At 35.1% G+C, this 144179-nt stretch overlaps 8 protein-coding genes and 1 long non-coding RNA gene across 9 annotated transcripts in view; 3 read left to right on the plus strand and 6 right to left on the minus strand.

The window, feature by feature from the left end:
* LOC138310221 (inositol oxygenase-like) overlaps window positions 1-1539 on the minus strand; it is a 3224-nt gene extending 1685 nt beyond the window's left edge. The window contains exon 1 of the mRNA XM_069251338.1: window positions 1-1539. This exon is cut by the window's left edge and continues 1685 nt beyond it. Coding sequence (XP_069107439.1) covers window positions 216-1082 — 867 coding nt within the window. The 5' untranslated portion in view covers window positions 1083-1539 and the 3' untranslated portion in view covers window positions 1-215.
* Window positions 1540-6250: 4711 nt separating this feature from the next.
* Window positions 6251-7244, plus strand: LOC138310656 (uncharacterized). Its single transcript, XR_011206468.1, has 2 exons — window positions 6251-6684; window positions 7147-7244. It is a non-coding gene; the product is annotated as an uncharacterized lncRNA (long non-coding RNA).
* A 3078-nt stretch (window positions 7245-10322) lies between these two features.
* On the minus strand, window positions 10323-24284 carry LOC138310655 (probable Bax inhibitor 1). Its single transcript, XM_069251941.1, has 9 exons — window positions 24126-24284; window positions 22301-22409; window positions 20492-20612; window positions 19724-19772; window positions 19111-19208; window positions 18330-18409; window positions 17782-17882; window positions 13152-13221; window positions 10323-12283 (listed from the first exon to the last, which is right to left on the minus strand). Exons 1-9 carry the CDS (start codon window positions 24185-24187, stop codon window positions 12260-12262), a joined length of 714 nt encoding a protein of 237 aa, XP_069108042.1. The 5' UTR covers window positions 24188-24284; the 3' UTR covers window positions 10323-12259.
* A 7029-nt stretch (window positions 24285-31313) lies between these two features.
* LOC138310486 (phosphonoacetaldehyde hydrolase-like) lies at window positions 31314-36322 on the minus strand. Its single transcript, XM_069251722.1, has 2 exons — window positions 36172-36322; window positions 31314-32406 (listed from the first exon to the last, which is right to left on the minus strand). The coding sequence occupies exon 2, from the start codon at window positions 32404-32406 to the stop codon at window positions 31567-31569; it is 840 nt and encodes a 279-aa protein (XP_069107823.1). The 5' UTR covers window positions 36172-36322; the 3' UTR covers window positions 31314-31566.
* Window positions 36323-38917: 2595 nt separating this feature from the next.
* Window positions 38918-41426, minus strand: LOC138311049 (uncharacterized). Its single transcript, XM_069252479.1, has 2 exons — window positions 41147-41426; window positions 38918-40058 (listed from the first exon to the last, which is right to left on the minus strand). Exons 1-2 carry the CDS (start codon window positions 41361-41363, stop codon window positions 38995-38997), a joined length of 1281 nt encoding a protein of 426 aa, XP_069108580.1. The 5' UTR covers window positions 41364-41426; the 3' UTR covers window positions 38918-38994.
* A 13470-nt stretch (window positions 41427-54896) lies between these two features.
* LOC138310897 (alsin-like) lies at window positions 54897-101107 on the minus strand. The gene is made up of 34 exons (XM_069252223.1): window positions 100952-101107; window positions 98917-99161; window positions 97237-98528; window positions 96122-96530; window positions 95202-95307; window positions 93904-94000; window positions 93307-93381; window positions 92389-92501; window positions 91651-91714; window positions 91185-91356; window positions 89344-89426; window positions 88381-88553; window positions 86976-87141; window positions 86253-86387; window positions 85535-85663; window positions 83656-83729; window positions 83183-83249; window positions 82647-82840; window positions 81647-81712; window positions 81366-81461; window positions 71020-71186; window positions 69944-70053; window positions 69115-69192; window positions 68663-68808; window positions 67142-67315; window positions 65337-65457; window positions 64680-64837; window positions 63961-64032; window positions 63086-63262; window positions 62468-62513; window positions 61861-61922; window positions 60674-60737; window positions 59376-59558; window positions 54897-58381 (listed from the first exon to the last, which is right to left on the minus strand). Exons 1-34 carry the CDS (start codon window positions 101035-101037, stop codon window positions 58337-58339), a joined length of 5445 nt encoding a protein of 1814 aa, XP_069108324.1. The 5' UTR covers window positions 101038-101107; the 3' UTR covers window positions 54897-58336.
* LOC138310743 (uncharacterized) lies at window positions 101086-118445 on the plus strand. The gene is made up of 3 exons (XM_069252081.1): window positions 101086-101187; window positions 106788-107804; window positions 116365-118445. The coding sequence occupies exon 3, from the start codon at window positions 116424-116426 to the stop codon at window positions 118323-118325; it is 1902 nt and encodes a 633-aa protein (XP_069108182.1). The 5' UTR covers window positions 101086-101187; window positions 106788-107804; window positions 116365-116423; the 3' UTR covers window positions 118326-118445.
* A 14894-nt stretch (window positions 118446-133339) lies between these two features.
* On the plus strand, window positions 133340-134991 carry LOC138310207 (long-chain-fatty-acid--CoA ligase FadD13-like). Its single transcript, XM_069251325.1, has one exon. It carries the CDS (start codon window positions 133348-133350, stop codon window positions 134929-134931), a length of 1584 nt encoding a protein of 527 aa, XP_069107426.1. The 5' UTR covers window positions 133340-133347; the 3' UTR covers window positions 134932-134991.
* An 8837-nt stretch (window positions 134992-143828) lies between these two features.
* Window positions 143829-144179, minus strand: part of LOC138310898 (uncharacterized) — a 12405-nt gene continuing 12054 nt past the window's right edge. Inside the window, exon 3 of the mRNA XM_069252224.1 lies at window positions 143829-144179. This exon is cut by the window's right edge and continues 1380 nt beyond it. Coding sequence (XP_069108325.1) covers window positions 143844-144179 — 336 coding nt within the window. The 3' untranslated portion in view covers window positions 143829-143843.

Genomic DNA, 144179 nt, shown 5'->3' on the forward strand with positions numbered 1-144179 from the left:
CAACAAACCCCTTTAAAGACCAATATATCATCATTTTTACAGTTCATATTTCCACAACTTTTAAAAGCACTTTTAGAGATGTAAGCGTACAAGTTATATACATATGAGTAAAACAAAAAAACATGCACCAGTTGAGCCAAAGTTCGCCTCAATCCCATTGTAATGCACTCTTTATAGACCTTACAAGGAAAGCGCATGAAGTTTTCCCTGAGCAATCACCATTTGAGTTTCCCTGGAATGTACTTGTCCATAAGATGGCTGTAGTAGGTCTGAAGATCGTCCACATCGGGTGGAATCGGAGACTTCGTGTAGAGGTCAAACTGGTTGAATTCATTGACCCATGTCATCATCTCATTGTCCTTGTTGTTGCATAGGTATTCGTAGGCACCTGAGGTATGCCAGGGGTAGAAGGAATGGAACCGGATCATGTACAAAGCCTCTTCCGGCAGGTAGCACTTGTTGAGGTCAGAGGTCAGCACGCGGTATAAATATTCATCGTGACCCCATGACATGATGATGTTATTTAGTCCGCAGTTTTCCGTGTATATTCCAAGTTTGGAATTCAGCTTTTCGTCTTGTAAATCCGGATTATCTTTGAAACTTTCCGTCCCGAACACGATGTTTTTGTCCGGATAGCAACCTACCGGGAATGTATCGCCCACTGTTGACCATTGCGGCTCACCCCAATGCGCCATCACTTTCCCGGCATCATGGATCAGACCGACGACATGGAACCAATCTTTATCCGGGTGTGCCTTTCGGATGGCCTCAGCAGTTTGATATGCATGTAAAGAGTTCGGAATGTCAACGTCGGGATCACTTTCATCCATAAAGTTATCGAGTGAATTAATAGCTTCCATCATTGTCATTTCGGCGTGATTAAACTTTGTGTAATATTCGATCTTCCCTCGAACGTACTCCAGTGTCTGGTGGGTATGCATGTTTCTGTAGGTGTTTATAACCCGGGTAGGCGAGTTATGTATATCAAACTCACGATAATCCTTCTTGTCTTTATATTCCGGTCGGTATTCCGAGGGGTCGGACAGCACGACCTTAGTTACCTTGGAATTTTCGGTTGACATCTTCTCAGCAGTTTTACCAGGTTTGGAATGAGTATATACTACGGACTATAATGGGCTCAAAATGGCGAGCTGATCCACACACCGAGATTAGTATAGTATCGACTGTATGTTTGTTGATGTTCCTACACAGCTGCCTAATGTAGTATGACGAATGAATCTTCAAATCATGTTATTCGCACGACTTAGATCATTTAAATTCCGATCACATACTGAAGAACCAGATACGAATAATACACTGTCGCTCGGGTATGTTGTGAGCAGGTCACGGCCATAACACTACGTGTGTAAAAGGTATGTGTTGATAAACATTGGATTCAGTCTGTGGTATGGTAATTGTGGCTAACCTATAGTCTGTTTCTTATAACACTGTGCAGTTGTGTGTGTATGTGTATTGGGTTCCCGCTATGTGTGGGGTTAAGTTTGAGCACATACATAATGCATAACAATGGGTTGACAAATGTCATATTCAACATCTGTCGACCACATCAGTATATAATCAGAAGATATTCATTCATTCATTCATTTTATTCCGTAGGCCTTTCGACCTATAGGTGAAAATAACAACATGTATTATCAATTGCAACGTACCAATCCATAAAAGGAGAGTGATCAACAAATATTGGAATATTACATAGGTTCATAATAATAATAATAATATTCATGTAGTAAAATAATATATTATGAATTCAATGCGAGACAGTTGACAGATTTCAAACTCAAATCTAATAAATGAAAGATAATTAACAAGGACACTTATATATTACATTTGTTATCTAAATATATATTAATAAGGCTTTCAATTCCTCCTTTTGCATGCTAAATATAGATATTTACCTAGATTGGATAATTCTCTTACATTATTAATACTTAGGAGCTGTATTAATTTGAAAACAGATGGTCTTTTATAATAGTATTTTTTGATGTATTTCAACCTTAAATCATTATAAAAAGGACACATCAGAATAAAATGAAATTCGTCTTCTACATCTCTTAGGTTACACTTAATACATATTCTATTTCTACGTAAAATGTTATGGTGTCTACCAACCTCAATATTTAAGTTGTGACATGATAATCTAAATTTGGTTATTACATGTTTGTATTTGACCTCAATAGATTTACGTAGATAAAATTGGACACAATGATTGTTTATCAAGTGTTGGTATAATGAACCTTTTGGTGAGGCAGATATTTTTGCTAAGATGTTTTGCTTAGTGCTATCAACTAGTCTCTGTTTTATTATTTGAAAAGCAACGTTGTCAGGAATATAAGTGTCAACCATATAACCGAGTCCTAATAATGCTAATTCATTCTTAATATTACTTATCCACTCGTCATTTTCGTTCACGCGATCATCGAAACAAGTTTTCACAATCAAGTTATCCGTATTTCTGAGCTTTAACCAATATCTAAACACTCTTAGTTTTCTAACTACATACATTGGTAAGCGACCTAGTTCACAATATACTAAATCATTACTTGTAGATTTTCTAACTTTTAGAATTCTCTTACAAAAATTCAAGTGTACCCTTTCTATATCTGGTGCTTTGTGTAGTCCCCAAATTTCGGCTACATAACATAGAATACTACTTACATGTGAATCAAAAACTGAACAATATGTTTCAACATTCAAACAATGATTTTTAAAGGAAGATGCTAATGCAAATAATGCCTTTTTACCTTGTTCTGCAAGATGTTTCTGTGTTTTTGTAAATTTGCCGTTGTAATTAAAAAGCATACCTAAGTATTTGAACGTGTCAACAATTTCTACATTCATGTTGTCATATTTCCATGATTCATTACTTCGTAAGTGACCACCGTTTCTAAAAACAATAATTTTCGTTTTTTCGACATTAACCTCCAGGTTCCAGCGTCTAGAATAATCTAATAATGAATTTAACATGCATTGCAAACCTTCTGGGCTATTGGCAAATAGGACCGTGTCGTCAGCATACATTAATAGGAACAAATTAAGCATTTGTAGTTCAATATTAGGACAATTATCATTAATAAAACTCATTTCAAAATCATTAACATACATTGAGTAAAGTACAGGTGACAATATTTCCCCTTGTAAGAGTCCGGTTCTGTTCGGGAAACATTGACTCAAATGGCCATCGAGTTTTACACAGGCTTTAACATTTTCGTATAATGAAAATATGATTTTTAAAAACTTTCCCCTAATTCCATAATTAATCAGTTTACTCCATAACTTTCCTCTATCAATAAAATCGAATGCTTTTCGAAAATCTATAAAACAACAATAAAGTCTTTCCTTATTTCTTAGTTTCTTATTAATTAAAGTTTGTAATACGAATATGGCGTCTAAAGTTGAAGACCCCCTTCTGAATCCAAATTGTGCATCTGTTAAAATACTATTTTCTTTCTCCCATTTCATAATTCTATTATTCAAAATAGTAGTAAATAATTTACCGAAACAACTTACAATAGATATACCTCGATAATTGTTTGTCTCGTTAACACATCCTTTCTTGAAAATCGGAACTATGCAAGATTGTGACCAGGACTCGGGGAAAAACCCAGATCTAAAAATAGAATTGAACAATCTTTCCAAATATGGTAATAATATATCTTTTCCATGAATGAATATTTCATTCATTATTAAGTCTTCGCTACAACTTTTATGTAACTTCAAATTATTAATAGCACTGATTATTTCTTGGGCTGAGATATTGCAGTCAAGATTTTCGTACACAGGTTCCATATCATCTTCATGATATAGTGGGCCATCTCCAGATTAATGCATGTACAATAGGCTTAGTGAATGAATCAAAACGTGAGAATCTGTAAACCTCCTGACTGCACTTAATCAATTTAACCTATCATACCTGATTGACTATTTATCCTTCATCTATCAAATAATCTTTCATGTACCCTACCTCTCGCTCTTTCTACCTTTGCAAAAAGGTTACCGTTGTTGTGCACAATGTACCAATAGGAAATTAAAGCCCGATTGTCGAAAGGTAGTTTTATGCTATATATTGTACAGGTGTTTTTTTTTTCTTCCATGAGCTTATTAATATTACATTTGACGATATTCAAGAACGAGACATTCACATCATACAGTATTTGAGGTACGATACGCTTAGACGTTGCATTACTTTATGTCTTAATTTCATCAGATTTTTTTAGTTTTTATGTGTCCGATATCACGTCCGGCTGTAATATGATAAATATTTAAACCTAATTCAACGAAGTCTGCAACTCATTAAAAGCTGACAATGCAAGTTATAAAGCATGCCTTTGAATTTAAAAAAATATAATGTCTTATAAACGATTCTTGAAATACAAGTATACTTATTTTTTCATCAAAATTTAATACTTTTTATTTGCATTATCAGCTTTAAGGTATATAATCCATAACTGGGCGAAAACTTTGACATGCTATATTATTACTTCTGTATTTGATAGAAATCCATGCGGTCTGGTAAATTAATCTGTGGAAATTATTGAAATCGACAAACATGCATGATATCTTATAAACATTAGATACAACACAGCATTAATACACTGTAGAATGATGAGGTGGAAACATACCTGCCTGCTGGAATCGCTTTACAACTTCTGATAACATTGTAAGATATGAAATGAAATTGTAGACCACAAATTGGCTTGATGCTCTGACCTTATGTATTCATTTTACAACACAGAAGATGTAAATGCATTGCTTTACGCAGAACTGACGAAAAAATCATTTTCAGTTCTTATGTGTAATTGTGAAATCAAAACTTATGAACTGCAAATTATGTTTTTTTCCCCAAAATGTTTGTACCTTTAGGTGGAAAATAACATTTTAAACGCTCTTTTTTTGCTTCGTGAATATGAAAAATACGGCACATATAACTTTACGACATTGATTAGTGATAAAAATATTTATATACATGATCTGGTGATATGAGGAACCTATTTTTCCTATCTTTTCTTAATAAAAATAAACACATCGGTATATTATTAAAGGAATCGCTGTCTGCCATGCGCACTCAACAACGCAACGAAGATAAAGAAGGTCTAGAAACACTAAGCGCTTATTTGACCGAAGATAAAGTAAATCTGGTATATACAACAGATACCTAAATGATATAACAATTATTAAATTTAACATTAACGTATTTCAAATAAACTAAATTAAGTCAGGATATGTATATTTGATATAGTTGTATCTATTACTCATATTATACATGATACTGATATCATACCAAAATGCATATAAGCATAGATGCTACTATTTCTTAACTTCATAGGTGTATGTAAAAAAAATGTTTGCAAACTGTGAATCCGCGTAGCCATTCTCGGATTTTTTCTTCATAGTATTTGAAGAAAAAGAATCTGCTAATCAGAAAACAAATAATGTATGTCGAAACACTAATTTTTTGGGACAAATAGATCCATTTTAAGCTACAAAATAAATCTATGACAAAATTGAGTTAAACGTGAACAATATGTTGTTAACAAAAAGCCAGAGCAGAGGCATACTTTTTTCCCAGTGGTAATCCATAACATGATAAAAAATCACTAATCTAAAAGACGATCAGGTTTCAAGTGTTCGATGTTGTATTTGGATTAATTTAATAATTAATAATTTAAAGATGATCCACTGCTGAGAAATGGTATTTTTTTCACTATCAAAAACAGGAGCAGATGATTTAGTATTTTTCTTCAGCAACAAAAGTTACTTACTTTACACCATTACCATCATTGAAAAGTTTGAGCTTCTAATTTTAGGTCAAGATGAAAATATCGAAAACAATTAATTGCATCCCGAAAACATTCCGTGGCACTATGTCCTATATGGCATGAGGTACTGATTGTGCATGCACCAAAAGCAAAATATATTATTTGATATGTATTTTTATGTTAGTTAGACATATATATACACGATGAAACACCAATTATTGTTCAAATGATGAGTATCGTTTAAGCTCTGTCGGCGGTGGAGCATCTTTAACGTTATGGTGTTTTTGTACCATTATGATGGCAGTATAGTGTATGTAAGTTAAGTAATGACAATACACATTCGCATTCTGATACAAGGTGTGTTCGATGTGCGGCGAATTGAGCATCGACACCGTTAACGTATGGCATTACTATTTGGATGAAGAGTACATGTATGCTGAGAAAATGGCAATGTACGCAGACTGTAAGTAATGGATAATTTCCGAAAACCTGTCCATTATTAGAGAGAATGGATAGTACCGAGCCCGCAGGGCGAGGTACAATCCATTCTCTCTAATAATGGACAGTTTGAGGAATTTATCCTACTTAAAACCCATCATACCACTACTCACTACCTTGCTTACCCTGTTTGAGAAATGGGACATCCCATTTCAGGAATTGCACAGGTGTTCACTCACCTGTGACAAATAATGGACTAACAATGTTGAGATGCATGCACAATCATTTAGTTTTACACCTTTGGAGGTACAACAGTGTTTTTGAACATCTCGGATAGTGATATTTTCCTTACCCGGCCATCATTTACATGTAGGGATGTACGCAGCTGTGATGCCTGTTTGAAGTGACCTATTTATTCGCACAAGGACATGTGCATTGTCTAACGTTACATCAAATACATACAAGCAAGGTGAGTTTTCCCTACAATTTAAACATAACTGTTTTTTCCTAAAAGATCGACCATACGCATGTTATAGATACGATAAAAAACATATCTGATTGCTATGATAGCATTGCACTGGTATACTGTGAAACCTGTCTAATCCGACACCACGTTGGAGCAACTTGTTTGGTCAGATTATTCAAGGGTGTAGGAAAGTCAGATACTGTTGTATATTATTGTTGCTATAGGATATAGGGAAAGCAGGTGTCAGATTAGACAGGCTTCGCTTATTATGTTTAACCATAATCATCAGATTATATGTTATAAGGGTTGTGAGATATCTGAGCTAAAAGACTGCATATTATCCCACCTCAGTCAAGAATCTAGAATTCCTATTCCTCGTCAATTACAATAAAACAAAAAGTTTTAAAAATGTGTAACAAATAATAATGCAAGACTATAATTATGTTTTGTTTTTTTTATTTTCAGAACAGTAACAGCTAGGAAGGGGAAGCAATAATTTCGATGGAGGAGTGAACATAAATGTAAAATTTTGGATAGTCAAATAAACATGTTTGGTTTCCTTACAGCAGCGGTTTTTTCCCTTTGTTCAAAATAGACTGTCCATTATTGTGGGGAATAATGGACAGTGGCCCTATAATAATGGACAGAGAGTTACATAATGGACTCCTAGGTGTCCGTTCTGTAATATAATGGTCATATACAACAAAGGAAACTTTACTAGCTGGGTTTTAAATGTAAATATAACTTGCCAGGTAACACATTGTATAATTAATTGAGTATTAATTATATAGCAACACAAGTGTGCGAAACTACAATCAGTGCTTTCAAATTCATAATAAAAACATATTTACATTTGGTTGACATGATATCGTATCGGATATTTGAAGGCGTAAGCGATTCTGATGATATATGTTATATATATAACGCAATCCGTTTGGTGGAAGGAAGAAAGTTGAACACTGTATTTCCAATATTGGAAGGAATGTTTGAGTGGTTTCCGAGTGAATCAATTTTGGAATCCAAGATATTGACTATGACGGTATTGATATTATTTACATTGTAATAAGGTTTAGTCATGATTACATAACTTACTCATGCTGAATACTAACCCTCATAACCTTAACAATTTGTTTTTAAAACAAATTCATAAACACTCAGAAATTGTATCAGTAGAGCTAGAGTAAAACATTGCTTTAGGTATGGCTTTCAATTTGTTTTACAGGTATTTATTATCTACCGACAAATTAATTATATACAACGACAACTTGATTGTATAGATCGTTACCGAAATCCACTCCATTCTACGGTAAGCCTTACCACTCTCCCGGTATGTATTTCTGTGGATTAGAGTTTTATTCAACGCTTAATTTATGTTAAAATATAATATTCTGTCTATTATTACAATTAATATTTCAAATTCTGCCATTTATCAAAAGGCTATCAATATAATTCATTTTAGTTATATGCAAAGTGTCTGAGGAACATGCTGAGTGTGTTTGTTTGATTAAATTAACGTCATATTATCAGCCAGGGTAAGGTAAGGACGGCATCCCATGTATGCGGTACTGTTGTACGACATGTTTTATCTTCCAGTAAACCTATAATACCGTTGAACGATAAGTAAGCTTTAGACAATGTATATAAGCTGTACAATTCAATGTTATGTAAACATTACTAAATGACAAGTTTGCCACGTTGACAAGTATCTAGTATAAAAGAGCGGTGTTAAATTGGGCCTTATAATGTCCATGACCGATAAGCATTATTTTTGTTTGCAGATACGGGGGTTAAGACATGATATGAAATGACTAAGGTTAGGTCGGAGTCCCTCATGAGGTATGAATTGTTAAACAGGAAAGCCAATCTTTTTCTGTTGGGATAGTTTTGCTGGAACCAAATTATATTTTCAAATAATTTTTCATGAATTATTATACATTGATAAGTTGCAAATAATACAAAATGAAAGAAATAACTTACACCCAAAAACAAATAGGTCACAGTGACCTTATTTTGTAAAATGACAATTATGCAAAATTAAAGTTTATCTGATACCATGATGTACCAGAGAAAATTTCATATATATATTATATTGCACTGAGCATATTACAAATTTAGGCAAAAAGTATGGTATGGGGTTGAGGTTTGTAAAGGTTTTCGATGTCTGAATTGTTTCGTTCAGTCATATGTTCCGAGGTCAACCAGGTCTTTTTAAGTATACTGAATAAGTTTATTTCATAAGCTTCAAAGTAATTAATCCCCCAGATCTACTCTCCCGTATAACGTAACTTCTTAAAGCACTTTGTAGAAAGTTTCCCGTTTCAGGCAATATAGATTAGTGTTTTGCAAATATAAATACTGACGATGTAAGTTGAAAAGTTTTCATGTTTTCGCATTATTTGTTTTTTAAATAAACTATCTTTGATAATGTTTGCTGGGACTTATCTGCTAGTAATCATTACCAAAAATTAGCGAACGCTTTAGCAGTCTGTTTGGACACATAAGGGTTTTTCATGAAAGCACTGTAAATAACCAGTTAGAAGCTAAGACACGAGTATACACCCCTCTACCATTCAGAGACTGTTATCTCAGCATGTTTAGATTTAGTTTTAAAGTGAATAGTCGGGCAAAGAAAACCAGTCTAAATGCGTTCATTGGCCTTCCAAAAGTTCTCACATATTAATGCGACGGTCAAGGTCTGCTTACGTTTCCCAGTTCTGACCATTGAAATAAAGAAAAGGTGAAAACATTGAAAGCGAGGCTGCGTGGAAATGTAACCACGGGCATAGTCAGCCGGGAGGACGTTTTAGGATTCCTATACTTTAAATTAATTTCTACGTGCGCAGACAGATTTTGACGAGAAAGTTTATTTTTCTATTCCATAAGAAAATATTCTGGATACTTTCACACCATTTTTACCGACTTTAGCCCTCCTTGCCCGACTGTTCACTTTAAAAGGAGGCATTTCTAAACAATTTGACAACAAATAATGGTTGATCTCAACACGAAAATTTTCACACTGTCAGCTTTTTGGTAGCCTTGTCTACTCTCTAGCGGACTACTGTTTGGGTCTTTTCGTTTTGCTTCCTTCAGTGTAAATAGTATAACTTAAATGGATGGGATCGTTGGAACTAATCGTTGTGTCCATCTTTGAACACGGGACATACACACTGTCAGCTAAAAATTATTCCTAAAATCGATCGGTCCATGATCTCCAGCTTACCGGTCGACGTACGATTCATACATATGAAGAATAGTCGGGCAAAGAAGGCTAAAGTCAGTAAAAATGGTGTTAAGATATCCAGTATAATTTCTCATTAAATAGTAAAATAAATGTCCAATCAAAATCGCCCTGCATGCAAAGAAGTTAATTTATATTATTGGAATCGTAAAACGTCCTCCCGGCTGGCTGTGATAGTGTTGACATATCGATGTCAAAGTCGATTAGATATGTGTAATGCCAATGAATGCATTTAGACTGGTTTTCTCTGCCCGACTATTCACTTTGACGATAGTTTTGAACAACCGTGTCCAGGTGTATAAATTAACCTGTTCTATAGACATTTGAGGACAATCTCGTCACGATGAACTCCGAAGGTAAGTTTAGTACCTTAAAGGTGAAGCTAAAGAACAAACGCCGTCAATTTGATGAAAAGATTTTATTACACAACACCAAAAAACAAGGTAGGTCATTATATACTGTAAACCAACTTGATTTCGTGGCCATTTATTTTCGCGTTTCCTTGCTAAACGCCCTTTTGACGGCGATTTAAATTCGAGATTTAGCGTCATATGGTTTTAGTCTATCTCGACTTAGAACATGTTCGCAGCCACAGGGGCCGCACACGATTTTCTAACCAGTTAGTTTAAACATTCGTGCCCTGTGTTCGCGGCGATCAACTTTCTAAATTTCTAATTGCTACTGAAATACGCGAAATGCGATCGCACGAGAAAATAAGTTGGTTTGCAGAATTGGAGAAACAAATTAAACGATTAGACCAATCCAGAATTACATTTCCGAATATGCAACAAAAATACTGTATGAATGTTAGTTGATATTTTATGCATTTTCTTTCTATTATATCTTACATCAAACGATTATTTGCTAAAAACTCTAATTTTTTGTTTTGGTGTCGGAGCATACTCACAACCAAATATCAATTATCAAAGCTAATTAGTAAAGTAGGTCAAATTATAATTAACAAACATGAGGTAAATTACACCAGGTAATTCTCAAAACATTTACATACACATTGTGTAGGATCTTGGATGTTTCTTAAAAAGGACCGAACTCTACTATCAAATCCGGTATGTTTCATTTATTGTTTTTCGGTTACGTTGAAGATTAATTACCATCTTGTAAGTGAATATCAGATATATTGTATTAGTGAAAATAAAGGTCTTCACATGTAAATAATGTAAAATGGTACAATTGGTAGCTAAAAGAATCAAAACTATCAAACAAAATGTTGATGGCAGCTACAGTTTGATTAAATCCAATGATTTTAATAGGATACATATTACAAAGCCTTTTATGTTCCATCTAGAAATTATGTCGTTTATAAAGTCAATATATTATTGAGTCTAGTTCAGTCAACACCAACGATTTATTCTAGTTTGTAGTTGTGTCAATGACATCAAATCACTTAAAAGTGTAAACCAATTGACATTTAACTTTTCCATTTTACAAGATATCAATTTGATTTGTAATTACAGTAACTACTGTATACGAACTTTTTGTGAAATATATATATGACCATTGGCCAGTTGGGAGAGAAAATAGAATAATATAAAATGAAAATCAAGACATCTCGTTAGCTATCTAGAACAATAAATACATTTATAAAATAAACTCTCAATATGTATCTAATACATTAATTTTTACATCTGACATATAAAATCATAAAAAATCTGTTATTTTGCTGTAATATTCAAGTTAAGCGAAAAAATGGATGCTATGAAAAAGTGTTAGCAAGCCAACACGTTTTGTTAATTTATATAATCTATTAAGACATCAAGCATGTGATTTTTGTGAGTCAAAATGAATTTACTTAACTTGAGCATTTCACAAAGCCAACAGATAAAATGATTTGGACGTTTAAGCCTTGACCAATATCAAACCACAATGAATTAATTAAAGCACGTCATCGAGAGAAAACATCAAACATTCATCCAAAATTTGAATTGCTGTATAACTTTCGAGGAAATTATAATTTCCATCATAAATTCCACGTGGATAAATGAAGATGATATATTTAGAGCGTAAGTTTTATTAATTATTCCCAATCTTAAAATCATGGAATAGGTCTCATTTCAGTGATAGGGCATCAAACTAAACTAATTAATTAAAAAAATAAGGGACAATTAATGAGATATCTCTCTCATAAAATACTTGGTAAAATAATAAAACAACAACAGAATATTTAGCTTCAGAGAAGTTCATTTCCTCACAAACCACAGCATAATATTCACCGAATTATGATATTCTGGATCCAAATTCCTACGATTTAAATATGTTCCTGAATTTCAGGAATGTAGAATTTTCTGAGCTCTATGTGAGCCTTCCTCTAAAGCCCATCACTTAGTTTCTCTCCTTCTTCTTCTCCTGAAAGAGAAATATCTCGGTTAATATACAATGAAATAATGAGATTTTCACATTACTTAAAGATGCTCCACCGCCGACAGAGCATAAATGATACTCATCATTTGAACAATAATTGGTGTTTAATCCTGTGTATATACATTGTATGTCTAATTAACACAAAAAATAATATAATTTTTTTTTTTTTTTTGCTTTTGGTGCATGCCCAATCAGTACTTCATTCCATAAAGTATATAGTGCCACGGAATTTTTTCGGGTTGTAATTAATTATTTTTGGTATTTTCATCTTGACCTAAAATTAGAAGTTAAAACTTTTCAATGAAACTTTTCAATGGTGGTAATGGTGTAAAGTAACTTTGTAACTGACGAAAAATATTAATTTGTCTGCTTTTGTTTTTTAGTGAGGAGAATTCTTTTTGTCACCGGTGGAGCATCTTTAATCAATGTTATAATATAATATATATGCAAATGTTGACAATTAAAAGTAATTTCTCAATCATATAGGTATACACATAGTGTGATATCCATTTGTTAAACATGACTTTTCTTACAGTTATACTGAAAAATAATTGTCTAACTTTTGAATTATCTTTACTTTTCATTTCAGATGAAGAGAAATATGTTTGCCTGTTAAGTAAGATTTTCATATCAGTTCATTAAGGTTTTACGAAAAGTAATAAAATAATTCTGTATTTTTCAGTCAGTTATATACAATGAATGGTGTCCAACTATTTACTATGATTTTTTCAAGAGTTAGACAGAGAGATAATTTCTAACAATTTTTCAAAAATTTATCGAAGTTCTACAGAGAAACAACGTTTTCTGATTTTTTTTATTAAAACAATCAGAATTATGGAGGTGAATACTCTACCTTGTTGGACAGAATGATGAGAAGGCGTCGGAAGATTTGGATGAAGTCCAGGAACAGATCAACGCTGTGCCTGTATCACAAAGTAAACAAAACAATGAGGGCGAGTCTAACAATAACAAACGAGAAAACAATGGGGGCTATGGTCTGAGTATATTTTATTTTCATGTCTGCATTTGTCATTGCCACATTTTTTATTTTTCTAGATTAGGTATCACTTTAATCTTTATTTTTCGATAAACAATATTTTTCAAAAGACCTTTTGCCTCCCTTGATGAAATAGACTTTTTCTCTCTTTTTTTTTCTAGATGAATTGACACCTTCATATTTTTACATCCCTGGATGCTATAGATATATTTCTAGATGAGATGACACCCTTATTTTTTTTATTTTTGCCTCCCTGAATGCTAGACCTATAAAATGAAGTCAGTATATCCCTGGATGCTATAGACCTACCAGATGTAGTCAGTATCTCCCTGGGTGCTATAGACCTACCAGATGTAGTCAGTATAACCCTGGATGCTATAGACCTACTAGATGTAGTCAGTATCTCCCTGGATGTTATAGACCTACCAGATGTAGTCAGTATCTCCCTGGATGTTATAGACCTACTAGATGTAGTCAGTATCTCCCTGGATGTTATAGACCTACCAGATGTAGTCAGTATCTCCCTGGATGTTATAGACCTACCAGATGTAGTCAGTATCTCCCTGGAAGCTATAGATCTACCAGATGTAGTCAGTATAACCCTGAATGCTATAGACCTACCAGATGTAGTCAGTATCTCCCTGGATGCTATAGACCTACCAGATGTAGTCAGTATCTCCCTGGATACTAAAGACCTACCAGATGTAGTCAGTATCTCCCTGGATGCTATAGACCAACAAAATGTAGTCAGTATCTCCCTGGATGCTATAGACCTACCAGATGTAGTCAGTATCTCACTGAATGCTATAGACCTACTAGATGTAGTCAGTATCTCCCTGGATGCTATAGATCTACCAGATGTAGTCAGAATCTCCCTGGATGCTATAGACCTACAAGATGTAGTCAGTATCTCCCTGGATGCTATAGACTTACAAGATGTAGTCAGTATCTCCCTGGATGTTATAGACCTACCAGATGTAGTCAGTATCTCCCTGGATGCTATAGACCTACCAGATGTAGTCAGTACCTCCCTGGATACTCTAGACCTACAAGATGTAGTCAGTATCTCCCTGGATGCTATAGACCTACCAGATGTAGTCAGTATCTCCCTTGATGCTATAGACCTACCAGATGTAGTCAGTACCTCCCTGGATGCTATAGACCTACCAGATGTAGTCAGTACTCCTTGATGCTATAGACCTACCAGATGTAGTCAGTACCTCCCTTGATGCTATAGACCTACCAGATGTAGTCAGTACCTCCCTGGATGCTATAGACCTACCAGATGTAGTCAGTATCTCCCTGGATACTATAGACATACCAGATGTAGTCAGTACTCCCTGATGCTATAGACTTACCAGATGTAGTCAGTATCTCCCTGGATGCTATAGACCTACCAGATGAAGTCAGTATCTCCCTGGATGTTATAGACCTACCAGATGTAGTCAGTATCTCCCTGGATGCTATAGACCTACCAGATGTAGTCAGTATCTCCCTGGATGCTATAGACCTACCAGATGTAGTCAGTATCTCCCTGGATGCTATAGACCTACCAGATGTAGTCAGTATCTCCCTGAATACTATAGACCTACCAGATGTAGTCAGTATCTCCCTGGATGCTATAGACCTACCAGATGTAGTCAGTACCTCCCTGGATGCTATAGACCTACCAGATGTAGTCAGTACCTCCCTGAATACTATAGACCTACCAGATGTAGTCAGTATCTCCCTGGATGCTATAGACCTACCAGATGTAGTCAGTACCGGATGCTATAGACCTACCAGATGTAGTCAGTATCTCCCTGATATACTATAGACCTACCAGATGTAGTCAGTATCTCCCTGGATGCTATAGACCTACCAGATGTAGTCAGTATCTCCCTGGATGCTATAGACCTACCAGATGTAGTCAGTATCTCCCTGGATGCTATAGACCTACCAGATGTAGTCAGTATCTCCCTGGATGCTATAGACCTACCAGATGTAGTCAGTATCTCCCTGGATGCTATAGACCTACAAGATGTAGTCAGTACCTCCCTGGATGCTATAGACCTACCAGATGTAGTCAGTATCTCCCTGGATGCTATAGACCTACCAGATGTAGTCAGTATCTCCCTGGATGCTATAGACCTACCAGATGTAGTCAGTATCTCCCTGGATGCTATAGACCTACCAGATGTAGTCAGTATCTCCCTGGATGCTATAGACCTACCAGATGTAGTCAGTATCTCCCTGGATGCTATAGACCTACCAGATGTAGTCAGTATCTCCCTGGATGCTATAGACCTACCAGATGTAGTCAGTATCTCCCTGGATGCTATAGACCTACCAGATGTAGTCAGTATCTCCCTGGATGCTATAGACCTACCAGATGTAGTCAGTATCTCCCTGGATGCTATAGACCTACCAGATGTAGTCAGTATCTCCCTGGATGCTATAGACCTACCAGATGTAGTCAGTACCTCCCTGGATGCTATAGACCTACCAGATGTAGTCAGTATCTCCCTGGATGCTATAGACCTACCAGATGTAGTCAGTACTCCCTGATGCTATAGACCTACCAGATGTAGTCAGTACTCCCTGGATGCTATAGACTTACCAGATGTAGTCAGTATCTCCCTGGATGCTATAGACCTACCAGATGAAGTCAGTACCTCCCTGGATGCTATAGACCTACCAGATGTAGTCAGTATCTCCCTGAATACTATAGACCTACCAGATGTAGTCAGTATCTCCCTGGATGCTATAGACCTACCAGATGTAGTCAGTATCTCCCTGGATGCTATAGACTTACAAGATGTAGTCAGTACCTCCCTGGATGCTATAGACCTACCAGATGTAGTCAGTATCTCCCTGGATGCTATAGACCTACCAGATTTAGTCAGTATCTCCCTGGATGCTATAGACCTACCAGATGTAGTCAGTATCTCCCTGGATGTAAAGACCTACCAGATGTAGTCAGTATCTCCCTGGATGCTATAGACCTACCAGATGTAGTCAGTATCTCTCCTGGATGCTAAAGACCTACCAGATGTAGTCAGTATCTCCCTGGATGCTATAGACCTACCAGATGTAGTCAGTATCTCTCTGGATGCTATAGACCTACCAGATGTAGTCAGTATCTCCCTGGATGCTATAGACCTACCAGATGTAGTCAGTATCTCCCTGGATGCTATAGACCTACCAGATGTAGTCAGTATCTCCCTGGATGCTATAGACCTACCAGATGTAGTCAGTATCTCCCTGGATGCTATAGACCTACCAGATGTAGTCAGTATCTCCCTAGATGATATAGACCTACCAGATGTAGTCAGTATCTCCCTGGATGCTATAGACCTACCAGATGTAGTCAGTATCTCCCTGGATGCTATAGACCTACCAGATGTAGTCAGTATCTCCCTGGATGCTATAGACCTACCAGATGTAGTCAGTATCTCCCTGGATGCTATAGACCTACCAGATGTAGTCAGTATCTCCCTGGATGCTATAGACCTACCAGATGTAGTCAGTATCTCCCTGGATGCTATAGACCTCCCAGATGTAGTCAGTACCTCCCTGGATGTTATAGACCTACCAGATGTAGTCAGTATCTCCCTGGATGCTATAGACCTACCAGATGTAGTCAGCATCTCCCTGGATGCTATAGACCTACCAGATGTAGTCAGTACCTCCCTGGATGTTATAGACCTACCAGATGTAGTCAGTATCTCCCTGGATACTATAGACCTACCAGATGTAGTCAGTATCTCCCTGGATGCTATAGACCTACCAGATGTAGTCAGTATCTCCCTGGATGCTATAGACCTACCAGATGTAGTCAGTATCTCCCTGGATACTATAGACCTACCAGATGTAGTCAGTATCTCCCTGGATGCTATAGACCTACCAGATGTAGTCAGTATCTCCCTGGATGCTATAGACCTACCAGATGTAGTCAGTATCTCCCTGGATGCTATAGACCTACCAGATGTAGTCAGTATCTCCCTGGATGCTATAGACCTACCAGATGTAGTCAGTATCTCCCTGGATGCTATAGACCTACCAGATGTAGTCAGTATCTCCCTGGATGCTATAGACCTACCAGATGTAGTCAGTATCTCCCTGGATGCTATAGACCTACCAGATGTAGTCAGTATCTCCCTGGATACTATTATCTCCCTGGATGCTATAGACCTACCAGATGTAGTCAGTATCTCCCTGGATACTATTATCTCCCTGGATACTATAGACCTACCAGATGTAGTCAGTATCTCCCTGGATACTATTATCTCCCTGGATGCTATAGACCTACCAGATGTAGTCAGTATCTCCCTGGATGCTATAGACCTACCAGATGTAGTCAGTATCTCCCTGGATGCTATAGACCTACCAGATGTAGTCAGTATCTCCCTGGATGCTATAGACCTACCAGATGTAGTCAGTATCTCCCTGGATGTTATAGACCTACCAGATGTAGTCAGTACCTCCCTGGATGCTATAGACCTACCAGATGTAGTCAGTATCTCCCATTCTGCTCTTCTCCACTATCATCTGTGTATCATACAGTACAAAGGCACAGAAGAGAAACAGACCGGCGTACAGCTGGAACTGGAAACAAAATATTCATCTTAATAAACAAAATACAATTTCAGTACAAGGGTTCTGACAATCACAAGGATAAAATTGAACTATCAAGAAAACAATGACCCTCAACTTCTACGTTGAGAATTTTTAATCCCATTTTTAGTGGATGCCCATCCAGTCATACACCCGGCACATCCTTAAATGTTCCTATTTGTTATAGGACATTAAACTAATCCAATCAATTCAAAAGGAATTTGAAAGGAGTGGTGGGTAGATCATTGGTTTTTTTTATAGAAACATTATCTTCGAAAATATCACACAAAAATATTTTAAATTTGGAATAAAACAGCACAACTCAATATAAAAGGATTTGTAATTTATTTTTAGAATTTTATTCTAATAGATTTATAAATTTAAATATATTCTGGATGTTTCATATATGAGACTTAATTTGACAATACAAATACTCACTTCAAAGAGAATCCTTGATCCAATAAAGATGTTAAGAAGTCCAGCCAGACACAGCCAGCTCAAAGTGCTCAGCAAAAAGCCTGAGTAATACAAACATATCAGGGTACAAAATGTTATATTAGTCAGCTCAAAGTGCTCAGTAGAAATCCTGAGTAATACAAACATATCAGGGTACAAAATGTAACATTAGCCAGCTCAAAGTGCTCAGTAGAAAGCCTAAGTAATACAAACATACAAGGTTACTAAATGTAACATTAGGCAGCTCAAAGTGCTCAACAGAAAGCCTGAGTAACACACATATCATGGTATAAAATTTAACATTATTCAGAAGAAAAAACTTTCGCAAAACAGCAAAAAGTATCGTCAATGTATGAGACACCAGTGAATCTGGGAATTCAACCTAAAATAATTCATTTCTTATAAGTAATATAATCTTAAAACCAATTAGTGCAGACAAAATGTAACTCTTGTGGAAATGAGCTGCAAAATCATGTGCTCTATAACATTGGCATCCATGGAGACTCAGGGATAATAGTGGAAACTCAAGGACAAGTTTTTTTTCTGTGAAGGGGAGTATGTAAACTTGTGGAAACTAGATCAAAATACCTGGTTTGAACACACTTACCTCCGATGTACAGAAACCTGGTGAGAATACTAAACCAAAATATAACAGACTTACCTCCCATGTACAGGTAGGTGAGAATACTAAACCAAAATAGAACAGACTTACTTCCCATGTACAGGTAGGTGAGAACACTAAACCAAAATAGAACAGACTTACCTCCCATGTACAGGTAGGTGCGGTTGGTATTATACAGGGCTGCCAAAGAGAAGCTGATGAAGATGACGGATGTCCCGAGGAATGCTGTTACGATGATACTGTAATAGGAAAAGGTATAGTTATAGTACACATGGTGCGTATTTAAAGAAAGACCACGTGATCTGTATCATATCAGGGTATGTCAAACATTCATTTTATTGAAAATTTATTAATTAACACCATCTTTCATCTTACATTTGTTTAAAAGAAATTGTTAAAAAATCAATAGGCTTAGTTAAGGATCTTTGAGGATTGAAACGTCCTGTCTCATTGTAAAGGATCAATGATTATTTTTCTTTCATCCTGTTAAACAATTGATATTGTGTTTCTTATAATGATGATTTAATTTTGCAAAGCAAGTTTGAAATGGCCTGATTGAATCTGTTTCGTAATCATTGTAACGTTATTGCATTGATGCATGACATTAACATAATGTCGTGATATTATTATCGTGATGTCGACGTCATGTTGAGAATGTCTTTACTACATAGGACAAGACTAGAAAATCTCACACTGGTAAGATTGACTGTCCAGAGAAATAATGATTAAAATATTGCATTGCTGTTGTATTTACCTAGGGTCAATCATAATGACGTAGTCCAGCAGAGGTCCTAGGGACAGTCCTAAATTCAAAACAAATATTGTAATATACCCTACATACACATAAATGATGTATTTGTATTATATATTAAAGAAAACAACTTTCGTTTCTCAAGATACAATTGTGAGAGAGCTTGAACACAAATTCAAATATTACACAAAAGATTTTATTGTCGGGAAACTAACATCTACTCCAACATATTTGTAACAGGAGAGGAGAAAATGTAGCGACAAGACCGGGATTTGACCTCGGGACCTCCGAACACTAGCCGAATATTCTACTGCAGTGTCGTGCTACCTGGTCACTGATGATCTACCCAATTCAATTCCATTACACTCCTCTCACATTTTTCAAAGTCTTAGATCTTAAGGACATACAAGATCCTTATATCCCCACAATGGGTATTTTAGTTTGGAGCAAAGTTTGTAACAGGAGAGGAGAAAATATAGCTGCGAGACTGGAATTCTACCTCAGAACCTTCAAACATTAGCCGAATGCTCTACCACTGAGCTACCTGGTCACGGATGATTGACCCTGTCCATTTCCGCTACACATTATTTATTACATCATCTATCTTATGAAAGAAGCATTAAAAAGACAAATTAAGTCATGAGGTATATAAAATATTTTATGACCAGCAGTGATAAACCGACAAGCAGGAAAAATAATTAAGATCTAGAAGACCTAGAATAACCACAAAAAAACCCCCACAAAACCTGAAAAAAAACCTGTCAGCTTTACCTGATAAGAAGGTGAAGCCAGCAAAGATACCAAGTCTTTTGGTTTCATTTTCCTTGGTGTGGTGTGTCGACGCAAGCCAGATCATCATACCGATGGAGGCTATTGAGGTCAGGATACCAGCCTGAAACAAAACAAGTGTTTCATTAGTGTTGGGATTCAGTTAATATTTTATGATCGATCATCAGTTTTGTGTAATCAATCGATGATTGATAAAAAATTGTACAGCGTACGTTTTCCAGGAAAATTGTATAAACTTTCTTCTACAGGCTCATGTGTTGCCATGTTCTCAGGTCACTTATGTTTTACAAATAAAATCATACTCCTCTGAACGTTTACATTACTACGTAGTGCTTATGTGTGTCTGCAATTCCTTTAGATGCTTGACATTTGAAATGATATGAGTAACAATTCACACAGGCGATTGATCGTGACAAGTTTTCTATGACATTTCTTCATGCTTTACTGATCGGCTAATCATACACTTTCGTTTATTATGATACTCGATGAACTAGATTAATCAGAACACCACTAAGTTTCATATCACCATTTCACACTTTTCTTATATAGTAGTATATACATATATAGTTGACAGCTGTTTCATGCCTTATCAGCCATCATTCAATTTCATATCCTAATGTGTTGGTTCTGAGCATGTGAACTGTCGTGAAACGTCTTTAAAAAAGAATGAAGAATGTCCTTGTGTTTTCTGTCTATGATTATAAACACTTGATCTCAACTCCTATATTACAACTATACAATTAGGATGGATAAAAAAATTAAAAAGTAATGAAGAAAATCAATGGAAAATCATATTCTTAAACCCAAAAGATGTTGAGAATAATACATAATATAATGTATATAACTCAGTGGGTTACTAATTATATATTTATATAATTAGACATTACCTTTCGTGTTTTTAGCCTTTTACTTATTTTTACGCGTATATGTAGCCTTTTACTAATTTTTACGATATTAAAATAAAAATCAGTTGTGGCGCATTAATATCTAAGACACAAGTTTAGTTTGGCCAATGACTGTTGCTTTTAAAATTTCCTGGGAAATGTTTCCTCATGTTCAACTCTTTCAGTCTAAGAAAAAACATAATCTCTAACTTCTTACCAACAGAATTGAGTTTAACATGTCAAATTAAGTTATATACAATTATTTGGGAAACATTCATGTACACATGATACCCAATAACGTTTGTGCTAGACTAGTATCTCCAGTGGTGATGGAATATAGATCATTGCAATCTTCTCTCTGAAATTACGTTATCCCAGGATAAAATCTTTTAACGTCATTCCATCACCAATAGAAACATTATAGCCTCGCACAAATGATACACAGTATCACATGGTATGTGATTTAATCCTATTTGTGTTTGTCTAAAATAGAAATTAAACGCACTTTGTATCTGGAGAATAAATGGTTTACAATCATATATTTACATTTTCACTGTTGTCCCACTAAGTAACCTATACCAAGAGCAATTGGCAGTCATGTAGACTATGAACTTTAACCGCTTATCAGGACGTCATTATCATTGTGATGTCACAAATGTTGTGCCAGCAATCACGGAAAATAGCTGTTCAAATGGCTGTTCCATCCTTGACGATAACAAATGATTAATTCACTATAGATGGAGAATCCCTTGGTATTTCAACATAAAATTGTATCCAAATATAAATATAAGCATTGAATGTCTTTCAGTTGGTATTCATAGCCAATAAGAATGCCAACTGGTACAGAGGCAAATCCAACATGAAGCCCTAGCAATGCTTAAATGACTTATAATGTATAACATAGTACCTGAAGCCATGCTGTGTACAAGTGAACATAGGCACCAGCGAAGGCAGTAAACATGGAGATGGCGAGGCAGCCATAGACTCGCTTGAGATGCTCCTGGACAGGCCTCTCCCTGAAAAACAAACACAAAAAACACCTGAATAGTGTAAAGGAGTGAGTAAAGGTGTGGTTTGTACATAGTGTTAAATAAGCTCTCTAGCTGTCACTTAGTAGACGGAGCATGGCTCAGTTGGCAGATCCACAGTTTTTCACATCAGAGACCCGTGTTTGATTCCTGGTCAGGACACTCGAGAAGAATCATGTGTATAATATTTTCCCTGTTCTTCTTTTTTAGTTTATCGCTATCCGTCAATAGTGACGATTATAGGCGAGGCCATACATCTCAGTGGCGTTGGAGAGGGGGTTATATACAGTGCATTTTTTTTTCTTCTCTGGAGCTGGAATAGTTATATATATATATAAACTTTATTTATTTTAAATCGATTGAGAAACAAGTTATACAACTTATGTAAATCACTCTCGATGACCCGGATGTAAGCGCGCGAGGGGTCTTAGTGTGGGAGGAAACCGGAGTGCCCGGAGAAAACCCACGTGATCGGGCAGGTGACCCCTGACCTTTTCACATCCGTGCCGGGGATCGAACCCCGGCCGGCTAGGTGAAAGGCGAGTGGCTTAACCACTACACCACCTGATCACCCTGGAATAGTTAAAAGTAGATAGGTTCTTACACTTAAACAGGTTGGGGACCATCCCGTATATGCAGGATAGTCCTGCATTTGAGTAATAGTCCTGTATTTGAGGGATAAATTTGTTACTCAAATGCAGGATTATGTGGAATGAAAATGGATAAAGTTGTTTTAAAAATTTGTATAAAAAAAGGGCGTCATCATTTTCAGATACCCATATAACTAATTGAAAACTTTATGTATTTGTTTATGAACTATTGAATTCTATTATCTCACTTTGTAATAAAGTGACAATTTAGGTGCTCTCCATAGACTACAGTGTATAGCCATCAGGGAAATTTAGTGCAAATGTCATGGTTGATTGACTTTTACCTGTGTTCTATTTTTAGCCCCATAGTAAGCAATAGAGGTGATTTTGTTTGTGACTTTTACAAACATTTAGATGATGAAATTTGTTTCCATTTGAGTAATAATGTGGAAAGTTGTATTAGTGATGATGCCATATAAAAATTATGATGCCCTTTTTTGATGACAATGTTTAAAACAACTTTATCACTTTTCATTTCACAGAATCCTGCATTTGCGTAACAAAATTATCCCTCAAATACAGGACTATTACTCAAATGCAGGACTATCCTGCATATACGGGATGGTCCCCAACCACTTAAACAGGCTATATCTGAGAGTCAGTTGGCCAACAAACAAACACACTTTCATTTCTTCAAAATGGAAGCATAACCAGTATATAATATGCTTATTTCTCATCTATGAAATAATCCAGAAACGGAGACTTCTATTCCTGTATGTATGATTCTGGTTAACCAATTTATTTAGTAATTTATAATAATACACAATCGTTGAATTTATTTGAATGGCGCCCATATCAACTCAGGCCATCTAATAAACGTTCAGTAACATGTATCATCTTTTCCATACGTGTAATTCGATGTCTAGATGGTCAGTTTATCATTTATTTTCCATGTTAAATAGGAAATCCTGTGGACATTCGTGTTTCTAAAAATAGACCAATACATCTGTCATTTCCGAAGTGTTATCTAACATTTGCATAGACATGCGACAATTTCTATTATCTCAAAGCATCAACATTGTAGAATATCAATTTTCTATATTTTCATACTTACAAGTTATCAAATTTGAATAACTGCGGAGGAGGGAATTGGTTCCTTTCTGCGTGTCGGTTCATTTTTTCTGCTTATGCGTTTCTGATCAGTTTACGTTCGTATAACTTCCGTTTCAAGATCTCGTCATAGGCCGCTTCCATCAAACAAAAATAGAGTACTAAAATATTCAGTAAAGAAATATTTGCATGTATATTGTTCTATGAAACACATGAAGAACTTTCTTATATATTCAAGAGGAAGTTATTAAATGCGTATGGAATTTAATTCACCTATTACAAAAGTATGGTCAAGGTATTACCGCTTATGAAGCTACAAATTACGACAGCCTTTGACCTTTCCTGGAAGCATACGTGTACATTATCACGTGATTTTTTCTAGATCGATCTAGATAGATCTAGAACTGATCTTTTTTTCGACTGGTAGTCATAATGCGTCATGTACAGTTTTATGTATTAATTTAATTATTTATTTATTTATTTAACGATGATAACATATTGATCAACCCGTTAGAAATAAATAATTTAGAAATAACACGTCTGAGAAGTCAATTTTTTCCTTAGACTTAAATTTCATTTACACCCAAAGTTATCCACGTGACAAAAATAGATTTTATGGGAATTTTTGCCACTTTGACCATACTCTCGATAAATTAAAGTCACAATTTTCTAATGATTTGAGTGATAGTACTATACTGTGTAAAGGATGTTTGCAGAATTGTTGTAAAGTTGTCTTCTACTGAAATTAATTAAGATTACGTAATCTTTTTTTTTCAAGAATATATACATGTAGGTCCACGTACACGCTACTAGTAAACTTTTGAATAATGGTTTGCATATAGAAATGGTGAATAGGTTGCTCTTTCTAAATCAAGCAGCACAAATGTAGAGTGGGAGGGGTTGGTATGCCTTTTTTTTTTTTTCTTCAAATAAAAGTGCTCAAACCATTCTACACACACATAGAGGTTTCGTTTTCCGTGCACCTAAAACGTCGGGCTTTGGAAATACAGATATCAAGGAATTTAATTAAAGTCAAAGTAATCATAACCAAATATAAAATGGCAAAGTTTTAATCAGTAATTACACAAATTTGTAAGATCTTTTATTTTAAATATAAGACACTTCGCGGCTAAGATAAAAGAAAAGAAAAATGTGATGTTGAAAAAAAAGATTTTTTAATTATTGTAATTAAATTTACAAATTATAAAGATTAACACGATTCTTTGTAGTTTCCATAAATATTATTATAATCTATCTAGTCGTCTACTTAATAATTAAGTTTATTGAGACAAAAAGCGTTCCTGGTAATAGTATTTACTGCAGTTATAAATTTATTGGAAACGTTTTACTAAAAACTTTAGGACCGAATACAGCCCACTAAAATAGCATTACTAAAACTTGATCAGTTGGTCAAAAATGATTTATGTAGGATACCGGAATCGACCGAGGTTTGCCGAATGAAAAAGTTCTACAAATTTAGCCGTGAGCAACCGATCTTAGTAGGGCTAGATTAGACGGTAAGACCGATTTAATCAGCCAATTTGCATTATATACTTTAGAGATAAAAATGGAGATGGCAGATCGATGACTCATTTCAGTCCATTGCTTATAGTAAAACACTGCATATGTGAAAGGCAAAATAATAACGTTTGCAAATTTGATAATACCTTGAAGTCTAGATATTTTTAAATGAATCAGAATGCCTGACAAAATAGGAGGCAAACCATTTGCCGGATCTTGGTCGTTTTAGATGGAGTATATGACTCCGAATGTTGTAACATCTTATCTTTATGGAAAGATGCAACGGACCGCGAGAGCAGCAGGGGGGCATAGGAGAAAGCTATTCCATACAAGATCTAACTATGAGATTAGGAGAAACTTTTTTTCACTAAGAGCTACTAAGATATGGAACGATCTACCAGAGAATGTAGTGATGGCGCCAAATATAAACTCCTCCAAAAATGCGTTAGACAAACATTGGAATGAACAAGAACTCTTATACAACTACAAAGCCTTCATACATCATTAATTTATTATTATTACCGGATAAAAATGTATTAACTGTAAACTCTATATTTTGTATGAGTCTGGTATAGAGGAATTTACATATAAGTCCTGAACCAGAAATAAACTTATCTTATCTTGACGGAGATTTTATTTTCTATATGTAGGTGTTGTACATGTATTTTTTCTATCCCAATTACATGTGTGGATTTTAACGTTATTGTGCTCATCTGTGGAAATACAGAGACTTGGGAATATTAGGGGAATTCCCTGTACGTAGAACTTGACAGTTTAATTTTCTATCATATATTTTGTATAGGTTTTACCGTTTTTTATTTAGCATGCTTTTTAAAATTTCTATGAATATAAGGATTTGTCAAAATATATTAAGCTAACATTGCCTGGCCCCTGTGATGTTGCACAAACTTGTTTATATGTTGTGCATATATCTTGTTTAAAATATACCATTAATTAATCAACATTTGTTTGATCATAAATAGAGAGCTGCTCAGGTTCATATGACGTAGAGATTTCCGATGAAATCATATTCGATAGTAAAATTTCTATTGTCTTCATCGACCTACAGCGTTCGAACCCCTGAGGATCTCCCTCATCAGTTGTAACATATCTGTCATGGATATTGGAATACATGTACCCAATATCGATCTACACATGTAAACAGTTTCATTATTCAATCACTCATGCATGTTTTATTGAATTTGTTGTATTCCGGAATAAATAATTAATTGATTTGTATTATTTTCCCTGACTAGTTTTTATTTATCGAATTCACCCAGTCCATGCCATCAGATGTATAACACAGATTAAATGATGTGAATGCTTAATTACATTTAAGGTCCAAAAAGTATCAGTAATTAAAGATGCTCCACCGCTGACAATTGGTATTTTTTCACTATCAAAAACAGGAGCAGACGATTTTGTATTTTTCTTCAGTTAAAAAAGTCACTTACTTTACACCATTACCACCATTGAAAAGTTTGAGCTTCTAATTTTACTTCAGGTTGAAAATATGAAAAATAATTAATTGCATCCCGAAAAAATTCCGTGGCATTATATCTTGTATAGAATGAAGTACTGATTGCGCATGCACCAAAGGCAAAATAAATTATTTTATGTTATTTTTTGTGTTAAAGATGCTCCACCGCCGACAAATGGTATTTTTTCACTATCAAAAACAGGAGCAGACGATTTAGTATTTTTCTTCAGTTACAAAAGTGACTTACTTTACACCATTACCACCATTGAAAAGTTTGAGCTTCTAATTTTACTTCAGGTTGAAAATATGAAAAATAATTAATTGCATCCCGAAAAAAATCCGTGGCATTATATCTTGTATAGAATGAAGTAATGATTGCGCATGCACCAAAGGCAAAATAAATTATTTTATGTTATTTTTGTGTTAATTAGGCATATATATATATACATACGATTGAATATCATTTATGCTCTGTCGGCGGTGGAGCATCTTTAGTATATGGTGTCCTTGACATGTACATGTTTTTCCAGCAAGATTTCAAAGTCTTTCGGGCAAACCGTTCATAACAGACATTACCAACCACATTCACCATCCCTGTTATTGACCATGTGGATATTTGTGTCTTTGGTGTATTATTTAATTGTTTTATCGTCTTTAGTATAGCTGATTTATATATCACTAAATTAAGACTTATGTGTGATGCAATGTTTTTAGTGTATACATTAATGTATAATGATTCTATTATGTATCTCGTCAATACTTTTTCCTCTTGAAACAGTTTGATACATGTGAATCAAGGTTTTGAGTTAACCCTTCATACGTCAAACAAGTAAATATTATCATATACAGAAATGTATGTCATCGTGTAACAAGCCAACCTATCATAGATCTGTTTAATCCATTGTTGTCGCTATCGGTGGCGATAATTACAGGGGTCAGTAGTAGTAATCACTAGTATCACAAGGGTATACAGGTATAATAGAGAAATCAAAGTTACCGGGACTGCTTTCACAGAGAAATAATGTAAAATGAAGAATATCCCAATTCCGCTTTGAAATTGACGATATAAATCCAAGTTAATTTATGAATGTTATAAACTTACTTGAAAGTGTTCTGTTAAATAATTAAACGTTAATTTTGGGCAGAGATGCAAAGATGTAATTATTAAAATATTAATATTTAGAAAGATCGATTTTAGTTGCAATATATATTGAAGTTCAATTTTGTTTGTATACATTGTATTTCTTTTCTTCTTTCAAACACAGGTGCATAATGCACCAAGGTGTAATCAAAGCTCCCTTAAACCCTGATTGGCCTTCCCGTATGATTGCCCTGACGCAAATGTGAAGTGTTTCTACACTTACATCTACGTCAGCTGCCTGTTTCCTTCCTTGACTTGGTGGGTAGATCGGAGGTCTCTATTTAGAACGAATATACGTACCCGACCTACTTTACCTTTCAGCAGACACCATTTTCTGGCTAAGTCTTTTGAGCTACAACATTGCAACTAGTCCCTAATATGCTATGGCTAGGTGCCTTCTCCTAGGATACACATACCACGATTGTCTCCTTGGGAGTCAGAATGAGTGTGACTAGACGACGGTGAGCTGACGAGTGAGCTTGAAATATGATAGGTGTTGCTGAAGTGATGAGTGAGCTGGAGAGAGAGGAGTAATGGCGTGGAATGAGCCAGAGAGAGGCTGTCTGATGGTGACAGTGCTATGCTTTGGGAGTACCGTTTTTACTGTGGTATGATTGACTTGTAGGCGGTGAGCTAACGAGTGAGCTTGAAATATGATAGGTGATGCTGAAGTGAGTGAGCTGTACTTTAGCCATCCTTGCCCGACTGTTTACTTTAAACATTGTACAATATTTGTGTTATCAACATTTATTTCTTTACAAATGGTTCTGCTAAGGCACGAATTAAATAATATACATTATAAAAGTGTCCAGAAAGGCAGGGACGGGAATCCTAATTTTCAGTATTTATTTGGAATTTAAATACTGCCTTATTGTAAAACACATCAAAAGCTGAGTCATAGAAATTTGATCCAGATTCCTGGATTATTTTTGCTGTTCCGTGGCAAGTTGCTTTGGAGGAAATTCGGCCGAGAATAAAATTGCATCCACATTGTTTCAACCCTGACTACGCACGCCCCTGACTACGCACCTGACTACGCACGCCCCTGACTACGCTCCTGCCTACGCACGCCCTTGAGAGTTTCTTGCACATCGTCATTGCTGCCTTTCTTAATCACTTTGAAAAAGGAACGTTAAAATTCTTCATAGGTACGTAAATGCAACATTTTATGTAAAATCTATGAAATTACTTAATTTAACCTTAAGTGAAACCATTATATGTATTAAGAATATTTCATTTGTTCTTTTAGTGCAAACAGGAAAGAAGTTTTCAAGGAATTCCTTGAATTTCTTGATGTAGAGCCAATGAAAATTCTTAGGCATGCGAGCACAAGATGGCTGTCCTTGCAACGCTGTGTTGGCAGAACTTGGGAATGACACTTTGTGTTCACTCCTTTCTGTAAAAATCAATTCTGATACTTCATCAAAAGACTACACTCCTTCAAACAAAGTATTGATGGCAGCCAAATCAGCATGTGTGGACTACAATAATTATGTTAAGGAGAAAGTGAATTCTGATAAATAAATTTCCAGTGAAGGATGTGATTAGTGATTAGCTTGTGTTATTAAATAGAGATGTAATTTGTCACCGTAGTAATAAGCTTGTTAATGACATATTGTGTACGATGTAGAAATAGGTAAAATCATATCTTCACGGAACTGTTTACCGATTTCTGATCTAGACCCTTAAAACGTTTAAAAATGGTATATGGGCTCCCTGGTGGGACCAAATAAATATAAACTGTAAGAAAGTCTCAGATCCTTTATGCAATGACGTTCGATTACAGACAAGTAACAATTTAAATTTCTATATTGATCTTGTACAACAAATTACTGTAGATCTAGTTATCCATTAGATTTTTTTGTATATGTGTAACTAAGTTATGTTTATCCTCATAGCAACTTTTTTTATTTTTATTTGTTCCAAATGGTCATTTTAGGACCAAGGTGGTCTAAAATGGTGCTCTGACACATATGTGTATAAAAATCTTGCTGGGCTGTGAGTTGAAACCCCACGTTGGGCAGTAGTCACTTAGCACTGACCGAAGGTCGGCGATTGTTCTCTCGGTACTTCGACGTTCTACTATCTCCTAAGCTAACAAGTTTCTATATCTGCGTATTATATCGCTCTATTATAATTATATTGTTTGTAGACATGAAAACAACATATCACCAAGCGCGGTATTACTCATCCTCGATACCCCAGGGGTTACTATCACTGTCGTTATATCAACTGAAGGCATTTCAGGAGAAAAAAGGCTAATCACAGGCATATTAAAATCGTCTTTTGGAGATTAGAGTCAGAGGAACAATTAACGTCCAATTTTTAGACCACGGCGATTTAGCCTTATTCGATCAAAAGGAGATCTTGAATGTACACCATTTGGTCAAACTACATCGTCTGAAAACATTCCAGAGTTATAACAATATTGATGGTAGGTACGATGCCATAGAGGATGGTCGTGTATGTATTATAACAAATCATGAAATTGTGTCGTTTGGTCGACTAGAAAAATGTTCAGAACTTGCACAGACTCTTTAAACAAGTACCTTTGGCCATGAGCATTTGAGCCACAGGGATTTTTCACCTAGACCTCTAAAACATCTAAAATGGTCTTAATGCACTTTGGTGGGTCCATAATTATATAAACTGTAACCAGTTCTCAGATCCCTGTGATTTGAGATTGTTGAAATTAAAATAATCCCGCGTTCCTTCTCTTACATTTCACATACATGAGGACGGAAAAGCTCACAAATTTCACAATTCTGTTGTAAAACTTTAACGAAAGCCGACAACGAAGTACGCCTTCCTTGAGAGGGCAAACTGAAAGGAAGACAATAAGGTCGTTCAATTTAGAGATCCATGGAGTAGAACCATCAACATACATTGAGAAGTTCACTCACTAGTTTCAAATATCAAATTCAAAGATTTTCGTTTGCACACCATTTTTCATAAATGAGTATCTAAATTTTTTAAATTATACGCGAAACGCTGTTGTTTCCTACTTTATCAAGAGAAGACGGAAAAGAAAAAAATGAAGAACAAGAATAATTAATTAATTGTTTATTCGGTTTGATTAAATCAAAGTCAACAAATAACACGCTAAATGTGTAACAACCACTATTAATGTTTAAAGTTGCAAATGATACAAGTAAATATATATGTATAAGAATACTACATATCCGTGTATATATTTGATCAAATCTAGATCTCGTATATTAGTGTGTTTGGAAAACGATATAGGTATATATATGTGTATCAAATATTCGTTTTCCGCATAATATATGAGGTAAATAGAAATGTCTATGGCTTCTCTCCCCTAGCTAGCCTCCTGTTGACATCCTCAATCACTTCCGGTAGTTCAGCTATAGAGTCAATAACATAATGAGCACCAGATTTGACAAGCAAGTCTCGCGAGACTTTGCATCTTTCCTCCTCTACTTCAGGTGTCAGAGCATCAGCTTCCTCCAAGCTATCCACGCCCATGTAATTACTATATTTGGCAACACCAACTCCCCAACAACCTGCCTCGAGAGCCTCACCAACGCCTGTAATGGTATCGTCGACCTTGACAACGGATTGAATGGGGTTAAGATCTAAAAGGTCCATGTTCCTGTAAACCATATGCGGCTTAGGACGGGCGCCATTTTGAACTTCATCCCCGGCGACCGTAACGTCCGGATGATACCCCTGCTTCCGGCCTTCTTCTAAGAGCACATCGACCATGGACCGCATGAACCCAGTTGTGCTACCAATTTTCACACCGAAGTCATTCTTTAAAATCTTGCAGGTTTCTGCCGTTCCTGGTATAAGTGTTGTGTACTTTTTCAAGCACGCTAGCTGCATAGGAACAAAGTCATTAAACATGTTGTCTACGTCACCCTGAACGGGGTATTTTCCGTAAACTTCGTGCCATCGTTTCCTGACGTCATTATTTTCTGTGATGGCTTTGATGTGAAGATCTTTCCGGAGTCCCATAGGTCCTCTTGCCTCAGGCATGCTGATGGGGACCTTGTACTTCTTAAACACTTCCACAAAGACGACAGCAGGAGCTAACACATACTTGTCAGCCGTGGTACCACTCCAGTCCAGAATGACACCCTTCACTGGGCCACGGTATGAGCGGATGAAACGATATGCCATCTGAAAGATACGTGAAAAATACGTCAAGAGTTCTTAAACCTGTCAGAAATCGTACACGTATGTTATTTAAAAGACAGGTAAATGAACGAAATTCCTGTATTCATCTTGGATTGTAAGATATTGTATGCCATCATTAAATGTGTACAATGAATATAAATACATTTGAACATTATTGTAATTTCCATTTTTCGTACATTTTTGTTGCAAATCTGATATGGCATCTGTAAAGTGAACATTGTTTTTGCTTGTGTAAATAGAATCGACATGCCAACTGAAAGACGCGCATGATATGTAACGTATTCATTAAATATCGTTATTTATAACATGTGCAGAGAGTGGAATGTATACATAGTTTACCATGAATATAAAACGTGCTAGTAAGTATTCTGTAAGTGCAAGAAATGCTATGTAGATATATAAAGCAATGTCCGACTTAGACCAGAGATATACTGATGCTTTAACGTGTTCGCATATTTCTCAATGGTTATTGCCCCATTTGAAAAAGTAACAGTCGTATCTTTTACATATATCCTCGCTACAGCATATTACAATGTACTTATTTGAATTATATAAATGGGACAGAACAAATCAAGATAATAATTTCATCTGATGCTTTTGAGGTTGTCGTTGATTGATGATCACGCAATCACCCAAATCATGGTTTTAACTTTACTATACTGTAGATTATGAAAAAAAAGTGAGCAGTAATTTACATGTAGTCAATATGGGTCATATGCTTTATTCTATTGACTCTTATCTCCGCTTTGCATGCACTTACAATAACGGTAATTAAATCGCCTTTTATCCGCGAAAACCCACAATAATAATTTCGCTAAACTTACTTCCCCTTACACTTGGTTTCTGTTAGTGATAGACTTTATGAGTAGTCGACGTTATAATATTAGATGCAATGTTTATGCTTATAATTCTTTAGAATTTCAATGCTCCCTTGATGTCCAAACACAGAACTTTCCCTTTTATATGTCAAGAATTTGACCTGTAATACTAGTTTAAGATTTGGTAAACACCAGGGTTCTGCCTTGACACCCGTGATATTCAAGTGCAGAACACACTCCGACATTGACCGAAATTATATATTATCTGCTGTGTTGAAGTCTTTGTTTTAACGTCCTTAGCGTCTGTACACTGGAGATAAATTATCAATAGGTCCGCATAAAATAGTCTTATATTTTTGTCTCTTCAGTCTGAAGGCCGAATGATAATGGTGGTATTGTTTTTTTTTCTAATTTGATTACTTTGGGTCACAAATATAATTACTTGAAAGAAATATCCACAAATGATGATCAAATGTCATACAAAGAGAAGCTAACAATAGTAATATATCGGATGAAGTAATAATAATAATAAAAAAGAAACATGGAGAATGTAATAGTATGAAGTCAATACATTGGTTTAAATGCGAAAAAAACTTGACGATAAGGAGATTACTTCATCTTTCCGTAGCATTTTCAGTTAATTTTAGAGGGACAGTTTTACAATTTATCATATATTTAATCGTATTACAAAAGTTAAACTAAATGAACATAATCATCTACAAATGTATGTAAGTTTTAGTGTGTTAGTCAGTAGCTTAAATTGCCAAAATTTTAGAATTTCAAGTTCAGAAAGGCAAATAAAAACTTAAAATATTTATATCGATAGTGTTTTCTAACATCATAATATTTATATATCTTTATGAAGTGTGCACAATCGGTTAAAGTAAGAAGTCAAGCATTTCAATGAAACAAGTAATTGTGTTTTCATCTAAACAAACATTGAACATTTAATGTTAGGTTCTTTACAATGTCTTAAAGTATGTATTGACAAATATCATACATGTGCATATTCGACTATTAAATTTCAGAACTGACAAGGCTTATTTCATTTTTGTGTTTGTTTTGTAGAATAAAAAAAAAAGAGATAAAATGTTTCAATCAGTAATGAACCTATATCATTAAGAACTCGAAGAACAAACTGATCCCTTTTAGTGACCAACTTTGAGAAGACACCGTGGCGGTCACCTATCAGGTTAATGTCCAGCCCATGGTGCCAATGATCACGGTCAGATAACACTAGATGGGTGGTCTAGATTCATACCAAAGATTGACCGATATGAAAGTAAGATAAACTCTTAGGTCCTCATGGTGGATTACAGTGAAGGTCATGTACGTCGAGATTTTCGTGTGTGAATATATCTTGGTGTCTTGTCATTGTTATCAAACGATACGTCATAATTAATTGCTGCATATTGTGTCTAACAGATAATTAGGACATCATGTTGACGGTCAGAAAGGTCACATATACATTGTATTTGAAACTTGAAATATCAGAAATACAAAAATTCTATGATACTTCTTTTTCTCTTTCTCTTTCTTCTTATTTCATTTATTATTATTTTTTTTGCTGCTACAGAGCTGAATTATTGGGTTATTGAAAAGTAAATTATTTAATTCTTTAATCTAAAAAAAGGACCTAGGGTTATTGAAAAGTAAATTATTCACTTCTTTAATCTAACAAAAATGACCTAATAAGATGAATTAGTGACGGCCTGAAATTTAACTTAAAACTTTAAATGTCGCTATTCTTTAAAGCACTTATTTCATTTTAATAAATCATAGCAATATGTCATTTTTGACCATTGAAAACAGCGAATCATCGTTGTTTTTTTAACCCTGACCCTATCTACAGAGCAGTGACTCACGCGTTTCCAATGATACAATGTTCAAGGATACCTGCACAAATAAAATGTCTTACGATAATGCAGTCTTCTTCTTTCGCATTAACATTTAGTAAAGTCTCTATTGAAAACAGAATCATGTTTATTTGGCCCACTTATCGATTGGATGTGTGATACCTTATTATGAGTAATCACGTTTATATATAGTCCCACTCATGGACAGTCACGATTGTGATGTATTGGAATACAACGGTGTTCTTAAACAGGCTAGAACAGTTGATAAATGATTTACTAGTAATGTTATTAAACAAACATCGTCCTTGATAAACATTACTCGTCATAATACGTACATTTTTACATAGAATCTGTTTTGGAAACAGTATATTAATCATTCTTCCTCATTATGGCCGAAAAGACATTATGAAGTATGTTTTACATAACACCATGCTGATAATGTAAGGGGGGGGCTTTATATAGTTATTTTGGTACTTTTTATTTCAGGTTATTTAATGCTATTTATTGGTAAATTGTAATACATGTACTATAATTTTGTCAAGAGAATAGAAATCATTGATTTAAGTTTTTAATAAACAATATGCAGCTTAGATTTAGATAGACTTTACTAACAAGTTTTTGAGTTAATACATGCACGTTCGTTCATTTTTCATTTCTAAAAAAACTGTGTATCATAGGAAATGCGTCATTTGCAAATCCCGTCAACATGTTGTGCCGGTGTGGTAAGAGACACTTTCCACCTTTGCTTGTATAAATCAGCGAATGCAGAAACACATGTACATAGTGTACTCATTTGAATATGCATCCAGAAATTATCATTTATTTATGAATGAATCATACACATTTCATTCCACACAATAATATATTCTTATATTATCATTATTCATATCATTATAAAACATGAAATTTGAAAAAAAAGAAAATGGAGCAATATACACCATTGACGAATATTTTTCTTGTTGCTAATCAAGAAATACTTACAACTTAATGTGTTACAATACTATATATTAACCATTTATTAAAATATAATAAATATTTTAATATTATCACTACTGTTGTATGGCCGTACTTACTTTGTGTCCGTAAGTCTTTGTGGTCAGACACTTTATTCGTGCTCTGTATGCAATTTAATGATGCCCAGTGTAAACTTGAGGAAGCCCCACAGTATGGCAGCCCTGATATGGCATTCCTTTCATGACACGTATTTAAGGTCAGAAGTCACATGGGACCGACCATACAAACACTGAGTCGGCCTCGGTAAACCTTGCTGTAAATGGTTGACTAGTTAGATAAACGTTCTATCAACATGCATGGTCATGTAATGACGGCCTTCCCTGCATACTGTGAGCTGCATGTGTAAAGCGCGTGCTTGGTTTGGGAGACTGCGGTATGATCGTGTTGTGACTCGTTGTAATGGAACTTGACTCTGGTAGCATGCTTCAGTAGTTTGGTAGTATATGGGAATCTTAATCTGATCATTAAAATTGTGACTTGCCCGTAGTCGCGGGGAATTTAATTTCTCGTTCACCTTAATGAAAATGGAAAGTGTGAAAAGCAAGATAGCATGTATACAATATCAATGCGCGAACGATTTTCCTAGGTGAACTATTTCAAAGTGAGAATCGCGATATTTTGTCCCCGGCAAATTAAACGGCTACACAGTGTATAATTGTTTTCAGTATTGGGCTTCCATACTTACCAGAGACGAGATGACCTTGATCTTGATATAGTGGCCGACGAGAATCTGCAGATTAGATATTTGCGTTTGTTATGTTTGAATTGGATCAAGTGTCTCGTGTTGGGGATGTGGTCAAAAGGCCCATACAAGATACTACACGACAGAAAGTCACAAAGTAAATTATAATGCGTTATATGTCTTATATTGATTTTGTATTTTATATCGTATCACTTCATATAACATAACTTACTCATCGTTTGCATAAGACTTGCATGTGACTTCCATTTAAAAAGAAAATATTTACCGTCATTTGACGATGTTATAGAAACTGATATATATCTAAGATGTCATTTGTAGATACCCTAAGTTCCTAGTACTTAGGTACATTTCTTACATACATTGTATTTTCATTTCCTGTAAGTATCATTGTGTAATGTCACTTGGCATTTTTTTTGTTCTCAATACTTCATTAGTTTACACATGTGCACGTCTACATGTGTACACATAAGATATATGTCTTTTTAAATTTCAGACATTTAGTTTTTTCTTTCAAATATACCTTTTTCTTTTTGGTTTTGTACATCTGTTAATAAAGCTTTGGTTTTGTATGGCAAGTCAAACGTTTCAAATTTAGAAACATATAATGTATATCTAAATTCAATAAATACAAATATAAGTTCAATATTTTTCAATATATATATGATAAGAATATAGATGTTCAGTATTTGGGAAAAAATATTTAACACAAATTTTTATTTATTGAAAATAATATTATATATGTTTGAATTTTGAAACGTTTGAATTGCCATAGTTTTGTTTCGCACGTTATTTTATATAAATTCACACATGATTCATGTGTGTATTTACTTTGTCAGACTGCTCTGATTCCATCCCTCGTCTACTGTAATCATAACTTTAATAACGCCAGATGTATCATTTAATAATAAATTATTAATTTGTAAATATCTATAACAATTGTATATTTGTTCCTGTAATCATAACTTTAATAGTATATAGTTTAGAGTAATATCTATAATTATATAGCATTATGAAAACCATATTTCTTTCGCGTGTCATTCATTTTCGTGAATTTGCCATCCAAGTAAATTCGCGAAAGTTTATCTCCATGAACTTAGATCTAAATCATGATACTGACAGTGATTACCAGTCACTTTTTATTACATCCACGAATGCTTTTTTTAGCACTCAGGACTAAGGTCATTCTGTATGCATATATGGTCTCAATGCGACAATGGTATATAGTATATGTATATCTTTTATATATCTTTAACTATACCAAGTCTCATTGTTTCTAACAGGAAGCATCTGAGAAGGACATATATCCCGTCTTTGCATATTACAGAGTTAGCTCCCTTGCGGGTAAGTATCGATTGTTACGTCATTATTTTGTAAGAGCAATTCACGTCGTTTTCTCCGAAAAGTATGACGTTACGCTCTCAAGCACATGACGTCACAATCAATACCTACCCGCAAGTGCAGATAACTCTGTAACATGCAAATTCGGAATAGAGAGGAAAAGAGGAGAAGCGTGATAGAGAAGAGGGGAGTGAGAGTAAAGAGCAACATAGAGAGAGAGGGGGTGGAGAGAAAATACAGAAAGATAGAGAGAAATACAGAGAGAGGGTGAGAGAAAATACAAAAAGCGAGAGGGGGAAGGGGAGAAAAAAAGACAGAATGCTTATCTTTCTGAACTTGTTTTGAAATGGAAATCGCGAAATTTAATAGCCGAGAAAGGAAGTTGTATTACAGTCACTGGTTTGCTTAGTTTATGTAGACGTTCTAGTACAGCTGCGATAGGAAGATTTTAATATGTGGATATATTCTGTTTTCATCGATTTGAAAGATGAGAACTATATGTATTAAATAATAATAGTGCACCATATTGACATCATGAAACCAATTCAGCTAATACATGCATCAATGTTCGATTGTACTTCTAACTTGTAAATAATCTACAAAGCAAGATTGTATCCAGAAATAAAACTTTCTATCAAAATAACTATAACAATCTTCTGCCTTTTTATTGTTTTGTTTTTTATAGTTGTTGGTGATGTTTAATCCACTGCCGATGGTGCCCTTATCTAAATAACATAAAGCAACGTATTCAAAATAGAAGTACCGTTTTATATGGGCGAATAATTTAAAGATCGATTAATTTTACATCTTGTTGTTCTACCATTTCACTTAATTTCTAATATCACTTTCCGTCTTTTTCTTTGCCGATGCTAACAAAACAGATTAATATAATAGCGAATGATAAAAGAGATACTGATGTAGTAAATAGAACGTAAAATAAACACATTGGTGAAAATGTATCTATCAGGTAAGCAACGAAGGGAGAAATAGTGACCGGACCTATAGAGGAACAAACCGACAAAATTGCGAACGTTTTGTATCTTACGTTGACAACGCGCTTTTCCAAAACATTTACGACGCTTGCCGATATCGGTGCGTAAAATAGACCGAACGCTGCACTAAGCGGAAACATTAATGCATCACTTTTAAGAACAAGTCCGTTTAAAATAAAGATCACTAAAATGAAATTGACCATTATTCCGCACGACAATAGAATTTTGAAAGCTGAAATATAAATAGATATAAATAGTGCCAAAAATCTACTAAATATTACGAACGCCCTGTAAATTGAAACGGCAAATATAGCATTATCCTTTGACCAATTCATCCATTTTACATTGAACACGGGGAAGAAACTATAGAACGGTAAATTCAGGCAAAAATTAAGCAAATATATCACTAAACAAACTATGAACATGCATTTCCTAAAACGAGCATGTCCTTCATTGGTGGCAGGTTTCTCGCCATGCATTTCGACAGCTTCGTCTTTCCAATTGATAGTGATGTGAAAAGCTGCAACGCACAATGCAAGAATCAGCAACGCTGCGGAACACACTGTATATGTCCACACTAAACTGACGTCTCCTGCCATGGTCAGACTAACATCCATTTGACCTGAAGTTGTATTCTCCCACTTTATACTGGTCTGGTTATCTGAGAGTGTCCAGACATGTTCGGTTTCTGGATTTACAACCGGTGACAAGTAGTTGATGACAGGATCCGATGTGATGTTTTTCCACTGACTAACATTATGTCCACCGCCATGTCGCGGAGTACGTGCAATGTTTTGAAACAATAAGAAGAAGAAGGACACCAATAGTGAACCTATGGAATACGAAAAGCTCATCGCGTAAACTGGGACTTGTGTTGTTGATCCCCAGACTCTCATCATTTCCACGAAGGCAACTGTAAAAGAAAATAAGTTGAGTTCTTGGTGTCAAAATATTCTGTATTTGCATATTAGTTAGCTGCCCTTTTTGGTAGGTATTGTTTGTACATCATGTGTTTGCCAGCGTAACTTAAAACTTTCGGAGAAAACGATGTGAATTGCGCCCACAAAATAATGACGTCACAATGGATACCTACCTGCAAGGGAGCTAACTCTGCAATATGCATCCTCCTCAAAGGCATTAACAGCATTTTAAAATCTGCAGAATTGTGCTACTGCATATGTCGATATCGAAGAAACAAATTACTGCAGAACAATTTGTTTTCGCTTACCATTTATTTCCGCGTATTCCGCGTTCTATAAGAATTTGCGAAAAAAAAGCGTCGCGAAAAAACTACTAATAGCGTTTTATCTGTAAATCGCCAAATTCAATCGTCGCGAAAAATTTCGGTAGCAATAAAACGCGAAATTAATTCTCTGAGAAAATAAAATTGGTTTACAGCGTGTTTCTTCACAATTAACAGTACAATATCGTTATATTAGACTATATGTTTTTAGTCTTACTTTAATAAGATTGGATTCAGTACAGTATATGTGGTGATGCAATATGGTTTATGTATTCGTGTATTTAAGGAGAAAGTTGCTGGCATATGAATGTATTGACAGTTTCGCGATAGGTTTGTGTACAAGCATCCTCGATACTCCATGGGTTCCGATCACTTACGATCTCCACACCACTGGACTATCTCATAGTAAAACTGAAGACAGCTTAGGGCAACAAATCTGAACCAATTACAGATCTGCAAAAATCTCTTTGAAGACTACAGAGAGAGAGAGAGCGATGTCCTACTTCTAAGCCACACAGTCAACCACAGTGTACCGTTATACGGCTCTTTCGATGTACATCAAAGGACTTAATTGCCCGTTCTATTCTGTTGCCTCCAGTTTTTCTTTAAGATAGTCCAGGGGTGAAGAGGTCATTTGTGATCGGAACCCATGTAGTATCGAGGATGGAGTACAAGAAGACCAACTGTCAATTTTTGATGAGATTAATTGTACTCAAATTACGCCATTTTACACTCGTCTACTGTCATCTGATACTTACGAGCGTAAATAAATCCCGTTATCATTCCAGATAAAACTTGCATGGTCGCCATCAGGTTAAAGTCACGACACCAAGGAACGCCAAACGTCGTCACTGCGAGACTGACGAGCAGCAGCACGTGAAACGCATGCACGTGCACGACACGTAAAGCCAGGCCTATCAAGGTTGCCCCGATTAGTTCACCGATATAAGAACAGGTTATGTATGTGGATGCCATTGTCAAGGACACGTTTGTCAACTGTTGGAGGTCTGTTAGAGCAGTACTTACTAGAAACTGCGAATACCCCTGGAAAAAAGGGAGAAAGAAATTAATAAAATAAAATCTATGGCAATATCAATATAAATAAAAGTAGTTGAAAATTCCATGTTATTTTTTCCAAATGAAACTCTGTCCATTTATATATCCATTCCCGATACTCCAGGGGTTCCGATCACTTACTATCTCTACACCCCTTGACTATATCATAGTAAAATTGGAGGCAACAGAGCAGAACAGGTAATTTAGTCGTTTGATGTACATCAAAAGAGCCGTATAACGGTACACTATGTTGGCTGTTTGGCTGTGATGTTGGGCATCGCTCTGTCTGTACATTAAGTCTTCAAAGGGAATCTTTGCAGACCTGTGATTGGTTCAGATTTTTTCCCCTGAACTGCCTCCAATTTTACTATGAGATAGTCCAATGGTGTAGAGAGCGTAAGTAATCGGAACCTCTGGAGTATCGCGGATGTTATAGAACGTACGTACCAATTGTGACAAGAATCCGAATTTTATAAAAGAATATAAAGTTAAACAATATTACATCTGTACACATCTTGCACCCATTAACAATATAATAACCATTCAATGCTAATCACCAATGACATGATGAAATGGAAATTCTAGGATATTGGATAAATTTTGATATTTAGATAAGGTAGGCGATGCAAGGGCGCTGCTGTCCAGAAATAGTAATTTAATCATGGTCATACAGCTTAGTTGTAAGCTGTCCATACTGATGTCGCTGTAAGTAAGCGTATAGTTCGTAACCAGCTGATAGTCCATACTGAAGTCTGGGTTGTCCTAAATTTTAAGTTACACGGGATATAAATGATCGACTTTAAGTGTTTGTTAATGATAACACTAGAAAAAAACAAACGCCGCGAAGGGAAAAACGTTATCTCTCTAAATGTTTATATTATATAGGACATTCCTTTTTTTCTTTTTTTTTAGTTCGAAGCATGGAGCACACATGACGAAGAAGACTAAGTACCGATAATCTAATGCAACAACAATTAAAAATGAATAAAAGTATTATTGGGAAGATGCACGTAATATTGCGGTTTTGGTTTGATATTAAAAAAGTACTACCCCCAAAACGATATTTTCATTGCAAATGATGTGGTTAATATTGAGTAAAAATACCAAAACTGGTATTTTCACGTGGGTGAAAAATACCACATATATTTTCGCCATAAACGTTTATATTTTACTCTGTAAATGCAATAATTAAAAAGTGTTATATACCGTGATGCAACCCAAAGTATTTCAACTTTTTTTAAAAAAGTTAATTGTAAAAAGTGATTTAATTGACTCAGAGAATTTTCTCCAAATACGTCACAAATGAATACAATGCACCTCCAGTTTTCATTTCGTGCATTGTCGGTATATCAGCGTGTGTTTACAAATAGAGACATGCTTGTTTCTAACCTGTTATTCTGAAAGAGATAACACGAATATACCGCAGTCCCTCAAAAAAAACATCCCCACACTTCATACACGCAACACACTGGATATATGGGAGGTCGTCCTTACAAGACCTTGGCTGTTAGTAGGACGTAAATTTGATCAAACAAACAAACAAACAAACAAATCTACCCCAAATTAGACACCTCCACAATACAGTTTGGTTACTTAAATGTCCAGACACCATGAAATATTTGAATTAATCTAAAGAAAAGTAAAACTTTTTTCATTGGTTTTAATCTAGTATCTTTAACAAGAGGCCCATGGGCCTTAACGGTCATCTGACTCATGGCACAAAACAACAAAGTCACAGTATAAAGTATTGGTTAACGATTAACATAAACAATACAGGGAACTCCTTTGTTGAATACATAAGTTTCTGAAATAGGTAAAGGTCATTTGATAAACAAATTTGGTAGCCCTTCATCAATATATGGTTGTAACCCATTCAAGGATTAATATAAAGAGGAGTCAGATTTTAAAGCCAAATTTCAGCAAAGCTCCCATTTTGGACCTCCGCCGTACTATCCCAATGGGTATTACCTCGGTCCTTTGTAAAATATGATTGTCCTCACCTGAAGTCCCCCCTTCTGAATCAATTAAAACCCATATAGACCAGTTGTCGGTCATTGAGATCGGAGACCGAAACCTGAAAACAGGAATTGGGCCAGCAGCCATCTTGGAATACCAAATTCTTTATAAAAATGTTTGCATGCTGTTCGGCATCAATCAAAACCCCTACAGACCAATTTTCATTGAGATCGGAGACTGAAACCTTAAAACAGGAAGTGGGCCAGCGGCCATCTTGGAATACCAAAATCTTTACGAAAATGTTTGCATGTTGTTCGGCAACAATTAAAACCCCTACAGACCAATTTCCATTGAGATCGGAGACCGAAACCTTATATTTATATGTGCCGTAACTGGGCGAAAATTTTGACATGCTATTTTTCCATCGTTAATCTATTAAAAACCATAAGGTTTGATGAATAAAGATGTAAAAATCATTCAAATGGCTTCAGATGACTTTTAAACGTTAGTTATAACACAGAAATTTTGTACTGTAAAATTGTTGTTTTTATGCCTTAAATATGTTTACATGGAAACATACCTGCAGAAATCACTTTACAATTACTAATAACATTGTAAAAATGTGTAATGTAATTGTAGACCACAATTTGGCTTCAAGGTCTGACCGTATGTACTCATTTCACTTCTCTATTGATGTAAATAAATGATTTTTGGCACTGTCCTTCCCCACTGTTGTTTCACACCAAATATGGATGAAATCCATCTAAGGATGAAGGAGAATTATGATTTTAAAGCTTAAATTAAGAAAAATTGCCCTTTTGGGGCCCTGCCCATCTGCCCCTAGGGGTGGGACCTATCTCATTTATATAAAATATGATCGTCCTTCCCCAATGATGTTTCAAACCAAATATGGCTGAAATCCATCCGAGAATGAAGGAGGAGTAGGATTTTAAAGCTTCAATTAAGAAAATTTGCCCTTTTGGGGCCTCACCCCTCAGCCCCTAGGGGTTGGACAAGGCTCATTTATATAAAATATGATTGTCCTTCCCCCAATGATGTTTCACACTAAATATGGATGTAATCCATTCAAGGGTTAAGGAGGAGTAGGCTTTTGTATAAATAGTCTTACGCACGACGCACGGCGCACGACGACGGACGAAACACGATGACAATAGGTCATCCTGACCTTCGGTCAGATGACCTGAAAAACTATTCCATTTCAATAAGTATTCTTTGCAGAAATAAACATGGCGTGTTCCGTTGTTAGTATGTGACTGACTGGGGTGTGCTGTTCTTTGTCTTGCATCATGTTTCAGTGAGATAACAATATTAGCTTCACTATTACCAAGAGTCACAACTCGAACATACTGCAGTCTCCCAAAACAAGAACGTACTTCTCACACGCTACACGCTCATGGGACATCAATTCTTATCAACCAATATATAAGTTCTTTTTACAATTTCTTTATCTGTACCTTAATATTTTGCTAAGAATAATTATTGTTTTTATATCGCAAAGCCAAATTTCTCTTTCAAATATTCCAAATGCGTTGCAATTGTTGATAAAATCATAAGATTAAATAGTTACAAATATTGTAATCTAACAATAGGTGAATATTCGATCCCTTTTTTCACTTTCTTTTTTATCTTCTAAATATACCAAAAGTAAATTTTTGTTCATTGTTTTGTAAAATAGCGAAATACCATCGTATGTCACGGATAAAAGTGACAAGTAGTCAAATAACTTATATATCATTTAATTTGTTTTCCATATTGGACATCTGCGACAAAACACCTGTGCGCGAATTTGAACTAATGTACATACATCTTATTACATGTATAAGTACATTTTTGTAGATCCGGCCTTCGGCTTCCACTTGCCTAAGGGTAAATTGCGCTCCATTGTGCTATATAGTTTAATATTTGTCTACTTTGTCCCGCATTACTGTTCGTGTCATATTATGTAATCGTGTTCGTTTTGTATGTCTTTATAAAGGGGCAGATCGCCTCGAAAATTTGACAATTTTGTTTTGTCCACACGGTTGGAATTACTTCCTTGTCCCATATTTACCGTTTAAATTTTATGTGCCGTAACTAGGCGAATATTTTGGCATGTTAATTTTCATTAATCTATTAAAAATCATAAGGTTTGATGAATTAAGCCGTGAAAATCATTTAAATGCCTTCAGACGCCTAATGTTAGTTACAACACAGAAATCATGTACCGTAAATTATTCTTTTTATGCCTTCCCTGCAGAAATCACTTTACAATTACCAATAATACTGTACAAATGTGACATGAAATTGCTGACAACAATTTTGCTGCATGGTCTGACAGTAGGAACTAATTTCGCTTCACTACAGATGTATACATAATGATTTTTGGCAGTGCTGCTAAAAATCATTTTCCGCTCTTATTGGTATTTGTAAAATTAAAGTCAATACTTTGAAAGTACTGTAATTTTCAAAATGTTAGTAACGTTTGGTAATGAATAACATAATAAAAGCTTAACTTATCTTATTCGTGAGTATGAAAAACACAGCACATATAACTTTAAGTTAAGGGATTTATGAAACTGGACCCTGGTTACCATTGCGATATGTGTACTCTAGCTATTGTAAAACGGTATACTCACACAGCAGAGATGTGAAAGAAACAATAAACTTGAATAACACTTTTCCCTAGTGATGGTATACATATTCTCCTCCTATAGCTCACCCGCAGTGTATCTCTGAGATGATGCGTGGCGAATAACCAGGAGTTAAATGAACACCACAGAGGCAACACGTGTAGTAACAGAACACGACAAGATACAATCGGCAGTGTTATCAAAAGTTTTCAATACAATCTGTCATAATAGTTGAAATTATTTCGTTTTTCCTTTCGTTTTCGCACCATATATAAATTCCTGCGGAAACTTAAACAGTATTACCAAGAATATTTGGGCACCACATCGCAAAATAGACACTTTACAACTTTAGATGTGGTTTTCGGTATACTCCAATATTAATTAACGAAGCGACAAATACTTACAACTAGAATTCTTATCTATCTGATTAATCAACTCGGGCTCGGTTGACAATATATGAATATGTATTTCAGGTGTAAAACATGTTTTTGATAGCAACATACTGTCACTTAAACGTCCATCACATATGTTGTTGATGTTAAATAATGAATGTAAGCCTACGCATACAAACTATCTTCATTGCTTCTTCAGCCTTTCTTTTAGTGAGTTCTAATCCGCGAGGTTAAACATAGAGACAGCGTGACATTGTATAGATTTTCCTTCAACGGCAAATGTGGCCCTCTATTTTTATCAACAACAAAGTGATCCTCTATATAAACGACAGAGGTGATGTGGTCCTCTATTTCTATCAACGACAAACAAAGTGGTCCTCTATTTATATAAACGACAGAGGTGATGTGGTCCTCTATTTCTATCAACAACAAAGTGATCCTCTATTTCCATAAACGACAGAGGTGATGTGGTCCTCTATTTCTATCAACAACAAACAAAGTGATACTCTATTTATATAAACGACAGAGATGATGTGGTCCTCTATTTCCATAAACGACACAGGTGGTGTGGTCCTCTATTTCTATCAACAACTGAGGCAATGTGGTCCTCTAATTTTTGTCAACAACAAACGATGTGGGCCACTATTTCTATCAACGACAAACGATGTGGTCATCTATTTTCTATCAACGACAAACGATGTGGTCCTCTATTTCTAACAACGACGGAGGTTTATTTCCATTTCCATCAACGTCAAAACTGTGACACATTTTGTTCTGCCAATGACACTTAAAGGCGATATAAACTCTCTTCTCTCTAATGGGAATGACTACTTCAAATGAACTGTTACACACATAACAATTTAAACACATATATAGCCGAATTTAAGATAGGAGTAGACGAATGAATAAACAACACGTCCATAGTCACGCATTATTATTTTCTAAATGATTATTGTAACATCTTGTTAATGTTTCCAAGGCCACAGATCCACCAGATCATAAAATATTCCATTAATAAACTGTGTAAGGAGTGATCTTGCTGCTGAAGAAGCATATACACAAGGAAACATCTGTTGTATAATGTACATATTGTACAATTTCTCCGCATACCAACTCAGTAGGGGTTGGTAAGGCCCTAATAGCTTCAACAATTTCTTTTGGTCGGCTTTACACCTTTGTCCGTAATCATAAAGCCAAGATATTCCGTCTCTTCTCTTGAAGAAAGTGCATTTTTAAGCTTTAGTTTGAGTCCATGTTGTCTTAATTTGTTGAAGGACTATCTGTAAGTGTTTCAGGTGTTCTTCAGCTGTCCTACTGTAAATTATGACATGCAGTCAAGGTAATGCCGTGGCGAATTGTTCATCATCCTTGTTAATACAATATTCATCAATTCTTGGGAAGGACTAGGGCAGGGGCGTTACAGTAGTCCGCAAGGCCATTCTGTTCGAACTGGAATTAGTCCCTTTGTGACAGGCAAAAGCTGTTCTCTTTTGTTTTACCTTTCCTCGTCGAGTTCTACTTGCCAATATCCACTTTTCAAATCTAATGTAGTGAAATGTTTTGTGTGTCCTAGGAGGTCAAAATGTCATCTATCAAAGGAAGGAGGTACTGACAATCAGGGGGGTAACGATCTTATTTAAACTCCTTAAAATCTACACACCATTTCTCGTCACTTCCATTTTCTTATCAACTTACCACTAAGCCTAAAACTCCAGGACTTCTAGTTCCTATCTATGACCTTTGCCTTTAACATTCTCGTCAATGGGCTTCGTCCTACTACTTGACGTTTCTTCAGGGGTGTCCTGTAAGGTCGGTTCTTAATTGGTTTGTGATCTCTGTTTCTATATGCATCTTAACTGTCTTTGTATGTCCAAGCTGAGAAATCCTTTTTGGCGAATAGATCCTTGTTTCTTTCTTAATATCTTTAGTGTCTCAGCACTGTACTCGTCTGGTACATCTACCTCCTTAAAAGTTTTCTTCGTCTTTGTCATCGTCTTTTGTCGCAGTTATACTTGAAATGTTCTTTAGTCTTCTTAAGGCCTGTGCTTTGCCTACTACACTTCCTCGTTTTAGGTTAAATCGTCCTGTGTTGTTTGGTTATGTATCAAGATTAGGTATCTTGCGAGGGTTCGTGACCTTTGTTACACGTTTGTAAGGTCAAACCGGTTCCATCATATATACAAGTGTCATTTTGCTGATATCTCTAAGAGCTTTGATCCTGGTATCTTAAAAGTTCTTGGGAGTCTTACCTGACATACCGTTGCGTTTGCGGTAACTTAAACAATGTCTTGGGGTGGTCCTTATTATTGAGGCAATATGTATGTCTTCCTCTAATTGAACATAGGTCTTACCTATACGCCATACACTTGCAAGGTCATAAAATACATTCTAACGCCATTTTGTTTAAGAAATCTAAACCAAGGATGCAGTTTCTGTTTCATGCCTTCAACAAGACATAAAATTTATGTCTTAAGGTCAAATGTCTTATTTGAAATGAAATGTCTGCTTGAACCTATTACCTTGAGCGGTGTACTGCTGATACGGATTGGAGAGCCATGCTTTCTTTTCTTAGTCGTGGTTTTATTCGGTAACATCTTAAAAAATCCTATTGCTGATTATGGAAACCTCAGCACCTGTGTCTAAGAGAGCTCTTAATTTTTTGTTTACCTATTTTTTATCACAGTTGTTACTTGGGTTACCCGATATTTCTATTTTCTTAGACACATGCTTCTTATTTCTTTTTAACCTCGCCCCATCGGTTTCCTTATGAAGCGAGGTCATTAGTTTAACGGCCTACCTTTTCTTTTTAATTGGGGGACAGTTCTTTCTTATGTGACCTTCTTCATTACATTGAAAACATCTTAATTTTGATCTTTGTTTATTTGCGACCTAATGAATGCACTTGTGGGGGGGTTTGAGGTTATGCACTCTGTTACCATGTACTTATACGACCTATTTTGAGTTTGGTTACTGATATCATGCCTATTGTCTGAAATACCTATTTCTAGGGGCTCTAATTAGGGTGGTCTTGTCTGCCTCTGATGTTATTTCCTAAAACTTATTTACTGTCTTGTACTGTCGCGTGGTTCTATATCTTATGATATTGTTTTGTTTTACATTTATAACACTGTCTCTGTCTGGTGTGGTCAATGTCCATTGGTTCTTCTCGCCTCGTGTTAGTTTCGTTATGTCTATAGGTTAAAGTGTGTGTCTTGGTAGGGGCTACTGAGGGTCATATACATGTTCCTGTTCTTGGCCTTAAGAGCATGTCATTATCATTATTCATGTCTTGGTCTAGATTGAACCTTTTCCTAAGGTTCTGTTCGCGCATAGCTATATCGTACCGCCCTCTCTAATGTGTTCTGGGTCCTCGCGCATAAACCTTCATCTTAAACATAGTCGAAATGCAACCCATCACAAAAAGGCGTTAACTAATTGTTTTGAACGATGCCCTTTTCACATTCCTGGGCATCAGGATACGCGTCCTTCTGCTACTTGCAGGAGTCGTTCAACGTATATCTGGACGCTTTCGTCCTGTTTCACCACCCCCCCCCCCCCCCCTCTATTTCTGTATCGTTTTACGTAATAAGGCCATAGCTTGATGCGAAGCTGTTATGTCAGCGAATCTTTGTTTGAGGAGTTTCTTAAGGTCCTCCTCAAGACAGATCTCCCTCTATAAATCGTCTAAATATCGTTTGATAAAATAACCCTACTGAACCTACACTTGTTTGATACCGCTATTTTAGGGGATTTCCTTGTCATCTAGCCCTACTAATTTCGCGTATTTTTCTATTTCTTTTATCCAGGTCTTGAATTTAGTGGGGGTCACCCTCAAATGACCTAACGATACCTGGAAAACTTCCCTGTGCTACTGTCATAGCTGCAGGAGAAGTTCTTAAAAATGTTGTGCCATGTTTCTGAACACTACCTCACTATCGTCCTGAGCAAATATTTGATCTGTGGGCATATTTTTTTTATTTTGTTCTGTCTGTGTTAGACCTGCCATACGCTCAGTTAATTGGGCCATGTCTACATCTAAATTGAGAGACATATTTTTTTTTTTTTTTTTTTTTTTTTAATTTATTGCCAAAAAATATGCTATACTGACCAGTACCTGGTTTCTAAACTACCAAAACTATACCATAAATACCTAAACAACATTAATAATGGTCAGCTAATAGAGGTTACTAATCAAAGTAGAGAAATTTCGCTTACCTTTAGCCCGTCTGTTTCTTCGTATTAAAGGTTCTTTTCTTTTCTTCTTTATATTGAAGATCCTATGGTCACACAGCACCAATTAACATAACTCTCTTACCCACCTTGTCGTCCTATGGATGGCTGTGTTGGTCGAAATGACGACAAGGTGGTAGGGTAGAAGCTTTGTTGACGGCTTTTATTCAAAGTGTAAGACAAGAGTTCTCACTTTCTCTCTCTCTCAAAGGTGTGCCTAGACGGAGGCGGGTGACCGAGGTGTATGTGTGGCGGAAGTAACCCAGTCTCAGTCTTTATTCCCCGTCTGATGTCGTCTAATTTCAGTCTAGTTTCAGGCACTAAGTTTCCAGTCTCTCAGTCTAGTTTCCGTCTCTAGTTTTCAGTCTCCGGCTTGTTTCAGTATGACTGGTTCCCTATAGCGGGCCCTCTAATGTATAATGATATGGGTACTTGACTGCGGTACACGTAGCCGGTGGGACACATGCTTTGCCCCAATGGTTACCCACATCAATATAAGACTGTTCAAAATTTACTAATTTTTTTAATTCAGAATACAGCCTTACCGGCGCCAGATGCAGGCTTAACAAAATAGAAAATGTTTTTGATTTCTAGAAACTGGACTTGGTTTGAGGCTGGACAGAACCGCCTGAATAATGCACATTTTTGCTTCAATATATACTGCGCAGTTTAAACAGTGTGTGGACCACGTGATGTCCTGTCATTCCTTCCAGAACATTCCACGTAGTCCCTACCATACCCATACAATATTTTGTAACAATTAACTAATAAATTTGGTCACCTAGTTTAACACGTGCATAGGACGTGCAACGTTCCCTGTTCATGGCTTTCCTCAAATGTAGTCGCTATAAGTATGGTACCGTAACATTTTACTGTTAGTTCGGTCACCTAGTTTGGTCATGCCTTAAAACAACAACCTTCCAAGGCCACAGATCCACATGGTTGGTATTAAAATAAATATTATTGTATTCTTATAATAAAATACACTATAATTTAATCAGCCCCCGCATCCCACAATTAACCATACTTCTGAGTCATTCAAATACCTCCACTTCCCTGTTTACCTACGGGCATATTCAAATAACATCTATTGTTGTATACTAGCCTGTGTCACATCGGTTTAACACTGTAATAACAAACAATTTCTCCGGCCTACAGATCCACTCCAGATTCATAAAATATTCCATTAATATCTCCGCATACCAACTCAAGTTCTATATGCATATCAAAGAACATGTACAGTGCATGTGTTTTATACTCCGTATTTCAGTTAAAATTAACTACTATTGCATTATCAACAAGAAAACGTTAAATTGGCTTTCCCTGAAACCATGTTAAAAATTTTGTGGGAATGTTGATATATCAAATATGGTTTTAGTGATAATATAATTCAATTTCAATTTGAAAGATACTCCATCGCCGACAGAGCATACACGATACTAACCAATTGAAAAATAATTGTTGTTTAATCATAATTTATTTTACTTCTGGTGCATGCACAATCAGTACTTCAATCCATATAGGAACTAGTATCATGATGTATCATGACACAACTATTTATTTTTTAATATTTTATCTTGAAGTCAAATAATAAATTCAAGCTATTCAATTGTAATGGTGTAAAGTAAGTACCTTTTGTAACTGAAGAAAAATACTCAATCGTCTGCTCCAGTTTTTGAGTGAAAAAATACAATTTATCAGCGATGGAGCATCTTTAATGTCACAGTTCACACCAGTTTGTCTACAACTGTTGTTAACGACTTATCATCCCTAAGTTCCAATCTGGCTTCACTACGAATACACTGTGTAGACGAATGGATATGGCTGGCTTAAACCTCTTTTTAGCCCAAGACTAATATAATGTTACATGTAACATTCTTTTTCCCCCATACTTAAACGAAACATGATGAAAATACAGTTATATAGAAACATTTCCAAAGCGACGCCATCATAGGAATGTCGTATTGCGTCAAATTCAATGACGTCGTCGACAAAAGACACCGCATGTAATAATGACGTCACGTCAATGTCTAGCGCGTTTGAGCAGTCTTATCCCTACCCCGGTAAAAAACAGAGTTATCTTTCCCTAGCAACACTGTTAAGTATGGGAGAAAATATCTTACCTCACTTAGACATGATCCACTGCATGCATGGTCGTTGTTTTATGTTAGTACTATTTTTAGACAGCATCTTTCATTTTGATGCCTCGATGATCGATGTACTGACGATTCCCTTCTCCAACCTCTGTAATGGTGTTACGTTGTTACTAACAGCAGATCACAGGTGAATCCCTAGCTAGTCGTAGTTTTGGATGACGTACCCTTTCCTGGCTATGTTACTGGTCTAAAGTTCTATCTATTTACTTAGTTAAAAAGTTGAACAGATTTGCAAGGTCAAACCATACCCATGGATAACTTTCGTCTCCCTGACCAGTTGACTTAACACAATCGACAAACAAGATATAAGAGGGATTTTGACGTCTACATTTCTGTATTTGCATATAACAGAGGTATCGATCCTTGCAGGAAGGCATTGCACGTAGCGTAATACTGTTATGATGATGGTGGACAAACCCTCGTTGAAAGTTACATTTCATTCTCAGATCTACTAAAGATTGTTCCTTCGGCAAAAGTGTCCTAAATGTCCTAATCATTTGGAATTGTGCTTTGGAGCAATAGCGGACATCCTGATCGTATCTTCCCTCTTAAAGTTTCTCAATACCAGTTTCCATTTGGTCCTGGTGATAAGGTTGCCTATGCCTTCTTCATAATTTACTTGTCGGCTGGATTCTATCATTTGGTCCAAGAGGTTCACTCAGGTTTTCATATCTATGTGTCAAGGAAGGTCTATGTTCTGTTACTGCATGATCGTTTCCTTGCCATCACTGATGTAGTGATATTGCAGGGATTTACTTTTGATGCGTCAATTGTCATAGTCTTTTGTTGGTCCTCTCTGCTCTTCTGGAATCTTTCAGACAATCCCTCTATACATGCATTGTACAATATTGTTGGTACATCCGCGGCTGGACATATAATGTGGTCGTCCTGTTCCCAGTTCCTTCGTTACTGTAGTTTATCTCCTGTCCATCCTGATCATGTCTTCCACCTGCTGCTGCATGCACTTCATCCTTGCTCGATCTGTTCACAGGCCCTTCACACTCTCGCTGCCCCAGCCATCTCTTACGTCAAAGTTTTTAGAATACGTATACATCGTAAGACCACGAGGGTGCTTCTTAGTACCCATCTTCAGAATACGTATACATCGTATAGTGCTTATAGAGTATATCATCCGCTCTCCTACAAGACCATGATATTGTTCCTTAGTACCCATCTTCAGAATACGTATACATCGTATAGTGCTTATAGAGTATATCATCCGCTCTCCTACAAGACCATGATATTGTTCCTTAGTACCCATCTTCAGAATACGTATACATCGTATAGTGCTTGTAGAGTATATCATCCGCTCTCCTACAAGACCATGATATTGTTCCTTAGTACTCATCTTAAGAATACTTATACATCGTATAGTCCTTGTAGAGTATATATCATCCGCTCTCTCACAAGACCATGAGGATGTTCCTTAGTACCCATCTTAAGAATACTTATACATCGTATAGTCCTTGTAGAGTATATATCATCCGCTCTCTCACAAGACCATGAGGATGTTCCTTAGTACCCATCTTTAGGATACTTATACATCGTATAGTCATTGTAGAGTATACCCCCTCCGCCACAAGACCATGAGGGTGTTCCTTAGTACCCATCTTTAGGTAGTTTGCTGTAAATGTCTTTCACTAAGATGCCATCTTTGAGTTGCAAACTCTGAATGTCTCATTTACAAAAATGTACTTCGTTCCCAGATGTCATTAGTCCTTTAGACGTGTTCTTTCATTTCTCGGTTAGCAACTAGCTACATTGTAGTCTTTCTAGTAGATTCCACCGTATGTATACATATCATACAGATAGAAAAGTGCTGCGTATATTTGTTGTTACTGTTAGCAAAACGTCACCAGCAGGCTCCCTCCACCTTCAGTCCGTATCCTGGCACTGTAACCGGGTAGTGGCTGAGTATGTATGATTAATCCCTATACTCTCTGACGGTTTCTCGTATGTGTACATAGCAAGTAGCTTTTAGTCAGTGTAATGCCAAAAATTTAGAATACGGTAATTTTAATAAACAAACACAATATATATCAAACTTCTCACTATTCTTAAATTGAAAATAAATCACAAACAGAATGCTTTGAAATAATTGAATTATAATCACAGTTTTTGAAAAAGGTAAAAAAAAATCCTTTTTCATTTGACAAAAAATTCTTATCAAACATGACAACAGCAAAAGACATAAAAAATCTGTTTAAGTTTTTGTTGTATGCGAACGATTTTATTTTTCTGTTTTTATAATCTGTATTAGGATACTATGAAAGGCAAACTTTTTACTGAATCACTCAAAGTAAAATTTTGTTGGAAATCACAATTGGTAGATTTCAAGATATTTCAAATAATTTATTTAACAATCAGATAATATGGCAACATGATTAAAGCAATATAGTGTTATTACTATATTTCAAATATTTATATTAAATTTAATATGTACCAACGTGAAGAAAATAATAAAAGAAAAAAAATACATATGTAAATTGTGACAAATCTACAACATATGAAACGTCACTGGACATTTCATTATCTAGGATTTCATTATATGGTAACAAACAGGTGGTTTTATGATAGTGAAAGCACAAATTGAGTATTTAGTGTTCTGTATGTTCATCAGAGTTATCTGCCCTAGCTTGTGGGTAGATATTTGACTATGAAGTAATGTGTTTACAAGCAAAACATCATCTTTTTCAAAGAACATGAGGTTTGCTCATGAAACAATTGATTCTTATCCACAAGGACAGATAACTTTCTATTATGCAAAGATCTAATAGATTAAAGATGCTCCACCGCTGACAGAGCATAAATGATATTCATCATTTGAACAATAATTGGTGATTAATTATGTATCTAAATGTCATCTTATACATATATATATATATATTAAATAATTTATTTTGCCTTTGGTGCATGTGCAATCAGTACTTCATTCCATATAGGATATAGTTCCACTGATTTTTTTTGGGGTGCAATTAATTATTTTTCATACTTTTAATTTGAATTAAAATTAGAAGCTCAAACTTTTCAATGGTCGTAATGGTGTAAAGTACCGTAAATAACTTTTGTAACTGAAGAAATATACTAAATCATCTGCTCCTGTTTTAGATAGTGGAAAAATACGATTTGTCAGCGGTTGAGCATCTTTAACAAATTTGAATACACATTTTGATAATTTTTTTATTACTTTTTTTGCAATTCCTTGCCTCTGAATTAAATGATTTTCTCTTCATTTTTTTTATAGATTTTTAAAAATATTAATAACAAAACAAAAGCCACAATGAATTACTCCTTTAGATATAAATCATTAACATCGTTAAGAATTAAAGAGGTGCTTTTCCTTACCTATATTTGACATACCAGTAAGAGTCAATAAGACTGGTATAAACCTTTGTATATAATTTTGATATCATTTATACATCATTGCATTTCAATAATTTAAAATCATGATAATCTAGCACCAGAACATAGACAAAGGCAGTGGGCATGGGAATATTTCTTAAAATTGTAAAAGAGCACATGATTTTATGATAAATTTAATCACTGCCTCTGCCAGGATTCGAACTCAGGACCTCACGGTTACGCTAGTTTATTAACTCACCCGAGGGTTACAACATTACTATATAAACATTTCGATCACATCACCAATTGGTTAAAGGGCTCAAAACTTTTATTTTTATTTTTCATTCACAATTTACAATTAAAGGCTCTCTTAGATTGTCTAATTATAATGAATGGAAATTGTAGAAATTTATTTTTGAGAATTCTGAATAACAGCGACAATAAACAAAATTTAACAGGAGAAAAAATAATTTGGTCTAAAATCCTAGTCAAGCTTGAAATAAACTGAAATTGTTTTGTGAAGTATTCATTAGTTTTGATTACATATTCCAGTTAGTAATCAATGTGTAACTTTTATATGGCAAGAATTAGTGATAAATCTGTATACAGTATATTTACATGAAAGATGGAGAATCATCTTAATTCATATATTTCCAAAAAGCAAAGCATACAAATATTGACCCTGAACGAAATGATAAACAAATTGGATTTGTTTTTTGGTATAATTACAATTAAAAGAACAATTATAATAAATCAAGAATTGGCCAAAATACATGATGCATATCTACTATACTATATAATGACAAATGAATAAATGATGTTGAAATCAGTTAATATGACATTTGATCACTATTGGCCATTTTATAACAGAATTTATAGTCATTTCAAAAAAGCTCTTCCTGATCACCCCATGATAATCATACATTATACAAAACATTTGGAAGGAAAATATATTTGTTTTATCATATGAACAGTACAGTCAGTGTGACTATAAACATATTCATCCTTATTGTCACTGTTTTAATTAAAATGTGACAGCCCGTTAGTTTTTCCATTCCCTGTATGTACACATCGAATGATCTCCATTAATTAAAGGTGTATAATTTATATAGTTACCCGAGTCTCTATATAAATGTAAATAAAGTAATTTTGCCTATTGACCGGTCAATAGTTTGATTGTTGACCGTTGGGGAACGTTTGCATGCGTTTATTGTTGACGTCATAATTACTTGTTGACGTCATAAACACCAGGGCACCGGATCAACTCAAATACAGGTATTCTTTTAAAGACAGTCTTTCTCACCAGAAGCTCAGTGATAAGTTGACGATTGTGGTTCAGGAAACAAGACAGTTGTTTCACCCCTTTTCAGTCAACAGTCAAAACTCTTTCCTGAGGTGTTGGGACCAACCTGATGAACTGTTTCCAGAGGCAGGAGGCCGAGGGAAACAGTTTATAGGATTGATCCCAATACCGAGGGCTAAATTTGACTGAAAAGCCATGAAACAACTGTATACTATAAGGTCTACCAAAGAAATTTTTGTCTGCTTGAAATGACATGACATGACCAGGTAACAGATTTTGCCTACTTGGTGTGCGACCCTGTCATCTACCTAAATGGTTCGTCACAAACAATAGAGAAAAATATCACAGATTAAATAATGGATCCTAAATAAGGTAAATATATTCATAACAGCTGTTTTAGTTACACCTCAATAACTGTGGAAACCAGCAAGATCACTTAGTATAACTTCAAATAGTTAGATCCCTCAATAATCAAAACACTTGCATCGATCCTTTGCTCAAACTGTCTGGATTGTGAATTTTCAGAGTGCTGAATTTCATTTACACCTCAATAACTTTAAAAATCAACAAGATAATTTTGTATAACTTCAAGTAATCTGGAGGCTAAATAATCCAAACGCTTGCATCCTTCACTCAAACTGGCTCGATTGTGTGAATTTTTCAGAGTGTTAAATTTCATTTCCTTAGTCAAAAATCAAATCATAACATATTCGTCTGGGTTGTGTTTTATAGACTATTGATATTCAGATTATCATGGGTTCACTTCACTTTGAATTCAACTGGGTCTTGAAGTTATACATGTTTGAGATAAGACTCTCCATGTCTTTTGTAGGAACGCTTCATTTCATTTTCACCCGTTGAGTTGTTAGTCGACATTTGTTCTTCAGTGACTTGGTAGTTTCTCATTCTGTATCTGATAGTAGCAAGCCTGAAAAAATTATAAAATATTTATACATCATACCGTATTTGACCCAATAAGTGCCCCTCTGGCTTCAATTTCATTTCTTTCGAATTAAATGCAGACTGAAAATATGAACACTGAGTTGGTTTCATTATTATAGATTTTTTTTTGTAAAATGATTTATGCCTTACTTTGAGTATAATTTTATGAAGGCTAATCAAAATTTGTTTCTATTGAGCCCCCCTTATTTTGTGTCTATTTTTTAAGTGCTCAGGGAGCTTATTGGGTGGAATATGGTATTTATCATGGGTTAAGAACAACAGAGAATAGTTTGCCTAATATATTTTATAGTAATTTTGCACAATAGAGATACCTGTGTGTTGGTATTGATTGTAACATGATGTGTTTATTGGTGTATAATATCAAATTTTCAGAGAAGCATACTTAAATTCTGCTCTCATTTTTATAATAGTACTAACGATGTCATAATCAAAATTATCAAAGATACTTATCTATCAATCAATATTCTATCATAGTGTCATGCATCCATAAAATTTACAGTCATTCATGAAATATCATAAACAATCAGATTCAAAAGAGATGCTCAGCAAATATTGACACATGGTAAAAATACCGACATGGAAGGGCAGACAACTGTACAAAGGTAAGATGCTAGAACCAGCCATCAAGTTGCACCCTTATAGCCGGTTATTTTGCGGTGAATCTATTATTACAATTTCTCAGGACATTGCTATGATTGCAAAAATTTGATATGCCAAATATTGAGAAATGGTTGAATGATATCTGCCCTAAAATTCATATAGCAAAAATTTAAAATCGTTAATATATATATGAATTTCTCCTTTTTAGATCAAATCACAAAAATTTGGTATGCAAAAATAACTGGTTATGCAGTATTTAGGAAAATATGGTTTTTAACTTTAAATTTGTTTGAAATAGACTACACGTATTATGACCCTAGATGTCAGTATCATAATATCAGAGTGTCGCAGCTACTTACATGAAGCGTCGTAAACATGATCCCTAACTCTCCATTTTCAAGGTGAGGTTCCATCAGATCTTCTATCAAGTGAACCTCTGCCCCTAAATGGCGTATTTTTGAGCGGACTACGACATACTGGAAAACTGGGAAGAGTTCATCCATGCACCACATATGGTCCTCATTCAAGGCCTGTTGCACCGTCTGTAAATATAAATAACCACAGCAACTAAGTCATCATATAAACTTAAAATCTACATGTACTTCAGCATTAACTTGAATGGATTTTTTATGTTATGGAGATATAACACAAAAATATGTATGTACTCTACATGAACAACAAAGCAGTTTATGATAAGAGTATACTCTGATTTTTATATATCTCCATAACATAAAAAATCTATCCGAATTAATCCTTATAATTCAATTTACTTAAGACAATCTCTTCAATATTCAAAATTCATTTTGGGACTCTTTTGTCTTTGAAATCATTACGCCATTATCTCAGCCGATCAGAAGCGACATTACAAACAACAACACCATTTTTTTCGGTTATGGGCTGAAATAGTAAATTTCTAAAGATGCTCCACCGCCGACAGAGCATAACTGATATTCATCATTTGAACAATAATTGGTGTTTAATTGTGTAAATATATGTCTAATTAACACAAAAAATAACATAAAATGATTTATTTTGCCTTTGGTGCATGCGCAATCAGTACTTCATTCCATATAGGATATAGTGCCATGGAATTTTTTCGGGGTGCAATTAATTATTTTTCATATTTTTAACTTGAAGTCATATTAAAAGCTCAAACCTTTCAGTGGTGGTAACCGTGTAAAGTAAGTAACTTTTGTAACTTAAGAAAAATACTTAATCATCTGCTCCTGTTTTTGATAGTGAAAAAATACCGTTTGTCAGCGATGGAGCATCTTTAAGCTAATGAAAATGCTTGTAACAAGCAAAACTGAATTTTTAATTCAGTGAAGAAGTAGACATAAATGAAATATTATTGAAAAGATGATGTGATGCTATCATGTGATAGAAGACAACAAATGCAATCCTGTATGGCTATTCTGTATTTGCATATTTAAGAGTTATCTACCCTTGCAGGTAGGTATTGATTGTGACGTCACATGTTTGCGAGCGTTACATCATTCTTTTCGGAAAAAATGATGTGAATTGTGCTCACAAAATAATGACGTAACAATCAATACCTACTTGAAAGGGAGCTAACACTGTAATATGCAAAGACGGAATACTGAGAAAATTGGAATATAGCCATTGATTCTGCTTGATTAGCACAAGTCTTCCCTACCTTGGATATTTCCAGGAATGTTTGCTGTATCACTTTTAGTTTCTCCTTTGGACTAAATGCCGTGCTGAAATACACAAAAAAAACCTTTCAGGCATTGCAAAATTTTGGAATCACAGACGTTATTTTACTCTTAGATTCGTTAAAATACCATAAACAATTTCAATCAAGTTTTGTAACTATGATTAAAAACATTCAGAAACATAAAAATTTGTGGAATTTTCATCCCCCGCTTTCAGTACATATTGTAGGTAAACATTATTGAGGTTAAGATTTAACCTTGGTTGAAACATGAAAAAATAATCTAAAGTCTTATTCAGAAGTAAGATGTGTAAAATAATGTCTGCTGAAAGTGACTATTAAACTTGGCTGAGCTCTTAAGGCATTTAACTTTGATACTAACTTTTAAGAAAATCAGTTTACATTTGTTACAATTATTGCACAGGGAATGGCAGAAAATGATGTTTTTAGTACATCAAAGGGCCATAACTCCACTACATAATGTCTGACAACAGTGGCAATCGAACTTGGCCAAGCCCTTAAGGCATTTGACCTTGTTATCAATTTTGAAGAAAATTGGTTAATATTTATTAGAGCTATTGCAGGGAAATGGCAGAAAATGCCTTTTACTTATTAAATCAAAGGGTTATAACTCTGCTAAATAAGGTCTTTTGCAAGTGGCGATCGAACTTGGCCAAGTCCATAAGGCATTTAACCTTGTTACTTAGCTTGAAGAAAATCGGTTTTTACTTGTTACACTTATTGCACGGAAATGGCAGAAAATGATGGTTTTAGTAATTGAAAGGGCCATAACTCCGCTAAATAAGGTCCATCGACAGTCACGATCAAACTTGGCCGAACCCTTCAGGCATTTAACCCTGTCACCAAGAAAATCGGTTTACATTTGTTACAGTTATTGCACGGACACGAAGTGTTACAGACAGACGGACAGACAGACAGACAGACGGACAAATCCAAAATAATATCCCCCGTTTAAGAGAAAGTGGGGGATTAAAAAAAGAAAGAAGATAAGAGCAGACCCAATAGTCAGGAAATCTATCCTCCTTTGGCAGGGAATGGATGGGCGTGAGATGTCAAAGTAGTGGAAGAGTGTGAGAATCCGAAGTGACATTTAGATAATGTTATACATTTTGTAACCAATTTTAAAAACATATAAGTTGAGCACCTACCTGATCTGCTGTAAGGTATCAACAGATGATAGGTAACAGTGATCACGGAGGCTGGACAATCGCTGTAAAACAAACATTCTAAATATAACAATGATCACGGAGGCTGGACAATCGCTGTAAAACAAACATTCTAAATATAACAATGATCACGGAGGCTGGACAATCGTTGTAACACAAACATTCTTAATGTAACAGTGATTAAGGAGACTAGACAATCACTGTAAATCAAACATTCTAAATGTAACAATGATCATGGAGGCTGGACAATCGCCATAGAAATTGACATTCTAAATGAAATGTTGATCATGGAGGCTGGACAATCACTGTACATTGTAAAACAAACATTCTAAATGTAAAAGGGATCACGAAGGCGGGACAGTTGCTGTAAAACTAACATTCTAAATGTATAACTGTGATCATGTACATTTACGGAGGCTGGACAATTGCTCTAATCTGATTAGTAGGTAATGAGATTACTTAATAGGTCTACATGTAACAAAGCAGTTAATTAACTTGGTAAACTCAAACTAGTATAGTAATGTAACTTGAAAACTCTAATCAACCAACTAGCATGTTTGAATTAATCAGATATAAATCCAATATTTACCTTTCGTTTATCCTGGAACATGGTCTCCTCTATCAGCCAGAATCGCCTGTAAAGAAATGATGATAAAAAGTTATCTCCCTTGTTTTCAGTAACACATTACCTCCCTTGATTTCAGTAACAAATTATCTCCCTTGTTTTGATGGTAAGTTTTGGGCAGAAATGAATGTCAAGGACAAAATTGCTTTTCTTTCTATCTAAGAAATTAAAATACCATAACAAAACATTGTTCCTTTAAGGATGCTCCACCACTGACAAATGGTATTCTTTCTCTATGAAAAACAGGAGCTGACAAATAAGGTTTTTCCTTCAGTTACAAAAGTAACTTACTTTACACCATTACCACCATTGAAAAGTCTGAGCTTCTAATTTTACTTCCAGATGAAAATATAAAAAATATTCAATTGCATCCCGATAAAATTCTGTGGCATTATGTCCTATATGGAATGTTGGACTGATTGTGCATTGCATGCATATTATTTTTTTGTGTTAATTAGATATATATACATGATTAAACATCAATTAATTATTGTTCAATTGATGAGTATCGTTTATGCTCTGTTGGTGGTGGAGCATCTTTAATTAATCCTGATTTTCTGTCAGAAAAGCAATTAGACGTACTGATCAATGCCTAAATAAGCCATCAGTGCCATATCCCCCTGTCTGTTCAGCTTCTGGACCCTCTCCCAATATCGCTCATCCTCCTTGTCATTATAGAGGGCATACAGGTCAAATAAAGGGGGATAAATCTTGGGCAGCAGCAAAGGCTGTAGCAGACTTCCAGCAGTCACAACCTCTCTGAAAATAGAAATTCAAATGATTTTTTTTTATCAAATAAAAAGATAGAATATTTATAAGCTAAAACTGCTATCATCAACTTTTATCATTCATTTTTAATGTTGGGTGTACAAATTTTATGTCATCTATCAGATAAATACAAATAATTCAAAAATTCCTCCATTTATTACTTTTACCAGAAACATATTACCTTGTACCAAATGATTTCTTTAAGAGAAATCTGAGACAATTGATAACATGTTAAGCAAAATCAACCCGGACTGTTAGAAATCTTCAAAATTTCAACCACCAGAAAATGTTACAGGAATTCTACACCTGTATTTGTTTCATTAATCAGTTTTATTTCATAGATAAAAGTACTGTCAACAAACTTTCTTTTGAGTGCAATTTAATTTTGAGACCCAATTAAATTTTTGAAAGTTTAACTCTGTGAATAAATATCTACTCCTTTTATATTGATAAGAATTTCCATTAGATGTTTTATTCTGTGAATGTTACTCCTTGTGAACTTATTTTGAAATGAAAATTGTGAAAATTAATAGCTGCGAAAGAAAGTTGGTTTTCAGAGCACTATTTCCCTTAGTCCTATAAACATTTGACTATATACAGAACATCTTAGTGTACAACATACATTTGTTCATCCCCATCCAGTAGTCCACTATCCACTGACTCTGTATCACTGCGCGGAGAATCTTTACGTCGCGAAGAACACTTCCTCTGACACAATCTGTAGTGGTCCTCCATTCACTGGCAGGTCAGGAAATAAAATTCTGTGCAATTCACAAAAATGTAATGTTATCAATAAAAAGATATCTAGTGGTACTTACATTGAAATGGAAATCTTTCTTACATGAAGCAAGAGAAACATGCAGATTGTGATTCATCAACAAAAGTATCAGGTCAAAGGTTCCATAGTAAAACCATGATGGTGTTCATCTGCAATCAATTCCATTTTTAAAATTAAAGTAGAAATGTTTAAATAGCCCCATATCCATTAAAAGTAGGAAGTGGGGGTGGGGTGGGGTTAATAGTTTAACTTCCTATTAACAGCCAGGGTAATGTAAGGATGTGCTAGGTTTGTTGAAGGAGGAAAGCTGGAGTACCCAAAGAAAAACCACCGACCAGCGGTCATAACCTGGCAACTGCCCCACATGGGATTCAAACTCATGACCCAGAGGTGGAGGGCTTGTGATAATACGTTGAGACATCTTATTAACAAACACTCGACCACCGTAGCCCCAAGTAGCTAAGATGGGACGTACAAGACAGAACTACACAGGAGCAACAATATATATCCTCCTCCCATAGCCATCATAAGCTCCAAAAGTCTTACTTATTAAATATATTCAGTATCTAATTCCAATCCAAGCCAAGATTGAAATTTCTCATAATTTACAGTAATTAAAATTGTAAATACCTGACAATCTTGAACAGCCTTTTGATGAATGATCTGACCTCCTGTACAGCATGAGTGAGAAGTCTGGGGTGCGCCCCAACCCCGATGTATGCCGCACGAAACACGTCCACTAGTCCCTCCATTAATTGTCCCAGTGGGTGAAAGTTTGTGTCAAAGGCCTAAACAGTTTATTCATACATGTCTTCAAAATCCGCCTAAACAGTTTATACAGTCATATACATTTTATGTGGTCAAAATCTGCCGAAACCGTTTATACATACATGTAGTAAAAACCAATACCCTGATGTACAGGAAAAACTATTTCACATACATTTATTTTACCATTATCATTACTAAATATAAAAGATCATTATCGACATTTCGAAGACTAGTACTACTAGCACGATGTGTCCATTTAATGTACAAACCATTTTAAAAATGAAAGTCAAAGATTTATGCGCTATTATTAATTTTGGCACTGCTGAAGTTTACAAAACTATATGCTGTAATATTGTAATTGGGCAAAAATGTCTCAATCTTGCTAATTTTCACCTTATACTTGGTCATGTAAGTGTAAGAGTCTATAGTGTCCCTGATTTAATACTGGTTCACTATGGCATACAGTGTATTAGCTAAAGACTAACTTTGACCTGTGAGTATGTGATCGACAATCTTTACCTTGTGGAGGTAGACTTTGATCTGTGAGTAGACTTCTACGGTCATCTTTCCAGTATTAAAAGGAGGGATTTTCTCCAGATCTTCTAACTGCTCCATCTTTGTCCCTCGTCGAAGTGTTCCCCTACATATACCGTAAACCATTTTAATTTACTATAATTAATAATATTAATAATTTACTATAATTAATAATATTAATAATTTACTATAATAAATGATATTAATAATTTACTATAATTAATGATATTAATAAGTCTATCACTGACACTTTCACTGTACAGCACTTTACTTACATGGTGATATTTGTTAATTTTCATACACTGTATGTAAACTTCATTGCTGTCATAATTTAAAACTAGATCATTGAACATCATAAATATGTCAGTGATATTTTGTTGAACGATCAAGGTCATTTATCTAAACAAACTTAGTCATTGATCCTAGATGCTACAGGCCCAATATCAGGTCTAGTGTCTCTAGGCCTCTTAAATATTGACAAAACAAGGACATAGTCATTCAGATCCCCCGCCAATGGAGATATCAAAGCTGAAGTAAGTTTGATTGTGGAGACTTATGTGTATGAAAAAAAACCCAGGAAAAAGGAAGTTGAGCTAAAGAAAGATGGAGTATAATTCAAGTAGAGCGGGGCTGCAATTGTTGAATCAGGTATACAGCCTTGACATTTATATTAGACTATATACACAAAGATGGGTGGAGTTTTGCAAAGTAACATTTACCATTTACCATGATATTTTCAGCAATGTTTCCATGGTAACGGAAATAGTGCAAAAAATGAAAACCTAAAAATAGCAAAATGTACTGCTAGACCATAAAAAGAATGTGTCTATGAAGTTTCGTGGAAATATCTCTGCTGGTTTTAGAGTTATGCTCCAGAAATGAACCTGCTACAAAAATATGATATTTTCAGCAATGTTTCCATGGTTACAGAAAAAAGTACAAAAAGTGAAAACCTTACAATAGCAAAAGGCACTACTAGACGATAAGAACAATGTGTCTATGAAGATTCATGGAAATATCTCTGCTGGTTTTAGAGTTGTGCTCCGAAAAGGTTCTTACACAAAAATCTGCCATTTTCAGCAATGTTTCCATGGTTACAGAAAAAAGTACAAAAAGTGATAACCTTAAAATAGCAAAAGGCACTACTAGACCATAAGACCAATGTGTCTATGAAGTTTCGTGGAAATATCTCTTCTGGTTTTAGAGTTATGCTCCGGAAACGAACCTGGTACAAAAATATGATATTTTCAGCAATGTTTCCATGGTTACGGAAAAAATGCAAAAAATGAAAACCTAAAAATAGCAAAAGGCACTACTAGACCATAAGAACAATGTGTCTATGAAGTTTCATGGAAATATCTCTGCTAGTTTTAGAGTTGTGCTCCGGAAACCATTCGTACCGACGGACAGATGGACGGACGGACGGAACCCATTTGTATATCCCCCGCCAACTTCGTTGGGCGGGGTATAAAAATTCAAGCCTACTTGATTCCTGTAATTTTCAATGACGGTCAAGGTCATGCATAGCCCTTCATCCCAGTATGTCATTGACCAAATATCAGGTGTATAGGTCTCTTATAGCAACTTTATTGACAAGAACTTGTTTTAATATTTTAGCCTATTTGACCCCTGTGACATTAAATGATGGCTAAGGTCATTCATTTGAACATTTTAGCCTATTAAGACCCATGTTACCTTGAATGAATACCCCCCTAACAAAATGAATGTACATAATGATTAAACTCTTGATAACGTGTGAAAGACATATCAAGCCTTTTTGTGATCCACACCTTTGTTTAGCCTCCCAAAGAGATTCTCGACCTCTCGTTACCATGACAGCCACTGCCTCCCAGGCCTTGGCAGTGTCAGGCTTTCCACGACCTTTGAACCCGAGGATAGTAGAACAGTGGTGAAACATGTCGGACCAACGTTTGTCTGGAGGTACGCAGAGCTTTGTAAAATTGCTACAAAACAAATACCATAGAATACTTTTAAAAGACAATGACACTTTGGAAAATAAAAAGGGAATTTTGAATTTTTACACTTTCCATTATTTTTTCAAATGGTTGAAAGAAATACTTTAACACAAAAACTAGAACACTGACACGTCAGAAAGGGCCCCGCTATGTGTCTGACGTGCTTAAGTGGAAAAGTAGTATTTTGACAACGAATTCTTCCGTGTTAGCTATATGTTGCTAATAAATAATTAATGTCAACATTAATTGGGAAACCGATGATGGTACATTATTATAATTCTTTGGAAAAAGTCTTCCAAGTATTTAACTTGAATCCTGATTCCAAGCTAACATTACATTAAGAGCATACAATTAACTCAAATACCCCTTTTAAACAAGGTAAACCTCATAGTTTGCTGAAGAAACACATAACAAATGTGAAAGGAAGGGAATAAAGGTCTTGCTCAAATATTTTAATCATGTAAAAGTGCATTAAGCAGTCAAAACTTTGGTGAGTTGACTTCTTGTTTAATTCTGAACAACTCTGCTTCATTATAAATGTTGTAGCAAAATGTTCATGAGAAAATAATTTTTTTAAATTTGACCTTGACCTTTGACTTAGTAACCTTGGCCCATGACCTTACCTTTGGACAGTCAACTCCTTGTTTAATTCTGAACAACTTTGCATCATAATGTTATAACAAAATGTTTATCAGTTAAGAGCAACAACATTGTGATTTTTTTAAATGTTAAAATCCAAGATGGCCGATTTTTTAATTTAATTTCAGCCTGAAAAATTACCAAGCAGATCTAGGATGGATGGGGAATCATCATGTAAAATATGGGGAAAATACTCCACTCCCTTCCATCATTAATGTGCAAAAGAAAAAAAACGGACAGACGGACGGACGGACAGACAGACAGACAGACAGACAGACAGACAGACAGACAGACGGACGGACGGACGGACGGACGGACGGACGGACGGACGGACAACCTGATTACTATAGGGCACCCGCATCTCGATGCGGGGCCCTAATTACTGACAATTCAGTAAATGTTAAATAAGTAGTACCATATGTATACATGCCATATCAGTCAACAGTCAAAACTTTTTTCTTAAAGGTGTTCAGACCAACCTGATAGACTATTTGCCAGGCTAGAGGCCATTGGACACAGGTTATAGGGTTGAGGCCGAGGTCTATGATTTTTTAAGATTTTTATATCATTACAAATTTTTTTAGTAATTGCACGAGTCAGATAACACTTAGCTATAGCTGCTATGGATATTTCATTAGATTTAATAATTTATGCTTGCTGCATTTTCTTTCTGACTCTACTGATTGGTTATTTTACCTGGAGCTAAGACCAACATTGTGTGTTGATCTGCGTTCATCAGGTGACACCGTTTTATGGAATGTTCCATTTATCTTTAGTCCTTCATTCCAACTTCCGTTAAATGTTCCGTCAATCTTGTCTCCCGTTGGTAAGGTCAGTACACCCTACAACGCAAAAACATGTAATCCATATATGGTCATATATTAAAATAAAAGTAAAAAGATATTCCTGTATTTTCTTATATGTTTTGTGATTTCTAGTAGTATTATCCATTCTGCCTTAGTTGCTTTAATTTAACAGAGTTCTCTGACCTTAAAAACAGTAATGGTGACATTCTCTTATATGCAACAAAAGCATCAACTGGATTTCTCCAAAGATAATATTGTGCTTGAAAATCAATGGTGTCACAATCATTACCTACCAACAGGGGCAGACAACTCTGTAATATACACATGACTTTTGTTTAATACCTTTCCCTGCAGTTGTGTGATGCCTGAGAATTCACCTTCATAGCAACTGTTGTCATCTGTCAACATTAGACCAAAGCCCTGGAAAGAAAGAAAAAGAAAACAATTTTTATTGTTTTCTTTTTAAATGCAATATTGTAATAGATTTAATATGTATCCGCAGTTTCAAGTCAATAAAATTTCTGAAAAAATGTACTTGTATGAACAATAACATTAAAAATATAAGCAGCTAAAAATGTCCAGTATGTTTGTTTTTACAAATTATGTGTAAAGATAAGATTACATACACTGTACTGAGAAATTATCAGCATGATATTTATAAATTAATCATGATTATTGCAGTGGGAATAATTCTTGTATAACATGATACCCATTAACGTTTGTGCGGGATTAGTATCTCCAGTGGTGGTTGTGGTGATGGAAGGGTAAATATTTGTAATCTTCCCGATGAAATGAAGTTAGGGTAGGATATCATCTTTTGACATCATTCCATCACCAAAGTAAACAATAGTCCCACACAAACGTTATTGGGTATCACATGGTAATTACAAAACAGGTTAATTACAAAACATTCTGTGAATTTCTCCAACTATTCCCATGAGGTTTTTTTTCATGTGAAATTTAAGGTTTTTAATTCATAAAAATACATCAAACTCAAGTCAATAGATCAAATTCTTTCTCCAACTCCTGACCTTTTTGCTTTCCACGTAAAATTACCTGAATTTGATCTGAATTTATTTACAGTAAGTTTGTTTGAATGTGTAGATTAAATGATTCATCAACTGGAATTCATCTTATCCCATTATCTAAGAAGTTAACATTCCAAACTTACAGTCATCTTTCCTGCAGTGAAGTTTCCCTCAAAGTACATGCCGTCAAGAGTAACAACAATACCGTTTCCATGACGATTGCCATCATTCCACATCCCCATGTATTTCTCTCCTGTTTAATTTAAGATCATATAACTGCAGATTGAAGTTTAATGAAAAATTGATTTGCTCCAAGGAATTTTAAAAAATATTCAATCTGCAATTTTATCAATTTGTTCATTAAAGGTGTGTCAATTAATAAACATTTTGAACAGTTATACATTCCTCGAATGCTTATGTATTAAGCCCCATATCCACAAAATTGTCAGTATCCATGGTGTAGATGAAGCTCTAAGAAGAAGCTCTGAATTCCAATTTTTCAAATTTTCAAAATCAACAGACAGTGTTTAATTTTGCAAATTAATAATAAGGTTAAAAATATGCAAGACTAGAAACTCAATGTTATTTTTTCCTGTAAGAAGATTGGCTTCAGCCCAATCATATGAGGAAAAAACGGATATTCCCACATTAACACAAAAGTCGCTTTTAAAAAAACAAGAGGCCCAAGAGGCCTTGAGGGTCACCTGAGTGCTGATGCAGAAAGAGCATGGCAAAGTTGTTTCAAGTATGTAAAAAAAAAATTACGAATTAGGATAAACTTTAAAGTTGAACCTTCATATTAGAATTTGTATTTTTTGTTTTTCATTTTGATAGTTAGTGTATAATGTTACCAGACCTTATGCTTAAAGTGTATAATGTTACCAGACCTTATGCTTAAAATTCCAATTTGCTTTGCCAAAAACCAAACTAGATGTCAGTCAGTGTCAGTAGTTTCATAAATTTCTCTTATTAGTCTATGAAAATTATTTGGTTCCATCAAACCTGTGAATTCAGAAGATTTTTGCAATTTTAGCCATTTTGTGACCTAAAACTTGGATGGAATTATATTCTAGACAAACCAAATATAAGACACCTTTAAATAGAAAAAATTAAAGCAACATGTTTTAGAAAAATCCTTTAACCCTTAGTTACTTAAAACTCCTATGATACAGTCTTGACCTTAGATAGTTATCATGACCTTGAACTTTGACACACTTACCTTTGAGAACATCATCAATGACCCCATATCCTTGTTTCTGATCGACATTCCACTCCCCGATGTAAATACTGGCTGAGTTACTATTATGTCCCCCGTGACGATACGTGCCATGTCCGTGTCGCATTCCTTCCTTAAAATAGCCCTCATACATGTCTCCATTAGCATATCTACAATCACATATATACACGTCTCCCTTAGCATATCTACAATCACATATACACGTCTCCCTTAGCATATCTACAATCACATATACACGTCTCCCTTAGCATATCTACAATCACATATATACACGTCTCCCTTAGCATATCTACAATCACATATATACACGTCTCCCTTAGCATATCTACAATGACACATATATACACGTGTCCCTTAGCATATCTACAATCACATATATACACGTCTCCCTTAGCATATCTACAATCACATATATACACGTCTCCCTTAGCATATCTACAATCACATATATACACGTCTCCCTTAGCATATCTACAATCACATATACACGTCTCCCTTAGCATATCTACAATCACATATATACACGTCTCCCTTAGCATATCTACAATCACATATACACGTCTCCATTAGCATATCTACAATCACATATACACGTCTCCATTAGCATATCTACAATCACATATATACACGTCTCCCTTAGCATATCTACAATCACATATACACGTCTCCATTAGCATATCTACAATCACATATACACGTCTCCCTTAGCATATCTACAATCACATATACACGTCTCCCTTAGCATATCTACAATGACACATATACACGTCTCCCTTAGCATATCTACAATCACATATATACACGTCTCCCTTAGCATATCTACAATCACATATATACACGTCTCCCTTAGCATATCTACAATCACACATATACACGTCTCCCTTAGCATATCTACAATCACATATATACACGTCTCCCTTAGCATATCTACAATCACATATATACACGTCTCCCTTAGCATATCTACAATCACATATATACACGTCTCCCTTAGCATATCTACAATCACACATATACACGTCTCCCTTAGCATATCTACAATCACATATATACACGTCTCCCTTAGCATATCTACAATCACATATATACACGTCTCCCTTAGCATATCTACAATCACATATATACACGTCTCCCTTAGCATATCTACAATCATATATACACGTCTCCCTTAGCATATCTACAATCACATATATACACGTCTCCCTTAGCATATCTACAATCACATATACACGTCTCCATTAGCATATCTACAATCACATATATACACGTCTCCCTTAGCATATCTACAATCACATATATACACGTCTCCCTTAGCATATCTACAATCACATATATACACGTCTCCATTAGCATATCTACAATCACATATATACACGTCTCCATTAGCATATCTACAATCACATATATACACGTCTCCCTTAGCATATCTACAATCACATATATACACGTCTCCCTTAGCATATCTACAATCACATATATACACGTCTCCCTTAGCATATCTACAATCACATATATACACGTCTCCATTAGCATATCTACAATCACATATATACACGTCTCCCTTAGCATATCTACAATCACATATATACACGTCTCCATTAGCATATCTACAATCACATATATACACGTCTCCCTTAGCATATCTACAATCACATATACACGTCTCCATTAGCATATCTACAATCACATATACACGTCTCCCTTAGCATATCTACAATCACATATACACGTCTCCCTTAGCATATCTACAATCACATATATACACGTCTCCCTTAGCATATCTACAATCACATATATACACGTCTCCCTTAGCATATCTACAATCACATATATACACGTCTCCCTTAGCATATCTACAATCACATATATACACGTCTCCCTTAGCATATCTACAATCACATATATACACGTCTCCCTTAGCATATCTACAATCACATATATACACGTCTCCCTTAGCATATCTACAATCACATATATACACGTCTCCCTTAGCATATCTACAATCACACATATATGTACACGTCTCCCTTAGCATATCTACAATCACATATATACACGTCTCCCTTAGCATATCTACAATCACATATATACACGTCTCCCTTAGCATATCTACAATCACATATATACACGTCTCCCTTAGCATATCTACAATCACATATATACACGTCTCCCTTAGCATATCTACAATCACATATATACACGTCTCCCTTAGCATATCTACAATCACATATATACACGTCTCCCTTAGCATATCTACAATCACATATATACACGTCTCCCTTAGCATATCTACAATACACATATACACGTCTCCCTTAGCATATCTACAATGACACATATACACGTCTCCCTTAGCATATCTACAATCACATATACACGTCTCCCTTAGCATATCTACAATGACACATATACACGTCTCCCTTAGCATATCTACAATCACATATACACGTCTCCCTTAGCATATCTACAATGACACATATACACGTCTCCCTTAGCATATCTACAATCACATATATACACGTCTCCCTTAGCATATCTACAATGACACATATATACACGTCTCCCTTAGCATATCTACAATCACATATATACACGTCTCCCTTAGCATATCTACAATCACATATATACACGTCTCCCTCTACAATTAGTCATATCTACAATCACACATATACACGTCTCCCTTAGCATATCTACAATCACATATATACACGTCTCCCTTAGCATATCTACAATCACATATATACACGTCTCCCTTAGCATATCTACAATCACATATATACACGTCTCCCTTAGCATATCTACAATCACATATATACACGTCTCCATTAGCATATCTACAATCACATATATACACGTCTCCCTTAGCATATCTACAATCACATATATACACGTCTCCATTAGCATATCTACAATCACATATACACGTCTCCATTAGCATATCTACAATCACATATATACACGTCTCCATTAGCATATCTACAATCACATATATACACGTCTCCCTTAGCATATCTACAATCACACATATACACGTCTCCCTTAGCATATCTACAATCACATATATACACGTCTCCATTAGCATATCTACAATCACATATATACACGTCTCCCTTAGCATATCTACAATCACATATATACACGTCTCCATTAGCATATCTACAATCACATATATACACGTCTCCATTAGCATATCTACAATCACATATATATACACGTCTCCATTAGCATATCTACAATCACATATATACACGTCTCCATTAGCATATCTACAATCACATATATACACGTCTCCATTAGCATATCTACAATCACATATATACACGTCTCCCTTAGCATATCTACAATCACACATATACACGTCTCCATTAGCATATCTACAATCACATATATACACGTCTCCATTAGCATATCTACAATCACATATATACACGTCTCCATTAGCATATCTACAATCACATATATACATGTCTCCCTTAGCATATCTACAATCACATATATACACGTCTCCATTAGCATATCTACAATCACATATATACATGTCTCCCTTAGCATATCTACAATCACATATATACACGTCTCCCTTAGCATATCTACAATCACATATATACACGTCTCCCTTAGCATATCTACAATCACATATATACACGTCTCCATTAGCATATCTACAATCACATATATACACGTCTCCCTTAGCATATCTACAATCACATATATACACGTCTCCCTTAGCATATCTACAATCACATATATACACGTCTCCCTTAGCATATCTACAATCACATATATACACGTCTCCCTTAGCATATCTACAATCACATATATACACGTCTCCCTTAGCATATCTACAATCACATATATACACGTCTCCATTAGCATATCTACAATCACATATATACACGTCTCCCTTAGCATATCTACAATGACACATATATACACGTCTCCCTTAGCATATCTACAATCACATATATACACGTCTCCCTTAGCATATCTACAATCACATATATACACGTCTCCCTTAGCATATCTACAATCACATATATACACGTCTCCATTAGCATATCTACAATCACATATATACACGTCTCCCTTAGCATATCTACAATCACATATATACACGTCTCCCTTAGCATATCTACAATCACATATATACACGTCTCCCATTAGCATATCTACAATCACATATATACACGTCTCCATTAGCATATCTACAATCACATATATACACGTCTCCCTTAGCATATCTACAATCACATATATACACGTCTCCCTTAGCATATCTACAATCACACATATACACGTCTCCATTAGCATATCTACAATCACATATATACACTTACATATCTACAATCACATATACACGTCTCCTTAGCATATCTACAATCACATATATACAGTCTCCTTACTATTATCACATATACACGTCTCCCTTAGCATATCTACAATCACATATATACACGTCTCCATTAGCATATCTACAATCACACATATACACGTCTCCCTTAGCATATCTACAATCACATATATACACGTCTCCATTAGCATATCTACAATCACATATATACACGTCTCCCTTAGCATATCTACAATCACATATATACACGTCTCCCTTAGCATATCTACAATCACATATATACACGTCTCCTTAGCATATCTACAATCACATATATACACGTCTCCCTTAGCATATCTACAATCACATATATACACGTCTCCCTTAGCATATCTACAATCACACATATACACGTCTCCCTTAGCATATCTACAATCACATATATACACGTCTCCCTTAGCATATCTACAATCACACATATACACGTCTCCATTAGCATATCTACAATCACATATATACACGTCTCCCTTAGCATATCTACAATCACATATATACACGTCTCCCTTAGCATATCTACAATCACATATATACACGTCTCCATTAGCATATCTACAATCACATATATACACGTCTCCCTTAGCATATCTACAATCACATATATACACGTCTCCCTTAGCATATCTATACATATATACACGTCTCCCTTAGCATATCTACAATCACATATATACACGTCTCCCTTAGCATATCTACAATCATATATACACGTCTCCCATTAGCATATCTACAATCACATATATACACGTCTCCCTTAGCATATCTACAATCACATATATACACGTCTCCCTTAGCATATCTACAATCACATATATACACGTCTCCTTAGCATATCTACAATACAATCACATATATACACGTCTCCCTTAGCATATCTACAATCACATATACACGTCTCCATTAGCATATCTACAATCACATATATACACGTCTCCCTTAGCATATCTACAATCACATATATACACGTCTCCCTTAGCATATCTACAATCACATATATACACGTCTCCATTAGCATATCTACAATCAATATATATACACGTCTCCCTTAGCATATCTACAATCACATATATACACGTCTCCCTTAGCATATCTACAATCACATATATACACGTCTCCCTTAGCATATCTACAATCACATATATACACGTCTCCATTAGCATATCTACAATCACATATATACACGTCTCCCTTAGCATATCTACAATCACATATATACACGTCTCCCTTAGCATATCTACAATCACATATATACACGTCTCCCTTAGCATATCTACAAACATATCACTCTCTACATATCTCAAATACTATACACGTCTCCCTTAGCATATCTACAATCACATATATACACGTCTCCCTTAGCATATCTACAATCACATATATACACGTCTCCCTTAGCATATCTACAATCACATATATACACGTCTCCATTAGCATATCTACAATCACATATATACACGTCTCCCTTAGCATATCTACAATCACATATATACACGTCTCCATTAGCATATCTACAATCATATATACACGTCTCCCTTAGCATATCTACAATCACATATATACACGTCTCCTTAGCATATCTACAATCACATAATACACGTCTCCTTAGCATATCTACAATCACATATATACACGTCTCCCTTAGCATATCTACAATCACACATATACACGTCTCCCTTAGCATATCTACAATCACACATATACACGTCTCCCTTAGCATATCTACAATCACATATATACACGTCTCCCTTAGCATATCTACAATCACATATACACGTCTCCCTTAGCATATCTACAATCACATATATACACGTCTCCCTTAGCATATCTACAATCACATATATACACGTCTCCCTTAGCATATCTACAATCACATATATACACGTCTCCCTTAGCATATCTACAATCACATATATACACGTCTCCATTAGCATATCTACAATCACATATATACACGTCTCCATTAGCATATACACTACAATCACATATATACACACGTCTCCATTAGCATATCTACAATCACATATATACACGTCTCCATTAGCATATCTACAATCACATATATACACGTCTCCCTTAGCATATCTACAATCACATATCTACAATCACAATCACATATACACGTCTCCCTTAGCATATCTACAATCACATATATACACGTCTCCCTTAGCATATCTACAATCACATATATACACGTCTCCATTAGCATATCTACAATCACATATATACACGTCTCCCTTAGCATATCTACAATCACATATATACACGTCTCCATTAGCATATCTACAATCACATATATACACGTCTCCCTTAGCATATCTACAATCACATATATACACGTCTCCCTTAGCATATCTACAATGACATATATACACGTCTCCCTTAGCATATCTACAATCACATATATACACGTCTCCCTTAGCATATCTACAATCACATATATACACGTCTCCCTTAGCATATCTACAATCACATATATACACGTCTCCCTTAGCATATCTACAATCACATATATACACGTCTCCCTTAGCATATCTACAATCACAATCACATATATACACGTCTCCCTTAACATATCTACAATCACATATATACACGTCTCCATTAGCATATCTACAATCACATATATACACGTCTCCCTTAACATATCTACAATCACATATATACACGTCTCCCTTAGCATATCTACAATCACATATATACACGTCTCCCTTAGCATATCTACAATCACATATATACACGTCTCCCTTAGCATATCTACAATCACATATATACACGTCTCCCTTAACATATCTACAATCACATATATACACGTCTCCCTTAGCATATCTACAATCACATATATACACGTCTCCCTTAGCATATCTACAATCACATATATACACGTCTCCCTTAGCATATCTACAATCACATATATACACGTCTCCATTAGCATATCTACAATCACATATATACACGTCTCCCTTAGCATATCTACAATCACATATATACACGTCTCCCTTAGCATATCTACAATCACATATATACACGTCTCCCTTAGCATATCTACAATCACATATATACACGTCTCCCTTAGCATATCTACAATCACATATATACACGTCTCCCTTAGCATATCTACAATCACATATATACACGTCTCCCTTAGCATATCTACAATCACATTATACACGTCTCCCTTAGCATATATACAATCACATATATACACGTCTCCCTTAGCATATCTACAATCACATATATACACGTCTCCCTTAGCATATCTACAATCACATATACACGTCTCCTTAGCATATCTACAATCACATATATACACGTCTCCATTAGCATATCTACAATCACATATATACACGTCTCCCTTAGCATATCTACAATCACATATATACACGTCTCCATTAGCATATCTACAATCACATATATACACGTCTCCATTAGCATATCTACAATCACATATATACACGTCTCCATTAGCATATCTACAATCACATATATACACTCTCCTTAGCATATCTACAATCACATATATACACGTCTCCCTTAGCATATCTACAATCACATATATACACGTCTCCATTAGCATATCTACAATCACATATATACACGTCTCCATTAGCATATCTACAATCACATATATATACACGTCTCCATTAGCATATCTACAATCACATATATACACGTCTCCCTTAGCATATCTACAATCACATATATACACGTCTCCCTTAGCATATCTACAATCACATATATACACGTCTCCCTTAGCATATCTACAATCACATATATACACGTCTCCCTTAGCATATCTACAATCACATATATACACGTCTCCCTTAGCATATCTACAATCACATATATACACGTCTCCATTAGCATATCTACAATCACATATATACACGTCTCCCTTAGCATATCTACAATCACATATATACACGTCTCCCTTAGCATATCTACAATCACATATATACACGTCTCCCTTAGCATATCTACAATCACATATATACACGTCTCCCTTAGCATATCTACAATCACATATATACACGTCTCCATTAGCATATCTACAATCACATATATACACGTCTCCCTTAGCATATCTACAATCACATATATACACGTCTCCCTTAGCATATCTACAATCACATATATACACGTCTCCCTTAGCATATCTACAATCACATATATACACGTCTCCCTTAGCATATCTACAATCACATATATACACGTCTCCATTAGCATATCTACAATCACATATATACACGTCTCCCTTAGCATATCTACAATCACACATATATACACGTCTCCCTTAGCATATCTACAATCACATATATACACGTCTCCCTTACATATCTACAATCACATATATACACGTCTCCCTTAGCATATCTACAATCACATATATACACGTCTCCCTTAACATATCTACAATCACATATATACACGTCTCCATTAGCATATCTACAATCACATATACACGTCTCCCTTAGCATATCTACAATCACATATATACACGTCTCCATTAACATATCTACAATCACATATATACACGTCTCCATTAGCATATCTACAATCACATATATACACGTCTCCCTTAGCATATCTACAATCACACATATACACGTCTCCATTAGCGTATCTACAATCACATTATTTTTCACCAATTATCAAAACATAACTTTTAAAGTGTTTTGTCATCTCTTTGACTTCTGAATTATTCCTTATCTAATAATTCAATTGTCAAATACTAGAAGACAACTATTTTTTTAATAAGTTAATAAATTATAAAAGATTTAGTGTAATTATGATTCATTTTATTTTGCTGTCTCTATGACCTCTTAGTTACTCAACACATAACAGATGGTCCGGAGGAGTAGGTGAGGGAGAGGCCACTGCACAGTGGCTGTAAATATATAATGAACTCTGATGAATTCAGCTTCACCAATGAAGTGGATCAAAAATGTTTTACTGTGGCTAGGTTTAGAAAGAAATGATTTATTACATTTTAGCATTATATTGAAAAGTCATAATGGAGTCATTTAAGGCCAGTCTCCTCTTTATGTATAGTACACACTTGAAGGAATAGAAGTGTTGATGACATGGAGTAATGAGATTTAACAGAATGGAGTGAAAAGGGAAGTAACTCAGAGGTAAATAGTTGATTTATTGAATATGGTACTTTCTCTCATACCAACTGATGTAATAACGTTTGTCTCGGGTAATACACTCATGTCGCCTGAGGCTGTATTACATGGCTACCCATGCAAAAAAGCCTTATGACATCACAGCTTTAACAAAAATACTATTTTCTTGGTACAATTTTAACATTTTTTTTTCCAGATACTAGGCTTGGTTTGGAAAAGATACCAGAAATGGGATTTGAGTTGAAAATATCACACAATTTTCATGAATTCAGAATTGAATTGCCTTTTTTTCCCAATTTATTTCAAAATGGTAGAATCATAGTAGTAAAATTGCAATAAACGTCGGGGTATGAGAGAAAAATTCTCTTTCATGATATATGGACATGAAGGATAGGGGTATTTTACTCTCGTAGAATATTCCTATCCTTCATTTAAGCATTGATGTTACTATCAGCAAATTCTCACAAAAGTTTGCAAACAAAATATATTTCATAACCCTGTGAAGTTAAAAAATAATTACATCAATGCTAATAATTAATTTTTCAGACTACTTGATAACATAAAGTACGTTAAAACGTATGATTCTTTTGATTTTCAAATGGATTTTTTTTTTCAAAATAAATATGCAATGTCAACGTCTCTATTGTGACGTCATGATTACATCAGATTTTCGCGCCATTCTCGGATTTTTCCTTCATAGTATATGAAGAAAAAGAATCTGCCAATCAGAGAGTCGGATTTAGTATGAAAACAAATGAAAATTAATTATATCCACATAATGAAAGAGTCTTATAATTATATACTACATGTCCTACCTGACTTTTCCTATCCCGTGTAGTCGTCCATCCCTCCAGTAACCTTCCTGACAACGTTCCTTACCATCGTCCTGGAGAATCAACAGTCGACCGTGTCTGAAAAACGATCCGTGTAAAAAACAACATGAAGAGGTTTAGAATATAAATCATAATCAAAGTAAACAAGAAATCCCAGAGGGATCTTGGTGCCCACCAAAGCATGATCTATGTTTTCATAATAGAATGAGGGATCTTTTCTTTGCTTTTCAAACTTCAACTATTGCGGCCTGTGATGTACATACCCATGCTGTTTGCCCTCCTTGAAGCTGCCTGTGTATTTCCTGCCATCACTCCATTTCATCTCCCCACTGAAAACCAGGGTATAGATGCTAACACGAGTGTTACAAAGACATTACAAGAAAATTCATGCCAAGCACTGTAAAGATATATATACCGATACCGTTGATCAAATAATAACATAACAAGAGGCGAATGGCCCTTAATAGTCATCTGACTATATAACACCTCAAAGAATATAGTAGTGGCAAACTATTAAGGCAATACAAATCTTGTCTGATTAATTTGACATTGAATGAATTAAGGTCAAGGTCATTCGTTTTAATGTACATGGTAGGCCTTCATCCGAACATGCTGCTATTTGACTCCTGTGACCTTGAATGGAGGTCAAGGTCATTCATTTCAACAAATTCTGTAGCCCTTTTCCCCACTATGGCATAGGCCCAATATCAGATCTTTAGGCCTCTTAGCTATACACAAGAAGGTGTTTAAAGATGTTTTTCTATTTGACCCCTGTGACCTTGTATGGTGGTCAAGGTCATTCATTTGAACAAACTTGAATATCTAGCCTGACTGCTTGTCACAGACCCATTTCAAGGCCTCTTGGTTATTGACAAGAAGTCGTCTAAAATTTTTAGCTTATTTGACCCCTGTGACATTAAATGAAGGTCATGATCATTAAAAGATTTAACAAACTTGGTAGGCCTTCAGCCTAGCATGCTGTAAACCAAATTCAGGACTCTGGGTCTCCTATACAGAAAAAGTAGTTTAAAGTGAAATGTTGATGTGGACACCACCCACAGCATAAGCTCACCTGCCCAAATGGCAGGAAATCTAAAATATCAAAAGTTACTGAAGCTTGATAGGAAAAAAATTGACTAAACTTTCCTTAAAATAATCTGTTCGTAAACTATATCTAAAATCATTTATATCAAAAGAGAGGAAACAGTCAATTTTGTGACAGATATTAGTTTCAGAATTAAAATTTAAGTTTTCAATACTTACTGTCCATGCACGAGACCGTTGAGAAATGTACCAGTGTAACAGGCATCCTTATAGATACTATGTTTATTAAACACGTAGGTAGCTTGTCTGACACCAGGGGGAGCCATGCGTTCCATACTCCCTCGTCTCGTTACTGACTTCTGACTCGTGATCACCTTGTTGATTGTCGAGTTAAGGGCCATAATCCACTCCGTCTACAAAGCCAGAAGAGTTATCTCACCTTTAGGATGTTTTTTTCTTCTTTTTTTGTGTGTGTTATAACAGTAGTAAATGATGTTGGTGTGTGCATGTTAATCAATGTTAAAATATTTACTTTATTTACGCTTTATAGATAATTACAATAATATTATTTAAACAATATTTTCAATTTTGAAATACTCTTAGCAAAATCTATACATTATCCTGCAGCAGTGAAAATTAAATTTAATTAATTTTTTTAATTAACTATGGTTAATGTGAAATTTTACCACTTGCCTGCCACCTCTGGGTGATGAAATAGACATGCCTTACTTTGTAAGAGAAGTATTTGTTTTTACCTTAATGGCAGTAGATGGTGCCAGGAGAAACAATTTATCTTCAGGAGCTGTGATGGTTATCAAGTGCCTAAAAATTACAAGTCATTCAAATATTTATAAATAAGGTATCTGAAACATTACATCATTATTAATTTGATCAAACATATAAAAGGATTGGACAAGGCTGATCATCGGTGATCAGGTAGCTGAATCGGCTGAAGATCTGGCTAGTAGTGGCAGGTTCCGTGCTCAAGCACGAGTCTGGCAGTTACACTTTCTCCTCTCATGATACAAACATCCCCCCCTCCCTTCCGGTACTTTTCTTATTCTCATTCTCCCATGATGGGTCATGTTGTGGTAACCTAACTCTACACTGTCTTTCTGGCAATTCTGAATAATCTTGTAGGTTTAGTTCCACTGGAAGAATCTTTATGAAACATAAATATATAGTTCAATGATTTGGTGAAGGGTGATGATATACTGATGATACTTACTGTTTTTTGTCAATGTCACTAGATGAAGCCTCCACCCACAGGGTCTCCAGTTTGTATACCTGGAAGCTTGAATACTGAAACAAACAATTCACTCTTAAATAAAGATACCAGTGCCATGTCTTGATGTTAAATCTGGGAGGGACCAGATAGAACAGGACAGACAATAGCAGCACTTACTCTGTCAAAATTAAAAACAAGAGGCCCATTGGGCCTGAATTGCTCACCTGTTTCAGGCTAAGAACGTAAGCTACCAACTTGAAGGCTTTAGAATTATACTTAATCTATTTTTTTTCTACTAACAGATAGATTTTAAAGAATTTGCTAATATTTCCTCTATTGGGCCCTGCCGCTCAGGCCCCTGGGGGGACAGGGTCACCGTTTATGCAAGATTGGTTCACACAAGGAAGCTTCAGACCAAATTAGAACTAAATCCCTTCATTGCTACAGAAGAAGGATTTTAAAGACTTTGCTATATTTCCCCTGGGCCCTGCCCTCCAGGCACCTCGGGGGACCAGACCCACCGTTTATGAAAAATTGGTTTCCCTCCACCCAAAGAAGCTTCAGACCAAATTAGAACTAAATCCCTTCATTGCTACAGAAGAAGGATTTTAAAGACTTTGCTATATTTCCCCTGGGCCCTGCCCTCCAGGCACCTCGGGGGACCAGACCCACCGTTTATGAAAAATTGGTTTCCCTCCACCCAAGGAAGCTTCAGACCAAATTAGACCTAAATCCCTTCATTGCTACAGAAGAAGTATTTTAAAGACTTTGCTATATTTCCCCTGAGTCCTGCCCTCCAGGCACCTGGGGGGAGCAGACCCACCGTTTATGAAAAATTGGTTTCCCTCCATCAAAGGAAGCTTCAGACCAAATAAGAACTAAATCCCTTCATTCCCACAGAAGAAGGATTTTAAAGACTTTGCTATATTTCCCCTATTGAGCCCCGCTTCTCAGGTCCCTGGGGAGCCAGGGTTACTGTTTACACAAGATTGGTTCCCCATCACACAAGGAAGTTTCAGACCAAATTAGAACTAAATCCCTTCATTGCTACAGAAAAAGAAGGATTTTGAAGAATTTGCTATATTTCCCCTATTGGGCCCCGCCCCTCAGGCCCCTGGGGAGGGGAGGGCAGGGTCACTATTTATACAAGATTGGTTTCTCTTCACCCAAGGAAGTTTCAGACTAAATTAGAACTAAATCCCTTCATTCCTACAGAGGATGAAGAATTTTAAAGAATTTGCTATATTTCTCCAATTGGGCCCCGTCCCTCAGGCCCCTGATGAGCCAGGGTCACCCTTTATACAAGATTGGTTCCCCTTCACCCAAGGAAGCTTCAGACCAAATTTGATGAAAATCAATTCAGCCGTTTATGACTAGTAGGGATTTTGTGAAAAATTGACAGACGACAGACTATGGACGCCGCACCATGGCATAAGCTCACCAGCCCTTTGGGCCAGGTGACCTAAAAAAATCTTCAATTACTAATTGTTTTATTTTTACATATTTGACCAATATGACCTTACATCAGTGTCAATCAAGCAAACAAACTTATAGTACTTCACACTACATGCTAATGTGTCTTAGTAATTTGGTTACTATTTGACCGCTGTGACTTTAAAAGTAGGGCAGCCCTTCATCTCAGCATACAGACACATTATCAACCCAACAGTTATACTTAAGGTTAGGCCTGATGCATTGACACTTTTTATCAACTAAGTTATGTTCATGTACACCTTAGAAGTGATATCTAGGAATACAAAATATCACTAGTTTAAACAGGGTCTAAAACCTTAAAGACACGCCTGCTTTGGTAGATGGAGGAAAGTAGCAAAGTACCCCAAATTCTTGGATTGTATTCCTAACAGTGTGGAGCACTTACCTGAGAATGAACAAACAAATCATTGAAGAGGATGAAATGATTGACAGAGAATCGCCCCGCCCCCTGGAGAGTTAGCGGGTGTGTCTTGCTGTCCCGCACCAGACGGCGACTGGGAATCTTCAGGGCATCCTTGTTAAAATAAAGTAAATAACTGTATTCAATTTAAAAAGCTTCCATTAGGCTTTTATCTTTTTACAAAATCTGAAGAAAATTATCGTTTTTAGCATCATTTTTTTGTTTGTTTGTTTGTGATAAGGAAAAACAAAAAGTGTTTGAGTCATGATTAAAGATTGTAATAACTAAATATTGTAAATATTAATGATTCTGCTTATTCAATCCTGGCCTTACCTTGGACTTAATCTTTTAAATGTTGGGAACAAATTGCATAAAAATCTAAATTTCAAACTATCATAAAGAATCATATCAATGAAATTCTGTGCATTTTCCCATGAAATTCAAAATCTGTCAATGCATTATTCCGTCTTTGCATATTACAGAATTATCTCCCTTGCAGATAGGTATCCTATGTGACCTCATTATTTTGTGGGCACAATTCTCATCATTTCTCTGAAAAGTGTGACATTACACTTGCAAACTTGTAACGTCACAATCATACCTATCAGTAAGGGCAGATAACTCTGTAATATGCAAATACAGAATTATTTAATGCACACATCTTTTAGAAATCTGATAAAATTTCACAACATTTTAAACGTACCACAAGTTTCGGTTGGTTGATACTCTCCCAGAATGCACCAGTATTGACGGCCATGTTTTGTTCCACTCCTATAAAATGCTGTAGACTGCTCCACTTGACCGAGACTTTGTTTAGTAAATCCGATTCCTCAGACCCCTGGCAGCAGTGAAGTAATGTTTAAAGTTATACATTATCAATTATAAACTGATTACTACTTTAATACTGTAGGAAAACTATTTACTGATCAAAAATATTTCATAATATATGCAAGTACTTGTCATGTAATGATTCATTTTAGAAAAAAACTAGAACTGTCGCCGGAGTGAATGACTAATACCCCCTGCTGTATAAATTTAGTAATAACTTCATAATAGGGGACATTGCAGAATCTTATATAGTTTACTCAACTCCCCTTTATGTGAAGGTTCTGTGTACCAAATTTTATCAAAATCTGTAAAGTAGTTTATTTTATACCTCCCTTAACTTTAATGGGGGGGGGGGGGTGTATAGAAATAAGAGAACCAATTAATGTAGTATGCCTTCCTTTTCAAAATCTTAAAGATGAGATGTATTTACTAACCATGATAGCCAATGATTTTTAAATGGTTTTGAACTTCTACAAATAAGATTGAATTTCACCAACTGAACTCCTACTACTGTCAGAGATGGAAACTTTCAAGCTTACACACATACATCATCCATTTAATACGGATAGAGAGGTTTTTTTCCATTCTTATAACCTACACTTTGAAAATTTCCTGCAAGTTTGTCAGCCATTCTGCTATACTCCTTTACATGTTGCAGTGGGGCCGCCATTAACTTTCTGAATGTGCTACCAAACTGGGCCTTCTCTACTTTCTTCTCCTCCAGGATCAATGTGAACACTTTAGTGATGCTCTCGAAGTAGGCACTGGAATGAAATACTTGTACACATTAACCCTAAACAGATAATATCAAGATTATATTTTACTATATTTGTGCCCATAATTAAGTGACTTTTACTGTATAACTTTATGTTAAATCTTGTAAGCACAATTTTTGACAGAGTGATGATCAGTGTTCTCCCTTAAATATTATTTCCTGCTGGTCCTAAGGACCGGCTGACCCTAAAAGTTACTGGTCCTGACTAAAAGTTACTGGTCCTGACTAAAAGTTACTGGTCCTGACTAAAAGTTACTAGTCCTAACTTCTGACTGAAAGTTACTGGTCCTGACTAAAAGTTACTAGTCCTAACATCTGACTGAAAGTTACTGGTCCTGACTGAAAGTTACTGGTCCTGACTGAAAGTTACTGGTCCTGACTGAAAGTTACTGGTCCTTAAAAAGTTACTATTCATTCTATTCATCCTTGTAGTTTATATAATTACTAGCATCTTAAAAAGTTACTTTTCATTCTATTCATCCTTGTAGTTTATATAATTACTAGCAAAGTAATAGTTTTACTAACAAAATATATCTGCATATCCAGATTAATATCATAGGTTCTCAACAAAGTTAACTGAAAACCAGTATAGTAAGAAAATTTGTTTTGCACAGTTTGATCTTCAACCTTTCTACAATTCTATTGCAATTTTTGTTTTGTATATCTTCTATCTGGACCAAAGGTTACGTTGCCGGTCAAAGGACCAGCTACATGGTAAAACTTGTCTGCCCGACTATAAAATTGTCGGACACGGGCAGACGGACAGGCGTTAATTTCTAACGCTGGTGATGATTATGGTGATGATGATGTGAATTGAGTGATGATGTTAATGTGCATAACTGTATCTAATAATGATTGGGATATGAAGATTACTGAATAACGTTGTATATTGATGTGGCATATGTATGATAATGACGATGATGATGAATGAGTAACTGAAGATGATGAATAATTTGTGTGCTGATGTCTGATGTAACTTTTACATATTGAAAACTATTGAAAAATAAAAAATGCAAAAAAAAAAAAAAAAAAAAAAATCTAGCATTAAAAAAGTACTTATTTCTACTTTTTGCTCATGATTCAAATTATCTTTAAGAGCAGAACATAAATATTATGAAACAGAAAGTACCCATTGATTTGTTTATAAATCATAATGCTAAATGAGAATTTATTTTCTATAGAATGTCGGTATCATACGGAATGTTTTGATATATTGCGTCCTCCTCACCTTCCCATCTTACCACAGTACTCAAATCCACTAATGCCGAGCATGTCACCAAAAGCAATGGTGTAGCGCCTAATGTTATCCGCCAAGTTGCCATAGTTACGAAAAAATGATGAATCCAATACATTTTCACCATCTCCAACCATCTGGTTCATTTCGACATAGCATCTTCCAGCCTAAACATGACAAATATAATGGTTATAATAGATTTATAGGAAATCTTTGTCAGCTACAAACCAACAAATATTAATTTGGAAAAATGTTTATTTAATAAAATTAACATTTGTACAGTATGCCATATGTTCTCAAATGGTACATGTCCGCCACCTTAACAATAATCTGACAATATGTTCATTATCAAGAACTAAGTGAAAAGTGAAATAGCACACGAGAAGTGCTATTTCACAACATATGTGTCAAGACCTTTGACCTGTTTGTGCTGACTACAGTTTAATCTAACCTTAGCAAAATGTTCACTTCAGATTTATTCCATATGAAACACTTTAAGATTCAGCAATTATTTGCTTTACTTTTATTTATTATTCCGTCTTTGCATTTTACAGAGTTAGCTCCCTTGCGTGTACATGCATCGTTTGTTACATCATTATTTTGTGAGTGCAATTCACATTGTTTTCGCTGAAAAGTATAACGTTACGCCCTCAAACACATGATGTCACAATCAATACCTACCTGTAAGGGCAGGTAACTCTGTAATATGCACTGCCGGAATAATAGCAGTATTTAAAATAATATTTTGCACCTCGAAAAAAAAATTCATGGCAATATGCCTTATATGGTATGAGGTTCAACAAATGCAAAATAAATTATCATATAATTATGTATTGATTGTGTTTAATTAGACATATTATATACAATTAAATTATTGGCCAAATGATGAATATTAATTATGCTCTGTCAGCGATGGAGCAGCCTATGCTATTTAAAGCTGACTTAAGGTAAGTTTACCTGATCGTGGAGTTTGTGGAATGAAGACAGCAGGTTCTGTAATGTTGATTTATATGGATAAACATCTAGGGAAGTGTAGAATGCTGGAAGGAAGAAAAACAAATAACATATTACACTTTTTCAAAAATAAGATTAAAATTAATGAATTGACATGAATGCCATATTTGTAAAATTTATGAATGCAGAACAGAATTTCAATTAATATGCATTAAATTAATAAACTTGAAATTATGATATTATGATGATATAATTTTTAATTTAAATCAAATCCTGGTCATCCTAATAATGATGCGCAGTAAACATGGAAATTAGGAGAGAGGGAAATTTACGGTAATTATATGCAAGTGCGCTTGTTCCTGAAAATAACTTGCGCACATAATATTTTGGGAATGTGTGAACAGTAAAAATATCCACTTTATTTACATTATCTGAAATATTAATACATATATACTGTGGATATGTGTTTTTGCAAGCTTGTTAGCCAATACAGTCAAATGAACAGTCAGTATCAAATGCTGTTTGTGAAAGATTTTGCCTGGTCAGCCCCAGGCCTGCCGACGGTTGATGGCCAAAATCTTTCATGAGATCTCCCTGTCCATTTGACAGATCTATGTTTGATTTATAAAAATATGAAATTTCTGTTGCTTACCAGCTTTTTCATCATACCATTATCACAGGAAAGTCATATTTATAATGCATCAAAATTTTTATATTGATGTCATAAAAATGCACGCTGCGGTTATGCCACATGTATTGATGATGTCATGTAATTGTCTAGTGCATGTGAGCTGTCTTTCACCCCCTATGAAAGATAAAGTTTTCTCCCATACTTCACTGGGATATCCTGTAGTTGCTAGGGAAAAAATATCTCTATCTTATACAGGGGGGTGTAAGACAGCTCACACGCGCTAGACAATAACATGACGTCATCAATTCATGCGCAGTAACTGCAGCGTGCATTGTAGATGACGTCATCAATTTTTACGCATTACTACGTTCCTACGATAATGGCGCGATGAAAAAGCTGGAAACCAATAGGAATTTCGTCATTTTTTCTACTAAGTATGGGAGAAAAAGAATCTTACATGGGTCTGTGAAGTGGACAAGGATATTTCAACCCCCGTGAAAGATTTTGGCCGACAACCCTCGGCAAGCCTCAGGTTGACCGGCCAAAATCTTTCACTCGGGTTGAGATATCCCTGTCCACTTCACAGACTCATGTAAGATTCTTTTATTCTCCCATACTTCACTGGGATATCCTGTAGTTGCTAGGGAAAAGATATCTCTATCTTACACAGGGGGGTGTAAGACAGCTCACACGCGCTAGACAATAACGTGACTTCATCAATACATGCGGCGCACATTGTAGATGACGTCATCAATTTTGACGCATAACGACGTTTCTGCGATAATGGCGCGATGAAAAAACTGGAAACCAAGTGGAATTTCATCATTTTTCTGCTATGTATGGGAGAAAAAGAATCAAACATGGGTCTGTGAAGTGGACAGGGATATCTCAACCCTTGTGAAAGATTTTGGCCATCAACCCTCGGCAAGCTGGAAACCAAGTGGAATTTCATCATTTTTTCTACTATGTATGGGAGAAAAAGAATCAAACATGGGTCTGTGAAGTGGACAGGGATATCTCAACCTGAGTGAAAGATTTTGGCCGTCAACCCTCGGCAAGCCTCGGGTTGACCAGCAAAAATCTTTCACTCAGGTTGAGATATCCCTGTCCACTTCACAGACCCATGTAAGATTCTATTAACCTATTCCCTAGCAAATACTGGATATTCCTGTGAAGTTTGGGAGAATATTGTTTCCACAGTAACTATACTCACGGTGGCGTTGGAGAGTGTTAACTACAAGCTTCCGTATCCGAGTCAGATGATGGAAAAATCTACGTTCTTGTGACAGTAGTTCGAACACAGACCCAATGTGTCCAGAGAAACTCCAACAGGAAAGACAGGCACAGTTATCTCCTCCTGCAGACAAGGCTCGGATCCATCCCGCCTTAATTGGATTTAGAAAATAAAAAAAATTTAATGTCTTTAGACATGACGATTGCAACTAATTAAAGAAGACAATTAGATGTACTTAAATTATTAATAACAACCAAATGGAATAAAAATATCTTCCTGTTGAGTAAAAAGTATACTTTTGTAAATTGTAAATTATTGTAAATTGAATTAAACTGTAAATATCAACACTTTAATTACTATAAAATTAAATTAACTTGATTTCAAGTTTCTCTTTTTCTCTATAGGATTCATGATATTATTTTTTTTGTTAACAGTAATTCTTTACCTGTTTAAGAAAGCTAAGTGCAACCAGTCTATCTGTTTTATATATTGGCACATATAGGTCTTGGCTGAAATTGAACAGAAAAATCATGATTAATATGAAGTTATAGTGATAAGAATTGATCTTCGCTGGCCATATCTGCAATATATCATTGATATTAGAATACACATTTAAATAGACAATCAAATATTCAGTAAGGGGCTTAAAGTAATATTTACTTTGTCTATACATCCATAAGCTGTATTAATTCAAATTGACTGAAATATGTTTATTGTAAAGATATAATGAACTGTATTCATTTAATTACATTTGATAACTATAAGGGTACCTCCATCTAAATGTGTGATCCTTAGATACATTATAGGGATGGGTCTGTGTATATTGGAGGCGCGAAAACTGCTTGTTCATTATATGTATGGTAACAAAATTTCTCACCGTGAAATAAAAGTTTCAATGATAACTTGTTAACCAATTAGGAGTTTTTATGCGAATATGTTGTGATATCATTTTATTTGTTTGTTCAAGAAATAGGATCTGAACTTTACAACAAATGTACTTAGTCTATGAGCTGATATCCAAATGTTGACAATCTGATTGTAAATTTTGTATTGCAATAAGGTACATATCCTGACAATGTAATAATTTGGCACAATCAAATTTATATATACAGGTTAATTAGCGCAATAAATTTGTAACATTACCATTACATGATAGATTTCCTTTAATATCTCGACCACATACCACGGGTGTTTGCCTACATAGTGGACTTCGGGTTGGAAGCCCGACCTATCCATCAGGAACACAGAGAAACATTCTCCAGCAGCCATATCCCAAATATGGCATCCCGACATCACCTGAAACAAATTCACTGGATAAGTAAATACAGTAAGTAAAATAATGCATAACAGGTATCTAGTCAGCAGACTGTTTAATATGAAATCATTTAATTTTTTATGTTACAATCATTTCTATTGGTTAGAAGTTTGAGGTTATACTTCCATAGACCGAAGAATTACATAATAATTTATTGAGTATTATGACATCAATCATGAAGAACGTTACACATATACTAACGCCTAATTAGTATCTTTCAATTGTAAGTTATTAAGGTTTATGAAGAATATTCTTCCATTTTTGTCTATGACTTCATAAACTGAAAAGATATTGAGAATAATCCTTCAATATTTTGTTGATTGTAGTTAAACTTGACACTGTCAAATGAAGTCACTCACTTCACAGCAAGGTTACCACAGTCCTACCAACTTGTGAAACTGGAAAGCATGAGTTTATCTGTATCAAACCATGGTTTAAGTTGTCGTACTTTTGATTGCATCATGACTTTGTTACTTTTTTTGTTAGAAATATCTAAAATCCAGTCAATTTTTTAACAATCTATAATACCAAGTACTGTAAACAAACTTTCTTTTACGTGCGATTTATTTTTGAGAATTTTGCAATAAAGATAAATTCGTGAAACTAAATCTCCGCGAATTGATATCTTTGACTATTTTCCCATGATTAAATTCAAAGATATCTCAATTCAGTTTAAGTAAAAAAAATCATGAAACTCAATCTCAGCCAAAATGTTTTGAAACAGAAATCACAAATTTTAGTAGCCGCAAAAGAGAGTTAATTGGTTTACAGTATTTAATGACTAACCTTGATCTTTGTTGGTTTAGAGTTTTCCTCTGTGTGGCCGAGCTGTTTAGAAACATTGGACCCCCAGCTGTATACCTACAACAGAAACATGATTATAATAGTACACATTCATACATCATGGCCTCCAAACATTTCTAATTAAAAGGTTTCTCAAATCATCGGTCAAAAAGGTAAGGAGGCAGTTTTATTTCTGAAATATAAAATTAGGCAAAATCAAATCATTATGGAGAATGTTATTTGGGCGCACACACAATTTCAAAGAATTTGAGGGAACAAGCCTAATATCTGAACGAAGGTCCCCAAAATAAAACTTTGGGAAAGTTTACATTTATTTTTGGACCTTGGTTACATGCAATTTTGCCATTTTTCAAACTGGTTAACTTGAATTTCCAGTTCTTCTCATGCAAATTTAACCGCAATGGCACATTGTATAATTTTAATGTTGGTCATTCCTACGGATGGACTACAGACCAAATAGGGAGAAATTTGCAGCATACACATTGGTCTGATGGTCATATGTTTACGACTAGTGACCTTCGGTGATTATATATATAAATATTATATTTTATACATTAACCATACTGATCTTAACCCTACCTGAGAATCTGCCGTCAATGCTAGGGAATGCTGGGATCCCGCCGTTACCTTGACAACCTGTTTTCCATTCAGTAATTTTACCAAACATGGCTTATTTCTGGAACATACCAAATAAAAAACATCGTGACAAATTTCATGCATATCATATCATGTATAAGGTTGAATTTCAAATTCATGAAATCATATCTTAAATACAAGGGATATATTTAATTTATCAAATTAATATTACAAAGTATATCATTTTATTAAAACTTTGTAACAATTCATTAATAATTGTTGATACAAATATACCGTATTTTCCGTATTTTTTTTATTTTACGATTTTTTCAGTTTTCATACACATAGCAGTCGCACTGGTAAATTAGTCATACCTAAAAGTTAGGCCCATGTTCCCACATAACCCTCTGTGTATCGATCAATCTCTACTAAAGTACATTAGTGATAACCGATGATAATGGGAGACAACTCCTTTGATTCTAACTACATATAATGGGAGGTAAGGTTATGTTAGCTTTTTCGATTCAAACTTATGATTCTAACAACAGCTGCTGTGTCAACATGAAATCATGCATCAACAAAAAGTTCTCTTCGAGTTGTTAATGAAGTCAATAGGAAGTACAAAATTATACAAATTGATAATCAATCTGTAGATGTGGATATTTATTCCCATGACACGGTCAAAATTTACACTTACTGTTATTGTTCACACGAGGATATACTTGTGGATAATATAATGAGAGTGAAACAATGAAAAAATTCTCTTTTGCTATTTATTTAAGGAATATATTTTGATTTCATTTGCTGGGATTACATAATTCATACGTGTTCCATTATCATTGTACCCTCATAACCTCAACAAAATCAAAATATATTCCTTATATTCACAGTTTTTCATGCAAAATGATATTATCTATTCTCGCAACAGTTGCATATCTTTTATTAAAATACCCATATTTTTTCTTTCCCCTCATCAACAACTTATTCGATTGAACAGCTGATCAGAAAGGAATCATTCATACGTTCCCACCAAAAGTGGGGTCATGACCCCACATTGCTACGCCAGCAACTATTCCCGTAACAATAGAATCTCTGCACGTGTTGTGCTAACATTTTACACTGACAATGATAAGACTAGAAAGCATGGTTATTAAGTCTATGTCAGTGCAAACTGTAAATATATCAAATTTGACTGTACACATCATATATGTGGATATAGAATGAAAGTGAAACAATAAAAATTTTTCACTATATGCTAGTATATCCCATTTGACCACACATATTTATCCACTGGGCTATACCTGTCGATGGCGTCACCTGTCCCCAGTTGTCCCCGGTAGTTCCGTCCCCAGGCCCACACCTCTGTGTCCAGTATAATCTCCTTAGTAGGTACAGCTGGCTGACCACCTGTAAACAGTAATGTTAAGATGGTATTTGTCCCTGCTACGACAAGCAGACATATTTTTTGCACAATCAAATCTTAATGTAAAAATGATGTTGAATAAGTCATAGTGGAGTGATAAATATGGGGGGAGTTTCGAGATCCCAAAACAACGTGGGTAAAGTGGGTAAAGTACAATCTACTGTTGATTAGTCCCACCATCTGGTGATTATGAGGTCATCATTTGACCTGACTTTCATGACATCATAATCACAGGAAGGTGGGACTAATCGATGGTAAATTGTACTTTACCCACGTTGTTTTGGGATCTTGAAACCCCCGTATTGGAGTAATCACCATGAAAAAATACCTCTAACATTGTTTGAGAAAAGCATTTTTAGTTAGGTAAAAAATAAGATAAGCAATCAGTTAGTGCCATAACTACTAGGGAATATACAATGTGTTATGGGTCCTTATCTTATATGGAGAAAAAATGCCACACAATAAGTTATATAATCTCAATATCTCCTTTCAATTGATAGATTTTGGCCTGTTGAAAGATTACCTAAAACTAGAACTGTCACCAGAGTGGACGACTAATACCTCCCGTTACAGAAATTTAGTAAATTTTATCAAAATCTGTCAAGTAGTTTAGGAGGAGTTTTCTGGATAAAGTTGTGTTTACAGACAGACAGATGGACAACCCGATACCTTAACTTTGTTGCAGGGGTAGAATTTTTATCTGTCAAAGTGTTTCATCAATATCTTATAAGGAAAACCAGGCTATCATCTTTCAAGCAATGCCTAGATTATGACGATCATATTCCAGGGCCACGTTACCTAAAAAAGATGTTCTCCTATCAAGCTGGTCCTCCTTAACTTGTAGAGCTCTAACAGACATTGACCGCCTTTCTAGAGTTATCTCCCCTTCCCTTAAATCTTCAGTACTGGAATCCACAAGAGGTGTGTGTTCGTTGATCCTCTCTATGAAGCTCGACTCTGCCATCTGTACAGCTGTGGTTTCTGACGTCTGCTCGTCGTCCTCGCTCGGTGTTGATACACTCTGGTCATCCAGAGAGCTGTTTGATTCCGAGATATTCTGCCCTCCATCTGTATCCGTGTTTTGAACTTCCGGTTCGACACCAACGTCTCCGAGGTCCCATGTGACTGGGTCCTTCGAAGCCTGAGTAGATGTAAACGGCAGTCTGTCTGTGACGGTGGAAAAGGCCTTGCTTGTCATGGAAGTGACCTGAAACAGTGAAATAAAACAAAAAATTAATGTCAATCACTTTTGGTTACAATTCAAAATCCTAAAAAAATATCAGATCTCTTAATTAGTATATTCTATATACAGGTACTCTTATCTTACAACCTCTTTAAGGATGATATTCCTTATTTCGACAAGAGTGTAGGTATAGTTTGAAATGAAAACTATTCCTGATGGATAATATTTAAAATGCATTTTCATGGGATATCACTGAGGTCATGAAAATCAAACTGCTAAAAAAAGAAGTAATTGTACTTTGTAAACATATGTTAACATTCTTATTGGCAGTTTTACCTAGTTATCATTCAGAACTGAATAAGCCAAATTTTTGTCCTGCAAAATTATCCCTCTAATTCATTCATAGATCCAACAGAATCTTGCCATGCATCCATAAATGGATTTATCACAATAGTTATTGCTTTGGCTTAATTTGTAGCTATTTCATTAACTGTTTGCTTTTAGTTCATCCGTCTTTGTATATTACAGAGTTAGCTCCCTTGTATGTAGGTATCACTATAACCTCATTATTTTGTGACTAAAATTCAAGTCATTTTCTCTGAAAAGTATCAAGTTACGCTTGCAAACACATGGCGTCACTATCAACATTTACCTGCAAGGGCAGATAACTCTGTAATGTGCAAATACAGAATATATAGCAACCACAAATCAAATTAGCTGGAATTCTTACCTGCTGCTGAACAGCAGACATCTGCATGAATACTTTATTAGGACTAGAAGGTAAAGCTGACCACAACTGACCAAGAGTTGACCGCTGATCCACCGTCTTTGGACGAATATCAGCTAGATCTTTGTCCTCATACTGCTTCGACAAGAACTCTAGTGCCTCATTCTCATCCATAAAACTTGTAGACCTTCCAACCAAAGACACATTACCACTTCTTAGAGTACCGTCTGTCGCCTCAGTAACTGAGGTAGTCATCTGTACTGCAGGGCTCTCTTCTACAGACTTTGGATTTTTCTCCACGAATGCCCCGTTCAAGGTCTCAGCGTCTTCTTGCAGAGGGTGACTGATAGGAGATTGAGAATCAGGTGTAGGACCCTGATCAGGTTTAGCCTGCAGATCACTGATTGATTCTTTGCCCACTACTGTTGGTTGTGATTCAGCTTTTTCCTCATTACTAGGTGGAAAGACTTCAGAAACATCATCTGGTTCACTGTTTGAAGTGTCTTCACTTTTAGTGGCTGTATTGTCAGTATTTTCTTTATTCTGTGGAACATTACTAGTCTTTCCAACTTCACTTTTTTTCATGGCATGCTCTTTGGCATCTTCTTGGAATATGTCCTCCGCATGATCTGATGTCGAATTCAGATGTAAAATGCCTGCTGATTGGCTGCTTGAAGCGCCATCACCACCTGGAACATTCCCTGTGATTGGAAGAGAGTGGTCACAGCTATGTTCATTACTAATTATGCATGTATCACTTGTTTCCATGTAGGTGTAGATTTCAGCCTGACATTTTGCACAAGTTGAAGGATAAAACTTGTGTGCTTTCAACTCCACGTTTGAAGACGTGCTTTGTCGTTTCTCTCTGTCACTATCACCATTAGCAGTTCTCGCAACCAGTACAACACAATGGCTGTCCCCACAGCAAATATCCAAAATATTTCTTGAAGAAAGAGCCTCAATCTGAGTTGGCGGAGAGACATCAGTGACCCCCTCTATTCCTATTCCGGGTCCACTTCCCCAAACCCACAACTCTGAGGTGACTGATAACCCAAGGGTATGGCTGGAACCACAAGCCACTTTGGTGAGTAGTACATTGTTAGCTCCAGCCTCCACTCCATGCTCACAAACATTTGCTGGGCCCTGCTTAATTATGACTTGGTAAGGGGAGGTAACTTTGTCCTGTTGTAAGCCACATTGACCTTGGCTTGAGTCCCCCCAACAGAGGGCGCTACCATTCTTAGTTGTAACAGCACAATGGTCAGATCCGCAGGCCACTTCAATCACATCACGACCTACAAAACCAAAATTCAGGGGAGATAATTCATGTCAATGAACACTAGCTATAGAATTTCTTTTAATTGTGTATATATATATATATATGTCTAATTAACACAAAAAATAACTTTTTGATTGCAAAAAACAACAATTTGTCAGCGATGGAGCATCTAAAAGAAGTCCAAAATGTTCCTTAAAATCCTAAAACTACATATCATTCAGACTTTACATGGTTACCTTATAGCTTGTCATTTCAAATTTTCGCAATATGGATTTAGGGGTAGATATCATTCAACCATTTTTCATTATTTCGCAGATCAAATTTGCGTGATCATAGCAATGTGCCTCGAAATCATGAAAATAATCAGCTATATACGGTTTTGGTAAATCTGTCAAAGTTTTTACCGTTCAGTGCTGTGACTTGAACCTGGTCAAAAGCATACTCCGGGTCAAGGCTACCAATGCCCAATTGACCATGGTTGTTCTTGCCACAAGAGAACACCTCTTGACCACTGGTCAGAAATACGGAGTGATGTCCCCCTAATGCAACTCTTCTTATCTGCTTCCTGGACAGTATTGGAAATGACACCAGTTCTACATTTCCCTGATAACCTTGCCAAACACTGAGAATGCCATCTTTTTCTTGCTCACTGAATAAGAAAATCAGAATTTGATGCAAAAACACGTACAAAATAACACCGCTTAAAAAATTAATACAAATACGGTATTTGTCTGAATAGTGCTAAGGACGCTTAAAGTGAACAGTCGGGCAAGGATGGCTGAAAGTCGGTAAAAATGGTGTGAATGTATCCAGTATAACTTCTTATGAAATAGAAAAATATAATCTCTCGTCAAAATCTGTCTGCGTACAAAGAAATTAATTTAAAGTATAGCAATCCTAAAACTTCCTCCCGGATGACTATGTCCGTGGTTACATTTCCACGCAGCCTCGCTTTCAATGCTTTCAACTTTCTTTATTTCAGTGGTCAGAACTGGGAAACGTAAGCAGAACTTGACCGTCGTATTAATATGTGAGAACTTTTGGAAGGCCAATGAACGCATTTAGACTGGTTTTCTTTGCCCGACTATTCACTTTAAATAATTGTAACAAAGCGTAATAAAGGGCGGGGGCATTTATTAATGAAAAATGCAAAATGTAAGCTGTGGACGAGAGAAGTCAGCTATAGTTTTAAAATCTTTCTTTACTCATGACTCATTTACTAATTAATCTGTTACAGTTTGTAAATATGGATGCATTTTAGAAAGTCATTATCATGTCGTGATTCACATGTGAAAGACTTGGAATTTCGTGTAATATGGGTTACAATCATTATGTTAATGCTAGAGGTATCACATATATTGTTTAATTGTTTAATTCATGGGATGAGGTTAATTATACAACTGAATTCAACTTTTCTCTAGAAAAGGGGAGGGGCTCTTATAGGGGAGGGACACTAATTACAGCTAATACGGTAGTAAAATAACAAATGTCTGTAAGACATTTATATACCAAGTCTTTATATGGAACAGGAGATGCAACAGGATACAGGATTATGTGGGGAGCAGGGCACCCAATATGTCCACATTCTGTTGTATTTGACCTGTTCAGATAATCATAAGAGCTACTAGGCTGGACATTAGATGAAATGTGATATACTTTTTCGTAAGGACATCCTGCCTTTTCAGACACCTTCATAATTAAATGTTGTACAAGTATAATCCAACACAATTATTATTTGCTGAAGTAGCCATTGCTCAGAGCACATGGTAGGAGTATCAGTATGTAGTACATTTGTGGTGGTAACAGCTTGGTTTACCTTTGTCCCAAAGCTCATTTAAATTTATACAGCGTCACTGTAGAAGTTTGAACACCAGTCATTAAAGGACATGTACAGGTTACATTTTGGCAGAGGTGGAAAGTTAGAGCGTCAAGAAAAACTTAGCTGACCATTGGTCAGAGTATTAGTATTTCACCCTGAGTTCAAACATTGTTGTCCAAAGACAGCACCAGTCGTATTTTTTCTTATTTCTGAGAGGATTCTTATATATTATATATAAGAGGATACTTTGACCATTCAGCCATTATCAGTTCAAAAGGAAAGAGCTAGTTTTAAATTAACAATATTTTTAAATAAGACTATATGCTACTTCTTGAACCAAATGTTAATGTAAATGTTGTGGGCGAGTTGTTGTTCCGACCTAATTAATAACATTAGAGTACGTAGTAAGCAGGAGAATCCATTTGTCAGGGTTTGGAGTTCAAAAAACAATAGACATACCGGGTATGGTATTATATATGTTGACACCTCCTAAATCTAGTGCATCCTTACATGATAAAATCCCTGGCTGAATATATAGGACAAAATTAAAACATATACACTTCAGCCAAAGTCATTCAATCAGAGCCTTATAAATCAAGCTAGAATTACATCATAAATACCTATATGTTGCTGACAGGTTTTCATACTCAGAATGCATGGCCTCCACAACAATTCTGACACCAGGAAACTTAAACTTGGATAACATTCCTATACTTACATCTAATTTTACCTGACACTAAGTGTAGCAAACAAAGTTGCATAATGTATCTGAAAATATATGTTTTGGTGCAGTTCAGTGCTGTGTATCAAGTACATCCGGGATTGAATATCTCTGGACCAGGACACTGAATCACAGGTAAGTTTGTTTATTTTTTACGTCCTATTAACAGCCAGGGTCATGTAAGGACGTGCACTACTGCATAGAACTTTAATTAAAATGCACTTAAAATCCTATTAAACTGTCATTAATCATTGTTTTTACATTAAAACTGCTCATTAAATCATGTTTTTCTTAATTTAATGAGCTGCAGTTATTTCATTTAAAATCATTAAAACTAATTTTAATGCTCATTAAGAACAACTTATTTCTCATTAAAATAAGTTTTCAAGGCCATGAAAATTATGCTTTAAAAAGTTCAGCAATTTGATGATCATTACTTCTTGTAGTCTTTGACTTTCAAGATCATTAATTTGCATTTTAATTATCATTAATGATTTTTGATGATAATTGAAATATTTGATGTAAGTTAATGACCATGATAATTATCATTAAGAAATGCAAAACAATAACATTTATCAAAATTTCTAATTTATCTAACTTTTAAGACAATGAAAATGCAGCTTGAAATTTAATGACCATTAGTTTTAAATGAAAATCTACCTAGTAGAATTATTGGCCATTATTTCTCTATGTATGTCATGAAATATATATTTGATTCCATTAAATATTTTTTAATGGCCATTAATCAAAATAAGAAGTCATGTGACTTCAATTTTCCCGCCAAAACAGACAAAATCCAAAATGGCTGCAGTGTCTGTTGAAGTGCTGGAGGGGAATATTCATTCTTCTTAAAATGTAAGTTTTGAGAACTGGTGAAAAGATGATCTCATTCCTGAATATCTTAAGGTACAGATGAACACTTTCAGTAGATTTTAAATGTGTTTACAATTCTTTATCAACGTGAAATAGGGCACACAAATATAATTTCTAAGGTGTTCCTAAAATGCATGTGGTTTTTATATTATGTGTTTGTCAAACAAAAATATTGAATTCTTGTCAATGTTTTATGTTTTATAACTATTAGTTTATTTGAGGCAAATATCAATTATTTTGTTTATAATGAAAGTAACAGCTGCAAAACTGTTATCTCTAAGATTTTTTAATCACCTATTATATATGATAATCATCTGACAGAAAGGAAATAATGATCTAGTTCATTTCAACTGCCATTTATGGCCATTACAGTAATTGTCATTAATGAAAACAAGGAATATTAATGCCCATGATAATCTGAATTTGATATTTGATTGTCATTACAAGGTTATTGTGTTATGACCCTCAAACTAGATATTGAACACCATTATTTTGCAATGCTTATAAAATAATGGCAATTAATCAATTAAATATTGATAAAAAATAATGGAATTTCATCATTAATATGCAACCACTAATTGGTATATTATTGGGCAGTTGCTGGTCACATTTGCCAGTAGTGATATGAATATATATATGCATTTTTAGCTCACAATCAGTAGATGGTGGGCTATTTTTCAACAACAATTGATTAATAAGGAATTAATTAAGGCGTACATAGCTATTAAAATTTCAATTTTGTTTTTTCATTACCATTAATCATTTTAATGTTCTTAATCATGCACTGATTTCATTAATTTTAATGATTTTAATTATTGTTAAACCAGTGATGACAACAATGAAAAGAAAATTAAAAATTGCCAATTTTTTAATTAATTTTTAATTGATTTTAAAATATCATTAATCAAATAATTAAAACCTCATTAAGTTATTTTTCATAAAATATGATAATTTTAATAGCATTAAAGATGATCTTTTGTGAAAAGATTAAGAAACAATTAATGTTCTTATTCATGCATGTTTTTCATGGAATTTTGATGAGGTTTTAATGCAAGAACATTTATGATATTTTCATGACAATTTAATAGCCATTCTATACAGTAGTGGTGCCAGGTTTGTTGGTGGAGGAAAGCCGGAGTACCCGGAGAAAAACCACCGGCCAACGGTCAGTACCTGGCGACTGCCCCACATGGGATTCGAACCCGCTTCCCAGAGGTGGAGGGCTTGTGGTAATATGTCGGGACATCTTAACCACTCGGCCACCGCGGCCCCACGGTAAGTGTTATATATGTGTACTATAGTTGGGAGAAGTCTATAAAGTTTAAATATTTAGGAACTAACAGTACGTGTAGTATAGATGACAATATACTTGTCTGTGATTTTAATTGTAATAACTAATTACAAGCCACTAATTGGTGAATTTATGTGTCATTTATAATTAGGCACATACTTGGTCAAATGAAGAAATTAAAAAGTGCCCAACAGATGAAGGTTGGTACATATATAACTATAATTCATCATGTATACGTATGGGCAGGGTGATTTTTAATAGATGGTTGAAAATTAATAATAGGTGGTTGGGAGCCACAAGTCCCTGTGGTGGTCATTATTTATTTTTGACAAAAACAGCCAGTTGTAAACAGGAAAATAAACAGCTGTTTTTGCTGGCAACCGGATTTTAACGAGAACCCTGCGTATGGGGCAGTCACTTTATATTACAAGTTGAAGGGTATATAAGGTATATAAAATAGATTCCAACTACTTTAGAAAAAATTCAAAACAATATGTTCCCTGAGGAATGATATATAGACAACACAATGATGCATACTGTCATTTAAAAGTTTCTGTGACCCAACCTAGCTCAAGGATTTGTACTACAAACCACTTTATTGATTTTCTTGTATGCAATATTTTGCATCTTCATTATTTTAAAAATATTTGCAAATAAATGATTTCATAGCATAAGATGGGGTTTTACTGACAACCATATACACACATTTTGTAAAATTACCAGCTGAGTACACATATTTGTAAGCTAAATATTTAAATTCGCGTTGCAGAGCTCTCTCGCTAACTTTTGAGAAAATGTGTACCTCACGAAAATGAAGTGGCATAGAGTGCACCAGGGCTTTTTCTCATTGCTTTGGGAATGGGGCCCGTGGCTTTGAATTTGGGAAAATGTGCGACAAAACCAAGATTTGGGAAAAAATATGAAATATAGCATAACAAATAAGATATTTTATTTCCAGTGTAGTTTATGCACTTTTCTGAAGCCAATTCCCAAATATCTAAAGCTGTAGCCTACTAAGTTCATGCAATATATTTGGATAGTTTTCAAGAAATTTTGAATTTGGGAAATTTAAGGCTTGAATTGGGAAAAATTTAGAGGCTTTGCAATGGGGAATGGGGCCGAAAATCGGCCCCAAATCATGCTGAAAAAAGCCCTGGTGCACCCTCCTGTTTCATAGCTGAGTCATAATAACTACATATATACATTACAGTATAATCTGTATCTGATTTAAATGTAACAATGTCACATACAACTACTTGTACAGAAAAATGTGCACCTCTGTCAATGACCTTCAACAAACAACGCCCATAGAACACAAAGTCCTAATCTGATCTGTGTACGCCCCTTCAATACCTACACCCTGTAGATACAAATCTATACAAATTAACACTGTGATAGATACTCATTGTCTGGTGTAGATTTTAAATGTTTTACCTCGTTTGTCATGAGGACGCGTCATTGTACACCTGTCAAACCCCCAATCAGGGATTCTTAGGCTACAACAGTGTGGGAAATACCTTGGCAAAAAAAAACCTTATTGTACATGTTCCTATTTTAGTATGATCATTTTAAAAAGAGTTATAATGATCAATTCCATTATATTCCTTAGTGATTGGTGTACAACAATTGTTACATATACAGAAAATACAATTAGTGCAATATCATATTTAATCAACATGCAATTGGACTTGCAGAAGAGTACTGCTTAAATATTTTGTTAAAGAATTAATTAAGTTAAACATCGAGTGATCGGGTGATGAAGTCACTAAACTGCTTGCCTTTCCCCTAGTCGCCAAAATGCAAGGGTTCCATCCCTGGCACGGACGTGAAAAGGTCAGGAGTCCCCTGCCCGATCATGTGGGTTTTCTAGTTACTCCGGGCATTCCGGTTCCCTCCTACACTAACACCCCACATGCACTCACATGTACCTCTGGGCCATCAAGAGTTATTTGCATAAGTTTTATAACTTATTTCGCAATCGATGTAAAATAACAAAAAATTAAAATGTTATCCATTAAGTTCAGATTACTAATATTATAGAATTTCTTATTCATCGAAAAAGACCCACATTTTAAAATTTTAAAGTTGCATGTCTTCATAATATTGATATAGTTTCCTAAAATTCAGGCCTGGTTATTTTCACTCTGAATTTTTACTTGAATAATATATCTTTAAAATTCTATCTGCTTTAATTATAAATACATGTTTGATTAATGTATTACAAAAATGTAATGTGTTATAATCCCCTTCTATCTGATTGTCTCCCCTGATACAGTTCCATCAAAACTGGTCACCAAGAGATTGTGAAATGAAAAAATGTAACTATGAATGTCAATTTTATTGATTATTTATTTTTATTTTCTATATTTCCTGGCAGTGATTGTGCAACAAAATCATAAAGTTAAAGGAAATAATTAAAGATCTATTTATATCAAGTAAACATTATTGACATATGTTAATTTCAAGTTCCAGAAATTGACATAAATGTGTTTCAATGAAAATTTTCTTATCAACAGAATTGTATGTATGTAAATTCAACTGCAAGACAACTCAAGATCTGCTTAAATTTATATCGATCAAGTATGAAGTAAACGTTATTTAGAAATGCTATATGTTACAGAAATTGACATGAATATGTTTCAATTAAAATTTTCTTATCAACAAAGTTGTATGTATTTAAGTTAAACTGCAAATTAAATAAAACAACTCAAGATCTGATTAAATTTGAAAATGAACAATACTGTTTTTCAGATACGATTAGGTAAACATGCGGTTAAATGGTGTGCAAAAAATTCACTTAACATCCTGTACCAGAGTATTAAGAAATTAATCATTCACAAACTTTGGATGAGAAAACCGGTTTTCCTCCCATCAATACATGTAATGGGCACCTAAAGGTTAGGTTATAGGTCGTTCAGAATCTGTTTTAACAACTTAAACATTCTGCATAGTTTTGAAATAAAAATATCAATAAGCTGACATCAATGAAATATATCGCTAATTATATATATTGTCACTAGAAGTAAAGTGTTAGGCAAATTGTTTATTGACATGCAAAAAAAATAATCAATAAAAAATGTAACCAAATGACTTAGACTACAATATATACCCTTATTAAGATAATCAATTAGTCCCATGCACTGAAGGATGAATCCATTACTTGCTCTTTAGGGTGTAAGTCTGTTTGTACAGCACATCAAGCGTAACATACCTTAGATCTAAGATTGTTTTAAGTAGCTAGAGTCTACAGCTATTGGGCATGACGAAATACTTCTGTACAGTCACGCCCCAGTGATCTTTGTAATATTCAAACTACCCGGGGACAATAACATTACCTATTCCAGATAAAGAAACAAAATTAGTTAAACCCCACATCTTAATCACCTTGTTAGCTTAACGGTATCACAGTACGACACAAACAATTTCTCGAAAAATGCTTAATTTAGAAAAGTTCCACTTTTAAACTTCTTGCATACCATACATCCAACACATTAATATTTAATATCTATCAAAATTAGAGAAATATTTAATACAAATACTGAAATCTTATATGTGTTTTTGATTTGTAAAGTTGAGGAGTCATTCCGATGGTGTTCCCGGTCTCCATTGTAACCCCTTAGAAGCCATTGATTGGAAGGCTGCACTCCGCTGAACAAACAGAAGAGACTTGAATTTCGCTTTTGGAGTAGTTGGTGTGTTGTACGGGTTTTACCATTAAATAGAACACAGACGTTTTAGACTGTGTCACACCTGTCATCAGGCTTTGACGGTGCTCAGGTCATAACAGAAATACCAAAGACTGTATCAGTACTGAACCTTCATTCCAGGTAGATCCTGCTAGGACAAACTCGTTATGATGACACATCGTATGGTATACACCAGGTGGAAATGAATACCAAAGCTGAAGGAAACATGGACACCATATCGACTAGCTATCTGTTGCATTTATAACTAATATCACACCTGGGCACTATTTCGACTAGCTATCTGTGTTGAATCGAAGTTCAACCAAAGGCAGCTATCTAGGAGCTTTTCGCAGGAAGCATATATGAATACCCCGTAATAACTGTGAAGTCAACTCTAAAGAAAGGACGTTCTCACAATATTGCGGGTGGATGTACAGTGAACTCAGATTCTCACATTAAGATTCCGGGTAGTGCGTGATTATGTGTATGATTTCTCAATACTTGTACAGCTATAATGTACTGAATACCAGGACCATGTGCTGCTAGGTGCTTATAATCTGTATTGGAAGACGGGATTGACTCGATTCGCATGACTAGAACTGTTTTATACAAACAGTTTAATACATACCTGTAATTACCTGTAAGATTACTACAGGTAAACCTACATCATTCTTACAATACAGGTGTGATCCAAGTAACAGACATTATTCTATACAGGTGTGATCCCACAAGGGTACACCCCAGTTATACAGGCAACGTTAGATTTTATTCCACACTAAACATGGCTCCTTTGTGCTATAGTCGGATATAAAATTGTAGGGATTGTGTACTAGTTTGTAAGACACATGTTTGTAAAGGATGGCTAAACATTGGGACACAACAAACCAAGGAACATGATCAATGTAAGTATATTATATGTACATTTCTTTATTATTATAACAGAAATATTTGAATGGAAATTGAGTTCTGCAATTGTTCAATGGTTAGAATGGTATACGGGTACGTAGCTCTCACAACTTATAGGCAGTTATATATATATGCAAACTCATTATTGTTCGTGTTTGCTATTATAGCATTCCATGGCCAGGTAAACAGAAATTTTGTGAGAATTGATCTACCTGGTAAATGAAGCTTACTTAATACAGCAAACACATTAACAGATATTTTGCATCAATCATTTTCCAAAATAAATTAAATTGGCCCATTACGTTAACTATCATATGCTACATTTTCTCTAAATAATGACAACAAAATGTCATTCTGTTTTGGTTTCCATTTCAGTTACAATTTTTATTAGATGACATTATATCAGGATTGTCAACTACAATGATTTTACTAACCATGTGATTTTCCCCTACACACTCTGATGTATATATGTACAACTCATATCTTTACATTATATCTAGCTCAAAACATGAAGACCCCATGGGAAAGCGATCTATAATATGATTCATTAAATTATTAAATTCCTGGTGTGGACATATTAATTTTAAAAGTCTAAACTATTTAATATCCTGATGCTAGCTGTTACACATTAGGGAATATGAAGTTTATAAGCCATGTGACGTGTTTCATGATATGGTGTCAGAAATCTAGTGGAACTAGACATGTCAGTTTGAAACAGTGTAACCACAGACAGTGACAGGATAGCTAGATGACAATATAGCATAAAATGTCTATTGCAACAAATCCATTCTATATTTACCTTTAGCGGGAGTGCAAGGTGTGAACATGGATATTGTGTAATTTACATTAAATGTAAATTCAGCAAATCCTGTTTTCATATGTAAATGAAATGGTAGGATACAAAATATCTTTGAAATTCTTCATGCTTAATGCAATATTTATGCTTTTGTATAGAAACTAAATAGCAGTTTTAAAAACTTAAAAAGATAGAATTACAAGCATGATAGAATGTCACCTTATAACCACTGCTTAAATTAGCATACACACACATAATGGGTGGGTTTCAAAATACATGCATGTATACCCACCTAGAGAGCAAACATCTAATTCAAAACAAAGATTGACGATATATTAAATACAAACATTACATAAGGATCCTATATAGTGTGGCTCTAAAATCTAATATAGCAGGGATCAACTCTTAGACTGCAGCCATACAGAGATCTCCTCAATCATACAGATATTTCCTGAGTCACACAGAGATCTCCTCAGTCATAGAGAGATTTCCTCAGTCATACAGAGATCTCCTCAGTCATAGAGAGATTTCCTCAGTCATACATGGATCTCCTCAATCATACAGAGATCTCCTCAGTCATACATGGATCTCCTCAATCATACAGAGATCTCCTCAATCATAGAGAGATCTCCTCAGTCATACAGAAATCTCCTCAGTCATAGAGATATTTCCTCAGTCATAGAGAGATCTCCTCAGTCATAGAGAGATTTCCTCAGTCATACATGGATCTCCTCAATCATACAGAGATCTCCTCAGTCATAGAGAGATCTCCTCAGTCATACATGGAACTCCTCAGTCTTACTGAGATCTCCTCAGTCTAACAGAGACCTCCTCAGTCATACATAGATTTCCTCCATCATAGAGATCCATCATAGAGATCTCTTTGGCAAAACAGAGATCTCCTCAGTCATAAAGAAATCTCCTCAGTCATATAGAGATCTCCTCAGCCACACAGGGATCTCCTCCATCATACAGAGATCTCTTTTGTCATACAGAGATCTCCTCAGTCATACAGAAATCTCCTCAGTCATACATGGATCTCCTAAGTCATACATGGATATCCTCAGTTATACAGGGATCTCCTCATTTATACAGGGATCTCCTCAGTCATAAAGAGATCTCCTCAGTCATACAGAGATCTCCTCAGTCATACAGAGATCTCCTCAGTCGTACATGGATCTCCTCAATCGTACATGGATCTCCTCAGTCATAAAGAGATCTCCTCATTCATACAGAGATCTCCTCAGTCATACAGGTATCTCCTCAGTCATTCAGGTATCTCCTCAGTCATACATGGAACTCCTCAGTCTTACAGAGATCTCCTCAGTCATACAGATATCTCCTCACTCAGAGATTTTCTCAGCCATTCATAGATTTCCTCAGTCATACAGAGATCTCTTCAGCAAAACAGAGATCTCCTGAGTCTTATAGAAACCTCTTCAGTCATACAGAGATCTCCTCACTCATACAGAGATCTCCTCAGTCAAACAGATACCTCCTTAGTCATAGAGATCTCCTCAGTCGTACATGGATCTCCTCAGTCATTCATGGATCTCCTAAGTCATAAGGGGATCTCCTGATCAATCATAAAGAAATCTCTTCAGTCATACAGAGATCTCATCACTCATACAGGGATCTCCTCAATCATATAAAAATCTTCTCATTCATACAGAGATAGAAGGATTTCCTCAGTCATACCTCATACAGGGATCTCCTCAGCCATACCGAGATTGTCTCAGTCATACAGAGATATCCTCAGTCATACAGAGATCTCTTTTGTCATACAGAGATCTCCTCAGTCATACAGAAATCTCCTCAGTCATACAGATATCTCCTCACTCATACAAAGATTTACTCAGCCGTACATAGATTTCCTCAGTCATACAGAGATCTTTTCAGCAAAACAGTGATCTCCTCAGTCATATTGAAACCTCCTCAGTCATACAGAGATCTCCTCAGTCATACAAAGATTTCATCACTCATACATGGATCTCCTCAATCATACAGAGATCTAAGTCAAACAGAAATCTCCTCAGCCACATAGGGATCCCATCCATCATACAAAGATCTTTTCTGTTCTACAGAGATCTCCACAGTCATACATGGATCTACTCAGTCATACAGAGATCCCCTCAGTCGTAAATGGATCTCCTCAGTCGTAAATGGATCTCCTCAGTCATACAGGGATCTCCTCATTCATACATGGATCTCCTCATTCATACAGTGATCTTCTCAGTCATACAGGGATCTCCTCACTCATACAGAGATTTTCTCAGTCATACATAGATTTCCTCAGTCATACAGAGATCTCTTCAGCAAAACAGAGATCTCCTCAGTCATATAGAAATCTCCTCAGTCATACAGAGATCTCCTAAGTCATACAAAGATCTCATCACTCATACAGGGATCTCCTCAATCATACAGAGATCTCCTCAGTCATAAAGAGATCCCCTTAGTCATACAACTGATCTCCTCAGTCATACAGATATCTCCTCAGTCATATAGAGATCTCCTCAGTCATACAGAGATCTCCTCAGCCACACAGGGATCTCCTCCATCATATATAGAGATCTCCTCAGTCATACAGAGATCTCCTCAGTCATACACAGATCTCCTAAGTCATACATGGATATCCTCAGTTATACAGGGATCTCCTCATTTATACAGGGATCTCCTCAGTCATACAGAGATCTCCTCAGTCGTTCATGGATCTCCTCAGTTATACAGATATCTCCTCAGTCATACATGGATGAATCTCCTCAGTCATACAGGTATCTCCTCAGTCATACAGATATCTCCTCAGTCATACATGGAACTCCTCAGTCTTACAGAGATCTCAGTCATACAGATATCTCCTCAATCAGAGATTTTCTCAGCCATTCATAGATTTCCTCAGTCATACAGAGATCTCTTCAGCAAAACAGAGATCTCCTGAGTCTTATAGAAACCTCCTCAGTCATACAGAGATCTCCTCAGTCAAACAGATACCTCCTTAGTCATAGAGATCTCCTCAGTCGTACATGGATCTCCTCATTCATTCATGGATCTCATAAGTCATAAGGGGATCTCCTGATCAATCATAAAGAAATCTCTTCAGTCATACAGAGATCTCATCACTCATACAGGGATCTCCTCAATCATATAGAAATCTTCTCATTCATACAGAGACAGAAGGATTTCCTTAGTCATACCTCATACAGGGATCTCCTCAGCCATACCAAGATTGTCTCAGTCATACAGAGATATCCTCAGTCATACAGAGATCTTCTCAGTCATACAGAGATCTTCTCAGTCATACAGAGATCTCCTCAGTCATACAGATATCTCCTCACTCATACAAAGATTTACTCAGCCGTACATAGATTTTCTCAGTCATACAGAGATCTCTTCAGCAAAACAGAGATCTCCTCAGTCATATTGAAACCTCCTCAGTCATACAGAGATCTCCTCAGTCATACAAAGATTTCATCACTCATACATGGATCTCCTCAATCATACAGAGATCTAAGTCAAACAGAAATCTCCTCAGCCACATAGGGATCCCATCCATCATACAAAGATCTTTTCATGTTCTACAGAGATCTCCACAGTCATACATGGATCTCCTCAGTCATACAGAGATCCCCTCAGTCATAAATGGATCTCCTCAGTCATACAGGGATCTCCTCATTCATACATGGATCTCCTCAGTCATAAAGGGATCTCCTCAGTCATACAGTGATCTCCTCAGTCATACAGGTATCTCCTCACTCATACAGAGATTTTCTCAGTCATACATAGATTTCCTCAGTCATACAGAGATCTCTTCAGCAAAACAGAGATCTCCTCAGTCATATAGAAATCGCCTCAGTCATACAGAGATCTCCTACAGTCATACAAAGATCTCATCACTCATACAGGGATCTCCTCAATCATACAGAGATCTCCTCAGTCATAAAGAGATCCCCTTAGTCATACAACTGATCTCCTCAGTCATTAATAGAATCTTACATAGGTCTTTGAAGTGGACAGGGATATCTCAACCCGAGTGAAAGATATTGGCCAGTCAACCTGAGGCTTGTCGAGGGTTGACGGCCAAAATATTTCACTTGAGTTAAGATATCCCTGTCCACTTCACAGACCCATGTTTGATTCTTTTTTTTCTATACTTTTCAATCCCACTTGGTTTCCAGTTTTTGCATTGCGCCATTATTGCAGGAACGTGGTTTTATGTCAAAATTGATGACGTCATCTACAATGCGCGCCGAAGTTATGGAGCATGTATTGATGACGTCACGTTATTGTCTAGCGCGTGTGAGCTGTCTTACACCCCCCTAGTTAGATAGAGATATCTTTTCCCTAGCAACCACGGGATATCCCTGTGAAGTATGGGAGAAAAAGAGATCTCCTCAGTCATAATTAGATTTCCTCAGTCATACAGAGATCTCCTCAGTCATACAGAGATCTCCTCAGTCATACAAGGATCTCCTCTGTAATATATAAATCTCCTCACTCATACAGAGATCTCTTTCATCATACAGAGATCTCCTCAGTCATACACAGATCTCCTCCTTCATACAGAGATCTCCTCAATCATACAGGGATCTCCTCAATCATACATGGATCTCCTCAGTCATACAGGAATCTATTCCATCATATAGAGATCTCCTTAGTCGTACATGGATCTCCTCCCTCATACAGGGATTTCTTCAGTCATACAGGGATCTCCTCAGTCATATATGTACAAAGATCTCCTAAATCATACAGAGATTTTCTCAGCCATACAATCAGCTATAGGGGCTTCATCAGTTCCATAAGACCTAATTAAGCTTAGATAGATCAGTTGTGATAGCCTGCAACTGCTGTTGGACATTATGAACGTACAACCATTTATACAATATAATATATCATCAGCTGACAGTTGTAAGGTGCAGATTAAGTCTTGTGTTAATATAATATTTACATATTCAGATTTAGATTTCATATTTAATTTCTGTTTTATAGTCCTGTCAGTCTAGACCATTCTCTCTCTCTCTCTCTATATATATATATATATATATATGTACAAGGTTTATAGGTTATTAGACACTTTGTCACACCATTCAGACAAAACCAAATACATGGTCTGTGTATTGTGCATCAGATATACATGAAAGTATTACTATATACAATGGCACATGAATTGTGCGTCCAGTATACAATACTGAAACAAGACAACCTTGAAAAGTCTTAACCGATATTCTGCTCGCCTTTAGTTCCCTGAACCAAATCAATTTGCCAGTCTCAAAAATTGATAAAAATTGATATGAAGTATCGTTTTTTATAATGTAAAGAATGATAGGCTGAATAAAATTTTAGTTATTTGTCTACAAACATCAATAGAGCTTTATATAAAACCATGAATTCTTCTGCCAGCTCAAGGTTACAATCTAAACTTTTAAGGAGATTTAGAATTGTAGCACTGCATATGCCTGTCTGAACAATTTTGTACTGCTGACATCCGGTGAAACCTATAATGAATGCATATAAAGCAAATTAACCCAATTTTACTTGACAAAGAGGTCCATGGCATCTGTATAGTATGTTTAAAGAAAATCACAGTCGTGTTATAAGATGAACTTACATATCTTGTTATTGCCAAGTTAATCATGAGTTTTGGATTGTACATAGACCATTGATAGTCTGTTCAAATTGTCTTTTAATGCTGGCTATGGACACATGTTCAGTGTCCTGAAAATACAACTATACAGTCAAATGAAATCCTCTGTATAATTATATACACATCTTAACTTCTCAAACAGTAATATATTGGTCCAAGTAATGTCACTAAATATGAAAACAAACAATTTCCCCTGCGGCGTTGAAAGCGATAGATCTATTGTTAATTGTCAGACAGACTTATACAACAAATAAAAATTCTTCTTTTAAACACCAGCATTGTCTCGAGACCCTAAAGCTACAAGTGATCTTTATAAATATATCAGAACAGGTTTGCTTATTGTGTTATATTTAAAATCCAACCACAGTGGCTAGTCATTTTACTTTGTTAGCTCACCTGTGAAAATCTACCTTTATGTAATTAACATCCATACATCTGTTAGAATAGAAATTAAAGAAGAAATAAAGAAATTTCAACATATCTAGTATTACAACATAAATTCCTTTTTTTTCTTTCTTACAAAATACCGATAGCAATTAAAAATTTAAGAGATATATACAATTTTTTTTTCAGGTTAAGCTAACCATGCAGTAAAATTAAACTTTCAAAAGAAAAATGAGAACGTAAATAAAGTGGATGTATATAATAGACAGGTATTACACTTAATCAGATAACCACAGGTATACACTCCTACAGATACCTTCTATACAAATTACAGGGAAGCTTAAGCTCAGCACTTTCAGGATAAAATGTTCACTGGGTGACCTGTACATATTGGCCATAAAACAGGAGTTCAAACAGCAATTTTAGTGCTATTATAATGTTATAAATGCCGAAAGTACATTTGTAATGGAGCTGAGGAAGTTGACTTTTTTTATATATTTTTTTCTTTCATTGCAATTGCAAGTTAGAAATTCGAGTACAAATGCAGCAGGAATTGATTATCTTTTACGATTTTTCATTTTTTCTTTTAAATCTGAAAAGAAACAATTTACCTTTTATAATGATTTATCACTTATGTGTATGATATATATAATTTAATTTAAATGAGAAATTTTAATACACTATGACTGTAGTCTCTGGACTTTTGACTGTCACAACAAATTATGAATTATAAGATAAATTCAGCATCAATTCCCAGTCGGATATAAATCCCCATGGTTATTATCCTGGAAAATAAGCTAAAATATATCATGTACAGCTTGACAGTAAAGTAAAAGAGCGTGATTTGAGCCCTAACCTTATACAAGTTCACCAGCTTCAATAATTTCTTTAAGAATTATTAGGAAGAGCTGACGTGGCTGGGACTTGATGAAATATCAATACATTTCTGACATGTGCCCCTGTAGTACATGTATATTGCATCATTATAGGTGTAGTTATATTAGATACTAGCATGCAATCACCATAATTCCGCTGCGCGAGATTTCCTGTACAATCATGCATCGATTATACAGCACGCTGCAGCACATATAACCCCTCCCCCACCCTTACCATGATATACCTTACCGTATAATAACAATGTCATACACATCAACCGCCCTGGTTAAGGAAAACTACCCTTCTCACTCATCCATGTTATTAACAATGCATGTGTTCATATAAATCAATAACCATCTCCTGTACTTATACAATACGGGACGAGTGAGCATGGGATATATAAGCGATATACAGGGTTTATTATGGGGAAATCATTCAGCTGTTTAACCATCCCATGTAAGATTAATCAGGTGTTTGTATGTAATGATTTTATTAGTCTTTATACAGTGACATCTCAGGTATGGCTTCCCCTCTATAGAAACTCGCTATTGACAATCTTCGAATTTCACTACAAAATTTGTTTTTCTCATAAATATTCATTAACTGCTGATATTTGAGAAGCTAGATTAAAATATCTAAGAAATATATCCAACATTGTGCACTCTATACTCTGGGTGAACATTATATAAGGATTTCTATGGAAAATTATTGTGTGTTCATGAACATGTCTTAATTCTGCCATGGCATCAGGTTATGTACATCCTATCTATATCGTTATGTTCACTTGGTAATCATATCCACCTCTTCACAATAATCTCTGATAATAACAATCATTAATAACAATCATTTCTTATTTTTGCAGTTGATGCAATGACAAACTGACCAGTCAAGAGCTATTTTAGACGATCTACGATTTTGAGAATGCAACCTGTGCAAGGAACTGCTCGCGCATACGTCGAAATGAACCATTATCCTCACTCCCCTGATCTTTATGATGAAGACCCAAACAGTCCACGATCGATGAACAGTGAACTCTTACAAGATCAAGATATTCAGATTAGCCATCTTGATTCTGTGTCACAAACTAACCTAGCTTTTAGTTATCCAGACACAAATCAGGAACGCCAGCACCATTACATACAAAACAAGACTTTTCAGGATACAGAAGAAGTGCGTCGGCACTACATACAGAACAACGCCAATGGAATAAACAATAGTCCACGTAGTGCTAAATATCGTAATGAGGCTTCCACCAAAGCCAAACTTGCCAAGATAATTACAGTCCCTGGAGCAGAGGACCAAAACCATTTAAAGTATCAAGCCTCTACGCCTCGAGGTGGCCAGGCACTAGGTGAACTTCATAAAAATGTAGGGACTCAGAAAGGCCCATCTCAGGGTGTTCCAATACCCCAAGGATCCATGAGAGGAGTTCCAATGTCGGCTGGATCCTTGAGAGTTGTCTCCCCTACTCGTGTCACTGGGCAGGCCAGTGCAACATTTCCTGGTAGTGTGCGAGGCTTTCCTAAAACAAATGGTCATCTCACACATAGCAGACGCCGGACGCCTAGCACTGACACCAAAGGAAGCTCTGTGGCGTTCCGCAGACATCGCCCGGAACGCAAGGAGTATTATGTGACTCAGTTTGACATAGAATTTGACAAACATGAACGTCATAGGTTTCTTCCTGGTGAGGAGCTCACTGGGAAAATAATCTTTGATATTAGCCATGAAATGGATGTTCGCTTTATTGAACTTTTGATCCTTGGACAAACTACTGCAACTTTAGTACAACAGGAGTCGGGAGTCTCTACCACCAAACGTGATGTATTTCTCAGTAAACGTTCCTACATCATTGGAACGCCTGATGGACGCTGGGGATCCCTCATCACACCTGGACACTATGTCTCAAACTTCCGGCTACAGCTGCCAGAAAGCATCCCCACCTCTTGCAACTACCAAGACAAAATCAATGGGTTTAATATGGAAACTACGTACCTTGTAAAAGCCCGTATCTGTGACGATGTTGGATCAACATCGTCAGCACGAAGCAACCACTCAATGAACAATTTTGTCAAAGTGTTAGTTTCACGCAAACAAACATTCCATGTGAAGAGACCTTTTGACATTCATTCTGTTCCCATGGCAATGACACCAGTGACCCACGTCGAGGATGTCCCGATCACCTGCTCAGTGTTCACGGTACGAGAACCTGCAAACATTTACCTGTCACTTGATCGGTCCTGCTTTCTTGCTGGAGATGACATCAAAATTCACCTAGAGACAGAAAATCGCTATGCAAATAGGATTAAAAAGATTACATGTGTTCTCAGGCAGACTGTTTCTGTCAAAGGAGTTCGTTCTAAAGCCCAGTTCAACATCGCAAATGTTGAGGAGAAATATCCTGAAGGTACTATCACAAAGACAAATAAACGTAACATCATTGGTTATGAGATTCATCTCCCGACCCACACAAACTTTCTACCAAGTGTCATGCCTGGCTGTCGCCTAGCAACAATCGCATACAACCTGATCGTGACTGTAAAATTCACAACATGTGGCGGAAAACTTATAATGTACGTCCCGATTAATTTAGGGCCATGTACAGATCCAATTCACTTAGAAAAAACTAGCTCTGTCCCTTTCTTCAACAGGCCACTTCGCTTCCCTTACTTCTCGCCACATTCGAATGGAGTCGCTAACGGAGATGCACATAAAACAATGAAACATCCTACAAAGTCAGGGCCACCGGTGACGTCCAAGTTTTCGTACGGTGCATGTTCAAGTCGATTCTGCTGCTGCTGGGGGGACAACACTCTGATATGAACAATTTAAGCTTTGATTTATGGCATTCTAATCAAAATGAGACTTGTAATTCTGTTCCACTATGATCGATACGCTTCAGTTCTAAATCTCACAATTCCCCGTTTGGGGCAACAGTGTCTAAGAACTCCTGGTCTAGAATCAGAACATCTTGGGGCTTAATGTTAGCCATTTACAATTCCGGGAGAATCAACCACACAGAAGATTTTGTAGGCGACATGCTTATTGGCTAACCATAGGGGTCATGCTGAGGTGACAGTGAGCAGGGAGTTGTTAGATCTTGTATTGGAGTGTATCGTAGAACATCGTGGTGGAGTGGAATTACAATTTCAACTACCAGGTAGATTGAATTCATGGTATATTACATTTATAATATAATTTTTACCAACAATGCATCTTTAAATATATCTGTTTCCTCTTAATTAAGTTTATTTCTTATCAGAACACAAATGGAACCTATATTGTGTGTGTTGATAGAACTTATTGAATACATTATAACATACTTATTTCATAGCTCTGAAATTTCCAAATGTTTAATAAATGATTTTGAGGAACAGATTAATATGTTTACTTGCATCTTCATTAATGTATACGATATACATACAGTATGTACATGTTTATCCTACTTGTAACAAAATACATATATACCGTATTTGACCCAAAAAGCACCCATGTCCTTATAAGTGCCCCTTTCCCTTTTTAAGGCCACGATTTCAATTGCTCAGGCATAAATAAAGTTGATTTGTTTAGTTTTTACGTCCTATTAACAGCCAGGGTCATGTATGGAGGTGCCAGGTTTGTTGGTGGAGGAAAGCCGGAGGACCCGGAGAAAAACCCAAAGCCAGCGGTCAGTACCTGGCAACTGCCCCACAATACGAACTCGCATCCCAGAGGGTGGAGGGCTTGTGGTAATATGTCGGGACATCTTAACCACTCGGCCACCGAGGCCCCCATAAATAAAGACCAACACTACACAAAACTGTATAGATTTGCAACAATTTTGTCTTATTAAGCACCTTTTTAATTCTAATCAATTTTTCCAAATGCCCTGGGCGCTTATTGGGTCAAATATGTAAGGTTAAAGAATGTTGTATTATTAGAAAACTATAGTATAACATATATCTATGGTAACTTTTGTTTATATAAAAAATATATTTATAAGTAATAAAATATGTAAAAGGAAAGACTTTATCATGATATGAATCATATGTTCAGGCTTTCAAATATTCTAACTTTGTGCAATTAGCATTTAATTCAATAGCCGTTTTACTATTCCGTATTTGCATATTATAGAGTTAGCTCCCTTGTCATTATTTTGTGAGCCTAATTCACGTCGTTTTCTCTGAAACGTATGACGTTACGCTCGCAAACACATGAGGTCACAATCAATACCTACCCGCAAGTGCAGATAACTCTAGTAATATTGTTTTGAAGAGAGAGAAAAAAGGGGAAGCAACTCTGATAAGATCAGAATGATGCTTTGCTCACATCACATTTGTCTATGTTAAAGACTTTCTCTTTGAGAAAGCAATCTGGACCAAAGTTACATATATATTTAAATTGAATTAAGCTTTTTTTCAAATTTAATTCAACTACATCTTCAAATGAAGAAAATTTAAGGATCCTTTACTTAAGGAATTTGCATCCAAATTATCTATTTATATACTTTATTCAAGTGATTCATGATATTAAAGCTGACAATGCAAGTTTAAATGTATACATTTGAAAAGAAGTTTTTTTTTTCAATATTTTTTTTCTTCAAAATTTGTTTCTTTTTTTTCATTATTTTTTTGATATCAAATCTGAAATGTATATTTTTTAACTTGCATTGTCAGCTTTAAGTTACTTATATCAATGATTATAAAATCATTATTACAGTATAAATCATGCACATTTTATATACTGTTATCAGAAATAAAAGGTTTACAATATATCATGTATACTTTCTTATGATTATCTATACGTCATCTGGTAATAATTAGTATTTGTGCACAATATATTAAATAAAAATTAATATAAAAATTTTATTGTTATTTGTTATTAATCACTCAAAACAACTCCTTATATACACAACAAGAGGCCCAAAGGGCCTTAAACGGTCATCTGACTACCTTGGCATTAGTAAAATTAATTATATATGGTGTCACTTTGTCAGGACCATGTCAGGATCATTTTCAATTTCTCTTTCAACAAATTTTATTTCAAAGAAGAGGCCCAAGGGCCTTAACATATAGGAAATTAATTAGATATAGTGTCATTGTAGCCATCTTCAATTTGGGATCAACCAGAGATGTAACAATACTTTGTTGAGACCAACGGGCAGGATCGTTTCATGCAAGTTTCAGCCAAATCGCACGGGTGGAACTTGAGAAGAAGTTCAAAATGTGATTTCAAGATGGCGGCTATGGTGGCCATCTTGGATTTTAGATTGACCCAAAAAAAAATAACAACACTTTGTCGGGACCATGTCGGGATCATTTCATGCAAGTTTCAGCCAAATCGCACCAGTAGAACATGAAAAGAAGTTCAAAATGTGTTTTCATGATGGCGGCTGTGGCGGCCATCTTGGATTTTGGATCAACCCGAAAAATAACAACACCTTTGTCAGATCCATGTCAGGATCATTTCATGCAAGTTTTAGCCAAATCGCAACAGGTAGAACTTGAGAAGAAGTTCAAAAATGTGTTTTCAAGATGGCGGCTGTGGTGGCCATCTTGGATTCGGATCAACCCGAAAAATAACAACACTTTGTCGGGACCAATGTCAGGATCATTTCATGCAAGTTTCAGCCAAATCGCACCGGTAAAACTTGAGAAGAAGTTCAAAAAATGTGTTTTCAAGATGGCGGCTGTGGCGGCCATCTTGGATTTCGGATCAACCTGAAAAATAACAAACACTTTGTCGGGACCATGTCAGGATCATTTCATGCAAGTTTTTTCAGCCAAATCGCACCAGTAGAACTCGAGAAGAAGTTCAAAATGTGTTTTCAAGATGGCGGCTGTGGCGGCCATCTTCGATTTCGGATCAACCCGAAATAACAACACTTTGTCAGGATCCATGTCAGGATCATTTCATGCAAGTTTCAAGCCAAATCGCACCAGTAGAACTTGAGAAGAAGTTCAAAATGTGTTTTCAAGATGGTGGCTGTGACAGCCATCTTGAATTTTTACGGATTGACCCGAAAAATAACAACACTTTGTCGGGACCATGTCAGGGTCATTTTATGTAAGTTTTTCAATATCGCACTTACTGAGAAGAAGTTTTTTAGGCGGACATTTTAAAAAACAATTTAATCAAAAAAGTCTCTTTGGAGAAAAGAATACCACTTTTTAATTTTAAAAAACATTTAACAAAAAAGCTCTTTGGAGAAAACAATACCACCAGACTTTGAACTCTGTATCTCAATATTGTTTTGCAGTGTACTAGTGTATACATGTATGACTGTGAAACAAATTTCTCACTTGAAAGCAAAGGTTTATATATACTACATATATTTTCTGCCTTCACACATGTACATCTAAAACACAGTAATAATACACCACAGTTTTTCAAATAAGCAATTTTAAATCTAAAGGAACAATATATTGTGTTGTAAAAAGAATGTCACAGAATTTAAAACCCATTCACCTGGACCACTTAGACGAATCAGTGGAAGCAAATAAAACAGTATCATTTAAGACCATACATTGTGTGTACCCCAAACACAAAAGAGTAATTCATTGAAAGTAATTAAAGTTTTGGACAGCTTCCAAAGTAGAACCATCTTTTCCTTACACAAATTTAAACATCAAAAACAACCAAAAAAGGCAATTACTGCATATTTGAACATCCTCAGATACAAATACTTTTATCATGTACATGTATATATATGCACAGTTGTATTACAGATTGTTGAGCACTCCAGTAACCTGATTGTACACAGATATAAATCTATAGTCAAACTCTACAAAATGACATCAAATAATTAAATTGAGCATTTGATTTGGCAGTTTAAACATTTGTTTAGACTTATGAAAGCATTACTGTGACATATGTATATATAAACTTCTCTGCCATCTGATATACATTTTTTTTCTTCGGTGTACATGAATCCTGCTATGCCAGTTTCATTGAAAGGAGATTCCATATAATACAAAACTTTCCATAGGAAAACGGGTTTCATTAGTTTAACATCCAATAAACAGCCATGCAGGGTCATGTCCGGGAGAAAAACCACCAACCAGCGGTCAGTACCAGGCAGCTCGCAACCCAGAGGTGAATTAAGGGCTAATTCACACACAGCTTGTGGTAATTTATATAATATGATGAGACATCTTAACCACTCTGCCACCACAACCCCCTCCATAGGAAAACATTACAGGTTATGGAAAAGCTTTCAAAAAAGGAAGTTTCTTTTAACGTCAGGGAACTTAAACGAATTTGATCCTTAACTTAAAATTCTCCATTGGAATTTATTGCAATTAATTTTGTTAAGGAGAGCTCCTTTACTAACTTCTAACTTTGATAAAGCTGAAGTCTGTGATACTTTGTACAGAGAGTTGTAAGTAGAGAGTTTATAAATGTAAATTAAAAAGTTCGGACCTACTGACATGATTTCATTTTGTATTGAGGAACAAAACAAATAGGTAGTTTTCAATGATTTCAATCAATGATGATTATAAACAGGCCTTATTATATCAGCCATGGTCATATAATTATAAGAACATGTCAGGTTTGTTGGTGGAGGAAAGTCGGAGTACCCGGAGAAAAACCACAACCAGCAGTCATTAGCTAGCAACTGCCCCAAGTGGGAATCAAACTCGCGACCCAGAGGTGGGGGGCTTGTAGTATATATGTCAAGACAATTCCTGTTAAATGCCTACAAAATTCCTGTAAAAAGATTTGTGGTCTGGCTTATCAGTCAAAACCTGGTATGTACATAGTAGTTTTACTATGGAGATCAGACCATGATATATACTGGTAACATCTGTAGTTTTGTTAGGGTATTCCTGTGCCTACATTCCACACATTTTGGTTTGCAAATTTAAGGTGTAAAATTTGTGTAAAATCGCTTATGTAAAAAAGAAACTGTTTCTGCATAAAGGCTGTCTTTTACAAACAATGGAAATTTGCCCATGATCCAGTTTGATTAAAACTCTATAAATGTTACATGTATAGCAACATTAATGCAAACCCTTGAGATATGTTTTAAAAAATCAAAACTTCCCAGACGCCTGTGCTATGGCCAAATTAAAATTGCCTAGTAGAGGTCCTTTTCTGTTCATCTTGCCCAAATGTTCGAAGGGAGGTAACCCTTGCATTTGATTTTAAATGAATCAACCCGACAATGCAATTGTTGGTCTATGAGTCACATCTGCTGTAAACTAGCACCATGCATTTAAAATTGTGTGAATTTTGTCAAAAATTACCACTTTATTGTATAGTACATGGAGTGGAAGGGTAAAAAAAAAACAGCCAGACCAAAAAAACCCAAACCCCAAACATTAGAGAGTTCTCTACAATCATGTGTGACTGTCAAATTGTACCTCAAAAACAACAGATTCCGCTCCAAATAAAAGTAAAACATGAACATGTCTACAACTACATATGAAACTGAAAGTATATGATTGCTTGGGGAACGGTAATTTTATTACGAAATTGTTTACTTTCATTTTCGACCAAATATGGCGATCTCACAGTGACAGTGTCCTGATCTTGATGTACTGAAACCTTATCCGTGGTTCATATTTGAAATTTATTCAGCTGTATTTAACATCGGGAACTTTGATTTCTAGGAACCAAATGATCTCCGAAAACCATTTCCCATGTGTATGTAACCGACACCGGGTCATATACATCTTTAAAATGCCTAGGGTTTGTTGTGGTAGTACGTTATACGGTATTTGTTACTTGGTAATTACCTACTCCCGAACTGCATATATCTGTGCAAATTGACTGAAAAAGACACTGACCAGAATGTGAACAATTATAGTGTAAAAAGTATTGATAATAACAAATAAAATGTATTAAGGTAATGTATTTACACGTTCCTATTGAAAACTCCATGTAATTCATGTTTATATAAACGATAACTTTACCCCCACCCACAATGTAGTTTGTATGAGTTTTTATTTTCCAACTATGTCTACAATTTGGTCAATAGACTTTTGACGCAGAGTCACAATCACCTTTACAGTGATGGGCGCCGCCATTGTATGTGTTGAATATTTAAGTCAGTTTGATAATTTTAGTTCTGATAAACAACGTAATCCATTCGTCTGATCCGGTCTCGACCAAATATAATTCTAAAGGGCCCTCAGTTCCGGAGCAAAATATAAAGGTTTCTTTAAAAAAATTAATAACATCAGAAAATGCATACCGATGACCTAAAATAAGGTTACGACACCAACCATATGCAAGATTTCCTGCGTAATATATGAAAACATTTGAGAGTCAATTTTTTTGCTGTCTGGCGTAATGATAATCAACTACAGCGCGGTACTTAGGACGACGGCGGGAAACATAATACGACCCGCTTTAAGAAAATAAACATTTTATTTATTCTAATCAAATCGTTCAGAAGGTGATGATAAATGTAGTATTAACGGTAAGCTAATAACTTTTGCAACTCTACAAAATTATCGATCTTTTTACATTCCCATTTTAAAAATTAAAAGCCGTTTCGGAAAGGTAGTGGGCCTTTAACTATACAGTAAGCGGCCCTTTTCTACAAGCTTTGAAATTAAGTGTTCATATTTTTTTTACACATAAATAGCATTAATATAGTTTATTAGTGAATAATGTTGGAGAAAACAAAGATATATTGCTTCCATACACGAATTAATACTCTAAAACCCCGTTCAGGTCCCGTTCATGTCCGCCATATTATCGGTACGGTAAGCGACCTTTTTGTCGAGCTTTATGATTAAGTCTTCAAAATTTTTTTTTTCACAAAAAAGTCATCAAGATGTGTATTAATATATATTCTAGCATAAATAAAGAGATATTGCATATAAATATGCATTTAATACTCTAAAACCCCGTTCAGGTCCATTCAGGTCTTTTGTAGGACTCGTCCTTATCTGGTGTACCGTATCCGTGGTTCATATTTGAATTTATTCAGCTGTATTTAACATCTGGAACTTTGATTTCTAGGAACCAAATGATCTCCGAATCCATTTCCCTGTGTATGTAGCGTCATATACATCTTTAATCCCTTGGGTTTTTGGGTATGTATACGTATTTGTGATTGGGAATTCCTACCCCGAACTGCATATACTGAGACTGAAAGAAACCAGCTACAATTATAATTGAAAGGTAATAAAAATATTAAAATATTTACCGTTCCTTTGAAAACTCCATCTTCAGATAAACGTCACCTTTACCACCACATGAAGTTTGTCTGAGAGCTCAAACCATACCTACATGTCAAGAGACTTTGAACGCAGAGTGATTCAATGGGCGCCGCCATTGTTGTTGATATTTAAGTCATTTCTAATTTTAGTTCAAACGCGTATCACCTGATCCGGATCGACCAAAAATAATTCTAATGTTCACGTGACCAAATTATTACTGTATATATGTACGTTATAAATGAAAACAATAACATATATCAATATCAAAGATACAAAGACATACATTATTAAAATAGTCAAAATAAATAGATAGATCAATATTAAGTTATTTCAAATGAATCCCAGACTGGAAACCCACAGTAGCCTACTGGGTCTATAGGGAAAATACATGTAGCTGGAAATGCACATTTCGGCAGCTTTCACTTCGAAGATTTTCCTTTATAACATGTTTTTCAATAAGAGATCAATTTTAACTCTGTCATGGTTATTCATTTTCTAGTAAGGAAAAGAACAAAATTATCCAAAAATGAGAGATTTTTCTCAATTTACAATGTATAAATTAATTGTATCAGGTTTACCGGGACACTCAGTTTTAAACAACATATATGGTGATAACACTAGATGTCGTTTTAATGAACCGTTCACCGAACACTGGTCAGAACTCGAGTGGTGATACCGTTAAGAGAGAGGTCGGTTTAAATATAGAAAAGGTCATGATGGCGTGGAATGGGTACCGTTTTGGGAGCTTTGGAATTGTTTCCAGTGACAACCTAGACTGGCCAAGTATACAGTATCATTCTCAGTCTTTTTCAAGCATCTGTCAATCGATGACATCGTTGTATTTAGGATGAGTTGTGTGATATGGTGGTGTAAGACAAAAATCGTTTTTAAGTACACAATTTCATAAATTTTACCGGAAATTAAAATCAAGATTAGAATGTTTTGTTTTATATTTTGTACATATAAAAATAATTTTGTGTTTGTAAGTCTGGATCGTTCAATCTCGTTTTTTTTAAGCAAAATTCCTATTCATTCTCTTCGTAACGTTTACGATACGTTAGGATGCAAAACTTGTCTTCCCTCAAATACGCCATTTTACAAATATTTGTTTTACGTCAAATAGCGCAACAAAATTCGAGTCGGGTATTCTGTAGAACATGTACATTGATGAAACTAGAATATTACAGATCAAAACATTTACCTTTAACTTGTAGTATAATATGTGCAAAGTAAACCCCACCCATTTCTGGCAGTTCAGAAGTGTTTTATAGCTAAATTACCCAAGTGTGGATGGATTGTGGGGGTGATGTCACTAGAAATAAAATAAGACGTTACTATGCCAAAATTGTATGTCATATTTAAACGATCAATTTACATATGCTAATGAATATTAACCTTCATTTTCATTAATCGGTCATAAATGATAGTAAATAGTTGCACAGATATCGAGTAAATATATAAGCCATTGAAGAACGGCCCTTTCCTAGATTGTCTTCTTTATATATAACCCTGAGATAGAGATCAAAATGTAGAAATTCATATGGATAATGACTGAAGAGTTAATGACAAAAAGGTTAATTTGGACATGCTGTTATTAGACAATGTTTGATGAGTATAGGTGATATTAGCTACAATATTGTAGCTCAAAAGACTTTAAGACAGATAATGATGTCGTCTGAAAGGTATAGTAGGCCGGGTACGTATATTCGTTTTAAGGTGATATTAACTAAAAAGATAACATCAATAGTATATTATTGATAAATGCAGCAAATTGAAAAGATAAAGACCAGGTTTAAAATGTTACCTCTAGGCCTACTGTACAGTAGTAATGTTTTTTTTTTTTAATTTACACAACATCTGCAATTGTTTTGTAATGGTTATTTTCGGACAAGTGTGATTTTGGTGTGTTTTTATCAAGCCTGAAACTCAAAAAAATAATTTAATTGCAAAAAATATGAGATTTTTAACAAAACATTACACCCCCTCCAGATAGAATTTTTTCCTTGAACAAAGTTTAAAACCAAACATCAATATATGTCTGCCTGTAATTCACCATTAGATCTAAATAATTTTTAATTAAAACAAAATAAATTAATTTTTCATTTTTGTTTTAATTTTTTATCATCTTCTTTTTATTTATTTAAAAAAAATCAAGTAATTGATATAATTATAATGATGAAGAATAAATTTACAGACAATATTAAAGACAAATTTTTGTACAGTGATGTTGCGGATGAACTTGAACTGCCTTAAATGACTCCCTGTCTTATGTGACTTTTTTGTAATGTTCCATTGGAAAGTCACATAAGACGTTCTCGACTGTATATCTATCTTTAAGGAAGACCTTTTGTGTTTCACTAATGATACTATCTAAAAACTGTTTTGGGAAGCTTTTGAAATAACTGAAGAAACTATTTTGTAATCTACATTCAGTAAAGTTATCGGCCTCCAGTTTTTACTTATAATTTAGATTTACCTTCTTTTGGAATACATATAATCAGCCCTTGGCGTTGTGATATAGAAAGTACTCCCTCGTCATAAGTGCTTGATTAAGAGAATTAATTAAAAACCTGTTGATATCAGTCCAAAAGAATTTATAAAATTCAACAGTAAACCTATCCATTCCAGGTGACTTAAAATTGTTATTCATATTTTTCAGTGATTTCAGACAATCCTGGTAATTTATTTTCCCCTCTAATCTACTACTTTGTTCATTGGTTAATTTATTTATGAAAGGATTTCCATCATCAAAAAATGTTTCATTTACAGTATTATCACTGACATCTGAACTGGAATATATTGATTGATAAACATTTGTTTGCTCTTCCAAAATTTCTTGTATGTTTGTCACCTGTCTCTATAATTAGCTTTGGGATTAACTTTTGTTGTAATGCCTTTTTTTCTAAATTGCAATTGCAGAAAAAAAAAACACTAGAACTTCTCTCGCCTTCGATTTTCCATCTTGATTTGGCTCTCAGTATAATGCCCTTAATTTTGTTTTTTCTTATCAATTTCAACTCATTTTCTGCTTCTTCAATTTCATTTTGATTTCTATTTTCCTCTTGCTGTAATTTCCCTAGTTTTAACTCTAAATCATTCTCTAATTTATCCCTTTCACGCTTCTTGAAATGTTGAGTAGGCAATAGTTTTCCCCCTAATCATTAATTTCAAAGTTTCCCAAAAAGTTGATCGCTTATTGATAATGATACATTGTTAATGTCTTCTTCCTCAGGATTGATAGCATATTGTTCGACAGTATCCCTAATACAATTTTTGACAAAATTTACATATTCAATATCATTAATAGACTATTATTGAACTTCCATGTTCCTTTTCTTTAGTCCGGTCAATGAATTTTCATGATTTAAGAAATTGGCGAGTGATCAGATCTATAACTTGTACCAATATCAGTTTTACATACAAAGGGAATTAAATTTGATGAAATCAATAAATTATAAAGTCTAGCATGTTTTCTGTGGGGACCGTGCCATGTAAATATTTTTATCTGGATTATGCTCCCTCCATATATCTACTAAATCAAACTTTCAATCATTGAGACAATTTCCTTTCGTTTTTCTTTTCATTATTCCTATTTACGTAATTCTTAGTGTCCGTTGTATAACTCTGTGTTACATTCCAGTCACCCCCTAAAATTATAGGTGTATTTTCATGAGGAAGCAATTGATCTAACAGAATATTATAGAATTCACTATATGTGTCGTTGGGACCATAAACTGCCACAAGTGTCAAATTGCTATTCTTGAGATGATGTTTATATCCAACATAGCAGTATTACCTGTCCTGTCTTTTAAAAGTTTGTAACTGAATGTATTATTAAAAAGTATAGCAACACCACGGCTCATGGATGTGTACGAGTTAAACCATGCTTCATAACCCCACTCAGATTTTCACTTATTCTCTACTTCTGTTTTTGAATGAGTATCAATTAAAAAAGTAATATCATATTTATTTTTATACCTTTCGAAAATGTCACGACTTTTTACTGGATCTGAAGATAAACCCCTACAATTTACACTACATATTTTTAAACCCTCACCCGCAAATCATCAACAACATGATTACTATAAAGTATTGTTTTCAAAATATACATTATTTGCGTGTGTTTTTCAAAGTTCTTAATGTTTGATGTAAACATTATGTACAACGTTTCTTCATTGACATGATAAAAACAGAATATGACTTATTTTACATATGAAATACACCCAGTTACCCACCCAATAAAGAAAAAGCAATATTGCTTTAATACATATAAAGAGACAAAAAAGACAAATTGCTGTCTCCTTTTCACTAAACATAAACCGGTATAATACCAGTATGTAAATTATTAAAATAAATACAGCAAAATACATTTCGGAGACACACCATCAAAAAATACAATACCCCGGCATATCAAAACTCTCTGTTTCTTTTTAATGCCTTATTTTCAACAAAATTGATAAAATTAAACCAATAGAGATGTTTACATAAACGCCATATAGACAAAACGGCATTTCAACTGTATAGGCTGTGGACGTTGATTCGTTACATTCGTTTATATTAAGAAGAAAAAGAAGACGCTTCACTTTTCGCTGTGACGTGACCGCTATCTTGAAGTATCTAGTTTCGAAGGTGTTCTCGTCGAATTCTTAGTTTTTGTCTGTTTTATGCCATAATCTACTGTTGGTGAGAGGCCATTTGTCGCCACAATGTTACACCTCGGCGACAGATGTATAAGTTACACCAGGACTCCGTATTCAGCGCTTAGTGGTTATCATACATTAGCGATTTATTGTATAATGCTGATTTTAATGATATTTGGTCACTTCAACTATCTTGTACAGTTAATAGAAATTACCTTTAAATAATTATTAAACGAAGACTGCAAGATCAATTTATTAAAAAATGGTATCATGAAATTGATAGTTCCTCGCGATGACAAGTGTGTTCTCTATTTAAGTCTCAATTCAATTTTAAACCATAACTTTTGAAACTGAATCATAACGAACGTAGATATCTGTGTAAATTTAGAACACCTCAATTGAAATTCCTTATAGAAACAGGCAGATGGCCACGTCCCATTGCGAGGAAAGGGTTTGTTCTCTCTGTAAAAACGGTGTTGGAGATGAGTACCACTATCTATATGTATGTAATTATAAATATGTTGTAGCATTACGAGAAAGTTATATACCAAAATACTTCTTTACTAATCAAAATTTTCCCAGATTGAAAGGAATGTACACTATATGCAATACAGCTTTATTAAGTTAAGTAAGTCGTTTTACCCAGAGAGTAAACACGCTTCTTTAAATATATACTTAAGGAGAAATAGAATTGTAAGTTTATACATACATATGTGATGAGTGAATAATAAAATCTTGAAATCTTGCCAACACGACTGTCGTACTTGTTTGAGGGGTGGTGCTAATGACGAAGGATTCGTCCAATCGCCTTTTGTTTTCTAAATAATCAATACTGTAGAGCCCAGTCAGCGATTGCAAGTGACAGATCAAAGGCACTTTCTCCGTGTGTCTAGAAGGAAATACCCCACTGCCTTTCGAAGTATATTCCATAACTGAGGCAAAACTGAGGTAAGTACATAATTATACGGAAAATACATACGGTTTTACATGTACATGATTACATGATATGTACTTTACATTCACGTTGTTATATCAGATATGGCGTGGGACTTGTGATTTGATTCCATACTAATTAATGATGCAGGAAAACCTGATACATATAGAAAATATACAAATTGATATACATGTTCTGAATAATAATATTGTAGCGTTCAGAGGGCAGGCAATACAGTCTGTACAACAATTCGAATCAGTTCTATGTACACGTTTATTTACAATATAAACATTATTAAAAATTCACATCAAATATAGCTGTATCCTTAAGTCCTTAAACAGTAACTACACTTCAAACTCTAAACTCTCCAACTCTAAACTATCCGCCTCGCTAAAAACGTCACTAAACACTACCAACCCGAACTTACCAACCAAAATTTACCAGGCAAAAACATTCCCCGAACTATCCTACTCGCTCCTTATATACCCCTATACACAGAACTGTATCTAAGCTAGACCTAAAATTTTGTATCTAAGTAGGGAAGGAGACATTTTAGATACCGAATGCCCGAATGCCCGTATCTCAGAGAGTGGACCTAAATCCCACAAATCTCTACTTGACCAGGGGGGAGGGGGACATTTAGATACAGAGAGCTCGGAGTACGTACATACAGTTCGGGTTTCAGACCTAAAACTCATTAATCACTCCCAGCCCCAGAGAGCACTGCTAGCCCAGCAACCTTTATCTGCCGCGTACCTAATTGTATCTGTCCCCTAACACCTATTCCCTCGTTTTTTGGATACTAATGATATAAGAATATAGTTCTACAGTTTATACATACGCTAATTACGACACTCTTATGACTATTAACTAAGAATTATACACTAGGAATATAGTTCTACAGAATATTTGTTAATTACTACGCACTAATAATGATTAATCAAGAATTCTACAATATATACAAACCAATATACTGACTGAAATGTCTAGTATACAAACCAATATAATGACGGATATGTCTAATAAACAAACCAACATACTGACTGAAATGTCTAGTATACAAACCAATATAATGACGGATATGTCTAATAAACAAACCAACTTACTGACTGATTTCTATATATAAAAACCAATCCATTGACTGATGTCTACCGTTAATTGGAATATTGTGGATGTGGTCATATTTTGACTTAATTGGCGTTAAGGACGAAAATGCCAACATGTAACACATCGCAATTTGACTATTAGGATCAATATATGTATTTATGGAACGCCATAGCTGTCTCGTATGGTTCAAATATAGCTATATAAATTTGTGTTTTCATAACATTATATGGTTTCATCATTTTATGATTTTATCTTATCAACATATAGCATCATTTTATCATGATCATTATTATATAATAAATACGCATTTTGATTTAACACTCATCTAGTCTGATGCTCTATTCATAATGAAAGGAAAGAATTATATAATTATATGAAGTTTGGTAAATTCATATACATATTGTTTCACATGTCCTTACATATCTGATTGCTTCGTAAAACAGTATTTTGTCAGTATTGTTTTACAGAAGATATCATTGAAAGCATTTAAAACATTTCAAATACGACGCCATCCTGCTTTTCTCAACATTGACTATTTTGCACCAGGAAGTATTGATGACCTTTAACCTTCCTTAAAAACAAACAGTAAGGTCTCATCCTTCACACAATACCCACTCGCTTTACACCTGACAGTATATACTACATGTACTTTGATATTTGACAGGTGAAAAATGACGAGGAACAGAATAGACTGATGGTGTTGTATTATGGATTTTGCATTGCAATAAGGATTGACTGTATAGTAACAATGGAAAGGGAATAGAGAAATTATTTAAGCTTACTTTTGACAATTTGATGATAAATTGTCAGACTATGTATATTAACGTCTTAGAATTCTACAAAGGAGAAATGACTTATAAAAGTTTGTCATTTTCCAGAGTACCAAGATGAGCAGTCCTAAGGCTTTCGGTTACCTCCATACTCCACCTGTTGAACCTTACAGCTATTCAACAGTGGTCCTGGTGGCTGCGGAGAATGCTCGTCTGCGTCCAAACCAGGAGCTATTTATCATGCGGGACTTGGATGGGTCGCGATCAAGTCTGACCAATGCCAGTTTGTACCGACAGTCTAACCATTTGGCGAGGTACTTAGTGTCACAAGGAATTAAGAAAGGCGACATCATGGCTCTGATAGGTCCGAACACGCTGGAGAATGTCGTAGGAATGCTGGCAATACTGTCAGCAGGGGCTGTTGTACTGAATTGCACAATAAACACAAAAAACGCTCTGGACGTAGAAAATCTCTTTCAGCTCACAAATACGAAGTTGATTATAGTGGACCCCGGATCGAACAACTCTCTTCTAGATCCTGTTAAGGCAATGCTGGAACATTGCAATGTACAGAGCGATGACAAGAGGGAAGATAGTCAAATTAAGGTGATCTTTCTCCGCAAAACCGACGTGAAGGGGTTCAGTATGACTGAAACGCTGAATTCAATATTTTTAAAGGATATCAAAAACGTAGAGCTACCTACGACCTATCCTGAGGACCCTGCTGTCATTTTTACCACTTCTGGAAGCACAGGAAATCCTAAACTAATTCTTCATTCTCACTACAATGTATCAAGTTGCCCATTTTTGTGGATACCGACTTCAGTTGATTATGACATCATATCGTACAACGATCGGCCCTTCAGTTGGGCGGGAGGAAATCCCATCCCGACTATTCTCAAAAGCATAACTAGAGTTTTCATGGATTTAGCAATAACCACGTCCGGAAAGAATGCAAATTTTCTTTGGCAAGTAGTGAAGGAGGAACGGTGTACGGATGCTCTGTTCTTAACACACACACTGCAGGATCTCATTGCGCTACCGCCGGAAGCTACAGACGACGGCTTCAGACTCCATCATGTCGCCACAGGCGGACAAATGATTGATAGGTATTATACACGCATCATTGGCCGTTTTTGTCATGCAATGTTGGTTGCGTACGGAACCACTGAATGTATTCCCATATCAAGACACGGCCCACTGACTAAAGGTGACCGTTTAAAATCTGGAGACGTAGGGCCGCCATTCGATGGGATAGAACTACGAATAGTGGACGACAAGGATACACCCGTATCCATAGGAACCGTCGGTAAAGTCCAAGTTCGATCACCGTACTTGATGATGTGTTATTTCGGCAACGAAAAGTTGACAAAGGATGTCTTCACAAACGCCGGATGGATAAGAACAGGCGACGTCGGTAAGATCTCCCATAACGGGCACCTCTTTCTTCTTGGACGAGAAACAGACGCCATATCCAGGGGCACAAGGAAAGTGTATCCGGCTATGCTGGAACATATGGTCAGAAAGATGGACTCAATCAAGGATGTATGCATTGTTGCTGTCCCTGATAAGAGGTTTTACGAGGAAATCTGTGTCTGCTTTTTGCCCTCAGGAAATATCAACTCCAATGACATACAACTCTATTGCGAACAGACACTTTTCAAAACAAACACCTTGGATAGCCTTGGTGAAATGCCAACATATTTTTTGCAGTTTGAAGAATTTCCACAATTAGCTAACGGAAAAACAAACAGAAGAGCTGTGGCGAAAGATGCAACTACAAGGTTAGGTTTAACCAACACTCGAAATCTTGAAGATGTCTAAACTATATAGAGTTAAAGAGCATGGAGATATATAGTTACATCAACTACCAAACTGACAAGTGCTAGATCCGACAAAATAATGGTCGTTCTTGAGGATAATAAAACCAGTATATTTTCATGTTTCATATAAAGTATATGATTTCTAACTTGTGATTGGAAATAAGTTCAAAGAGAATAAGGCCAAAAAATGTCTGTTTATGGTTTCATTGGCCAAAAAATAGGGTCTGTAGGTCGGGATGTTTTGAGTTTTCTTTTTCTTTTTAGTGTCTTGTAGTCCCTCTAGTCACTCTAAAATAATTACCGGAACCGGAGTCTGACGTGGAAATCCCAACTTAAAAAAAAATCCTAGAAAAGTGGAAAAAAATTAGGGTCGCTCGGGTAACCCAAAACAGACATTATTTGTTTGGCCTAAATAACACACTTTTCTCAAAAGCAATATCTAACTATAACCACGGATAGGAATAAAACCTGACTCAACATTTATTTACCAAATATATTTCATCTTTTCATATTTTGAGTTACGTGTTTTAACACATTAACAAAGACAAAATAATAAAGCTGTCCGATAAACTGTCTTTGTGTCTGTATGTTTTGTTAGAGTTTAACTGTGAAATTTGACCGATCAAATTCTTAGTATTTACGTTTTTTTTCGGATTTTATGAAATGATCTCTTCATTCATTCATTCATTTAGGTGATGGTTGGTACTTTTTACTTGGTGGTGATTGAGAAATTTTACAGATTTTTTATATACTAGTATATCCATAGTGAGAAAAGAGAAACGGACTGATGAATCAACCCTGTTGTACACTGGCATCGGTATTGATTTGTTATACAATGTAGAGTGAGCCTCTATCGATACTCCAGGGGTTACTCTCACTGTCGTAAATTCCACATCTAACCTAGGATATGCTTAGCCAAAAAATCTTTTTAAAAGACTGTTTTAGACTGAAAACAGTTTCATGATCTAGGGCACTGGACTATGTCACGACAATTGAAGGCTCAGTGTGCGACAATAGAAGAGACATGCACATCAAAATAATTGAATAATTAAAAATTGCCGTATTCCAAAACACATTTCGCCATTTTGATTGCTCTATACTCTATAATTTGTCGTTCAATAAATTAGTTTTCTTCGTTTCAGCTTATATGTTCTGTACTTGATATGGACTCCATATAAGTTTGTACCCCAAGTATTACAAATGAGGCATATACATGTACATCACATCTAAAACTTGTCATTTTCCAGTATTTTTTACCCTGTTATATTACTGATAACAATACTATTTTAAAAAGCCAAATACATTTTCTATTGCAAATAATTCTAAATTAGGCTGATATTTTCGCCAAATTGACTGGACTACATATAATACCACGATATAGAGTGGGCACTTTTCAGCTCATTGATGCCCACACAATATGACGGGTCGTCGCGGATCGTTATTACCTGGTAGCATATATAAGTATTTGGCACAACGGACACGTGAATATTTGAATTCTAAACCGAATCCATTTACGTTCATTTTGCATAATTTGATTCGTCATAATGGATGTGAATAATATTAAACACAAATGCATTCGAGATACCTGTATATTGCAAAAGGTTTGTTATATATTATAAATAAATTTTAAGAATATAAATGAGACATACATGTACAAAACAAAACTAGAATGACAATTTGTGAACATGAATGCTAATGATTAAATACAAATGGTTTTAAAATACAAATGTTGAAATATGGAATATTTTCAATACTAATTGAGAAATATTTCAATAAAAATGAAATGTATTGCAATTATATATTCAATATTGCATAATGCAACGTTTGACATGTCATATGTTGGCATATAACATGTTGATTTAAATCGCAGTGATAATGAAAGTTAAATACCAATTCAGATAGAGCGTGTATGACAGAATTCATGAATTGTCCTAAAGACCATCCACAATCAGAACTTACCATGTCAATTTCTCAACAATGACAATGATTTTATTTTTGTAACCATAGAAACTGAATTAAGTCTGTCTTATTTAATAATTAGATTGTAAGTACAATCAGTTCATTGTTGACAATGTATTTGAATCACAATTGAAAATAACTGGTCTTTCATAATAGTATCTAGATATCTATATCTTCTTATGAGAAAACAATTGATCATCAGTGCTGTTGAATACATATATTATCCCAAATTTTGGTCGGTTACAAATTTAATGTTTTTTCAGTATAATTTTCCATCTACCATCAGTAGTTTTACATTATATGTTCTAATTTTTAGTATGTTTTTGCTAGACGTGGATGAAGAACAATTCAAAGTTTTCCAAAATCAGATCATGTTGTATTGGTACCATTTCTTATGTGGTGAGGATACACAATTATACAGATGTTGGGACTTCATGGGTCTAAAGGGATCAATTATGCTATTTCCAATTGAAAGAGTGTTTCTAATACTTGCTATGTTGTCCCATCCTTATCGATAAGAATTCAAAATTGAGATGGTCCTCTGAGACTGTTGTTTATATAAACATAAATAGATCGTGCATTGCGCATCTGAGGGGGGGGGGGGTATAAATGGGGGAAATTCTTTAATCGAGATCTCATTTGGGGAAATTCTTTAATCGAGATCTCATTTACTAACTTTAAAAAATCAAAATTACTTTTACAATATATTTTTTTTACAAGTTGACTTTCCGACTCCAATATCATCTTTCATTCGATCATTCAAAATTAAAATATTGCAGTTATCACTAGCAAATGTTTATCATAATTATTACAAATTTTTCCATGACAGCTTCTCATCTAAGGTAACTGAATTTCGTACAAGTTGTGAATCAAAATTAACAATAGATACCTCGACAAAATCAGGTTCTGCAGATGTACTATACCATTGCCAAGTTAACAGATAAACTGAAAATATCCACTTAGTTAATTCATTCTCAATTTTCTTAAAACAGTATATTGAAGAATAGACAGAATAAGCAGAGAAAAAATGATTAAGAATAGTAAATTATGTGTGCCATAACTGGGCCAAAATATTGACACGCTTTCTTCATTAAGTAATTAAAAACCATAAGGTTTGATTTATTAAGCTGTGAAATTATTACAAATGGACTGACAATGCGACATTGTTTTATACCGATACCTAATATGTAAATTTACCAAATAAGATGAATTGCGCAGAAATATGCAAAACAGTCAATTTTGTGATATGTGTGATAATTTGTTTTTACTTGAATTATCAATGCGCCAGAAGTTGATTATTAATAATTATTAAAATATTGTACAAGTGTTTTTTTAAGTTAGTAAATGAGAGATAGATTAAATAATATTCACCATTTACCCCATCAGATGCACAGTGTAATATATATTTATGTTTATATAAAAATAGGCTCAGAGGACCTTTCTTATCCATAAGGATGAGACAACAAAGCAAGTATCAGAAGCACTATTACAATTGGAAATATTATAATTGACCCCTTTAGACCCCAAACTCGAACAAACTTTATAATTGTGAATCCTTATCCCATAAGACATGACACCAATGCAACATAATCTGATTTTGGAAAACTATATAATTGTTCTTCATCCACGTCTAGCGAAAGCAGACTATAAATTAAGAACATATAATGTAAAACTACCGATTGAATCTGGCAAATGGAAAAATACACTGAGAGAACATTGAATTTGTAATTTTTGGATATATTATGTATTTAACAGCACTGAATAAATCAGATGATAAAAATAATTACGTTAAAATATTGATATCTAGATACTATTATAAAAGACCAGTTATATTTAAGGATGTACTCCTCTGAGAAGTCAAATTTTTCTTGTATTAAACTTTTTTTCTCATATAGATTTCTGGAGATAGGAGTTCATACCATAAAAGAAAATGGAAGAAAAACATATGTTCATGTGCTCGTTTTTAAGCTATTGTCACTCAAAGATACCTAGTTGACAAAATATTGGATTTTATGGGAATTTTGCCGTTTTGACCATATACACAAGCGATTAGAGTTATAATTTCCTAAAGAGGTGTTTGATATGTATGGATATTTGTAGAATTTATTTTCCGGTATTTTTCTTTAAAAGTATACCAGTTTCGATTTATAAGACTATTTTTTCTCAGAACAACAACATGTGCTACCCCTACTCCTTAATTTTGAGCTACAAAATCCACCATTTTCAGACAGTTTTGCCATATTTAACCCCTTTATCGAAAAAGTTCTGGTATTAAACCTATGTTAATATTTTGCAAATTAAAAGGGAAAGGGTTGTTCTTTCTAATCTAAACAATTGGGTGTCCGTGTGCTTACTTTTTTGCCCCATTTGAATATTTGTTATTTTTCAGTATTTTAGAGTAAAAAAGAATTGTTCAAATTACCATCAAATGTAAAAGTAAAGTGACAAAAGTGTATCATTTCACACTTTAATGCTCAATATTTTAATCATCACGAACCTAGTAAAGATTAGCTCGATACAGCTAAAATTCTGGCGCATTGATGATTTAAGTAAAAACCATTTCAGTAAAAAATGGTAAAACTGTGGCTGTACTCTGAATAAAGACACAATTTCAAAATGGCCGCTAAATGGACCATTTCTTAAAATACTGTATAAAACAAAACCTACTTAAAATAGAAATATAATTTTTTGACAAAATGTGCAACTGGCAACCTGCTACAGATACTGATAAATCGTACATGTATTTGAAAATCGCATTACGTTTTTTTATCTTTGTCGAAACGAGACTTCAACGGGACTGAAACCTCAGAAGACTACATCCTTAATTGTGATTAAAATACATTGTCAACAATAAACTGATTGTACTTACAATCTAATTATTATACAAGACAGACTTAATTCAGTTCATTAATATGTAATATAACAAGTATACCCCATGCATATTATTGTAGATGATACATACTTTACTATTTCATTTTGGATGTTAACTTGTATATGTTTTGTTTGTATTCTCTACGACACTGTTTCTATGGTTACGAAAATAAAATCATTGTCATTGATGAGAAATTGACATGGTAAGTTCTGATTGTGGATGGTCTTTAGGACAATTCATGAATTCTGTCATACACGCTCTATCTGAATTGGTATTTAACTTGAAACATAATCACTGCTATTTAAATTCATATTTTATATGCCAACACATGACGTGTCAAACGTTGCATTATTCAAAATTGAATATATAATTGAATATATTTCCATTTCTTTTGCATAAATTTCATTGATATGAAATATATCTCAATTCCTATTGTAAATAATTTGTAAATTTGTATGTATATTTCATATTTCAACATTTCCATTATAAAATTATTTATATTTAATCATTTGTATTCATGTTCTCAAATTGTCATTTTTGTTCTGTTCTGCTCGTAAAAGTCATTTGTATTCTATTACAAACATTTGCAATATACAGGTATCTCGAATTTCATTTGTGTTCAATATTATTCACATTCATATATAACAACTTGAAGAGGAAATTATGGAGGGGGATTGTGAGGAATCAAATTATACAAAATGAACGTAAATGAATTCGGATAAGAATAGAAATATTCACGTGTCCGTTCGGCCAAACAGCTATAGCTACCAGATAATAACGATCCGCGACGACCCGTCATATTGCGTGAGCATCAATGAGCCGACAGGCGCACACGCTATATCGCGGTATTAGTCCAGTCAATTTAACGAAAATATCAGCCTAACTTAGAATTATTTGCAATAGAAAATGGTTTTTACTTTTTAGATTAGTAGTGATCAGTGCTATATCAGGAAAAAAAATATTAGAAAATCCATATTTGGGAAAACACTTTTTTCGCCTATCACAAAATCATGAAAATAGGGAAATTCACACAAATGACATCTTTTAAAGAGTGATGTCTGCCACATTTGTAATACTTATGGTACAAACTTATATGGAGTCCATATTTAGTACAGTACAAGCTGAAACGAAGAAACATAATTTATTGAACGATAAATCATAGAGCAATCAAAATGGCGAAATATGTTTGGGAATACGGCAATTTTAATATCTAAGTCATCTTCAAATACAGAAAACACTAAATATTGAAAAATATTGTATTTCGTGCGATTTGGCATAAGTGCTGTATCATGGATAAGTCCATCAACCTGAACAACAAAAAAATAAATATTCTGACTGTATTCTTTGTCCAATTGAAATAAAATTTCCATGTTTAACCATATAGGGATTGGATTTCGTTTTTATGTTAACCATGCTTGTATGGAGCAATTCCTCTAAGAATATATTCTATGGGGCGCGTTAGCGCCCCATAGAATATATTCTTAGAGGAATTGCTCCATACAAGCATGGTTAACATAAAAACGAAATTCAATCCCTATATTTACACTCACACGACTTTTTATTTATATTTTATGCAATAAAATCGTCATTTGAAAGTGACGTAATTATTCAATAAAAGTCGGTCAAAAGTGGGAGGAGCTTACTCAATTGAACAGCGAATGATGACGCTGCACGTAAGGTAGAATTATATTCATCCGCGACGACAAAAAAAATCAATATTTTAGTGTAAAATAAACATGACAAACAAAGTAAATTGCAGAGATAATTTTATTTAATCAGATCAGAACTTTAAGTAGGTATTAAATTTTGCAAAAAGTTCATATATAGCGTAATAACATAAAGTATTTGTTCTCGGCCACATGTGTGAACTCGGTGACCATTATTGTGCAGCGAGGCGAGGCTGACGCACGCTTACACAGTGGAGTTTTCCGAAGTTGTCAAAACACCAGTGTTCAAGTAGCTAAATTTGTTTGAGATTGTCGTCTGACTTGACGATATTACATCCTTCGGAGCCATGTGATTATATAATCTACGCTTATATCCATCGCCATCTAGGCTATAGATGGAACAACTTCACTTGTGTTCGATGGATACAATGTATTTGTGGTGACGCGTAACTGTCAACACGTGGATTACTAGCGGTGCATGTTTTATAATACATATGATTAAATTCTCAAAGAACAAAGACAAGAGGATATGTTTATAACTGACCTCTATCAGAAGGTCTCAAGCCCGTCCACCCAAAAGACTCGATCGTATGACGAACACAGACAAGTTGTAGTTGTAGAGGTAATGTTTACATTTGACACCCATCATTTTTAACAAAAATGAAAGCACGTCGCCCCGGTCGGGATATTTTTCCGTTTCTTTATACAATTGTTAATTTAAAAATTGTTTGAATCATATATAAATATAAAACATGTATTTATTGTTTACATTTTCCCAAAATTCTATGAAAAACAACAATATACACGTAATGTTGCATCAAAATGTAAACAAAGCCATGTGTTTGTTTAAAAAAAGTAGTCCTTTTACGTTGCATAGAACATTTTCTTACGCAAGTTCAAAGTTCAATGTTACCATGCAGTTATGGTAAACAAAATCGGCTAGTATTAGCGTATAGTGACCAAGCATAGCAAGTGTAAATATAATACAATAAATGATTGATATTTACGGTTAGCCATAATCACAATACATTTGAACTTTTAAGCATTGTAGTTCATTCTGTCCAAGTGGTTTATACTTTATGTTAGGCTTATGTTTCATGGGCGAGTCGGTGTGGCTTGTCTAAAAAAACTTAGAGCCTTAATTTATCACTACGGCGACCTGAGTTCGATTCCTGTTCGGGATATCTTAATACAAGATGTAAATACCATAGAGGTATTTAATATGTTATTCAGAACCACGACACACACAACTTGCCATGTTTTTATTAGGTTTTAAGAGGTTTTAAATTTGCAAATTGTTACATATCTATTTGCTGACATTGGCTAAATTGATCCCCATCGGTATGGCCTGTGTGTTGTGCCTAGATAGGTCTTGCCGGTTATCTAATCCTCTTGACTGTAAATAATATGTCAATAAAATTTGTTGAAATTGAAATTGAAATTGGCAGCATTACCACAAATAAAGATTGCTCAGCAACCAACTGTTAAAGTCTTAATCAACACAGTACACAGTAGTCACTAATAAGAAGTGATATCCTTTCCGTTACAAAATTACCCAAGTATACCATTATTCCATTCTTTTGATGTAAATATCTCATCTATTGTCGCACACTGAGCCTTCAATTTTGTCATGACATAGTCCAGTGCCCAAGATCATGAAACTGTCTTAAGTCCAAAATAGTCTTAAGTTTTAACTTAGCTAATCACATATGACGTTACAAAATGTTACGTGATTTTTCATTGGCTAAGCATATCCTGGGTCAGATGTGGATATGACGACAATGAGAGTAATCCCTGGAGTATCGAGGAACGCTCACTGTAAATTGTATAATAAAGTAACACCGATGCCAGTGTACTACAGGGTTGAGTCAATAGTCCGTTTCTCATCTCTCATTGTATGTATACAGTATGTAAAATTTCTCATTAACTACCAAGTAAGAAGTACCTACCATCAACTAACGCATGTATTAATGATGAGATTCTTTCATAAATTTCCGGTAAAATGTAAATACAAATGATATGAACGGTCAAGATTCACAGTTTAACACTAACAGAACATACATACACAAAGACAGTGTGTCATCTCAGCTTTATTATCTTTGTCTTCGTTAATGTGTTAAAACAGGTAATTCATAATACGAAAAGATGTAATATATTTGGTAAATAACTGTTGATACAGGTTTTATTACTGATCTTGATTATAGTTAAAGATACTGCTATTTGAGATAAGTGCGCTATTAATACTCTTTGAACTTATTTCCAATTACAAATTAGGAATCATATACCTTATATGAAATATGTAAATATACTGGTTTTATTATCCTCAAGAAAGACGATAATTTTTTCGGATCTATCACTTGTCAGTTTGGTAGTTAATGCAACTATATATCTCCATGCTCTTTAACTCTATATAGTTTAGACATCTTCAAGATTTCGAGCGTTGGTTAAACCTAACCTTGTAGCTGCATCTTTCGCCACAGCTCTTCTGTTTGTTTTTCCGTTGGCTAATTGTGGAAATTCTTCAAACTGCAAAAAATATGTTGGCATTTCACCAAGGCTATCCACGGTGTTTGTTTTGAAAAGTGTCTGCTCGCAATAGGATTGTACGTCATCGGAGCTGATTTTTCCCGAGAGTACAAAGCAGACACATATTTCCTCGTAAAACCTCTTATCGGGGACAGCAACAATGCAGACATCCTTGATTGAGTCCATCTTTCTGACCACATCTTCCAGCATAGCCGGATACACTTT

This window comes from Argopecten irradians, chromosome 16 (genome assembly GCF_041381155.1).
Source record: "Argopecten irradians isolate NY chromosome 16, Ai_NY, whole genome shotgun sequence".
Classification (NCBI taxonomy): Eukaryota; Metazoa; Mollusca; class Bivalvia; order Pectinida; family Pectinidae; genus Argopecten; species Argopecten irradians.

Excerpts from the sequence above, each read along its gene's own strand:
- LOC138310743 (XM_069252081.1), top strand. The coding sequence starts at position 116,424 with ATGCAACCTGTGCAAGGAACTGCTCGCGCATACGTCGAAATGAACCAT.
- LOC138310486 (XM_069251722.1), bottom strand. The coding sequence starts at position 32,406 with ATGGCATATCGTTTCATCCGCTCATACCGTGGCCCAGTGAAGGGTGTC.
- LOC138310897 (XM_069252223.1), bottom strand. The coding sequence starts at position 101,037 with ATGTTATCCAAGTTTAAGTTTCCTGGTGTCAGAATTGTTGTGGAGGCC. Across the intron at positions 83,730-85,534 it reads ATTTGTTTGTTCATTCTCAG|TATTCAAGCTTCCAGGTATA; the intron begins GTAAGTGCTCCA and ends TGTTTGTTTCAG. Across the intron at positions 83,250-83,655 it reads AGTGACATTGACAAAAAACA|GCACTTGATAACCATCACAG; the intron begins GTAAGTATCATC and ends TGTAATTTTTAG.
- LOC138311049 (XM_069252479.1), bottom strand. The coding sequence starts at position 41,363 with ATGGCATCCACATACATAACCTGTTCTTATATCGGTGAACTAATCGGG. Across the intron at positions 40,059-41,146 it reads AACGGGATTTATTTACGCTC|TTGCCTTCGTGGAAATGATG; the intron begins GTAAGTATCAGA and ends TTTCTTTTACAG.
- LOC138310655 (XM_069251941.1), bottom strand. The coding sequence starts at position 24,187 with ATGAACCGACACGCAGAAAGGAACCAATTCCCTCCTCCGCAGTTATTC. Across the intron at positions 22,410-24,125 it reads TTATTCAAATTTGATAACTT|GGAGAGGCCTGTCCAGGAGC; the intron begins GTAAGTATGAAA and ends TTTGTTTTTCAG. Across the intron at positions 18,410-19,110 it reads CACCTACCTGTACATGGGAG|GCTTTTTGCTGAGCACTTTG; the intron begins GTAAGTCTGTTC and ends TGTATTACTCAG.
- LOC138310207 (XM_069251325.1), top strand. The coding sequence starts at position 133,348 with ATGCGGGACTTGGATGGGTCGCGATCAAGTCTGACCAATGCCAGTTTG.